This window comes from Phascolarctos cinereus, unplaced genomic scaffold (genome assembly GCF_003287225.1).
Source record: "Phascolarctos cinereus isolate Bilbo 61053 unplaced genomic scaffold, phaCin_HiC Scaffold_7;HRSCAF=346, whole genome shotgun sequence".
In the NCBI taxonomy this organism is placed as follows: domain Eukaryota; kingdom Metazoa; phylum Chordata; class Mammalia; order Diprotodontia; family Phascolarctidae; genus Phascolarctos; species Phascolarctos cinereus.
The window spans coordinates 2010330-2150449 of record NW_027556180.1 but is presented as its reverse complement, the minus strand read 5'-3'; the positions used below and the strand labels follow the sequence as shown (position 1 = coordinate 2150449).

General features: G+C 54.4%; 3 protein-coding genes across 6 annotated transcripts in view; 1 reads left to right on the top strand and 2 right to left on the bottom strand.

Annotated features, from left to right (window-relative positions):
- The first annotated feature begins 6237 nt into the window (after positions 1–6237).
- MELTF (melanotransferrin) lies at positions 6238–29482 on the top strand. The gene is given in 18 exon segments (XM_020964741.2): positions 6238–6404; positions 7053–7207; positions 9075–9174; positions 9865–10047; positions 13155–13196; positions 13199–13310; positions 14647–14714; positions 18111–18298; positions 18708–18888; positions 19567–19718; positions 20710–20806; positions 21643–21770; positions 21772–21838; positions 22719–22875; positions 23061–23128; positions 23599–23786; positions 26074–26272; positions 27717–29482. Coding segments are annotated over 18 exon segments (2211 nt in total). The 5' UTR covers positions 6238–6349; the 3' UTR covers positions 27788–29482.
- A 15262-nt stretch (positions 29483–44744) lies between these two features.
- Positions 44745–125102, bottom strand: CAMKK1 (calcium/calmodulin dependent protein kinase kinase 1). Of its 2 annotated transcripts, XM_020964683.2 has the most exons (17): positions 124849–125102; positions 81041–81153; positions 78979–79481; positions 77489–77536; positions 75649–75702; positions 72093–72144; positions 68319–68452; positions 67675–67711; positions 66817–66838; positions 65219–65307; positions 58529–58728; positions 57664–57717; positions 56518–56591; positions 53123–53210; positions 52030–52158; positions 50743–50840; positions 44745–47537 (listed from the first exon to the last, which is right to left on the bottom strand). In XM_020964683.2, exons 3-17 carry the CDS (start codon positions 79432–79434, stop codon positions 47480–47482), a joined length of 1593 nt encoding a protein of 530 aa, XP_020820342.1. In that variant the 5' UTR covers positions 79435–79481; positions 81041–81153; positions 124849–125102; the 3' UTR covers positions 44745–47479. The 2 variants fall into 2 exon arrangements, with proteins under 2 accessions (XP_020820342.1, XP_020820343.1); XM_020964684.2 differs by lacking the exon at positions 81041–81153.
- Positions 125103–137608: 12506 nt separating this feature from the next.
- P2RX1 (purinergic receptor P2X 1) overlaps positions 137609–140120 on the bottom strand; it is a 27981-nt gene continuing 25469 nt past the window's right edge. For all 3 annotated transcript variants that reach the window (XM_020964767.2, XM_020964766.2, XM_020964765.2), the window contains 2 exons: positions 139837–139912; positions 137609–138426 (listed from right to left, as the gene is read on the bottom strand). In XM_020964767.2, coding sequence (XP_020820426.1) covers positions 139847–139912 — 66 coding nt within the window. In that variant the 3' untranslated portion in view covers positions 137609–138426; positions 139837–139846. The remainder of the gene's footprint in view (positions 138427–139836; positions 139913–140120) is intronic.

The window sequence follows — 140120 nt, the reverse complement described above, 5'->3', positions numbered from 1 at the left end:
CTTTCTAAGTCTGTCCTTCAGAAGGACATTAAGATGTAATCTAAATGGGTCTATTCCTGCTCATTATGTTGCCTAGACAGGTGTTCGAGAATGTTGATTCCTCACTATTGTCAAGATAGGTAATATGGAAACCGATGTCTCTTCAAGACTTAGGAATGTGAAGAAGGGGAGACGCGGAGGAATTTCTTAGAGCTGCCTTAGAGTATAGGAAGGATTTAATTTGTTCTGCCTGCCTGATGAAAGTTATCTGATGTCAGGAAAAACTGAGCAATGGAAGCAGCCCAGTGGGGTTGGGTGGTAGTGAGTTCTTCCATCCGTGCAAATCTATCACAGAAACCGGCTGGCCACCCACTTCTGTTGTGGACTGGATAGCGTGTGCCGTCTGCCTAGCTCCGCTCTGGGCTCACTGCAATGAAGACACATCCCAGCGTGGGCAGTCTGTGTGTGTGTGTGTGTGTGTATGTGTGTGTGTGTGGTGTGTTTGGTGTGTGTTTAATCCACAATGCCCAGAGGCTTTTACGCTCACACAATCCTTGCGCCTCCTTGGGATGGGTGACTGGGATGGGTGACCAGGTTGTCCTTATTCGAACAAGAATTAGCTGCTGGGATTCATCCACCTCCAGTGTTCTGATGATATGCCTCAAAGAACGTGAGAAGCAGAATTATGGCAAGAGAGGAACGTGGCAAAGGCTAAGAGTTCTGGTGCTCTGTACAGTGCCGGCCACATAGTAGGCACTTAATAAATGTTTACTGACTGGCTGAGTGAATCCAGCCAGCAGCATCTGCTCAGCTTTATCATCCCCAGGGCATCCATCCCAGCTTATCCTGCCCCTCCTGCATGTGATACAGTCTGCTCACCTGTGAGACCAGCTCCACCTGGTCTCTTTGAGAAGCACCTAGAACTAGAACCAGAAAGATCTGGGTTCAAATCCTGTCTCTGACACTAGCCATGACTAAGGGCGATTTACTTTGGGCCTCAATGTCCTCAGCTGTCAGAAATGCGAAAACTCAGAATGATTTAAGGCTGGTGAGGGAAATGAAAGCAAGCAAAAATAAGGTTAGTTTTTTTCCTGTTATATCCGGAAGGAAGAAGAAAACAAGCATTTATTAAGTACCTACTGTGTGCTGAGTTTTACATGTGTGTCATCTGAGCCTCACAACAACCCGGGGAGGTGGACGCATGAGAAAACTAAGTCAGACAGGGTAAGTGACTTGCCCAGAGGTGCACAGCTAGTAAGTGTTGAGCATGGTTCTTGGTGATTCTGTTGAGGTTCATTCGGGCGGGACCCAAATCTTCTTCCAGCCAAAGACAAGGTTTATTAAACATCTGCCATAATCTGACCCAAAAGGAATGCTACCCACCTGGCTATTCCTGAATCTGGCCATGAGGTGGGTTTGACACTGCAGGGTTGGTGAACGATCTGAATCCAAGAAGAGCTACAGATGTTTTATCCTGAAATATGTGGGCCCTAAACTTTGTCCCTGCTTTATCCTTCTATAGTCAGAGCAAAGAGACAGCAAAAGCATTCTGTACCCCAACAACTGAATTAAGTCAGAAACATCTTCGGTTTTGTTTGGGAAGGAAAATTTCAGTGATAATTGAAGTGAAAGTCAGCCTCTGGCAAATTCATTTGTATAACTATTGAACCCAGCAGCGAAGAAAAAGGTTAACATGTTCAGATAATCCTTCAGGTCAAATGTAAATGATAGCTCTTACACTTTTACTTCTCCCTATATCTGGGCCCTGCAGTCTTTTCTGTCTTCCAATCTACAGGCCATTCACCTACAGTGGGTACCAGCCAATGTCCCCCTCATCATCCCCTGGATACAGCCTGTGCTTGGTTCCAATCAGCCTCCTCTTTGGGACCCTCTCAATACTACCTCTTGCCAGCAGGAAGCAGTTTCAGAAGCTAAGACCTTCGGCCCTTACCCCAAAAGAATTTGGGTCCCATTTGTTTGAGAGGGAATAATGGGAATGGGATCTGGACCCCAAATAGGAAAAGCCCTGGACTTTCCCAAATGGCCAAATCTCTGGCATTTGCCTGAGGTTATCATCCCATCAACTGCCCTTTCATTGTCTCCTGCCCAATCTCCCAATTCTCTGTTGCCCTCAACCTAGTTTAGCCTTCCGTTGTCTTACCTCCCTAAGGCCCCTGCCATTTCCTCCCCTTAATCCGATCTAGGCTCCTTTCTCCCTTGGCCATGTGGTCCAGGTGCCTGGTGTTCTGTTCACCCCAGCTTACTGGCCACTCCCATCCAGATCCCCCTTAGATCCCTCCTCCAGTCACCCCAGACTACTTGGCCACTCCTAGATCCCTCCCACAGTCTTTCTGTATATGAAGTCCATCTGGCCTCCACCAAGGGGCTCAGATTCTTAAATCTGGCCGGCTGGCATTAGCCATACAAATGCTTAGATGCCTTCAGAGTCTGGCCAATATGGCGGATTCTTTAAATCTCACCCACCCCCAATAGCTGTTCTAGTAAACCTTGTCTTTGGCTGAAATAAGGCTTGGGCGGAATTCATTCTGTCAGGACTCACCTGTCGTGATTTTGGGGTCCCAGCAACCCTAAACCTCCAAACCTCAACAATTCCAGGTCCAGCGCTCGATCCAGTGTACCATCCGATGCCTGCTAGGCCTATTTAGAACAGAGCTGAGTGTTCGGACTGATTTCCCCACTTGTAGGGGAATGGAATTGTCACTTCTGACCCACCGACAGGGCCTTCTTCCTACTCTGGGAGAGATTGGAGACCCTGGGCAGCTCTGAGCACCGGCCTCAATGGGAGTTTCTGAACCGGACCCCCTCTGAGCAGAAGGGACTTTTTCTTTCTTTGCTCTGGGGCAGGGATCGTCAACCTTTTTTCTATAAATGGCGAAAAAGTAAATTTGTGAACCAAGAGGCAAAAGTGAGCAGATTGTGTGGGTACGTATATAACTGGGTAGAAAATAAAGTTCCACAGATTTTTATTGATGACATTAGAATCTAATAATAATAATAGGACACCATTTTTGTTCCATAGGCCTACTAACGAGAGCAGAATTGGGGGATAACATTTCTGACTGAGCTTCACTTAGTGCTCCCCATCATCCGAACTGATTGCAAATGTCCGTCTATAGATGCTGATCAGCGTTCCGTCTGCGAGAATGTCTTTCCCACGGACGGTCGCTGCTCAACCCTGCTATCAGGGCGTGAGCACGGGATTTTCATAGAGCGGATACGCGGCTTGGAAGGCCCGTAGACAGTTCTGTTTCAGCCTTCTCCTGGCATTTGCTTTTGCTCAAGTCACTACGTTGCAGCTTAATCACTTCCGATGTGATTCCGATGTGTGGAGGTCCTCTGCTCCACGCTGAAATGGATCCTAAAAGTAGAAAGGCATTTTGTACTTTCACCGAGGATCTGGGAAATGCTGCTAGAACTCATCTGGGAGTAGGAGCGGGAGCTCAGAAACTAGACCCGCTGCAGATCTGGGGGAGAGTAGGGGTCTCGCTCCTTGTTCTAACCCGGGACAGCCCAGCGCAGGACGCGCACGGGAAGCTTGACTTGACATGCGATTTAAGAAACATTGTTTAGTCATTGAGTGGGTCGTACCAGAGGCTTGTTTCTTGCCTTCCGGTGTCGGGTTGAATTCAGTAAGAAAAAATATCAGGTCTTCAGGAGAAGCTAATTCCCAGAGCCATCAATTTTGGCTGGCGATAACAGTGGCGGAGGAAGGGTCAGAAGAATGTTCGTGTTGGCCTGAGCTCAAAAACTCACTTTTTTCCCTCTCCTTTTCTTGTCTCGATAACGGCATGCAATGGGAATCAGCTAAATGTCGCGGCAGAGCGATCTATGTGGCATCCGAAAGTTGCCGCGCTGTCACCGCGTCCCGGAGAGTTGAAGCGGGCCCAAGCACTGCGTCTGTTGCAACTTCTCAGCTCTGCCACGGCAGCGCTCAGCAGATGGTAGAGGCCGTGTTCCAATAAGACTATTTGTGGACACCGAAATTTGAATTTCAGATAATTTTCAAACGTCATGAGCTATTCTTCCCCCCCACACACAACCATTTAGAAATGTAAAAACCATTCTTAGCTTATGGCCAGACGAGTCCAAGGCAGCTAGGGTTAGCTCAGGGCAGTAGTTTGCCGGCCCCTGTCCCAAGCTAAAGTTAATGTTGAGGCCAGCTTTCAGAGTTGCTTGGAGGGTAAGCAGCTCCCTGGACTCTCCAGTCTCCCACCCAGGAAGCCGGGTAGAGGTGGGGCCCGAGGCAAGATTGCGGAGGAGGAGAAAAGCGTAGCTGTCCAGGTGAACCTCCCCGAAGTGCCTGTCTGACCAGGTCGTCCCCCTATTCAATCAAGGACAAATTTTTTATGCTTTGGAGTTTCAACACTGCTTTATTTTCTTTATGTATTGCTTATGTTTAAGCAGAATTGATAGGATTAGGCAACTGATTCATTGTATGGGGTGAGGCGAGGATGACTGAGGCAGACGTGGCTGAGGGGGTGGCGGTGCCCTGGGCAGCAGCAGGAATGTTTGGAAGGGGCAGAGTGGAGGGGAAGAGGGAGTCCTGCTTGGGACAGGGCGGGTGAGACGCCCAATTGGAAATGTCAAAAAGGCAGCGGGTGATGTGGTTCTGGGACACAGGAGGAAGAGATCTGGGCATCATCTGCATGGATCTAAGAGTAAAGAGTCAGGAGCTTCTGAGGGGGCGGACACTTCCTCAGCCCTGGAGGAGACACAGGCGGAACCCAGATGTCTCTTGCATCTTCCTTTCCTCAGTTAACTTATTTCTCCCTCGACTCCTCCACAAAAGGATCCTTGGCTTGGTTCTGGATGCAGTTTTCTTAGAGTGTCTTCCTGTCTTCAGCATCCTCCCTGGCTCCGAACTGCTGTGGCCCCTCCCTGGACCCCTGGGCTGGTCTTCTTGGTATATGTGACCCCCAAAGCACCAGGTAGGGTTTGTATTGTTGAGTCAGGTCAACAAGCATTTATTAAGCACCTACTGCGTGCAAGGCCCTGGAGATGCAAAGAAAAGCAAAAGACAGTCCTTGTCTCCAAGGAACTCACAATCTAATGGGCGGGGGGGGTAACATGTAAACAACCCAGTACAAACCAGACACTTCTAGGATAAATTTAAGGTTATCCCAGAGGAAAGCACTGGCCACAAGGGACACTGGGAGGGGCTTCTCGAAGAAGGTAGAATTTGAAAGAAGTCAGGAGGCAGCGTGAGGAGGCAAAGCATTCCAGGCATGGGGTAGAGCCAGTGCAAATATCTGGAGTCTGGAGATGCAGAGTCTTGTGTGAGGATCCAATGTCCCTGGATCGAAGAGTATATGTCAAGGAATGTGTAAGAAGACTGAGAAGATAAGAAGGGGCTTTGAGAGCCAAACAGGAAGGTCAGGAGCAGCCCCCCATGACATCTGATGGGGTCACGGTGCCACTGGAGATGAATGAATAAGGGAGGGTGGGCTGGGCCAAAGTCTGCTCCCGTGAGCAGCAGAGAAATCATGATAATTCTAGCCCCCACATCTAAGACCTTTCATGCTGACAGTTTGGTGGTGGTTTTTTTTTTTTAAAACATAGCTCTCATGAGGAGGAAGATGGGCGCCCATACCTCAGAGGGGCCAACTGATTTGCCCATTGTCAGACAGCTGGGATCACTGCCTCAGAACCAGGAGGGCATGATTCACTCAAGTGTCCACAGCTTTTGTGCCCCTCATGCCTGGAGGCACCTGGCCAGACCCAGTGGAAGAAGTTCCCCAGACCTCCACGGTCCCTTCCCATGTAGCCAGAGGAGGAGGGCTCCTCCTTCAGTGGGCAGGGGCCAGGGCAGATGATGTTTCTTTTGGGGTGAATCAGGGCCAGGGGGCTGCTCAGGGGATTCAGAACCAGTAGGGACCCTAGCAAACGATCTTCAGAGGAAGAAACTAAGGGAAGGGAAGGGATTTGTCTGAGGTCACGCTGTCCATAAGGCAGCCCACCTGGGCTTGAGCCCCCAACCCCGTCCCTTTTCCACTTGGTTCCTTGCCCTTTGTGATGAATGGGTCCAAGAAGGGCTGGCCGGTCTCTAGGCAGGGCCTCCCTAGACAGCAGGTGCTGTGTGTCCACTCGGTTCCAGCAGATGGTGCCAAAGTCTGGCCAGGTGTCCTCCCTTCTGGCCAGGCAGGGAGGCGGGCTGGAATCTGCTTCCCTCCCACCCTCGTCCCTCCCTATTGGGAGGGGTCTGATGGGCACATAAGTAGCAAAGGGCAGCCCGGGGGAGCCCAAGTGCTGACACCAGGGCTGCCCAGGGACCAGTGGAGGCTGAGCCCAACAGGAGGCACCTGGGGGTGGTTGGCAGCACCATCTGCAGTGGGGGCAAAGGATCACAGACATGACCATGAGGGCCTTCTGCAATGTCGTGGGGCTGCTCCTGTCCTTCCAGGCAGGTAAGTGACAGCCCTCCCAGCCCTCTGGAGCTCCAGACTGGCACCCAGAGGTGGATGGCAGCAGGCAGGAGAGACAACCTCAGACCTGGGGCACTCGGCCCAGGGTCGTATGGGACACCGTAGAAAAGTTGGGGTTTGGACCCAAACCTGGTCCTTGTTGCCTCAGCCTCAGCCACCAGCCAGGCACTGCAGAACCAATGCTGGCCCTTCCTTGGCCTGCCTGGGGACGGCTGAGCTCAGCTTGTCATCAGATATGACCCAGCAGGAGGAGACGAGGCAGAGGAAGGGCCTCAGAGCACCTGCCCCCAGTAGGGGAGAGCCTCTGAGGGGCAGCTTTGGAGACTGGGGGCAGGGTGGGACTCAAGCTGTGCCCAGACCTTCCAAGGTGGTGGTGGGTTGTGAGGCAAAGATGGCCTTTAAAGTACCCCCTACAGTGACTGAGGATCCCAGGCCCCCACTCTTCCCCTGACAGGCTGTTTGGAGGGTGGGGGGGGCAATCCTCCTGCAAACAGCTGAAGAACTTTGGGGAAACTCGCCCCTCCCCAGCCACTCCACCGTGAGAGGCTAGTTGGGCCTGCAGCTGGGGGTGGGGCTGGGGGCACTGACCAAGGAAGCCCAGGGCCCCCAATCTCCCCTGTCCTCCCATAGCCCTGGGGGTGAGCGAGCTGAGGTGGTGCACCATCTCTGACCCGGAGCAGGAGAAGTGTGTGGCCATGGCAGCGGCCTTCAGGGAGGCCACCATCCAGCCGCCCCTCAGCTGCGTCCTGGGGACCTCAGCTGATCACTGCATCTACCTCATCAAGGTGAGTGTCCCCATCCGCCTTGGGTGTGGCTGCGTCTTGGCACGGGGTCCCCGGGCACGATCGGCAGACTCGACTCTCCCCAGAACCGAGTGACTGTGCGTCCCGGAAAGCGGCCTCTTCTGGGGCCTGGCCCGTAAGGTACAAGAGCCCACAGGGAGGGGCTGGGCTGGGGGAGCATCTTCCCCCTCCCACCTCTGCGGGAAGTGACTTATTCGGCCACTAACCAAGAACCCCTCCACCCCGAGATGTCAGGCCAGAGACGATGGATACGCCTGAGTCAGACTTTGAGAGGGCATGGGGGCGGTGCTAGCAGGGCAGGACCCCCAGAGTGCCAAGGGTCACCTGAGCCCAAGGCAGATGGACAAAAGGGAGTGGGAGGGCGGGGCAAGGGTCGGGCCCTGGCTTTGGAGTCTGCGGCTCCGCCACAAGCGAGAGCACCGTGGGGGCCCAGGCAAGGCCTCCCCTGCTCCCGCTCCAATCCAGCATCACCAGGGACGGCTGCGTGCCGGGCACTGGGCTGGGGCCGCAGAGAGAGAAGCAAAGAGCAAGGCAGTCTTGCTTTCGAGGGGCGGATGCGCCAGCCGGGGAGCCGACACTGAGATCGGGGGCAAATGAGCCCCGAGTCACCGGAGGGGGTGGGGAGCCGGGAAGGGCTGGGGGGAAGTGGCCCCTGAGCTGCGCCTTGGATCCTGGAGAAAAGAGGGCAGGGCAGGGCCAGGGCGCCCACAAAGGTGGGCGATGGAGCGCCCTCCTGCTGCCCTGGCGCTGCGCCCCAATGCCACGTACCCCTAGCTCGCCTGTGCTAAACCAAAGAACTAGTCTCTAAGGGGACTGCAGAGGGCAGTTTGGCCCCGGAAAGCAAATGTGAGCGTCTCCGCACGGCTCCTCTGTTTACTCTTGGAACCTTCTGGGGAGAAACAGGCAGCTCTGGAAGACTTGGAGGGACAGGAGGGCTGCCTTCGGGCCCATGGAGAGGGGTGAGGGCGGAGCCAGGAACAAGGGGGCGGGGGCTTCGGGGGGGTGTCACTGCTGTCTGAGGGGGGTATGGGAGCTTGGGGGAATGGAGCGCCTGGAAGACAGAAGCCTTGGAGGTCACCTAGCAGAGGCAGGATGGCCCCTTGGAGGGTCCACAACTGGGCCTGACTCACTCTAGGTTCATGGCTAGCCTGTGACTAGTGAGGTTTCCTTCGGTGTCTGGGCTGCGGCTCAGACCCGGGACATTCTTAGAGCCCCGGGATCGGGAGGCTGGATTCTAGGACTGCTCCTTCCCACGTATTCCTGCATTTTCAAAGGCTTGAAGGCAAAGGAACGACCTGGCCTAACGTGTTATTTCAGTCATGTGGGGGAGATTTGAGGACAGAGAAACCCACCTGGGTTTCCCTCAAATCATAAAGGTTGGGTGGAAGGAGGGAAGGGAGCAAACACTTATTAAGCCCCTACTGCATAGGAGGTACTGTGCTTTACAAACTGCCCCATCTGAGGGGCCAGGAGGCTTAGCTGGGCAGTAAGAGGGGTCCTTGGAGGACACAGGCTTTTGAGGTGCCCAGGGCCCTGCCCTGCTTGGACAGGGGATGCCCAGGGCCTCTGGCTCTCAACCTGGGCACCTCTGGAGCCTTTTCTCTCCTAAAGAGGGAAGCCCCTAGGGGATGCAGGTGAATAGTGTAAAGAGGAGAGGCCCAGCAGGGCCCAGCCACTGCCTCTGTAAAGGGAGGGGGTGCCGAGAGGTTCTCCACCAGGCCCTGGGGCTCCAGGGTCTTCCAGAGAGTGAGGGAAGGAGCAGCTGGGGGGCCAGGGGCCTGCTGGGCAGGGTGGGAGGATGGAGTGGGGGCAGGGCCCTGCACACACTCACTGCCCTGCTCCTGGACAGACCAACGAGGCAGATGCCATCACACTAGACGGGGGAGCCATTTATGAGGCTGGGAAGTACCATAACCTGAAGCCCGTGGTGGGTGAAATGTATGATCAAGGTAATGGGATAGCAGGGCCCTGTCAGGAGAGGAGGGACCCAGAGCCCTGGAAGCAGGGCTGAGGCCTCCAGAGGGAGAGGCCACACGGGGTGGAGGTGGGGGGTTTCGGTCCTTCTTGGTGTCCCCTACCCTGGGCTGGTTCTTCCAGGGCTTGGGAAAGAGCTCAGTCATGGGCCGGGGTGGGGGGAACCCAGCTCCCTGCCCTCAGAGTGTCTCTGGAGCCCCTCCTGTATGTGTGTGTGTGTGTGTGTGTGTGTGTGTGTGTGTGTGTGTGTGTGAGAGAGAGAGAGAGAGAGAGAGAGAGAGAGAGAGAGAGAGAGAGAGAGAGAGAGAGAGAGCGGGAGCCCAGCTCCCTCCCCTCGGGGCGTACTAGGAGCCCACAGGAAGGCTGGCTTGCCTTTAACAAAGGTTTTGATCCTAAATGGTGAACATTACAGGCTTGAGAGGGAGAGGGCTAAGCTCCAAGTGCCCACGACGTGTCCAGGGGCGTTGGTGTCTTGGGGTTGAAAAGTCACATCCTTGTGGCCGATATCTGGTATCTGGTGCTTCTGGCCCCCTTCCCCTCCTATCTCACAATAGCCCTAGGACAGAGGCACCTGAGAGGAATGATTGCTTCCATTTGACAGATGAGGAAACCGAGGCTCAGTTAGAGCCTCATCGCAAACTCAGATCCTCTTCTCTGCCTTCCAGAGGCTGGCACTTCCTACTACGCCGTGGCTGTGGTCAGAAGGAACTCCTCTCTGAACATTGACAACTTGCAAGGGGTGAGATCCTGCCACACGGGTATCAACCGTACCGTAGGCTGGAACGTGCCCGTGGGCTACCTGGTGGAGAGCGGCCGCCTCTCGGTGATGGCCTGCGACGTACTGAAAGGTGAGGCAGCGGGGCTCCGCCCACATTTGTGGTTGTCCGGGCTGGCTGCCCTGCCACCCGTGAGCCGGTCCAGTGCTCCATCCGGGTTACAAGGAAGGCCCCGATCTGGGCCTTGAAAGGACAGGGTCCTACGAGGTGGAGATGAGGTCCAGGCGGGGAGGACAGACGGCAGGACAAAAATGGGAGGGAGATGGCTGGGGTCAGAGGAGCGTGTGCAGGAATGTGCGGAGGGGCTGGGGGTGGGGGGCGGGTCAGGGATGTTCTCTTTGGCAATGACAGCTCCCATGCGCAGGCTCGAGGAGCCCCCCACCCCCCACCCCCCGCCGGCTGGGCAGCTCTGCAGGAGCCCAGACATTCCTGTTTCTGTTCAGGGTAGCCCCCACCTGCCAGCCTCCGGCCGGACCCCACTCCTTCCTTTCCCTCCTCTCACAGAGCCAGTCTGTACCCAGATCCCACCACTGCTCTGGCCGCATCAGCTCTTGTGCAAACGTGCCCTCCTGGTCACGTCTGGCCTTCTCCAAGATTTCCCTGCCTCCAGCCTCTCTCCCCCACTCAACTGCAAAAGTCATCTTTCTTAGATTCCTGCCCAAGGAGTCTCAGGGACCCCTTCTTGCCTCCAGGGTCAAATGTCAGCTCTTTGAGATTTAAAGCCCTCACCATTCTCTGGGTGTGCCTACCTTCCAGGGCTAATCACATGATACGTGCTCAGAATTACCCACAAACTAGGTTCTGGGGCTGTTCCCTGTTTGTACCATTCCATCTCCCACCTCCGGACCTTTGCCCAGGTAGTACCCATCCCTGGAATGTCCTTCCTCCTCCTCTCAGCCATTTCCAATCTTCCCAGGTGCCACCACCTCCAGGAAGCCTTTCTTGATTTCCTGTAGTGCTTGCTTCCTCCCCAATTATCTGCATTTAGTGATCTGTAGAAAAGGATCAAGCATTTTTATTAGGTGCCTATTATGTGCCAGGCACTGTGCTAACATTCACAGATATGATCTCGTCTGAGTATAGCCGTGGTTTATTTCCCGGGAACAGGAAGAGTTTGGGGTTTTTGAATGTTTTCGCGTCCCTAGTGCCCTGAACTTAGTGGCTGCTTAACAAAGTAATTGTTGAATGAATGTTTGCTGAAATCAATCAGAAAGCATCCATCAAGCACCTGCCACGTGCCAGGAGGCTCCGGCGGTGCCAGGACGGGCAATCACCCGATCCCCGCTCTCAGGGTGCTGCAGGCGACAAGGGCAGGTCCATGTGGACGTAGAATGAGCGTAAAGTGAATCCTACGGATTCATACACACATTGAACACGGCGGCAGGCTGAGAGCGCAGGGGCTGGGAGCCGAAAGGCTGGGGAGGAGCCGTGGGACAAAGTGGAGGCGAATGGGGGACAGAAGTGTCCTCAGAACCCAGAGAGTGAGGACAGAGAGGAGACAGTGTGATCAGCGGGACCAGATGCCACAGGACAGAGAAGGGTTAGTCCTGAGAAAGAACCGTCAGCTCTGCAGTGAGAGGTCCCTGGTACTGGAGGGGCTGTGAGGAGTGCGGGAGAGGAGAGGAAAGGGAGGCTGAGAGGAAAGAGGAAGGGGAGGCTGAGAGAGGCAGAGGAGGCTGAGAGAGGAAGGGGAGGCTGAGAGAGAAAAGGGAGACAGAGAGGAAGGAGAGGCTGAGAGAGGAAAGGGAGGCTGAGAGAGGAAGGGGAGGCTGAGAAAGGAGAGGAAGGGAGGCTGAGAGAAGAGAAGAAGGGAGGCTCAGAGCGGAGAGGAAGGGGAGACAGAGGAGAAGGGGAGGCTGAGAGGGAGAGGAAGGAGAGGCTGAGAAAGAGAGGAGAGACAGACGGTGACGGTTTGAGGGGGCGGTAGTACCGAGTGAAGGCTCGTTGGGGATGGGGGAGACCCGGGCTCATTCAAAGGCAGGAGGGGAGGACCCAGGAGAGGAAGAAGCTCGAGAAGGGTGGGGCAGATTGTGGAAGCGCCACATGCTGGAGGGGCGTGTGTAGAGGGGAAGGCTGGCCCAGGAGAACCGATGTCTTCTCTGAGAAGGGCCACCCTATTGTCAGAGACTCGGGGGGGGGGAGGACAGCGGGCTTTTGAGATGAAGACAAAGGGCCAGGAGAAAGCTCGTGTGGAATGGCCACATCTTTCTCAGTCATTAACCAGACACGGAGTCAGGAAAGACGCAGTTTGCATCCTGCCTCCAACACTTACTAGTTTTGTAGTGATGAGCCAGTCCCTTAAGCCCTCTGTGCCTTGGTCTCCCCATTTGTGCTGGTGGGGTAAGAGCGAGTGTCCTCAAGCATGATCCCGGGGTCAGTGATTAGGAGATAAACCCATTGGAGTGGGGCTGGGCTGTGGGTTGGCATCTCCTCCTGGGGGCCAGAAGGAGCCGCTGAAGGCTGGGAGGAGCTAGGTGACTTGAGGTGCAGAGGCTGCTGTCCTACCTGAGGGGTGATGGCGGCAGCTGTCTCCTATCTCCGCAACACAACAGCAAGCGAGTATTCCGTCAAACCACCTGCGGGCTGATGGGGTGAAATCTCTAAGGCTGAGCCCAAGTCTCTGAGCAGCTGGGAAAAGGGCTCAGCAGCCCTGGAAGCCTCCCCGGAGGAGGAGGAGGAGGAGTGGGGCAGGGGAAGCAAGGAGCGAGGCAGAGAGGGGAGCCTATGTGCTAGGGGCCTGAAAAGCCAGGCATAGTAGCTGGTCCAGGGGGGTACCTAGTGAACCCCCATCTCTCTGGGGGAGGAATCCCAAGGGCTTCTGTTCAGGTGGGTTCCTTCATCAGGGAAGTGATGCTTCTCCATGGACCATCTGGGCCTGATGCTCATGACAGCCCTGGAGAGGCAACAGAGCAGGGGTTATCCCCTTTGCAACTGGAGAGACCAAGGTTCAGAGGGCGCTGACTTTCCCCAGGTCCCAGGGTCCAGGGGGGATTCCAGCCCAGTTCTTCCGGGGCCAGGGCCAGAGTGTTTCTCCCTCTGTTAGTTGCTGCCCTGCCTCTCAACAGACATCTTTAATCCTCTCCACAGAGAATTGGGTCCCTGGCTCAGGGACTAGCCTCCCCCCTACTCCCACCAGGGGCTGGGCAGGCTGACTGGCTTCTCACCTCTTTCTCTTGCAGCGGTCAGCAGCTACTTTGGGGGCAGCTGTGTCCCGGGAGCCGGGAGACCAGTTATGCGGACTCCCTTTGCAGGCTCTGCAGGGGCGACGCTGCCGGGGAGGGAAGGTGTACCAAGAGCCCTCTGGAGAGGTACTATGATTACAGTGGAGCCTTCAGGTAAGAGGGACGGCCAAGCCAGCCACTGTTGGGAGCAAGATGTTTAGAGGGCTCAGCCAGACAGCCAGGCAAGGGCCTGCCTATAAGAGGGAGGCAGGGGGGCTGGCAGGGTGGACACCATAGAGAGAACCAGAATCCGAACAGGAACCTGGGGGGGTGGTTTGGAACAGTCCCAGGAAGCCTTCCCAGTGGACATCCCATCAGCTTCTAATGGGACCACCTACAAGCAGGACAGCTCGAAGGTCATTCCAGGGGGGAGACTCTTCCCCCTCCCTGGGACCCTCTCCCCCAGCTTCTTTCTCCAGTGTTAAGGAGGCAGGGGCAGGTCTCGTGACCAAGAATCTGGCCAGAATGATGCAGTCTCATTTTCCTGGGCATTATCACCTTGGACAAATCACAGGGCAGCAAAGTTAGAAGGGACATCCAGCCCAAGGCCCTCATTTTACCTTTTTATATGTTTCAAGAAAGGATTTGGGTATTTCTTTGTGCCACAGTCACTTTCCATGGCAGCTGCCCAAACACTGCCCTTCCATAGGGAGCCCTGGGGGTGGATATTCGGAAGAATGAGGCTTGAGCTGCCACAGATTCCAGGGAACTTTCTAGAATTGGGGGGTATGGACACGCGTGCCAAAATCATGGGGTCCGGGGAGAGTCACCAGGGCCTTCGATAGGATTTCTCGAACCCAAGTGTGAGATGACCCATCCCTATTCCATTTCATCTGATTCAGTTCAGCCCAGAGCACTGTCCTGCTGAGGACAGACTCGGTGTCTGTGCTGCCAGATCATGTTGGACCCTGACTATCGTCCAGGGCACCTCCTTCCCAGCTGAGTGTCTTCTGTAATGTGAGAAGCGCCCTGATGTCTTTGGTAAAAATATGAAATGGCCCAAGGGCACTTTGTGGGAGATCAGCCAATGAAAGACGGACGCTAAGTCCAGCTGTTCTGGATGCAGCCAGGTCTGAGCCCATCTCCTGGTGCTAGCATCAACCTCCACCCCAACCGCCTTTTCCCCAAGAATATCGGGAGACACTTGATGTAGGTGGGCTAGGCAAATCACTCTCATAGGGCCCCTTTTATACCGGGTTAGTGACCCTGTAAACAATGTAGAAAGGAGAGACGGTTCTGGAGGAATCTGGGCCAGCCCTTTGGGGCCACTTCTTTTCCCAGATGTCCACTCACCCTTCCTTTCATGATGTAGTCTAGAACATGGCCAGGAGCTGGCTCCTCGTGGTCCCATCTCCTGGACTTTGTGGACGTTCCAGGTGGCCAGCACGTACTCAGGAACCTGAGGGTGGGCATTGGAGCACTGAGCTTCTCCTCCCCTCCCCTGCTGCAGGTGCCTGGCAGATGGAGCAGGAGATGTGGCGTTTGTGAAGCACAGCACAGTTCTGGAGAACACAGATGGTGGGTGTGGGTGTCTCCTTGGGGGAGGCTGGGAGGGAGTGAGGGGGGAGCTGTGGGAGCCAGATCTGGTGCCCCTTGGTGACGTTAAGGGCCAAGTGTGGAGGAGGCTCTGATCCTGGGAGAGCTTGCGGGGGCTAGAAGGTTAGAAAGACCCGGGAGAGGTTGTCTGTTCTATTCCCGTGGACATGACAAGATCCTAAGCCATGAATGGCCCTGGCCACAGAGATCTTGCTACCTTTTCCTCACAAGTCCCTAGGGTGGGAGGCTTCCTTGGTGGGTCCAGACTTGGAGCTGAATGAGAGGGCATCACCCTGCCAGGGGCCTGCCCTGGCTTTGGGGATTGCTCTTGGGCTCCTGCACAAGACTGTTAGCTGAACAATAAGCGTATTAGGTGCCTGCTGGGAATCATCCTAGTCACTCAAGACACAAGAGATATGAGCTAGGCGTCTGGAGCTGTCCCAGGTGCTGTGGGTGGACCGGCGAGGCCGGGGGTGCCCCTCCTCCCCTTCCCCATTGGAGGTCTTCAGGCAGCTGGGGGAATGACCGCTGGGAGCGTGGTGGACATGCTCAGTGGGCCTCTTCCTCAAGCCGGGTTGAATTTGGTGCTCCTGAGGGCCTTCTGTGATTCGGAGTGTAGGGCACACCTTCCGGACTGAGGGCGTGGCTTGTGCAGCTGCCCGGAGGTGGGAGACAGTGCTGAGGTTTGGCACCGATCACGGCTGCCCATAAGTCTAGACAGGCAGTTTGGCTTGTGAATAAACAACATTACCCACCCTTCCGAGGAGCCGGAGTCTCGTTCTCGAGTTACCAGGGAGCTATTGAAACTTCCTGAGCCGGGGAGTGTCACAGGAGGTAATTGTGGGAAGGATGATTGACAGGAGGGACCTCTGCAGAGGCTGCTGCAGCGTTCCAGTGAGGGGTGATGAAGGAGGGCCACCGCGGAGCAGAGAGATTGGCGGGAATGCAGGACGTGTCAGAGAAGCAGAATTGACGGGATGTGAGGGAGGAGGGAGATGGAGGAGCCCAGGACACCTCTGAAGGCGAGAATCTGGCCGGCTGAGAGAAAGGTGGTGGCCTCAAGAGGAAGTCAGGAGAGGGGGAGGATTGGGGTGGGGGGAGAAGAATGCATCCTCTTCTGAATGTTTAGTTTGGGGCGCCTGCCTGACAGCCAACTCAAAATATGTCATAGCCAAGGTGAAACGGGGGCTCAAGAGAGAGGTCAGGACTGGATATTTAGATCCAGGAATCAAAAGTGTAGAAATAGTAACAGGAACCAATGAGGTTACCAGGAGGGAGACTCTTGGGGGATACCCACAGGTTAGGGGCAGGCTATGAGACAGGAAAGGAGACTAAGAAGGAGCAGTTGGGGAGACAGTCAGTGAGCATTTATTAAGCACTTACCATATGCTAGGCATTGTGACTCAGGTGAGAGAAATGTCACAAGAACACAGGGAAAATGGAATCCCCAGGAGAGGACGGTCAACAGTTTCAAAGGCTGCAGAGAGGATGAGAAGGATGGGGACTGAAAAAAGCCCATCAGAGCTAGTAAATAAGAGATCTGTGCAGTCTTAGAGACCACAGTTTCAGCTGTGTGGCTCAGTGGTTGGAGCACTGGGCCTAGAGTCAGGAGAACCTGAGTCCAAATCCAGATGCAGACAATTACTGGCTGTGTGACCCTGGGCAAGTCACTTCACCCTGTCTGCCTCAGTTTCCTCATCTGTAAAATGAGCTACAGAAGGAAATGGTAAATCACTCCCATATCTCTGCCAAGAAAACCCCAAGTGGGGTCATGAAGACTCAGACAAGAGCAAACTACAGTGAAGTCAGAAGCCAGGCTGTGAAGGGTTATCGAGTGAGAGAGGAGAAGAGATGGAGACAAGCGTAGGAGCCTGCCTGAGGAAAGGAGGAAGGTGGAGGATCAAATGGGGAGAAGAGTGGGCGTGGCTAGGAAGCCGGAGACGGCAGAAGGGGGGAGCACAGCTGATGTCCAAGGTTCCAGATGAAGAGAAGGGGAGCTCATGGGGAGCAGCCTTCATCTTCTCCTAAGAGGCAAGGTCCTCAGCTGAGAGAGGAGGGCAGGGACATGGAGGTGGGGGAGACTTGAGGAGAGAAGAGACTGCTTTGGAATGGTGCTGGAGGCTGAGATGGAAGCTGGAAGAAGGGAGGAGTAAAAGGACTTTGATGCTGCTAGAAGGAGCCAGTGGAGTTGAGAAAGCATAGATTGGTGGCAGACTCGTGATTTCCTCTGGCACCATCCAGCAGCTCGTGAGTAGGAGGGAAGGAGGTGGCTGGTGGGCATTATCCAGGGTCAGATTTGCCAAGATGGGCACAGCAATAGTTAAAGTGGGCAGAGGGCATTTTAGGGATGAAGTGATTAACTCCAGGGGCAATGTTGGGAAGGGAGGAAAGTGAAGCCAGAGCCTGAGAAAGGCTTAAGGGATGGGGTGAGGAGCAGGATGGAGGCTGGAGGTCTCAGTGAGGGACTCAGTCATAGAGAGAGGTGAGGGGCCAGGAGGTCAGACACACAGCGCTAGGACTATCAGAGCTCTCTGCCATGGAAGAGGAACACTTGTGGAGGTCCAGACCCTGCTGGCCCACACAGAGGGAGGATGCCCTGGGGTCTGAGAAGCTCCCCAGAAAAGGGGGTTTGAATGTGAGGCTCAATGGGACCTCAGCAGGCAGGTGGAGAGTCAGGACTGGAGCTCAGATGCGCTTGGCCCCCAAGAACTGATGAACCCAAGAAAGAGTAGGCACACAGTGACAAGGGAATGGGGCCCAGGGCAGCATCTGGGAACACACCTCCTGCCTGTTCAGCCTCTATACCTTGGTACACTGTTTCTTCTGGGACCTCCTCTGGTCCCTGGTACCTGTCATGTTGAAATCCTTCCCTTCCCTCCAGGCCCCATGAGGATGCCACCTCCCCCAGAGGCCCCTAGTTGCCTTCTCTGAACCTCAGCTCTGCCTCTTTCCCTGAGGCCAACAATCTGTGTTCAGCTTAGCTCCAGCCCCACCCTCTGGACTGGCCATCTTTGAGGGCAGGACATCCTTGTACTGCTAGTACCAGGCACCCAGTAGGGGACCGAAGGGGAGCAGTGTATTAAAAACAGGTGTGTCTCCTCCCCCCAAGCTGGTGAGACTGGAGCAAAGCCACTGGTTTGTACCTGGACACCAAGGGGCCTGGCAGGATTCCCCCTCAAGCCATGGGCACCAGGGCTGTGTGTCTGGCCTTTGAGAGGGCCCCTGGGAGAACTGTTTCAAGCTGCTGAAACAGGGGTAGTGAGCAGAGCCTAGGGATGGCCTGCTTCCCCGTGGGAGAGTCCTGCTCTCAAGGTGAAGGGCCGCTCTAAGCACCTCCCGGGCTGGAGCTGGTCTGACTGGGAGGTCTCCTTCTCCTAGGGAAAACCCTGAGCTCATGGGGAAGGCCACTGCTGTCCCGTGACTTTCAGCTGCTGTGCAGGGATGGCAGCCAGGCAGAAGTCACCCAGTGGAGGCACTGCCACTTGGCCCGGGTGCCTGCACACGCTGTGGTTGTCAGGGCCGACATGGATGGGGCCCTCATCTTCCAGATGCTGAACGAGGGCCAGGTGAGGGTGGAGGCCAAGACTAGCCCCAGGGACATTCAGCCCCTCCCCGGCTGGCTTCCAAGGGTAAGGGCAGCCCTTTCTGGTCCTGCTGCTGAGCACCTGGCATCCTGGAAGCCCTCCCCACTGCCTTTGGGATGACTCTCTGTGTGTCTGTCTCTCTCTTCCTCCCTCTCTCTGTGTCTCTGTCTCTCTTCCTCACTCCCCTCCCCTCCCTCCTCCTCTCTCCCCATCCCTTCATCTGTTACTAGTTATCCCTTCAGCCCCCCCCCCCACTCCTCCGCGTGTCCCCTTCTCTCCACTCACACAGGTGGCCACCGCCCTGGCCCAGGCCTGTGCTCCTAACAAGGAGGCTGGCGGCTTCCATTCCCACTGACACAGAGCCCCTACCCTCCCCACCCCCCTGCTACAGATGAAGTTCAACCAGGAAGGAGCCAGCTTCCAGATGTTTGACTCAGAGACCTTCCAGCAGAAAAACCTCTTGTTCAAGGACTCCACCATAGAGCTGGTGCCCATTGCCACACAGACCTATGAAGCCTGGCTGGGCAATGAGTACCTCCATGCCATGATGGGCCTGTTCTGCGACCCCAACAGTGAGTAGCCCGGTGGCAGACACTGAGGGACCTTGGTTAGGAGCTGCCTCCACCCTGGGAGGATTTCTCAAGGCTCCATCTCTCTCTCCTTAATCCCCTCACTATGGTATTGCTTGGAGTAGGTACTTTATTCTTAGATAGGAAATGGAAGCAAACAAACATTTATTAAGCACCTACTATGTGTCAGGCACTGTGCTATTTACCTTGCCTGAGAGGCAAGTGTTACTATTATCCCCGTTTGACAGTTGAGGAAACTGAGGCAAGCAGAGTGAAGTGACTTGTCCAGGGTCCCAGGCTACGAAGTGTCTGAAGGCAGACTTGAGGTCAGGGCTTCCTCACTTCAGGTCCAGGTTCTGACCCTGAGCCAACAAGTGGCCTTTCTGTTGAGCCTCTGTCTTCATGGCCTTGAGGTTTTGGTGCAGAGCTGTCCCAGCCCAGCCCCTGTCCTCCTGCCTCAGGGGGATGAGAAGAGTCTGGGGCTGCATCAAGCCCAGGCCTCCAGGACTGAGGCCTCTCAGATCTAAACAGGGCCCTCCCCTCTGTGGGCAGTCGGCCCCTGGGGCAGGGCCTGCCTCATCTGCTCTCGGCCCCTGCTTGGGTTAGGCCAGGCATCTTGGGGTGTGGATGGACAATTTCTAGGACGCCAGCCTCCCTTCACCGTGGCTCTCCGTCCCCCAGGGCTCCCTAGCTACCTCCGATGGTGTGTGCTTTCCACGCTGGAGATCCAGAAGTGTGGGGACATGGCTGTAGCCTTCAGCCGGAAGCAGCTGAAACCTGAAGTCCAGTGCATCTCAGGCGAGTCAGCCAGACACTGCATGGAGCAGATCAAGGTGGGCCGGGACCCCCGGGTGGCAGGGAGGGCGATGCCTTGCAGCCAGCCTCCGCGACTCCTTCCACAGGGGTCCCGCAAGTGTCTGTGGGAGGGGAATGTGGCTTGTCCTGGGCCTCGCCTCTTCTTCATGGGCCCCTCTGGGGACTCAGGACTCCATCCTTGGACAGCTCTGCCTCTCTACCCTGACCCCTGCTGCCTCCCTGGAGGAGAGTCCAAGAGCACTTCCTCTGGGGCTGAAGAAAGCTGGGCTTGCTGCCCGGGATCCCCGCCCCCTCCAGCTCTGGGGTAGGGGGAGGTCCCCCTCTGCCTCTGAGAGAGGCTGGGAGCACGGGCGTGGCTGAGGGTGGCACTGCCCGTTGTCAGCATGTGTAGAGGGCAGGCGAGAGCCAACCCCCGGACAGCACTGACTGCGGCCCCTGCCCAGCCTCCCGCTGCCCGGGCACATGTCTCAGGGACCGGCTTCTCCCTTTCTTCGCGTCCTCAGGGCTTAGCACAGTGTCTGGAACACAGCAGGTTAATCAACGTCTCCTGATGGATGGGCAGGGCTGGGCAGTGGGTGGTGCCCTTGGGGAGCCTCATCTCTCTGCTGCCCAATGCATCAGGGCTTGGAGGAGATGACCACTATGATTTTGCCCACTCTAACACTGGGTTTCTGCTGTCCCAGGCTCCAGAGAGGGCCTGGCCCAGCCTGGCTGTGGGAGCATGGCTCCATTGGCCACCATGAGCCCTGGTGCCCTCTGCCAGATGTCCAGGGGGCAGCTCTGGGACAGGGATGGGCTTCTGGCTTTCCCAGAACCCAGCTGGACACTCATTCTCTCCTCCCCGCCCAGGCTGGGCAGGGAGGACGGAGAGAGGCCCTGGGAGGGGGCCAGGTCACAGTGAGTTGTACCCAGTGTCCATACCACCCGACACTGCTGGGCACGCCCAGAGGCTTTTGAGAAACAGGCTAGGACCAAACAAGGAGGCCAGCTCCTGTCCTGTCCCCCCAGGCCAAGGAAGCCGATGTCATCACTCTGAGTGGAGATGATATTTACACAGCCGGGCAGACCTATGGCCTCGTGCCAGCTGCGGGAGAGAGCTACCAGGGTAAGGGCAGAAAGGGGGCCTTCTGTGGGATTGGCCATCCTCCCCGAGTGAAGGGTGGCTTCCAGGCTTCAGGAGGGCTGTGGGTCAGAAAGCCTGGGGGAGTCTGGCCTGGGCAGGCCCTTTGGGGACCAGTGCCTTCCTTTTGTGTGGGAGGAGCACTGGAAGAGATCACTGAGCTGCCTGGGACCACAGAGGCACAGACCCCACCCCCACATTCTGACTTTGCTTGGAGACCTCCAGTGATGGGGATCTCACTACCTCCCGCTTAGGGAGGGCCCCAGTGGTTAGGATGTTGGTCAGCCCTGAGCCTGAGGGCCCTCTTTACTGACAGCTGGGCCACCCCTGAGCCCCTCAACTTGGCCTGGCTCCTGGGCAGTCTTGGGCTTTAGTCCTTTCCCGTGGGTGTGGAGAGCCCTCTTGTTCTTATTCCTGGTGCCTTTTTGGTGAGATGAGAAAAATCCCACAGAGGTGCCAGACAGTTCCCTGGCCTGGGCAGCTGCCCCCAGAGCTGTCTGAGACTGCTGCTGGCTGGCCCCTGGCCCAGATGGGAGGTCCGGAGGGCACCTGGGGCCAGGGCAGAGGCAGGGGGCCCTGCGGGGGTCCAGGAATGGTAGCCATCCACGTGGTCAGGGCTGGGAGTGGGCAGAACTGCAAAGTGAGCAGGGAGTGGCCTAGGTCCTGTTCCTCAGGGCACTCGCCGTGCCCCCCAGACCAGTACCCATAGCACCCAGGAAGGATCCGTTTAGGTCACAGAATTGGGGATCAGAGGCCGTGGGTGCAGGAGGGACATCCGGGGGGGTGGGAGGGAGGTCCTCAGCCACCCTTTGCCATGCCAGCAGATAACACGAAGGACACGTACTATGCTGTGGCCGTGGTCAAGAGGAACAGCTCCTACGCCTTCACCATCGATGAGCTCAAGGGCAAGCGCTCCTGTCACTCTGGCTACGGCATCGCGTCCGGCTGGGGACATCCCTGTTGGGGTCCTGGTACAGAGAGGCTTCATCCAGCCCAAGGGCTGTGACGTCCTCCAAGGTGGGAGGAGGGGAGGGGCAGCGGGAAGGTGTGGGAGGAGAGGAGTGGGGAAGGGGAGAAGGGGGAGGAGCAGAGGGAAGGGTGTGGGAGAAAAAGGGGGGGGTTGTTCTCCACCCACATTCCCTCCCACTGCAGTGCTTGAGGCTGCCCTGAAGAGTAATCTAGTCCACTCCCTTGCCTCCTTGCAGGACAGACCCTCCCCAGAACCCCCCTCCCATTCCAGACAGAAGAGGGTATCTCAGAGCCCCCCTCCCCAGTGTTTGGGATGGTTCTCACTCGTTCCAGCTATGGCCAAAGGCAGAGGCACCAAAGGGACCCCCCCACACACACAAACAATTCCAGCTGGGGGCCTTGGGCTCCCTGGTCCCTCTGCCCTTGCAACTGGCCCAGACCTGGGGGGGCAGACCCTGGCTCATGGGGGCCTTCCTCAGCAGCCTCAGGGTCTGGGGGTCATGGGGAGCAGATGTGGATGGAATCATCAGGCCCGGGCTGGCAGGTGGCCTGACTGATGATGCAGGTGGCAGGGCATGGTTAAAACCCACTCGGCCAGACCTGATTGTGGTCAGGTAGATGCTGAAGGAGTTTTGCTGAGCCCTGAGGCTAGCCTGGACCTGGCATCTACGGAAGCCCTGGGCATTAGATAGCCATACCATCCCACTGAGGCCCAGCAGGCCAGGCCGGCCACCCCAGGGCCTCCGCTTTACCCCTCTTTCCTGGAGAATGGGTGGATGGGGAGGGCAGGAGGCTTGTCATTGTGGAGACAGAGCCAGCCCGGAGGGCAATGCTCTAGGAGATGCAATTGTGCCAGTGAAGAGGGACATTCTTGGCTTGGGCACCCAGAGTCCCTGCTGCCCACTTCCCACTGCCCCTTCCCTTCCAGCTGTGAGTGAATTCTTCTTGGCCAGCTGTGTGCCCATGAACAACATCAAAGACTACCCACCCCAGCTCTGTGAGCTGTGCATCGGGGATGACCACGGCCTGAACAAATGTCATGGGAACAGCCAGGAGCGTTACTATGGCTACAGTGGGGCCTTCAGGTACCTTGGCCCCCAGGGCAGCTTCTCGGGGGCATCAGGGCCCATGGGATCCTCAGGGGCCCATCTTTAGCTCTGCCAGGATCTGTGGAGTGCCCGCTGGGTGCCAGGACCAGGACTAGACATGGGCAGAGAGACGAAGCCAGCCCTGCCCTCTGGGAGCTTACACTCTCTTTGGGTCTTGGCAGGTGCCTGGCTGAGGGTGCTGGAGACGTGGCCTTCGTTAAGCACTCCACCGTCTTTGACAACACCAATGGTGAGAGGCCTCGGGGCCAGGGCTCCCCAGGCACCACATGTGATGGCGGGATGATTCACTGGCATAGAGTTCAGGGGGCCTCTCTCCTTCTGGGCCTGTTGGACAAACCCCGCCTGTCTGCACCCTGCGGAGTATGGTCCAGTGGCTCTGGAGTCAGAGGCTGGGCCCAGACCCTTCCCCTGGTCCTTTCCATTTAACCTGCCCCTCTCTGTACACTTCAGTTTTCTGTCAGTAAAACAAAAGGTTTGGACTGCTCAACCTCTGGGGCTCTTCCTGTGACCGCAAGGTCCCACAGAATCATGCCTGAGGCTCTGAGGTCACGGGGTCCCTGAGGAAAGGGAGGGAACCTGTGCAGGCAGTTGGGAGGAGACCCAAGACCCTGTGCGTCTGGAACAAGGGCTGGGGGCTGAGGCCGGGGATTCGGAGAACTTCCCCAGGTGACTCTCTCCTCCCCCAAACCCCCCCCCCAGGCCACAACACCGAGGACTGGGCAGTTGGCCTGAGGTCTGAAGACTATGAACTGCTGTGTCCCAATGGCGCCCGGGCTGAGGTTACCCAGTTTGAGGCCTGCAACCTGGCCCAGGTGCCGGCTCATGCTGTCATGGTACATCCAGACACCAACATCTTTGCTGTGTACGGGCTGCTGGATAAAGCACAGGTGAGGAGGAGGGGGTTGGGGCTGAGGTGAGGGAGAACAAGTCCAGCCTGGCTGGGACCTCCATGTCCAGCCCAGCTGGGGCCCCCATGTCCAGCCAGCTGACCAGACCAGAGGAAGAAGCTCAAGCCCTGGCTGGATAATTTCAGCAAAGTCATTTCCCTTCCTGAGCCTCAGTTTCCTCTCTGGACTTTGTCCTGTGTGCTTAGGGGATATCCTTTCTGTGGCATACAGTCTGTAGTATCTGGCCAGTAAGTAACGTGTGAGTGAGATGAACCAGGCCCTCTTCAGGGCGTCTGTTGCCCAGACTCCTCCAGCACTCTGGGGAGCAGGGCCAAGAGGTGGAGGCAGGGGTGGTGACAGAGAACTGCCAACGTGGTGACCCCCAGATGTAGGCCTTTGGACTGGGGTTCTTCTCTCAGAGTGGGAGGGCTCATGGTCTGGGCCAGGCCCAGCTCAGGCCAGTCCAGTGATCCAGGCTGGGGTTATAGCACAGCAAGTTACTCAGGGGCCATAACAGGCAAAAGGATATCTTTACTTGTGGTCAGATTGAATGGGACACTGATCATAGCTGAAATCTGAGAAAATGCTACTCCCCATCCCCCCACCCTGGACACCTTGTGCCCGCCACAGCAGGAGACAAGGCTGCAGGGAATTCTGCCCCAACCTCCAAACACCAGTGTCCTCACACGGAGCTTGGAGGCCTCCGGGGACAAGGAAATGCTCCACGTTAGGCCCTGGGCCTCTTGCCCCTTAAACAAATACCAAGGGTGGTCTCCTGGACCCTTGGTAGGAAACTCACTCAAGCTACATGGCCTTGCTAGAACGTCAGACCCTAAAAACGTGATCCAAGCCCAGTGAGCATTTATCAGACACCTGTGCCGTGCAGGCTTTGAAATATGGGGCCAAAGATGAGATGCCTCGCACTCAGGTCCTCCCCTCCAGCTCATCCTCCACTCTCTGGCAAAGGTCTGACCAGCCGCCCCTTCCTTTCCTCTACCAACCCCAGCTCCCCATCCCCCAGGATCAAAAGGAAAATCCTGTTTGACTCGTGATGCCCTTCATGCCCTGCCCCCTTTCCTACTCCTTATTCCTGCAGTGATTCAATATCAGGGGCCTCCTGGCTGTTCCTGATACATGTCCTGACTGGGAGCATTATCTCTGGCTGTGCCTCCTGCTTGGAATGCCATCTCTTCTCCTCTCTACTGACCTCCCCAACTTCCTTCAAGTCCTAGTGAAAATCCCACCTTCTGCCATCCCTCTTCATTCTACCACCTTCCCCTCTGGGGATATCTCAATTTGTGCTGACTGTGGCTTGTTTGTCCAGAGTTGTTTAGACTGGGAGCTCCTGGGGGCAGGATCTGCCTTCTATCTCTGGGCATCCTCGGCCCTTAGCACAGTGCCTGGCACACATCAGGTGCTAAATCCATGCTTGCTGATTGGCTGGTGCCCAAACAGAAAGAGGGGAGCTCCAAGGAGGGCTTGGGGCCCAGATGAGCCACACACCTGCAGGGGACCCCCTGAGCCTGGGATGTCTGTGCCCATTGGTGCTGTGAGGCCTTTCTCCCTCCCTCTGCTTGCGAAGGGCAGTCAGATGGCTGGGGACAGCGATGTTGTCTGGCTGCCAAGTAGGGGGAAGCTCTGTGGAAGGCAGCGTCCCCCTCCCCCAGCGCTTATCATTAGCCCCAAGATTCCTTATCTTCTGGCCTGAGGGTCCAAAGTCCCAGGAGGAGTCCCCAGCTGGCTCCCTGAGTCTCTGCCAGATGGGCGCATCCACATTCCTCAGCCACAGAGCCCCAAGCCTGACCCCCCTGCTCAACTGGGCTTCAGGGGTGTTGAGCCTGCCAGGCATGGCCGCAGCCCAGTTTTTTGGCTCCAGCCTCCACAAGGGCCCCTTCAGTTGGGTCTGAGCTTGTCATTAAATCCTCTGTCCTCTGATATTGGAAATTATGTTTTCTCAGCAGTCACCCAGTAAATTAAGCCCAGGACATCATTCCATGCCCTGGGGTGGAGGGGGTGTCTCCCAGGGCTGATTAAGAGACAATCTCTGAGGCCCATAGAATGTAAGCTCTTTGAGAGCAGGAGCTGCTCAATTTTGTTTTTGAATCCCACAAGACAGAACCCAAAAATGTATCTTACATAAAGGAAGGAAGGAAGGAAGGAAGGAAGGAAGGAAGGAAGGAAGGAAGGAAGGAAGGAAGGAAGGAAGGAAAATGGATGAATGGATGGATGGATGGATGGATGGATGGATGGATGGATGGATGGATGAATGAATGAATGTCATTTCCAGGACTTGTTTGGGAATGACAGCAACAAGAATGGGTTCAAAATGTTTGACTCCTCGGATTACCATGGCCAAGACCTGCTGTTCAAAGACTCCACTGTCCGAGTGGTGCCCGTGCAGGAGAAGACCTCGTACACATCTTGGCTGGGCCAGAACTATGTGGCTTCCCTGCAGGGGCTTCAGTCACTGCAGTGCTCAGGAGCAGGTAAGGAAGACAGCCTCCACCACCTGCAACAGGACTCTGGCCACGCCCCCCAGGACTGTGCTCCAGAAGGCCTCCAGAGGCCCGCATCTCCAGGAGCTTTGGGGAGTGGGCACCATAGAAGCTGCCAGGAGGCCTCCAGACCCCTCCCGCATTTCCAGGGGCTTGAGGGAGTGGGCACCATAGAAGCTGCCAGGAGGTCTCCGGAGGCCTCCCCTCCAGGAGCTAAGCTGCTGATGGCCACTTGCAGCCTGGGTGGGGAGCAGTTGGGTCTTCATTGGACAGATGAAGGATGAAGGTGAAGGGTACAGAGTTGGGAAGGGGGCAGCTGGAGAGCAATGTTGCCCTCAGCTGGAGAAAGGCACTTTGACTGGGTAAGGTAACCCCTTCCTGCTCCCTGCCTGGCCTCTGCCCAGTGTCTTCCTGAGCTTCTTTGCTGGTCAATCTTCTAGTGACTCAAAGGTCGGGGACAGAAGTCCAGAAGAGGGTGTGGATGGCCCTGGGAGGTGCCCCGCTTATGCGCTGACTCATTGGCACATCCCCTGGGGGTCTCAAGCCCTGTCAGTGGATGAATTGAGTGTTCAGTTGTCTCAATGGTGGGAACTGTGGGTCGAGGGAGGGCAGTCCTTGCAGGTGCAGAGACCATGGGGAAAGGGGGGGAAAGGAGGAAATGAGCATTCATAGAGAACCTACGGTGCGCTAGGCACTGGGCTAAGTACTTTGCAATGATTAGCTCATTGGATCCTTACAGCCCCCCTGGGAGGTAGGGGCTGTTATCATCACATGTTACCATTGACAAAATGGAGACAAAGGTTAAGTGACTTGCAAGTGTCTGAGGTTAGATTTGAACTCAGGTCTTGCTGATTCCTGAGCCAGCAGTCTGTCCACTGTACCACTTGGTTGCCCCTAGATCCTCATGGTGTGTGCCAGGGTTTAAATATGGATATATACAGAAGATTGCTTCTAACTGTGAGCTCCCAGGCCCAGGGACTTCTGGGAGGCGATGGAAAGACCTCTCTGATTTCTTAGCATGTGACTTGGAACAAGTCTGGGCCTTGGTCTTCTCATCAGTAAAGCGGGGACAGCCGTCCCTGCTCTGCCTCCCTCCCAGGGCTGTTATGAGGAAGGCACTTGCCAAACTTTAAGGGCCTCAGGACAGGGGGAATACTCCTAGGCCCCCTGCAGGGTCCACTTCTGATCCCATACCCCCATCTCCCTATTTGTCCTCACTTCCTCTCCTCCTCCCCAGCCAAGGGGCTCTGGCCAGCCCCCGTTTCAGCCTCGGGCTGGGCAGCTGCTCCAAACGATTAACCCAACGGCGTCAGGCGGAACTGTAGCACCCTCAGGAGCTGTCCATGGTACCCAGCAGCCCCCAGAGAGCTTCAGGAAACAGGCTCCAGGGGGTTTTGTTCTTAACTTAATCCCGGCTTCTCTTCCTCTCTGGCAGTGACTGCTACCCCAGCCCTGCTGCTGCTCCTGCTGCTCTTCCTCGGCTCCCTCCTGAGCCCTGACCTGTGACCTCTCCCCCGGCCCTTCCTCAAGATGAAAGGAGGCTCAGACCCTCAAATACACAAGGCCGCTCTTCCTAATAAATCCAGTTAACGTTGATCTGGGAGCAATCAGAGAACAATCATGCCCCATCACCCCTCTGCTGAGACCTAGGAGCCCAGTCACCACAGAGGGCTTGGGCAAGTAGTTTTAAAACAAGAATAAAACTTAGTGTTAGCCATACCTCCTTCCCACAATTTGAATTAGAATGGAAAAGGCCTAGCTGATGGAAGTGCTGAGAGGTCGGTCCTGCCCAGGGGAATCGCTCCTGGAGAGCTCAGCCCTCCACTCCATGTATCTGCACTCGAGGTGGTTCTTCTGGGAGCAGCCCAGCTGCAACTCCTGGTCTGATGGAGGGGGGAAGAGAGGTGGGCCAGCACCCATGATGAGCCTAGGTTGTCTGGAATCCAGAATCCTGCCCATGTCTAGGGGTGCAGCCTCACAGCACCCTCTCTGCAGACCTCCTCTGGACTGAGAACTGGGGGTGGCCCAGAGCCTGAAGATGAGGGGGGAGGAGTCCATATCCTGCTTTTCAAGGCTTGGGTCTTTCCTCCTTCCTTCCCTCCATCTTTTCTGCCAGCTTTCACCCCTGTATCACCTTCCCATGCCTGGCCCATGGAAGCCCTCACTCTGGCTTTGGGGCTCCAACGCTGCCCCTGAGTGTTTGCTGCTCCATTTCATCTGCAACCCCCACTCTGGGCCCCCATGGCTGCCCCAACCCATCACCTGGCCCAGGTGCAAGATAACTGTCGGCTGCCCCTCTCACTGCCACATGGCTTTCCTTCCCTTGCCCCCTTGCCTGATGCACATCAGTGAGCATGTCTGCCATGGTCTTTGGGCATCTGGCTAAGGAGCAGGGCAGCCCAGAGCATGTGGTTGGTGCAGGAGCAGAGCTAACATCCCCACAGATGCCACTATCTCAAGCCTGAGGGGCATCAGTCAACACAGCCCTGAACGATGGGGCAGGATTTTTTCACTGAAGCACCAGGGAATTGGTGGCACTCCCCCACCCTGCAGAACTCCTCCAAGTGGCCTTTTCATGGATTGAGGGAGTGGTCAGAGGTGCACACCCAAGGGGCAATAGCCACTCTTTGCTCTTGCGTCATGCCCCTGGCCATGCAGGCCCAGTTGCTCTAACCAAGCACTGAAATGAAGCTTGGTCTTCTGGCAGTGGTGGATGACTGGGACCAGAGGAGGTGGGATGGAGGCAGACTAGGGCTCTCTGATCCCACAGCTGAGACAGTGGAAATGTCCTCCAGCCTTCCTCCAGAGCAGCCACAAGAAGCCCCAGGCCTCGTCACAGTCCTCCGCTGCTCCCAACAGTCAGAGGGTTGCACCACCTCCATCTTAGGCTGCCCACAAGCCACCTTCTTTCTTGTCCATGGCCCCCTTCCTGCTTAGCGCAGAGCCCATCTGGGTCCTGCTCCCCTCTCCTGGATTGGAAATTTGATGAAGGTTCTGAAAGAGGCAGGTGTGTGTCTGTGCAGCTTTTGGCTCTCGGGGCCTGAACCCACACTGGCCTTGGCTACAGCTTCATGTCACCATGAGGAATCTGACAAGGCCAATGAGACCACGTGCCTTAAGTGTACCAAGTGTAAATGGTACTTGGAGGTGGGTTATTGGGGCAGCAGATCTAAGCACTAATAAAGAATGGGTCTGAAAACAAATCTGCCTTCCCAGGCTTGACCTTGCTTCTACCCCACTCCGGCCACCATTTTGTTTTCCTTGGGAATTGTCAGACTTGAGACTCCAATCCCCCCCCCCCAACTTTGAAGAGAGCTTCTCCCAAGGCCAGCTCCTTGTTTCTTAGGTTTCCCTCTGATGAAAGGGTGGAAAACCTTGTACCCAACGACTGCCCCTCACCTCCCAACCTGGGCAGAACCACAGCAGAGGGGAAGGCATATGGGGATCACTGGTCTCACAACTAGACTTGTCCGGCTGGTGCTTAACTCCTGCTTGGGTGGAGGGCTGCCATAGAGCTAGTGACTAATCTGGAATCCTAGGGAACCACTGAGGCACTGAGGACCACTTCTATCTGCCTGGGAGTCCCCAGGGCAGCAAACTGGACAAGTGGTCAGCCAGCCTCTGCCTGCAGCCCTCCCCCCAGAGACAGCACCATCCACTTTGGAAGAGCTGTCATCACCAAGGGTCTCTCCTGCCTCTCTGTAACTGGCCCCCTTCCCCACAGCACACACAGCTCCCATGTCTGGGGTTCCTCCAGCCTCCAGCCCACAGAAGGTAGCTATCCTGCCTCCCACCCTCCTCCCAGGCGTCTCCAGGATGGGCAGGCTCATGCCCTTCAGCTGAGCCTTCCATGACTCGGTGCCCTGCCCCCACTAACCAGGTCACCATTCTATAGATGCTGCAGCTAATTGCCTGGAGCTGGGCCAGTCCATGTGCCATCTATGGTCTGACCAGGGCAGCGGACAGCAGGACCACCATTTCCCTGGCTGCTTCCAAGGGCTCCCACATCCCACTGCCAGGAATGGTGCCTTTCTCCACTGAGCATGGGCCTTCAGAGAGATGGGGGGGTGAGGATGAGGGGGAGGTGGGAGGTATGGCAGAAGGAATAGCTCATTGAAGGAGAAGAAGACCCCCTTCCCGAGGGCAGGAGATGTGCCCACCCTTTGTGCCCCTGCTAGGGGCTGAGAGAAGCCAGAGGCTTTGCCCGATATCCCGGGGCCCTGCCTGGGCAGCAGTGTAGATGGCCCCTTCCACTCCCTGAGTGTGTGCTGATAAAGGGGCAAACCCGCACCCTGGCCCTGCTGCCCTCTCCACTTGGCCCAGCCCTCCTGGCTTCTCCCAATCCACAGCCCTGTACCCCAGGTGCCTTGATTGTCCTGTCTGTTAAAAGGAAAAGTGACCAACACATGCAGCTGAGAGGGAGAAGATTGACCTTGGGTACATTCCTTCCCCACTCTGGGCCTCAGTCTCTTTATCTGTGCAATGGGCAGATAGGAAGAGAGAGCTCTTGTACTTTCTGATGCTTCTATTCTGATTCCCAAGATATGATGAGGCATTAAAGAAGATTTGGGGTGGGGGTTGGAGTGAAGACATGTAGGACCTGTCTTCCAACATTTGAAGGCCTGTCCTGGGGGAGGAGCCAGCTTCTTCTGTTCATTCCCAGAAGGAGGGACCTCCTACCCAGAGGTCAGGAGAGGCCCTGGGGAGGGGTGAGCTTCTCCTCCTTGGGGGCCTCCAAGCAGCTCTCAGTTCTGGGGCTCACATCTGCGGTCGCCAGGTCGGCCAGCCCTCTCTTCTGAGAGGGAGAGGGCCTGGGAACAGGGAGGGCGGTGGTGATTCACTGAGACTCCTTCGGGGGTGTCCAGACAGTGGTGGGGGAAGGGAGGAGGCTGGTGCAGCCTGTTGCTGTTTTCAGACAACTTTTTGGACTTGGAAATTCCCTCAGTCAGGGCAGGCCAAAATAAACTAGCCTTTCCCAAGTGACACAGGGTGTGGCACCTCTGGGCAGCCATCTCCATCCAGGAAATGCCAGCCTGAATAAGCCTTCAGTGCCCTGGCAAGAACAGTATGCCCCCTGTGCCCAAGGTGCCTGCTGTCTTTCCAGGGGAGCACCAGGGCCGGGAGGGGGATTGGCAGCAGGGGGGCCCAGGAGATGGGGGGGCAGAAGGAGGGGTGGGATTTGGAGCAGTGGAGGGGGGCCATCAGCGGCAAAGATAAAGGGAGGAACACATTTAGGGGGACAAGCGTTCAGGGACAGTGAATTAAGCAGTCTGGCTAAGGCTTAGTTTTCTGCAAGGGAATGGGAGCAGGGGCGACTGGGATGAGGGGCTAATGTTATATTGGGAGGGTACACTCACTGTGAGGGGCCTTGCATCCCAGGCTAGGGAATCTGAATTTTAGTTTGTAGGCGGGAGGAGGAGGCAGCTTGGCTCCATGAGAAAGCCACTGGAGAGAGCCACTGGAGCCAAAGCCTCCTTTAATGCTTACTCCCTGTGTGACCTCTCCTGGGCCTCAGTTTTCTTATCTGTAAACTAGGGGGCTCAGCCCTAGACTGTGGACCCTTCGAGCCTAGGACATGAACCTTACCAGGGAAGAGGGCAGGAGGGGCCCATGGGCTTGACAGGCAAATGGGCAGGATTGGGGGTGAGTTAGATGTGGCCGTGGAGGGAGGAGGCACAGAAAGAGAGAAGGGGAGCAAAGCTGACCAGGAGCTCTGAAGCCTGAGTAGCTCTGCCAGCCAGGAGAAGCCACGGGAGGTGTGTTCCTTCACCAGATTCAGCTTCCTCCCTGGCCATCAGGTCCTCGGGCCCCAGCCGTGAGAGTCCTCAGGAGCCAAGGAGGCTCGGGGACCCCTTCAGCTGCAGAGCTTTCAGGGCTTAGGACACATGAAATCACAGATGGGAGCAGCCACTGATGGCTGCGTGGATGCCCATGGTGCCAATGAGCAGGAGGTGGCATATGGCTCCTGGTCAACTCCTGGGGCCCCAGAGCCTGACTGCAGGAAGGGTCCACTTTGGTTCCTTTTGGAAGACTATGCTGGGGAGTCTGCCCTCCATCACTACTACCCCACCTCAGGCTGCCAGAGACCCATGGCCATGGCTGAGCCATGTAGGGTAGGAGGGCATCAGGACAGGCAGCAGGGAGCCAGCCCCGGGTGGGGGTTGGGGGCCTCATGTGGTCTGCCTGTCTATGAATCAGGAGGTGATGGGCTTTATGGTGGAGCATGAGCACCCAGGACAGGGCAGGCTTGCAAGCTACCAGGTGCAGCTGCCTAACCACCTTCAGTCAGTCACAGTCACCAAAGCCGAAGATTACCTTTGAAAGGAGTCCCCTCAAGGACCAGCCTGGGGCTTGCCTGGTCCCAAGGTCAGCTCAGAGGGGAGTGGTCATGTGAAGCCAAGCTCCTTTTTATCAGGTCACACCCCGCCCCCAGCCTGAAGGAATTCCAGGAATTTTTGGAATTGGCCAGGCATGTGAGGCTATCCCTGAACCCCAATTTCCTGCTTTTTGAGTACTTTGTGGGGCTTGCTGGGGACATCCCGTCCTTGTCCCTCTGAGAAACCTACAGGCTAATGGCACCTTACTGGCTGCATTCCTGGGGATGGGCTAATTCTAGCCGAGGTCCAGGGTTCTGAGAGATAACGGCCCCTTTGGGATTTTGCTGACCTTATCATGGCGGGTCCATGTGGGGCAATGGGTGTGGACCAGTCGCAGGCCGTCCCCAGGCCTCTGATTAGGGCCTGTGTCCAGGGGATCCGCTTCACAGATCTGTGGTTCTCAGAGTGCAGCCCCTGTCTGGCTTAGCTGATGGTTCTGAAGACCGCCACTGTGGCCATGCGTTTCCTGGACATATCTGTCAGACTGCTTCTGGATCAGTTGTCCCTCATGCTTCTATCTCCCTATTGCCTCTTGAGCCGCCCACCATTCAGGGTCTTCAGGGGTTGGGGTGTTCCATAGAACGTCACTAGAGCACAGTGCCTGACTCATAAATGCTTTCTCATGCATTCATTTATCGCTGGGGGAATCGTGGGGGAAGGAATATGAGTCTGTGGGCAGGGCAGAGCTTGGGGGTTGTGAAAGCCCTGCACAGTTTCCCTCCACAGTTGTGGAGTCCAGCCTCCTGCTCAATTCTCCCCAAGACACACAAAGCAATGGACTGCCCATTGAGGCACCTGTCATCACGAAGGCCATTCAGGTCTGGTCACCTACAGTGTGTAATACCCTGCGTGCCTGGTGCTGGGGACATTGAGAGAAAAAAAGAAACAGGTTCCTCCTCAAGGAGTCTCTCTTCTATGGGCATGGTCCCTTCCCTGACTGATACGTGATGTTCACATTGTTCCCCAAAGAGTTCAAAGACACAGAGGTCTGCAGTCCAGAGTTGTGAGGTGCCCCAGGCATGTGGGTTTCCCTCAATCAATCAATAAATATCTATTAAGTACCTACTATGTGTCAGACACTGTGCCAATCACTAGGTTTCTGTAAGTTTGTGTTCACTATACCCCGTGGACACTATGTGCATTGGTGGAATGATATGACATGTATGCCACAGGTACTCAAGTAAGCTAATATAAAACATGTAAAGACAATGTGATTTCTGAATGGGGAGCACTAATGACCAGGGTGATTAGAAAATTCCTTGATTATAAGACAGGCCTATGATCCCTGAAGGAAGCTAGAGATCAGACAGAAGTGAGGCAAGCGAGCCTCCCTGGTATGGGGAAAGGAGGGAGTCTACTAGGAACAGGGAGCAGGTCAATATAGATGGACCACGGAGTGCACGCAGGTGAGTGAAATACGTAAGGTGCGTTCTGCCCCCTCTCTTTGCCACTGGAAGGATCAGGAACAGGCATTTGTGTGAGGAGTGCAAAGAAATGAAGCTTCAGGAGAGGCACCGGCAGTTCTGAGAGGAACAGAGTGAAAGCAACCCCTTCTCAGCCCAGGCGCTGAAAGACTGTAGTCAGCTGGTGCTTTCCAAAAGCTAATGTGCTTCTTTTTTTTTTTTTGTCTTCCTTTTTAGGCAGTTGGGGTTAACTGACTTGCCCAGGGTCACACAGCTAGTAAGTGTCAAGTGATTGATTTGAGGCCGGATTTGAACTTAAGTCCTCCTGACGTCAGGGCGGGTGCTCTATCCACTGCCCCACCTAGCTGCGCCTAATGTGCTTATTTATGACTGTTTTTAGGACCTGGAAATTTATTGCTGGGAAACTGAATCAAAGAACTGTTTGTGTCATCTTTGGCAGAAATGTGGACGTGGGATTTCTCAACCCAAGACAGAGGGACATGCAAAGGTAGGATGGTTGGTTAAGAGGCCTCAGGAGAAACAGGGGAATTAGAGAGAAAAAGCCCAAGCTAGAAGACAGAAGCTGCCAGAGCAGAGTGAAGAGGGAAGATTACAGCCTCTGATGTGAGCTGAGCCCAAGTGAGACCAGCTGACCAGAGACAGGCTGCAGCTGATGTGGGGACATAATCTGATTGGAGGAAAGCTCTGATGCTGGGAGCTGAATGCAGAAGAGAGAAGCTTCTGCTGTCTGAAGAGCTGACTAGGGAAGGATTGCCTTCTAGCACTATCTATAGTTTGCCTATAACGCCCTTTACTGACCTCTATGTCCCTGGGAGGGGGAATCCCTCAAAGCCCAGAGGGAAGACCTGAATGCCTTTGGTAGGTCCCAGGCTCATAGGAACTGCTTTTCACTGACAGAATGGAATATCAACTTGGTACCCAGCCAGGGACGTATACCTGGGAAAGTGCAAATCCCGATGCCTACTAAAAGAGCTTCACACAGCATCAGAGGCCTTGGGGTAGCGGAGAAGCCGCTTCATCAACAGGAGAGTGGAGAGGCTTATTAAATAGAATGTCCCTCCCCTGAATGATACGCGATGTTCACATTGTTCCCCAAAGTCCAAAGACACAGAGGTCTGCAGTCCAGAGTTGTGAGGTGCCCCAGGCATGTGGGTTTTCCTCAATCAATCAATCAATAAACATCTATTAAGTACCTACTGTGTGTCAGACAGTGTGCCAATCACTAGGTTTCTGTAAGTTTGTGTTCACTATGCCCCGTGGACGCTATGTGCATTGGTGGAGCGATGCGACATGGCTGGACTGATGATTATTCTTCCTTTTGCTTCTTATTTAGCAAATGTTTCATGATTAAGTTGATCATTTCGTCTCTGCTGACTTGTTACACAGGAAGCACACTGGTGGGGGCTCAGGAGCTGTCGTCACGAATATTCACTCTTATACCTGGGTCTGACAGTGATTTGTAGCAGTGTGGCTGCCCCCTCAAGGGACCACACTGGTCCTCCTGCTTAGGTACAAGTGGTAAGAGTGAGCCAGTCCCAGCCTATGAAGAGAGAGATCCTGCAGAGAACTGGAGCACTGGTGCCGCAGCCGCACACATTACACAAGACTGGAGAGTTAGATGGGCACTCTATTGTGACAGGCTCTTTGAATGCTAAGCTGAGGAATTTGTATGTTATACTCAAGGCAAGTGGGTCCATTCATTGTAATTGCTTGAGTAGAAGACTGGTGTAACCAGATCTGTGCTTAAGAAGATCATTCTGGAAGCTGTGTGGAGCACAGAAGAGAGTGAAAACAAGGACACCAGGGAGGAGCCCGCTGGATGATCCAGGGGAGAATCCAGGGGAAGGTGGGGACACATGCAAAAGGGGTGGAGGACACAGAATCTGTCTCTCCTGAGTCCACTTCCTAGGGAGATAATTGTCATTTGCAAATAATCTTCAGCAGCCATACTGTAATTGTGAACAGAAGACCCACCATCCTGCGACTCTTGAAAAGCCTCTTTTATCATTGATGACTTGACAACTGAGATACAAGGAAGAGGAGAAAAGGACTCAGTTGGGGAGATGTTTTTTTTCCCAAAAGTTTTTTTTATTAATTTATTCTTAGTTTTCAACAATCACTTCCATAAGCTTTTGAGTTTTAATTTTTTCTCCTCCTCCCTCCCCAAGACGGCACACAATCTGATATAGGTTCTACATATACATTCCTATTAAACATATTTTCACATTAGTGATGTTGTAAGGAAGAATTAGAACCAATAGGAGGAACCACCAGAAAAAGGAAACAAAACAAAACAGAAGGGAAAAAAGAGAGCAAACAGTATGCTTCCATTTGCATTCAAACTCCATCGTTCTTTCTTCGTATGTGGAGTTTTCCATCATAGGGCCTTTGGAGATGTCTTAGATCCTTGCATTGCTGAGAAGAGCTAAGTTATCAACGTTAGTCATTGCACAACGTGGCTGTTACTGTGTACAACGTTCTCCTGGTTCTGCTCACTTTGCTCAGCATCAGACCACACAAATCTTTCCAGGTTTTAAGTCTGCCTGCTCATCATTTCTTATAGCACAATAGTATTCCGTTACATTCATATACCACGACTTGTTCATCCATTCCCCAATGGATGGGCATCCTCTCAATTTCCAATTCTTTGCCACCACAGAAAGAGCTGCTATAAATATTTTTGTACATGTAGGTCCTTTTCCCACTTGTATGATCTCTTTGGGATACAGCCCTAGAAGTGCTATTGCTGGGTCAAAGGATATGCACATTTTTATAGCCCTTTGGGCATAGTTCCAAATTGCTGTCCAAAATGATTGGATCATTTCACAACTCCACCAACAATGCATTAGTGCTCCAATTTTCCCATATCTCCAACATTTATCATTTTCCTGTTTTGTCATGTTGGCCAATTTGGTAGATGTGACATGGTACCTTAGAATCGTTTTGATTTGCATTTCTGTAACCGATAGTGATTTAAAGCATTGGTTGGGGAGATTTGAGGGACTGATGGGGGGGAGGTGTGTGAACAGAAATGGGGAAGTTAGGAGGGGATGGTTTTAAGGAAGAATATATGGAGCTCTGGTTTGGACAGAGGATCACAGATTTAGAACTGAGATGGTGTAGAGAGGGGATAGTCAGGGGCCTGGGCAGAGCCCTGGGATGCAGCCATGCTTAGGGAGTAAAGTCCACCCTCTCCTCCTCAAACAATCAATCAACAAGTATTTATTAAATACCTACTGTTTGCCAGGCCCCATAATTGCAGCCATTTGCCCCAGGTGCAAACATTTCCCAGTCTCAGCACTGCTGCCCCCACTCTGTACAGGCTTCTGTTTGTGAGGAAGGTCCCTGGAATGCTCCCTTGTTGGAGGCCCCAAGGTGGAGCTGGGGGGCAGGGTCTGGTTGTCAATTTTTAGCAGTTGTTCAAGGAGACCCATGAAAGGTTTTCTGTTTCTCCTCTATGTGCTCCGTGTGACACCTACCACAATGGCCCCATGCCCAGGATGGCCTGAGGACCCTGTGAGGTCATTATGTAATCAGGAAGGCCTAGCCATACTCACGCTCTGTAAACAGGGCAACTTGTAATTGTGTTTATAAATGTATAATATCTACTCCTCTTCCCTTCCCTCCCTCCCTCCCTTCATTTTTCCCTCCCTCCTTTCCTTCCTTCCTTTCTCCTTCCTTCCATCCTTCCTTCCTTTCTCCTTCCTTCCCCTCTTCTTCTTCCTGCCCTCTCTCTTTCCCTTTTTCTCTTTTTCTTTTTCTTAACCTTAACCTGATAACTTTAATCCTAACCCTAGCCTTAGCATCCCTAGTCCAGCAGAAACATACAGGATTTGATTCTCTCTCATTTTCAAGATCACTATTTGGCTCAGAGGCTATGAGATATAAGGATAGGAGAAGGAAATACTCGGACTTAGTCCAAGAGGGCTCCAGTTCTGATAAGATCTGACCATTGAGACTTGCAAGGATTGCAAAAGCTTGAGGGTTCAAATCCCACCTTGTGATTTTGGGGTGAGTCACATCCCCTTTTCCTCACTCTATAGTCACTTCTGTTAATGATCTGGGATCTTGTTCTGTTTTCCCACTTCTTGCACAATCCTGGGGCCCAAGGACAGGCAGATTATCCCTCGAGGGCAGCAAAGAACAAAAGATTATGGGGATGACCCCGGGGGTGGTTCTCTTCTAGACCACTTCCTAGGGAAATAACTGCCCTTTGCAAACACTCTTTGGCAGCAGCCATTGCGAATGGAAGACCCACCATCTTGTAACTTTGCAAACCCTTCTCCAGCATCTCCTCCCCTCTTCAGCTAGCCCTGGGTTGGCTCCCAGGCTCTCTCTCAAATTCCCCTTCCATCTGCCCTGGACCTCCAGGTTCCCAGATGCTCTGGACTCTGGCCTGGGCAAGTGCAGCTGGGGTCCAAAGGATGCCTGGGAGGTTGGGAAGGGCAGTAGCCACTGGACCATCAGTCTTCTACCCAGTTTAGCTGTATCAGAACCACAGGAAGAGGATCCCCGGCCAGGGCAGCTCAGTAAACAGCCTTGGAGATAAAGCAGCTCCTTAGCCTGTCCCACCACCCTGTGGCCAGAGCAAGGGATGCAGGCGAGTGCTATGGCCTTTGGCCTTCCACTCAGCCCTGTGCTGTCCAGTCCCTGGGAAAGGCAACTGAAAAGAGAAATTCATTTGGACTTGGGGGAGGGCAGGGGAAGGCTGAGCTGGGCTGCTCCATCAGGCGGGCACTTTCCCTGGTGCACTGTGGGATGACCCCCCCCCCCGGAGATATGGAGGAAGGGGAAGGAGGGGATGGCATAGGTCTGGCCTCCCACAGCCCACCCCTGGGCAAAGGCAGCCACAGATCAGCTTGTGGAGGACGTGGAGAATGGAAAGGGATACAGGACAGCAATAGTTCCCGCACATGCCCATCCTCAGAGTGGTGGAATTTTTGCTGGGAAATGGTACTAGGAACCAGAGGCAGTGTGGTACTGTGGGAAGGACACCAGACTGCAGTTTAGCAGGCCCGAGTTTAAATCCTGACTCTGCCACGAGTTGGGCATTGGACAAGTCTCTCAAATATCAGTGTCCTCATCTCTGAAAGGAGGGGGTTGGACTCCAAGGTCTCTTCTACAGCTAAACCTGTGACCTAGGGCAGAAGCTAAAAATGCACTTAAGGATCAGGTGGGCTGGGTGTCAGGCCACTGGTAAAAGAGACTGGATGCGAGCCATGTTCAGGGTGGGGGGATGGTGGGCAGAGGGATGAGGCCAGGGCTGCAGGGGTTTAGGAAGCACCTGTTCCCATCCCTCAGCCTAGGCTTTAAAATGTAAAACCAGTCACAGATCGGGTGATGGATTTATCCCAAATGTGACTTCTGATGTCCCCACTTGAAACTCTGGGAAATTCCCTCCAAAGATATGAATTGTGTTTCACTTATCTTTCCTCCCATGACCATCCCCACTTTGCCTTGAGGAAACACTGATCTCTGTAGAGTTTAGCCTGGAATGAGGGAAAGAAGGAGGATTGACGGTAAAGTCTGACAGTCTGGGTGGCGTCAGACAAATCTGGGAGTCAGGCAAATTCAGTAGAGGATATTTTGCAAAGCTGATCCAAGTCTATTCTTACAAAAGGTGCGTGCTAACTCAAGACCATAGAGAAAGGGAAAAATCTGAGCCTCCCTTCCTCAAAGGGAGACCCTGACCCTACTGAGCTCCCAGAAGATGGGGGCTTTCCCCACAAAGCTGAGGAGCCCAGGCTCCAATGAAAGTCACTTTACTCTCCTGCCAGACATAAGCCATCCTGGCACACAGGCCAATCTGACTCCAGGACTCCTACAGGGATTTTGTCTGGACTTCCAGTTGGATTCGAGCTGAAGTGCCCTATGGCAATACTGCACCCCAAAGATTTGTCCAGAGGTCCTTTCACACTCATGGTGGAGACAAGGATCCCTCCTGTGTCTCTGCACTATAGGGCACCCTGATTTCCCCAGGGGATCCTACCCATGTCAAGAGCAGTTCAAATGGAGTTTTAAACCTACCAGATGATAGGACAAGCTGGCTCAGTTCAAAAAAGAAAGAAAATAAGGTCAGATGAGCTTTAATCACCGGCTCCCCAAAGAGGGGAAGCCATCAGCAGTCCTTGGAATGAGACCCTCAACACTTGTGGCCCTGATAAGTTCGAGGGGAGCCCCCTCGAGTTCTCCCGCCAGGGGTGCTCTTTGGCCCCTTTGCTTGCGGAAGACATGAAGGCTCCTCAGTCCTGAGGTCCACCAAAAAGTGCTCGGTAGGAGGGAGCAAAAGATGGACTCAGCACACAATCCGGGCCGGCTATGGACAGGTCATTTACTTCTACATACAAAAGGAATGCTGGGCGTGAAAGAATCTCAGGGCGGATTAACAGATCGGTTAGCACAGACTCCAGCAACTCATAGCGATTCTTCGAATCGTCTGGGAGGCTGACACTGAAACCTCCTCAAACCGTAAAGCCGTTTTGCAAGACTGCTAAGCGGTCGCTTTACGTTACATCTCCGCCAACGACGCGCTGCAGGGACCCCCCCCCCCTCCATTCAGGGGGTGCTGCTTCTGACCTCACAGACCTCCAGGCCTTTGCAATCAACCAACCAACACGTATTAAGCCCGCTTGTCAAAGTCCGGCCTACTGGCCAGAGAGAGTCTTCATCCTCTCAAAGCGCTGGTCGGTGAGCCCGGGAGTCACACCTGGGTACAAGCTGTCCAAACCCCGCCACCCCCACCTTCCCCCACACACCTTCTACGCGGTCACGGGAACCGGGAATGGCGACCGGGCATGCGGGGGGCCCCACTGTGGACATGAGGCAGGGCCGCTGAAACAAAGCTGCAGGAGAGGTTGCTTGGTGTGAGAAGAGAAGGCTAAGGAGCCGCCAGTCTGCCGTCATCGGGGTTCGTACAAACAAAACGCTGGTCAACTGTACTTAGCAGAAGAGGAGGGAGCAAGACAGTCCCAGCATGCAGCGGTGCTCTGGGGTCGGAAGATCTGAGTTCAAATGCTGTTTCTGATACTCGCTACACAGGTGACCCTAGGCAAATCACTTGAGCGCCTCAGGCCTCTGTTTCCTCTTCCGTAAAATGAGCGGAGCTGGTTCCGAGGTCCCTCCCAGCTCCCCATCTACGAGTCTTCGACTCCCGCCAACTAAGGAACTGGTCCAGCTTTCTGGGCAGTGATTCCTCTTTGCCGAAGAAACTTCCGAGGAAGCTTGTGCCAGTGCACACGGGGACACCTGGTGATGGCCACTGGGTCTCTTTTCCCTTCTGTCATGATTGGTCCCCGGTACCTCCCAGGTTCGGTCCGGTGCCCCCTCATCCATCAGCTGCAGAGAGCCCGGGGTCACGACGCATTGGACTCTGGGCACGGGAAGGACAAAAAGGGGCCTAAAGAGCCCGCAGCGGGCAGGTTTTCTGGTCAGAGGCGTGGGTTGCCTCCCGAGCAGGAGCCCCCATGTGAGCCCCACCCCCACCCCAAGCGGGGCGACTTCCTCTCCTTCCAGTGAGCGGAACGTGAGGGTCAGGGCTTCTCTGTCCGGCCTGTGCCAGGGGTCCGGCTGGCTTTCAGATTTGCCCACCGAGTCAAGATGCCCTCCTCTTGCCCCCTTTGTCACCCAGGGCACTTACCGCCTTCTGATTTTTTTTTCTGGGGGTGTCTGCCTGCTAGACTCTGTACCAGGTTGGCACAGTGAAACACCGGCCGTCCGCTTTGCCCTAACGAGCCTAAAGGGTGACTGGAAAGCAGCAGGCTATTTCTATTAGGGAACGTCAACCCCACACACCTCCTCTTTCTCCCTATCTCTCTCTCACCTCTGTCTTTGTGTCTCTCCCTGTCTCTGTCTCTCTACCACTTCTCTGTCTCTCACTTCTCTGTCTCTCTCCCTCTCCCTCTTTCTCCCTGTCTTTGTGTCTCTCCCACTTCTCTCTCTCTGTCTCTGTCTCTCCCCATTCAGTTCTGATTTTTTCTTCCCACGCGCCTTGTCGTGGTCATCATGTTTCCCTCGGTTCCCTGGTTCTGCTGCTGCCTTCATGTCACCTCAGTCCTCGCTGGTCTTCCCTGAATACATTTACATAATTTCTTACAACTCGGCAGCTTCTCTCCCTCCCCCTCCACACAGGTGGCAGTCCTGCGCTGTGGGCATCTTCTTTGTTTCGTCTGTGAAGGGAATTAGGATTTTCACAATAATCTACATGATACATGTAACGAATACGCTCATAATTTAGTTTTCTCAAGAATTGCCTCTTCCAGCTTTGAGTCAGACTCACAAGCGGCTTGAACTGATCGGTCAAACCCTGACAAGGCTCACAATCACTGCTCCCCTATGCCTGCGGACCCGGAGTGAAGCGAGTCAACGACTGCAGAACCTGTTCGCGTCCCTGAAGTCTGGTCCGAGCCCCCCTCCCCATCTCCCCCCCCCACCCCTGTAACGAGCAGCACTGTTACCCACGGGACTCAGAGCTGCTGTATCATTCTCCATTGGTGGGTTTGTCTGGGAAACCCCTCTACCCCTGGGGACGACTGTCTGTGATCCACCTTCCCCCCCTCCCTTCCCGTTGTGATGTATGTGTGTAATCTCTGTCTGCACTTCGGAATGATCCCTGGCGGCCAATCTACTTCTGCTAAGGAAGCTAATTAACGGAAGGCTGCCCGATTCCCGGCGCTGTCTCGGCTTCGTCCTCATGGGGTTAGAGACTGGCCCAGCCCAGCCCGGTCCAGGCGTCTCCCCAACACTGGCACCGGGCTCTGGGCTCCCCTCCTTTTTTCTTTCTTTATTTTCCCCTCCCCTTTTCTTTCTTTTTTATTTTTCCCCTCCCTTTTTCTTTTTTATTTTCTCCCCTTCCTTTTTCTAACCACACATTCAAACTGCTTGTAGACACCTGGGCTGATTCGTGGGAAGGAAGGGACGAGCATTTTTTTTTAACACGTCAGGTCCTATATCCATGTCACCACAACAGCCCCAGGAGGTAGGTACTGGAAACTGAGGCAGTCAGTGGTTAAGTGACCTGCCCAGGTTCACAGAGCTAGGAAGTGTCTGAGGCTGGATTTGAACTCAGGTCCACCTGACTCCAGGCGGGGCTGTCAGTCCCTTGATTGCAGGTGCACCCACAGGGTATCAGTTTGCTTGCTTGTTTTTTAAGTCTTCTCCCCTTAGGAGCTGGAGACGGACAGCTAACCCTGGGACCTGCCCGCCACCCGACTGTCACCTCTCTGGGCCGCCTCAGTTTCCCCATTTGCACAACAAGCATCTGTAAAGGGCTGTTCCGGCGGGAATCTGGGGCGGTGGGTGGTAACCAGGCAGTGGCGAGGCCCCGCCTTCATCCTGGGCGGGGCCGGAACCTTCGGCTCGTGAGAGCGGACCGAGGAGCGGGGGCTGCTGGGAAGAAGGTCGCGCGCTACGTGGAAACCGGAAGAACCCGCTCACCGCGGAAACCGGAGGAACCCGCTCACCGCTTCTGATTGGTCGGCGCAGTCCTCGCTTCCTGTTTTCCTGGCGCGCACGGAAGTGCGCCGGGCCAGTCTGTGCCCCACCCTGACTTGGCGTGACTGACGTAACGTGACGTGCTTGACGTGATGGTGTGCCCAGCGGGCCGTGCGCGCTCAGGCTCCTCTTAATAAAAGGCTTTGTTCTGTGAAGTTCAAGTTTAGTCAGAGGGCCGCACTTGAGGACTTGGGGGATGACATGTGGCCTCGAGGCCTCAGGTTTCCCACCCCTGGGCTAGAACAGTGGTTTGTATGGAAAAGATCTGGGGGTAGGGGTGGACCACAAGCTCACTATGAGTAGTGTGAAGTACCAGCCCAAAGAACCACTGCTCTCTGCCCCGATGGTGGGAGCCCCGAGGGCGGCCAGGAGGGCGGAGGGCCTGGAGGCTGTGCCACATGAGGACCAGGCCAGAAGGGAGACCTTGTGAGGGGGGGTCTTCGTGCCCCTCCAAGAAGGAACGGACCCATTCTTCAGGCTGCAGAGCAAAGCCAGGAGTCACGAGGTTGCCGGAGACCGCCCTGTGCTGGGAAACATGCTAACATGTCTGTGAAGCGGGCCGCTCCAGCCATGTCTGCATGTGCCCAGGCCGTGGGTTTGGCTGTCGTGGGCATGGCGTGCCACCACTGTGGCTGTGGGCTCTGCAATCGTGGCGGTGGGCTCCACCATTGTGGCTGGGGGCTCCGCTGTCAAGGGCATGGTGTGCCACACTGTGGCTGTGGGCTCCCCCATCAGGGCCATGGGCTTTGTTCCCAAACCTGAGCATGGGAGCGTCCTCAGACAAATGAGTGCTGGTCCTTCCCACTAGGCCACGGAAAAAGCCTTCTCATTGATAGGTCGGGCCTTGAATTCCAGTGCCCACCTGAGCTCGCTGGCTCTCTCTCTCTCTCTCTTTCTCTCTCTCTCTCTCTCTCTCTCTCTCTCTCTCTCTCACTCTCTCTCTCCCCCCCTCTTCCTTTCTCTCCTGTCTCTTCCCTCCTCTCTCTCTCCCTCCCTCCCTCCTTCCCCTTTTCTTCTCTCTCTCTCTCTCTCTCTCTCTCTCTCTCTCTCTCTCTCTCTCTCTGTCTCTCTCTCTCTCTCTCTCTCCCTTCTCTCTGTCTCTGTCTCTCTCTCTCTCTCACACACACACACACACGCATAGGCACAGGTTGGGGAGAGATTAGGAGACATTGGTGTTTGCATATTTACATTTTAATAAGTATGTACAGGTTTCCATGCCATCTGGCCACAATTCTCCAAATACACATATAGTCCATTTCCCCCAGCTCCTTCCAAGGCTGGCTCCAAATGGAGGCCCTGTGGAAAGTGGCCCCCAATGAGCACTTCTGATCCCTCCTTCCCCAGGCAGCCCTTTCGAGATCTCAGGACAAGTCAGATATCTGAGTGGGCTTCACCCCAGTCGCTCAGGCTGGCTCCGGAGGGATTCCCAGTGTGTGCCTGGGGAGCCATGGAATCCAGCCAAAACCCTGCCCAAGAGCCCTGCATGAGGTCAGAGCTTGTGTGTGTGCCTAGGTGAGGTGGTCAGCAGGCCCCAGCACTGAGAACCAGGGACACCCGTTAAAAGCGTCAAGGGCTAGCAGCTGAGGCAGGGCAAAGACGAGAAGGTGTTCAGATGAGGAAAGGGCATGGGAGGAACCCTCAGGTGAGGAGGGGGATGGGGGAAAGGAGCTCCTGGAACTCGCTCAGGGTCCATGGGACCAGACCCTGCTTTGTGGGTCACTCAGGTCTGCTTGGCCACTGAGTCAGGGGGCGTAGATGCCCCTGTGGGTCCAGCCCACAAGGTGGAGGCCTTGCTGGGCACCTGGGCTCACAAACATGGAAATCTTTCCTAACCAACCAGGCTGCCTTCCTCTACATGGCTCTTGGGAGCAGGGGACAAAGGGAGCCAGGTCCTCCCCAAACTCACCCATAAGCAAGTACCAGAGGACAGTGCCCCCTGGGCTCCCAGATGTGGCCTCCTCGGGCCTCTCATGGGTGCGTGCTCTGCTTCCCACCCATGTGGCTCTCTCCGAGAAGCCTGTTTCCTCAGCTGTGACAGGCCTTGGGACTGTACAGAGGTCTCTGTCCTCTTAAGGAGCTCCCATCTGAGGTTTCTCTTCTATCTCACCCTCCACCTCTTGAGAGTGAATAGAGAGGCTGATATATGAGAAGATCTACATTATAATACACGTCATGCATAGAGCGTGCACACGTGTGGAAACAGGTGTGAGGAGAAAGCATGTGTGCCTGTTTGGGGAGCCCTTGGGCTTCAGTCCTCCTTGTTTTCAACCTCACGGATCCCACAGGAGTTTCCTTTGAACTCCCTGGTTTCTGAATGTGCTGTACTTGGAAGGACAGAAACGTGTAGATGAGCGTGTTTTCTAGGCATTGGGTGGCAGAACGTTCCCGTTTTAAACTCGCTCTTGTGTCTGGCAGGAGTCAGGGCTTTGCAAGCTTGGTGGTCTCTGGGTGTTGGCCTGGGGGCTCCCCCTAGGGTGGGGCCCTGGCACATCTCCCACTGGGGCCCTCAGGCCCCAACAACTGGTGCTCTTGACCTAATGAACAGCACTTAAACAAGAAGCTTAGACACTGACACTCTTCTTAGCACCCCAAATCAAGCAGCATCTGCATAGAAGTGGCCTGAGTGCAGAAGAGACAGCCTGCCAGGGGCCCACAGCTCAGCTCTGGGGCTGCACAGGGAGGGTTGGCTGGCTGAAGGAGGCCCGACATTCAGTTTCCTGGTTTACCACAGCAACAGCAAGAAGTGCCCTGGGGGCCTCATGTGGTGTCCTTTAACGTTTGGTCCAATTGAGTACAAAACTTGGCCGTCCGGTAACCTCGGGCCCCGAGGTGAGAGAGAGGCCCTTCCTGAGTGGCTGTACTGACCCAAGCCCACAGAAGATCCAGGCCACTCAACCCCAGTCAGCTTTTTCTTTCCTGATATTCTATCTCACACTGCTTTTGTTCAGAACGGGTGTCTCCAAGTCAGCTCAGTGGCTGACTTGCACTGGGGACATTTGGAACTTGTAGGACCAAATGGTACCAGGAGGGCAGGGAAGCAACAGACTGGTAATTCTCAAGTTTTAAAGATTTGGGGAAAGGGTTCTACTTCCAGTTATTCCAGAGGACTCAGCCCAGCCCTCAGCGGGCCTTCCCAAATCTCCTGTCCTCTACTCAAGAACAGCCAGGGTATTGTCCTACACCATCGCTTACTAATTCCCCCAGGTCAGGGGGGTGTTACCACGCCCACATCAGGCTCCTGGGGGTCGAGGTTGCTGTAGAGCACAGCCTTCTGCCAAGCGCTGTTTCCTGCAGCGCAGGCTTTGGACAGTAACAAAAGAGAGGAGTGGAGGGTGGTAACGGGCTAGGTGGGTAGAGGATCACTCCCCGTTGTAAACATAGGGCCCTTCTGGATGTTTTTGGGGGAAGGGGGGATAGGGGAGAGGTCATCGTTAATATCTACACCGTCAGCAGCTTCCTCATTCTAGTCACATTCCGCTAGATAGGCCGTGAGACTGAAGCTGTGGGAACCCCACATAATTCTCTCCTCCTCTCCCACATTCTAGGTCCCACCCACCACTGCTGGGGTGGGGGAAAGCTCCGTTTCCCCTAGAATTCTAAATTAAACACATTCATCAGTCAAGATGTTGAAGGCTGTAGGGGCTCAAGCACGATGGAGATGAGGCCCAGGCTCCGGGGCTGGGGAAGGCCAGCAGGACAGGATTTCGGCCCATGCGTCGCTGTAAACAATGTCCCCAAAGCTCCCTGGCCAGCCAGCACCTGCTCCTCCCCTCCCCCCTCCCCCTACGTGTCCCTTCTCTTCCCCTTTGGGGGAGGGTGTTTCACAACCTTTATGGGGGTGGGTGCATGATCCCAGGATGAGAGGTGACAGCAGCAGTGCAAGGACCCCCGAGGGGGCTGTGGGGGGCTCAGGAGGCAGGCTGGTCCTCATGGGGGTCAGGCACATCTTTGTTACACTCTTCTTTCCTGCATTGTGGGAAGGGAGCCTGTCAGCACCAGAGATGAGGACAGTGACTGCCACCTCCCTGGCTAAATCTGGGCAATTTCCTCCTCCCCAAAACAATTAGCAAAACCAGCCCTGGGGCTCTGCTCCTGTCATACTTACTAATGTATTATAAATAATACCCCTGACCTTGAGGACTGGGCTTCTGGATAATATTGCCTGAGAGGAGGAAACTTAAGAGTGGGTTCAGGTATGGGAAGGGCCATCTCATGGATGAAGGTTCAGCCAGATTCAGTTTGTCCCCTTGGTGGGGGGGATGCAAAGAACCTAATTTGGGCTGGACATCTCCCAGAGTGAAGAGGGCTGCCTGGGAGAGACAGGATAGGACTCCTCCCAGAGTGAAGAGGGCTGCCTGGGGGACAGGATTCCTTGGAGGCCCCTCCTTATATGAGTTGAGGCAGTCTCTGAGCAGTTTTCACCCGTGATCCTAGCTCTGCACCCTGGAGCCAAGTAGGAAAGGGGTAATCAGAGTACTGCACTGTTGGGAGGGGCCCCAAGACCATCCAGGCCAAGCTGTCCTGAAGCCAAAAGCCCATTACAACCTCCTGGACCAGGAGTGGTCTAGTCTTTGCTTAAGGCCCTCGGTGAGGGGGGCCCACTGGCTCCTGAGGCAACCCTCTCCACACAGGGACACCTGCAGTTGTCAGGCAGCCCAGGTCTGCCTCTCCTGGTGCTCAGAGGTCTGCCCTTGGAGAACAGGCAGGACAGGATGAGTCCTGTGTGGACGACAGCCTTCCAGATGCTTGGAGATGCCAGTCAGGTCTCTCCAGAGAGAAATGCCCTTGGCTTCCCCAGTTCATCCTCCCATGGCATGGATACCAGGCTTGCCCCTCCTGGCTGCCTCCTCTGAACACTTCCCAGCCAGTCCATGGCCTTCCTAAACTGTGGCACTCACAAGTGAGATAGCTCCTCAGATGGGGCGGAACCCCAGAGAGGGGACAGGCCATACTTCTTGGGTAGACAGGCAGGGTTGGGGCTTTTTTTTTTTTTGCTGGGTGGGGAGGTGTTCATAGCTGAGGGTTGGAGAGCGCTTACAGTTATGATAAGGTCACTTCTAACTGTGAACCTGGGAGCTACAGAGCTCTTATCCTCTCTCCTTCCCTAACCCCCAGAGCCATGAGTGCATAGAAAGCTCTAGCAGAGGTTACTGGCCAGGAAATAATCCACTTTATTAAACGGGGCAGCTGAAAGCCAGTGACAGTGTTTCTGAAGAGGCTGCAGGGACCTAAAGACATTGTATCTATTGGAGAGGAGAGGGCAAAGGACCTGCAGTGAGTGAGAGCGAGCCCAGGGCAGGGAGGAGGAAGCACAGGGTTGGGGGGGGGGAAGCCAAGGGCAGGGGTGGGAGGGGAAAAGCAGCTTGCCTACTCCCTCTCCCGGCTCTGAGCCCCTTCTCCCTCTGCTTCCCTTTACCAAGTGGACGATGAAATCCTATCAGGACTCTGGCTGATGCACATTGTACTCTCACCCTTACTGACTATGCTTCTGCCTATTATCCACATGGCAGCCTTCATGAAGAAACATAGGAGGCAGGTGCATGAGCATGGAGAACCGAGAGGGAGCTAAGGGAGAGGTGCCCTCTGCCTGTGCCCTCAGGGAGGTCGTGGCTGCCAGGCTGGGGAGGGGAGGTCTGGGGGCCAGCCCTTGGTGGCAGGCAGGTTCCTAGAGAGGACCCCAGAGAAGGGGGTGGGTCTGGAGGAGATGCACGAGATCAGTGGCCGCCAGTGGCTACCATTCTTGGCTAAGGTCCGAGACAGCACTGGTCCAGCCCCAGCAGCCCCTGGGTTGACTCACCATGTAAGCTTGTGGGCATCTAGATCAAAGTCAAACATGGAAATGGAAACGTGTCCTTTTGGGTTTTTAGCCACAAGGATATTCTTTCTGGGGTGACTCCAGTGCCACTGTCTCTGAGCCAGCTGCCCCTGCCCCTGCCCCTGCTGATTTTCAGAGAAAATAGTGCTTGGGCAGCCGGGCCAGGAGAACCCAGACTGAGGGCACGCCTTGGCCAAAGAGCAAACGCACAGGGCACTGCCACCCTGGGGCTCTTCCTTGAGTGATTCCAGGGCATGAACAGTCAAGATACCTTTGAGGAGCATTTCCTGGGTTCCTGGGGTGGGGGTGGGGCATCTTGCTGAGGCAGCTTGGGGCACCCTGGCTAACAACCAGGCCTGACTTCCCTCCATGCTCTGGCTTTGAAAACAAGTGAAGTGACTTCAAGAATGACCCAAAGGGGCAGGTGGTCCCTGTGCATTTGACCTTCAGCCAAAAGGTGCCTGGCAGTGGTCAGACAGGCCCTAGGGTCCTGGCTTTTTGTGAAGTGGCTGAGAAATCCAAGGATAAGCCAATAGTGATGTGGGTGGGGATGGGGGGGGGTGTACAAGCAGGGGCATCCTTGGCCTCAGAACATGCCAGAGCTTGGCTGGGGCAGGGCAGGGGGCACTCCCACTAGAGATTTATTCTGTCTCAATGCAGCTTTCTTCTAAGTAATAAGCAGTCAACAGAAGGACACCTAGAAGGGGCAGGTGGAAAGTTCCAGGCTCAGAACCTGTGAGTGCTGGCTTCCCATCCCATCCAACCAGGACCTGAAAGGCTCATCCTCATCCACCACGCCTGAAAGGGGGCCGGCCGGCCTTGCCTTTGGACCTCCTGTGACAGGGAGCTCACTGCCTCCTGAGTCATCTCAGGTCACTGTGAGGCAGCTCTTCCTCATGTCAGGCCTCAGCTTACCCCTTTGACCTTCCTTCTGCCATCGCTCCTGGTGTGCTAAGCAGGAGAAGGATAATTCCTTGCCCGCGTGGCAGACTTTATGTGCCCTCGACTCCTCCCCTCCCCAGTTCCTTCAGCTGATCCCCACGCAGCCTAGATTCCAGGCCCTCACCATGCTGCCTGCCCTCCTCTGCTCACAGTCCACAGCTCACTAAGGTCCTTCTCAAACCATGGCCCCCAGCACTGAACCATTGCTGCAGAGGAGGTCTGCTGGGGGCGACCCTCACCTCCCTGCCTCTGGGCACTGGCTTGTTCTTCCCTGGTGTTAACCAGAGCTGCAACCATACCAAATGTATCCCAGATAAGGGGAGACTTTGCAAACAGCCCCAGTGTCCAGACCACTTCTCTACAGAAGTGTGATGATTCCATGCAGCATCGCCCCTCCCCCAGCCCATGACTTACTTTAATAAGGTTCTTGACGGAGACCTGCCCTCTGATTTGAAGTGGGTTTCAAATGGATTCCCAAAAGAACGTTTCCTTAACATGGCCTTCACAAGGATCTGGAGAGGAGGGGGTAAAAGGTATTGGGCACTGTCAGGCTGTGCGCTGCCCGTGGAGGGCGCTGTTTATAGCCAGCACTCACTTCATGGGCCAGGCATCTTTAGCTGGATATGGGCTGGCATCCCATTTCAGACACAGAATTGAATCTTCACCCATTCTGAAAATCCATTTCTGACCATGACAGCAGAGATCAGTCATCTATTCAAGGGCCCAAGGAGTGGAGCAGTGCTCTGTTTGGGTCAGTTTAGACCCAGGTGGTGACGATAAAGTTGGAGCAAATCAGGCTAGTCCTGCTGTTTCTGAGCCACAGACTAAGAAGGCAGGGGCCCCTTGAAGGCCGAGAGACTCATTTTACAGGTGGGGAAACTGAGGCCCTGGAGGTGGAGGGATTTGCCCAGATCCCGCACCAGGGAGTGGGGGGCCCAGAACCGAATCCCAGGCCCCTTGGCTCCAAGGCCAGGACTCCCTCCACAGGCCACATGGCCTCCTTCTGAAGGTTTTTCACTTTCAGGTCCCTTCAACCTTTTATCTTCTCAGAACCAATCATGCCAATTCCTCTCTAACAAGGACAGCCAGGCTCCCTTCCTCCATGCTTGGGAGGCATAGGAAATCAAGTGCTGGACTGGAGTCAGGAAGGCATGAGTTCAAATGCCGCCCTGCCTCAGGAAAATGTCGAATCTGACTCATTCAAACTCTACTCATTAGGAATTCTCTTGGGCTGGGCGAGGCTGACTAGGTTTCCAGCTTGTGTGAACTCTATATTGAAAGGCTTGCTGAACAAATCAGTAGTGAAATCTTGAGAACAAGGGTGCTCGTCCACCCTACTTCAGAAAGTGAACCGCTGTCGACCTCTGGCATCGCCCCTTGGCCAGATTACTTCAGTTGAGCTGCTCTTTGGCCACAACACTGCCAGCCTCTCCATCGGGCGCAGAAGTGCCAATCATTCAGCAGGTTCTACATCTCCCTAGGGCCACTACAGTTGTTTCCCACCCCCATCAGGCTGAATCAGCAAGGGCAGCGTGTGTGACTTTCCCCTAGAAAGCTCTCGTTTGCTTGACTTCTCTCCCACAGAAGCTGAGAGAGCTCTTCAAGCCTACCCCTCTGCAGGCTCCCCCCAAACGCTGAACAAGCTCCCTGGGGGGAGGGGCTCTCAGCGAGCAGAACCACGGACAGCTCCTGCTTGCTTACCACAGTGGGCAGCCGAGGGATCAGCTTGACCGAGTTCTTCACCTCCTCCTCTGTTACCTCCACAATAGTGCAGTGCTCCTCCTCGGAGGGGAGAGGGTACTCTCCATTCTTGGTCACCCAGGGGTGTAACTTCATGAGAGGGAAGCAATGGAGGGTCTTTGTCAGCAAGCACAGCCTGGGTGGGGGCAGCAATCCCCCTGACATTCTGACTCCCCGCATCTCGGACCTCACCACCTTCAAGTCCTCCCTCCACAGCTCTGCCCTCCAGCTTCTGACTTCCTTTCTGCCACCTCTGCCACGCTCAGTGACCTCCCCTCCACCCCTGCTCCCCTAGTCCACCTTCTCTTGCCTCTATACCTCAAGGGAACCCAACTCCGGACGCCTTGTCCCCCAACTCCCTGCCCTCTTCTGACTGCTGGCCCCCCAGTGCAGGCTAAGTCCCACCCCATCCAATCCTCTTACTCCTGGAACCCATATACAAAATCAAGCCAATCTGTCTCACTCTACATTTACGGGCTTTGGCCTCGGCTGGGCCCTCAGTTCTGCTTGGCTACCCTCTCCTCTTTTTTGGTCCTTATTTTGGTGAATTTGTCCCTTCTCCACAAGCCCCCAGTTGAATCCTCATCCTCACCTCTGACAGCCCCTGCCTCATGGAGCTCAAAACTGTCTAGAGAGGGTCAAAGGCACATACATACACAAAAGAGACACTTGTATGAAGTGTGACATGAGGGAGTGATGTGAGAGAGAAGAGGGTCCAGTGAGGGGGCAAACTATGGGAGGAGACAGGAGGGCATGGGGAAGGAAGGAGGGCAGAGATGGGTCTTGGCAAATGGCATCAGAAGTACGGGGTGGCAGAGGAGTGTAAGGAGGCAGTGTGTGAGTCAGCCTCAGTCTCATGACAGCATAAGGCTCAATGCCTCACCCAAACGGATAGGCGGGCATTAGGGGTCGCAGAGGAGGTGGCACCAGGAGAGGGTGATGGAGGGGGCGACAGGGAGGTCATCAGAGAGTGGAGATGCATACAAGAGGAGGCTGGGTTGAGCATGGGAAGCTGCCCCTGGGCTCCAGGAGGATCCAGGCTCAGTGCACTCACCTTGATTTCAGGGATCACAATCCTTGTCTGGGGGTTCTTGTCCAACATCCGGAGGATCAGGTCCTGGAGTGACTCACTGATCGGGGGCCTGTAAGGAAGGAAAGGGTATGGCAGGAAGAGCAGCCCTAAGCCAGGCCAGTAAAAGCATCCCTGCCCGGGTGGGGCTCTGGCCCGTGTCCTGGCTGGCAGCCATAGCCTTGGAATCCACAAGGCCAGGCTCTGCCATGTTGGGGAGGGCGCTCTGGGTTTGGCCATGGAGACAGGACCCTCGGTGGGCACCTTTCCTGCTCTTAGCCTCAGTTTCCTGTCCTGTGAAGTGGGGTTGTGGAGAGGGGAGGGAGGGAATAAACATTTATGTAGCACCTACTATGTGCAAGGCTAAGCAAATTACAATTATTATCTCACAACAACCCTCTGAGGTAGGTGCTGTTATGATCCCCATTTTGCGGTAGAGGAAACTGAGGCAGACAGGTTCAATGACTTGTCCAGGGTCACCCAGCTGGTAAGCGTCTCAGGCTGGATTTGAACTTGGCTCTTCCTGTCTCCCCGCCCAGCATTCTGTGCACTCTGGCGCCCCCAGCAGCCTCAGCAGAGTCACTGGGGAGCTTTGGGGCCTTTCACTGAGCACCTCAGACACAGGGTCATCCAATTTCTGGCTGATGGCCCCTCTTGGGGGTTGGGCGGTGGCGGGGAACTCACCACCTCACCCAGCTCTCCTTCACACCTTCACGGGCTTCCCTCATCAGCCCCATTAAGGCCATTTGGCTTTTGAAGACATTCTGCTCATTGGAGCGTCAGTGTTGACTGCCAGTGACTAGAGAGAAAGGCGCCTGGGCCCAACCCAGAGAACAGGAGGGGTTCTGGGCAAAGCCAGAGTGGGCTCTCCCTGCAAGGCTGCAGCACCCTGATGGGTGGGGCAGGGCATCTGAGAGTCACAGAGGCCAGCAATCGGCCCCTCTCCGAGCAGATCCCAAGGCCGTCCAGCACTGTGAAAGGTCCAGGCTGAGTCTGGGGATCCTGATGCTCCTGAAGGGCCCCCCAAGCTCTTAGCTCGCACCGGGTTCAGTGGAATGGAACCAGCCTTAATGACGGTGTGGGATCCTCCATGGGCCCATTCCTAAGCCTTGGGGGAGGGAGCCTCCAGAAGCCTAGTGGGGTCCAGACTTTAATCGGCAGCAGGTGGGGCAGGCTGTGCAGGGGAGGGGTCATCGCCACATCTCAGGTAATGGGACCCAAAGCAAGGCCGAGGGGCCGTGGCGGGGTAGGCCAGCGGCCGGAAATGACCGCACAAAACCAGCTGTTTGAGCTGGGGGGCGGCATTTGATACCTGCTAATGTTGGGGGGTTGTTTTATGCCTCATTCGTGTGGAGGCATCACCAGAAACCTGGGAAATCTCGCTGCTGGTCAGGCCAGTAGGGGTCAGCAGCTTTCCACCAGAAGGCTGGAGACACGCCCCCCCCCCCCCCCAAGCAAAGAGAGAGGATCTTATGAGCCAGACAAAGCGCCAATGCTGGGCTGGCTTTCCCCAGTCACCTCATCAGGGTGGGAACAGCTTCTTGGAGTGTCATCGTGTCAGCCCTAGACTGAGCCTGCCCCCACCAACCCCCCCCCCATCTTCAGGGGGTCCCCTGTGGTACCCAGGAGTGCACAGGAATTCTCCTCGAGGCCTGGGGCAGAGTCTCTATCCCCTCCACAGTGACTCACAGCTCTCCCATAGCCCATGAGCCCATCCCCCTGCCCTGCCCCAAGTAGGAGGCTGACATTCTGAGCTTGTAATGGGGCCAGGGGCTGCCTCCCTCCTCCCCTGCCTGGGGCAGTATCATTTCCAACTCTACAGGCAGGAGGAGGCCCCGCCTTTCCAGGGGCTGCTGGGCCCCTCCTTAGAAGGCCCTGGGCATATGAAGGAATCCAAGCCTCCTAAGGCTGCAACTCCGGACCAGCCTTTTGGGTCAGCTTAACAAATATCCTTTTGAGGACCTTGTGCCTGTCACCACTGAGCTGTCTGGTGTGAGGATGTGACACCCACCCCACAAAGGCAAATGTCACTCATGAGGCCATTGGAGAAGGACTGGAGGGTGGGGGGAGGTGGGGTGGCCCCTCTCATTTTTGGTCCTGACCAGGGGAAGGGGGGGGCTTCCTGGAGAAGGTGGCATTTGGCTTAGGTGCTGAGGGGCAGGCCAAAGCTGAGCAGGTGGGCAGGATGCTCTGGGCAGTGGGATGGAAGGACTAGATGCTGAGGTGGGAAAGCCCTGCTCCCAGTGAGTCGCCGGTTTGGGCTGAAACACGGAGGACGCAAAGAGGGGCCTTACAAAATAAAGCTGGAGGGGCAGCTAGATAGCATAATGGATAGAGCCCCAGCCCTGAAGTCAGGAGGACCTGAGTTCAAATTCGGCCTCAGATGAAATACTTGACACTTACTAGCTATGTGACCCTGGGTAAGTCACTTAACCCCAATTGCCTTAAAAAAAAATTAAAAATTTAAAAACAAAATAAAGCTTTAAGGGAGCGGGAGAGGAGCCAGACTGGGGAGGGCCTTGAATGCCACCTCCAGTTTTTCTACTTTATTCCATAGATAATGGTGGGGGTGAGGGGAAGGCAGAGGAATCCTGAAATCAGAACTGCCTGTGAGCGATATCTGTCAGAGGTGGGCAGGACAAGGTGGGGTGGAGACAGGGAAGGCCTGGCTCCTTACCAGGCCAGCGGGTAGAAGGGGCCTGAGTAAGCCCAGGAGCAGTGGGAATGAGGGCAGAGGGGGCTGATGGAGGAGACCACAGGGGGCAACCACAGAACCAGAGACAGAGACAACACTGAGCTTTAGCACTTGGGCACTGGGATGGGTGGGAGCAGCCATGAGCAAGCAGCTGGGATGGAGGGACCTGCCTCACCTGGAAGCAGGATTCAGACTCCCCTCTGTGGTGAGAACTGTGGAGCCACAGGAAGCCATGCCCCTGCCCCCCAATCCCTGCCAGGCAAGACTGGTAGACTGGCTGTGGCAGGCATGACCTCAGAGCTCAGAAGACCACAGGACTGGAGCTGAACAGGACCCCAGAGGCCAGGTCCTCATTTTACAGATGAGGAAACTGAGTTCCACAAAGGTGAAGTGAATGGTTGAACCTCACACAGCTAGAACATGGCAGGATTTGAACCCAGGTCCTCTGACCCCAAGTTGTTTGCTTTCCACTTGTCCCATGGCATTGGGTCCAACCTCCAGCCCCACTTTGGTAAGCCCTCAGGGCCATCTCTGCCCAGTGGTTCTTAATGGTAACTTGGGCTGTGAGCACACCTTGGAAACAAGAGACAGAGAGGTGGGGTGGGGGAGGGGGGGGAGGAACAGAGACCAGGTGTCCCTGCTGGGGCCAGACCTTGCCTCTGCCCATTCGGGGGAGCTTACTTACTGCTCTGGGAATCCCACTTCCTCCTTCCTGATCTTCTGGTGGAGGGCCAGGATGGAATCATCAATGAAAGGGCACTGGAAAGCAGAGGTGGGCTTTAGGAGGGGCCATCTGGAGACAGGGTGTGAGATGAACATGGTGGAGGCTGACAGCGTCCACAGCCTGAGTGTGCCCTGGGCAGGGGACAGCTGAGGCTGAGGAGGGGACACCTACAGAATGACAGCTACCTGGAGAAGGCACTGAGGGCAAGGCAGGAGTCAAAGAGGTGCTGGGGGTCTCCAGCCTGCAGGATCTGGGGGGAAGCCAGGCAGCTGGGACAAAGGGCAGGGGGTCAGTGTGGAGATGGCTAGGTCACAAAAGTGGGGATGAGGGACTCTCTGGAGCAGTAAAAAGTTGGAAGGAAGAAAGGAGAAAGGGAGAAAGGAAGAAAGGAGGGAGAGAGAGAAGAAAGGAAGAGAGAGAAGGAAGGAAGGAAGGAAGGAAGGAAGGAAGGAAGGAAGGAAGGAAGGAAGGAAGAAGGAAGGAAGGAAGGAAGGAAGGAAGGAAGGAAGAAGAAGAAGAAGGAAGGAAGGAAGGAAGAAGGAAGGAAGGAAGGAAGGAAGGAAGGAAGGAAGGAAGGAAGGAAGGAAGGAAGGAAGGAAGGAAGGAGGAGGGAGGGAGGGAGGAAAGAACCAAAGGTGGGAGGGAGGGAGGAAGAAAGTAAGGGAGGGAGGCGAGAGGGAGGGAGGCGAGAGGGAGGGAAGGAAGGGAGGGGCAGTCTCTCTCTGACTTGGCTTGGTCACTCTCCATTACACAGGGCAAGCCCCCAGTGGGCCCAGCTAGGAAGGTGGCACAGCTGTCCTTGGCCCTACCCCTCTCCCTTTGCCTGGACCCCATCTGCATATGCACAAACTGTGATTTATACTGGAAGGGTCTTAGAGGGATTGAATGGACTTATCTTTCAAGGGAGGGGGCAGCACTTAGCTCCAAGGGAGGGGGAACCAATGACTTCATGCCAGGCACGAGGCATAGATGTGTGTGGGCATGTTCTATTCTTACATGTGGCTGCCCTAGCTCAGCAGACGCCTATGAAGTGGGGGGAGGGGAGGTGTGGTATCTGGGGCACAATGGGCCTCCTGCACTGGAGATGAGACGTGTGCATGCACTCACCTTCCCGTAGACAAAGCAATACAAAGTGATGCCTGTAGCCCAGACATCCAGGGCCTGAAAGAGAGTAGAAAGTCGGGGTGATGGAGCTGCTGGTGCAGGGGGAGAAGGCGGCTGCCGCGGGGCAAAAGGGGAGCACATGGAAGCGGAGGGAGAGAAGAGAGGGGGCCGGGCCAGAGCTCTGGAGGGCAGCCAGTTACCGGGCATTTATTAGGCACCCACTGCGTGCCAGGCACCGTGCTAAGCACTGAGGTCATAGAGAGGCTTGGACAACGGTGAGAGAAGCAGAAGAGGAACGGCTGGAGAGGGAGGCGGGGAACCACTGAGTCAGGGCCCAGGGGCATTTGTCGTGTGCCGGGCCCCAGTGTCTGCTCTCGAGATACCCACTAGCCTGGCAGCTGGCGAGGGCCGTGGGCTCCCCCTCTCCTCTGCCTTTCCCTCTGCATGTGGGCATGGCAGCACACTGCTTCCTCTTTCTGGGCCTCAGTTTCCATGACCATACAATGGGGATAATACCATACCCCTGCTCTGCCTCTCTCCCAGGGCTGCTAGTAGATATTCTTACTGGGCTGCAGGCCCCCAGGGATGGAGCAGGTTTGGCTCACCTCTGTACTGTCCACCCCCTCCCCAACCCCACACATGGGATTCTTGGGGGAGGGGAATTGGGGAGGAAGGAGGTAGGCTAGTCTGTGCTCTCCAGGCAGCCCTGCCAAGAAGCAGGTGGGGGAGGGGGGGAGGTTGGCATCCCCTCTCCGATCTCCACCCAAGGCATTCCAGGCCATTGCCCCGAAGGCCTCTCAGCCCCGGCTCTTCAAATTCTAATTTGGCTGTGGCCCTTTGTGTGCATGGCCCGGGCCCAGGCACCCACCTTTCCTCTGAAGCTCTGGCCCGAATCAGAGATGGCCTCTGGGGCCATGAAGGCTGGGGTTCCCGCAGTGCTGGACAGCTGGGCGTCGTTCCCTTCAAACTGATTGCTGACCCCAAAGTCCGCGATCTTCACCCGGTCATCGTCCCCCAAGAGCAGGTTGGATGGCTTGATGTCTCGATGAATGATCTTCTGGTAATGCACTTCAGGGAGAGGAGAGAGGAGAAGAGTCAGGGCTTGCTGGGGCAGATAGCCTGGGCAGCTGGCCGGGGGCATCTGCTCCTGGGCTGACTATCCCAGGGCCTCCGAGGGAGCCAAGGCGTGCCTGCGGCATGATGACGCCTTCTGGGATGAGGAAAGCCTCTCCACGTGGGGACCTCTCCATTGTGGGGAGAGCTTAAGGCCCAGGTGAAAGTGAGCTGAGCCTCTCTCTGCCCCTCAGGCTCGGCCCAGCTGCACCCATGTAGGGCGCCAGTGCAGAGCGGTGTCAGGATGACCCGCGCTCCTAGGCAGCAGTGTGTCCACAAACTCTCTGACTTTCTGGGCCACGATCGGGGAGAAGCCCCTGCCTTTGGCTCCCTGCCTTCTCCAGGGTTCTGGGCCCTTGGACCCAATCCGCTCTCAGACTTGGGCTCTGAAGACCGAGGTCCTCAATCCCAGAGACCACTGAAGCCGTCTGGCCCACCTGTCCCCTCCCCCTGGGGGAGCCTGCTTCCCCGCTGGGAACTGCTCCCCATGCCAGGACAGCTTATATGTCTCAAGACTAAACAGGCTCCTGTTGCTGGTCAGTCCAGAGCCGGAGGGACTCTCAAAGGTCACGAAGTCCAAGCCCCTCACTTCACTGATGAGTCAAAAGTCCAAGGCCCCAGGGGTGCCCAAGGTCACCCAAGCGCAACATTTGAACGCAGAGCCCCTAGCACCAGGGATCTTTTCACTGTGAGTTTTTCTGTCTGGGGCCAAGCACAGCAAATCTGAGCCCTCCTTCTGATAGGTGAACACAGCTTTTGTGTTCCCCGAGTCCTCTGTTTTCTGAGTCCCTTGTGGCATGGCCTGCAGGCCCCTCACCCTTCTCCCGACCCTCTCCAGATTGGTAGTGGCCTTCCTGCCCTGGGAAGGCCCCAGATGGGTCTGAGCAGGGACACCCCCCCCCTACTGGACGCCGCCTCTTTTCCCACACGGACCTCTGGGCCGCCCATGACACCGTGAACTCATTCCTTGCTCTGTCCCCAGGGGAAGCCAGGACAAGCGGACTTCAGGCTGCCAAGCTAGGGCTGCACATAAAAGGAGACCTTCAGGGTCAAAGCCAATGGGCAGGTCACATGACCAAAGGGCTAGGCCCTAGACCCTTTCTCAGACCCTCATGACCTCTCAAACCTCCCCAAAAACTGGAATTATGCACAAGAGGTGGAATGATGTCAGCTGCTTCCACAGACTATGATGCCAAGAACCCAGACAAGATAAAACCTGATGTACAGAAAGAAGACCAGCCGTCTCTAAGCCCTAATGGGCTCACTTAGCACCTCTCCTCCACCACCCACCATCGCAGGCTGCCCCTGACCCATGGGCTTGCCCCCCATCCCGAGCACCAAGGGAACAAAAAGGGGCAGAAGTTGGAACAGGCCACGACAGAGCTGAGCCAGAGAACTGAGAAGAAGAAAGGACTGGAGCAGGATCCATGCGGGGCCATCCGGTGCTCCTCTGGGCCCAGCGGAAGCGTGCAGCATCCTGTGGAGGACAGCTTTGTCGCCCAGGGGCCCTCTGGGGCTGGAGAGTCAGAGAGTGAGCGGCAGGGGAAGAGAAGGCCAGACTGAAATTACCAGAGATTTCAGGAGGAAGAAGGCTCATTTAAAGGCCTCCTAAAGGGAGGATGTTAATACCACAAAGGAATATGGCCTCCAGATCAGGAAAAAGAATGTGGATGTTGATGATAAATAAATAAAGTCAAAGGGAAATGAATCAACATCTAATGAGAGAGAAGACCTTGTGGATTCCCAAGAGACTGTGGAAGTGCAGCAAGATAAACCCGAAAGGTTTCAAAGAGAAATAAGAATTGTGAATTGTGCTTAGGGGAAAAGATGAACAGGATAGAAAACTTGGACCCATGGCTGCAAGTCTCACCAAAGAAACGAGAGAGAGCTCATTGGGAATGCACACGCACAGAAGTGGAGAAGCGTCCAGGAGAAGAGGGAAAATCTGGCTGGTCAGAAGACACTACGATTTCCAGACGATTAAAGTACGCTCATCTGTAGGTCCGGATGCCCCGGGACAAGCCAAGGGTTGCCGGTCTCCCAGAACGTAACAAGTAAAAAACAAAATGAAGCCTAAACATTAAATGCGAGTCAACTGTTGAGCTTTTCTGAACACAGAAAACAAAGTGCAGATGCAAAGAATCCCCAGATCACCTGGAGGGTCAGTGTGACCACACACAGACTAGGGCACTCTTTGGGGGGCTTCGTTACAGGGCTTCAACTTCCCTGTGCCACACCTAGGTGGACACTTTGCTCAGTCACACAGCTAGTCAGTGTCTGAGGCTGGATTTGAACTCAGGTGTTCCTGACTCCAGGCCCAGTGGTGTTTCCATAGCGCCATCTAACTGCCTCTATAGTGGGATGGGGTGCTAGGTGGCGCCGTTGTGCACAGAGTGCTGGATGTCAGGAAGACTCCTCCTCTTGAGTTCAAATCCAGTCTCAGACACTTACTGGCTGTGTGACCCTGGGCAAGTCACTTCACCCAGTTTGTCTCAGTTTCCTCATCTGCAAAGTGAGTTGAAGAAGGACATGACAGACCAGTATCTCTGCCAAGAAGACCCCAAACGGGGTCATGACTGAAAAACTACTAAACCACAAATAGCAAAAATGGTGAGGAGAACAGGGAGTCAGAGGACCTGGCTCAAGTCGTGGCTCTGGTGATTTGGCAGCTGCATGGTCACAGACCAGTCATTTCTAAAGCCTCAGTTTTCTCTTCTGTAAAGTGGGGATCACCTTGGAGGGTTGTTGCGACCAAGCCTTCCCAAGGTAGCCCTGAGGTTTGGACACCACCTCTCTTGTCGGTGGGCTTTCCCCCTCCTCCCTTTTCCCCCTGCAGGGCAGGGTGGGGAGCAGAGCCCCTCCTAGCCCACAGCACTGACCCTCCCCAGCTGAAGCACCGGGCTCAGCAAACAGGAGGGACTCAGGAAATGCTGAGGAGAGTCTCCTCCCCCTCGGTCTTGTGTCCATGGACAGATTGTGTGACTTAGGAAGCCCCTGCTTTGTACCCGGCCCCAGGGATTCAGAGGCCACCGTGAAAACAGGCCTTGCCTTCAGGGAGCTTCTGCTCTGGGGGAGGGGGGCAGGGAGGGAAGGAACCTGCAAGGTCATGCTGGCCACTCCACCCATTTTACAGATGAGAACTTTAGGGCTGAGGGAAGAGGCTAGCTCGAGGTCATGCAGGGAAGAGCCCAAGCTAGCATCTGGAGCCAGATCCTCAGACTGCAGATGATCTCAGGGGCAGCGCCCTAGCCCTGCCTGTCCCAAAGCTGCGGAATATTGAAGGGGAAGAGAGATGAGGGGTGGCTGGGCCTGGTGCAGTGTCCTGAGCAGAAGGAACCTTCAAGGAAACAGAAGCAGAATTCGGAGGCGCAGAGACGAGGAGGAAGGCATCCTAGGTACAGGGGCAACTTGTGTTAATTAATGCAGGGAGGTCATGGTCCTTGGAGGCAAGGAGCCTGTTTCTCCTCCATTCTCTATGGTGCCTGACTGGTTCTCAATACAGACTGCCTCGTTTCATCTTGGGTGAAGCAGAATGAACGTGCTGCTGTGAGAGGCAATGCGCTCCCTGGCTGAAGGTCTCTTCAAATGGCCACCAGCAGGGAGGCTGGAGGGGTCCCTTGTTCAAGGCCTGGGGCACTGACATTGCCCTGAGGCTGGTCTGACCTCCAGGACTGGCCTTCCTCCTTCTTCCAGTTCTAGGGGCAGCATTCAGGTTGCCATCCTCACCCCCGGTAGCCACACCAGCCCTGGCAGCTCCCTGCTTTTCATGGACTTTGGGCCCTGATGCCATCTGCCATCTGCCCCCTCTCTCCCCTCCTCCCCGCTAGTCTGCTGGCAGCTCCTTCCTCAGGGCTAAGTGGGCACAGGGCACTTATTCCTGGAGGTCACTTGGGGACTGTGTGCCCTGGGCTGGGCAGCCGGGTTTCCTCTCCCCCAACTTGGTATTGTTCTGCTGCTCCTGGCTAGGAGCCCACGGTGCCCAGAGCCACGAACAGTCTGCCTGGGCTCAAAGCCATCTCCGCCTCTTCTGCCTCCTCCAGCTCGGGCTGCCGGGCTCTCAGACCCCCACGCTCATCTGCTTTCCTGGCTCTGAGCTTGTAGAGAGTCAGGTCCCAGGAGTGGGTGGGCTCTGGAAATACCTCTGCTCGGGGGAGAATCAGCAGCCCGAGGGGCGAGGCTTGGAACTCTGTGGGGGAGAGTGGGCAAATGGAGGAGATAATGAAGCGTTCACAGCCCCCCATCCTCATCCGGGGCCATGAAGCCCTTGGGGGGTTATCAAGGATAAGCAGATTATCGACTGATGTCCAAGCCAGTGGTGGCACCAAGCTGAGGAGGAACGCTAGGGGGGCCCGGTGTTGTGTGTGTGTGTGTGTGTGTGTGTTGTGTGTGTGTGTGTGTGGTAGGAGGGGGGAAGAGGAAGAGAGAAAGAGAGGGGAGAGAGACAGAGATAAAGAGAGAGGAGCCCCTCCGGGCGTGGCAGAGGGCAGGCACCTCATGGCCACACCCTGAGGCCCAGGCACCTGGCCTTCCCAAGCCAAGCTTCGGCTGGCACTGAGGACGGCCTTGGGCCTGGCACTCGATGCCCTTGTCCTTGGGGACTCTTCGACTTCGGGAAAGATTCAAGCAGCGACGGTGGAGCCCAACAGTGACACTCGTCCAGCTGGTTTTCCCACAGCTGAATCTGAGCCCCGAAGGCTTCCGTGCTCGGCCCCTAAAAGTCAGTCAAGCAGCCACTCCACAAACGTGGGTCGAGCTCCTCTGTGCCAGACACACGGGGACAAAGCCCCGCAGCTGACCACTTGGTCTTAACTCCTCCGGCATCATTATCCACAGACTGTCTCAGCTCCGGTCCTCCTCACACCTCCCCGGTCCCTCCAGCTGACTTGCCCTCTGACCTGAGGGCTGGAGAGGGTCCCCCCTCCCCCCATGGATCCAAGACTCCCAATCGCCAGCCCTCTCGTCACTCCCCACCAGCTGCTCTGTTTGGTTTCCGCGGAGAGACCCCTCTGGGGCCGCCACCCTTTCCAGCCTCCTTTTGGGCTTCCGGGTCTCCCGAGGAGCAGGGACAGCCGGGTTTGTGGCCCTTCGTCGGTGCTTAATACGGTCTCCTGGGCATTGACTAAACGTTTCCGGAACCAGGCTGTTTTCTCTTGGGGAATCCCAATCATGCTCAGCCCAGCCCCGTCGACAGGCTAGCTGCTCCTACCTTCCGCTGCCAAGGCTCACCGCAGGACAGTCTCCCAGGTCACGTGCCCGTGCTCCCCCGGCTGTCCACAGCCCTCCAGGAGGGGAGGCTTTTTGGAGGCAGCCCCCATCACTTGTCTGATGCTTCTGACGGCCTGGGACGTCCCAGGTCCAGATTCCCAACCCCCTCCTCCCTGGGCTTCCCTGGCACCGGCTCGCCCGGCGCTCCTCCTACGGGCTCACCACTCCTTCTCAGGCTGCTGTTCTGGACGATTATCCACCTCCCACTCACTCCAGCCGCGGGCATCCTCTCTGCTCTGTCCTGGCCCCTTTGTCCCCCCTCTCTGCTCTCCCTGTCTTTTGCCCTTTCTTGGTATGCCCAGTGCTCAGTACGGTGCCTGGCACATAGTAGGTGCTTCATAAATGCTTATTGACTAATAGATAAGTGGGTCAATGATGGTGGGGGGAGGGGCGTTGTTGTGTGTGTGTGTGTGTGTGTGTGTGTGTGTGTGTGTGTGTGTGAAAAGCCTCAGGCAGAAAGTGACCGGGAGCTGGGCTTTGAAGGAAGCCTGGGACTGCAAGAGGTGAAGGGGACAGGTGTGCATCCCATATGTGGGAGATCAGTTGGGGCAGCTGCTGATGTAGTGGGTGTAGAGCTGAGCCTGGAGTCAGGGCACCTGAGTTCAAATCTGAGCTTTGTGACCCTGGGCAAGCCACTTCACCTCGATCTGCCTCAGTTTCCTAAAACAGAGACAATAATGGACCCTGCCTCCCAGGGTTATTGCGTGAGATTGTACCAGTGATGCGCTTAGCGCTGCACCTGGCATGCTACTCGTGCCTATGGATGCTCCGGGGCAGGGACAAGGCTCACTGTAGAGGGCGAGCTGCTCCGTGTAGATGGCTACAGGACGGAGGAGGCAGCTGGCTGTACTGCCTTTCACTTTGGCTCCCTTCTCCCTAACTGGCGCAATGGACGTCACACTAGGCTGGAGATCAAGAAGCTTCCACCTGCTCCTGACTTCCTGAGGACTCCTGGACTAGTCATTTAGCCAATTTGTGCCTCAGTTTCCCCATACCAGCCGTTTGCCCAGCCTGCCAGGGAAGCTACAGTTCAGAAAACAAGGGGGATGTCATTCATTAGGGTGGCACAAACTTCACACAAATGCCATGGGAGGGGGGAGTCAGCTCTCCAGCCAAAGCCCAGCCCCTCCGGGCATCACTCTGCTGGTGACAAGCGCCCTCCCCAGCTCAGGCTACTCACGGTACTCCAGGCCCAGGACAATGTCCCGCAGGTAGGGCCAAGCTTGCTCCTCAGTGAAGGGGTCATCACAGGGCACCTCCATGACAGGGCTGCAGGGGACAAGGGACCCTGTGAGCTTAAATGGACAGCAAAGGCAGGAGGGGCCAGAAGGGGAGGGGTGGTTCAGTTAGGACCGGAAGCCAAGGTAAGTCCTGTTGGCTCAAGTCCCTGGGGCCAGGGGCTGCTCTCTCCCATGTCCTCAGAGGAATTCATGGGGCCCTTGGCAATCTCTGTCTCTCCTTCTCCCTCTCTTTCTCCCTTTCTCTCTCTCTCTTCTTCTTTTTCTTCTTCTCTCTCTCCTCTTCTCTCTCTCTCCCCCCTTTCTTTTCCTCTCTCTCTCTGTCTCTCTCCCCTCTCCTCTCTTTTCTGTCTCTCTCTCCTTCTTCTTCCTCTCTCTCTACGCTCTCCATCTCTCTCCTTTCTTTTCTTCCCCCCTATTTTTCTTCCTCCCTCGCTTTCTTTTACTCTGTCTCTCTCCTTCTCTCCTCTGTCTCTCTCTCTCTGTCTGTCTCTGTCTGTCTCTGTCTCTCTCTCCATCTCTGTCTCTGTTTCTCTGTCTCTCTGTCTGTCTGTCTGTCTGTCTGTCTGTCTGTCTGTCTCTCTCTCTCTCTCTCTCTCTCTCTCTCTCTCCCCCTGTCTCTCTCTCTCACTCTCTCTCTTTGTCTTTCTCTCTCTGTCTCTTTGTCTGTCTCTGTCCCTGTCTCTGCCTCTCTTCCCCTGTCTCTCTCTCTCTGTCTCTCTTTCTCTCTCTCCCTCGCTCCCTTCCCCACCCGGTACTATCCAATACCTTATTTTTTCATTTCCCAGAACACCCTGACTTACACATTTTTTATTCACTCAATGGACCTCAGAGGCTTGTATGACATGAAACAGACCAGACCCCATATCTGACTGAAAGTTCCCTCCATGTATCCCCTTAAGGGCTTCTTCAGCCCCTGCTTGCAGACTTCCAGGAGGTAGGGTGCTCACTACCCCCCGAGGCCTCCCATCCCCCTTTGGGGAATCTCTCCTGGCCAGGGAGTTGTTCCTGACCTCTGGCCCTAGTTGGCACCATCCCCCCACTCCTGGTTCTGCCCTCCGGGCCCTCTTTCCTTCGAATCTCAAATACATGAAGGTGCTGTTGTGCCCTGCAGTCTTCCTTTTCCTGGCCAAACTGACCCCCTTCTTCCTACATGGGTAGAAGGGCCTACAAGCCCTTGGCAGCTACACTGGCCTCCCCTGGACAGGCACCTCCTTGGTCCTGCCTCAAACGTGGCAGCCCCAAGTAATACAGAGCTGGGTTTCCTAACAGACTGGACCTTAGACCGTAAGCAAGAGACTGAAAACTAAACAGGTTAAATCATCGGCCGGCTCCTGGGGCCCTCTGCTCTGGCTGGCCTGGGTTCCCTGGGTGTGGTCACTGCAGCCTCTTCCTCCTCCAGGGGCCCCTCCATGATCCCATGGCTGAGCCCTCCCTACTCCCCCCACCAGAGCGTGGGGGAAAGGTGACTGACCTTGCTGACTGGCCTGGAGTTCATGGGTGGTGAGTAGGGGGATTAAGCGGCTAGCTGGCTACTTACCCCTTTTGGAGCAGGTCAAACACTGGAAAGAAAGTAGAAGAGACCATGATGGCCCAATCCCAGACACGGGGACAGTGCCACAAGCCCCACGACCCACCCTCCCAGTCCCCCACCCTGGGCAGAGAAAGCACTGGCTCAGACTTCAGGACACCTGGTGGCCTGGTCCAAGCCACGGTCATCTGCTTGAGCCTCAGTGTGCCTGTATGTAAAGGGAGGGGGCTGAACGTTTTGGCCTTTACAAGGGGATCCTGTGAGGCTTAGATCTCTCTGGCCTCAGTTTCCTCATATGTAAAATGATTTGCTGTGCTAAGTCAGAGAGACGCCTGCACTGTCTGCAGTCATGTGTACAGCTGCACACAGAGGAGTGCCTCGCTAACCCAGAATCTGTCTGGTAACTTCATCTATCCAGAATGGAGTTAGGAAAAGTCCCCACTATTTGTGCTGAGGCCTGAGCTCTGCAGGTCTGGAAGAGCCTCAGCCTGGCAGCCTATTAGAATCTCCATTTTACAGGTGAGCAAACTGAGGCTTGCTCAGGCTGCCAGAGGCAGGATCCCACCCAGTCCTCGAAAAGCCCAAGCCCAGTTCTGCCTGGCTGCCTTTTCCCAGACCCAGAGCCCCTCCAAAGGAGCCAGGCAGCCAGGAAGGACTGAGTGGGGCTGGGGCAGTGCCAGGCCTGCTGTTTAGAGCTAAGTGGCTTAGGATCTGACCCCACTAAGCAGGGATGACTTAGCTTTTATCTGCCACATCCCTGGGGAGGGGCCTCTTTCCTCCTACCCCACCCCAGTTCATCTTACTCAAAAAGGAAACCCTCCCCTCCTCTCACTAACATCCAGGTCAAGAAACCAAGATGGCACTCACCCATGTAGAGGCTGTCCTCAGCGGGGTCATCCAGGACCTGTCCAGAGAGGAAGCGCCATCAGCAGGAGAGATGCCAGTGTCCACTCAACCCAGGTGACCAAGGGGGAGAGGGGATGGAGGGGAGGAAGGCAGTGGGGGAGGATGGAGGACAGTGTAGGGGAGGGGATGGAGGAGGAAAGGATGACATGTGGAGGAGTCAGGGAAAATGTTGGCCTGGATGGGTGGAGGGAATTCCCTTCTCTGGAAGTTCCCAGTACCAGGGAAATCATAGGATGAGGCTCTAGTCCTAGAAGGAACCTGGGGGTCAATAAGGGTGGAGAAGACAGAGAACATCACCCCCCCCCCGTGGATGAAGGGAACAGGAAATAGGAACTGGGCAAAAAGTGTAGGAGAAGAGATGAGGGTGAGTGCTGGTGAGAAGCCGCCAGTAACCAAAGGCCTACTATGGTCCTTGGTTCCAAGGGTTGGGGGGGTTGTCTCCCCAGCTTTGTGGCTGCTTCCCCTAACCACCAGCCATCCCCAAGGCTTCCAGGAGACCCAGGGCACCCATCCCCCAGCTCTGAGGTGTCTTCTGGGGAGCCATGGGCCAAGACTCTCTCCAACAAGGCTGCCTTGTCTGCCCTATCCCTGGTATGTGAACTCACCTCGATGAGTTTTACAATGTTCACATGGTCCAACTTCTTTAAGATGGCAATTTCCTGATAGACCCGATCCAGGGGTGCCAGGGGTACAGTCTGACCACCCATAGCAGCTTTAGAGCCTCGAGGAGGAGGGCGACCTACCAAGAGAGAAAAGGAACCCAGAGTCACGTGAGGGTTATGAGTGTTTGCTCAGGAAAGGCAGAAGCAGAGAAACCTGGGGACAGGATGCCCCCACCAAAGATTAACCTGACAGCAATACCTTCTGATGCCTCCCAGAGCTGCCACAGCCACTCCACCTGGCCCCAGCCTCTGCCCAAGGGACCCCCAAAGGGCCACCAAGGGGCCGCCCAGCCTCCATCCCACAGGGCCACCGAGGGGCTGCCCAGCCTCTGCCCCCTCCCCCCACCTCCCTTTGGCTGCTCTAAGTGTGGGGAAGTACGGTTCTTCTTTAGTCCTGTTAGGAAGGTTTCCTGGACATCTGGCCCCAGTCAGCCTCTCTGTGGTTCCCCATTGCTCCTGGTTCTTCCTCTGGGGCCAAGTCAGACAAGGCCAAGCACCGAGTGCCACACACACACACACACACACACACACACACACACACACACACACATGCTGGCCCTTCAGATGCATGAAGACAGTGCCCCATTCCCCCTGAGCCTTCTCTTCTCCCAGCTCCCCTCCCCACTACATGCCCCCCTCTCTCTTGCTCTTCCCTAAGGGATCCCCTCCTCCATCTTGTTCTTATGTTCTTTCAGTGAGGGTCTACCTGGGCCTAGGGCACCCCAGGGCCAGAGGCTGAACCTTATATTTCTTTGTAAATCCCCTCCACCCAGGGACCGTGAGGCTGGGCACGCAGCGATCATGTCAGGAAAATGGAGTTATGGGGTGAGCTGATCTGTGCCTTGGGTGGGCACTGAAAACAGAGGCGAGGCAGATGGGCCACCAGGCAGGGCCATCTAGCCCAGATTCTCAGACCTTCCCAGCTTCCCTTCCATCACCAGGACAGACAGGGTAGGAGAGCGCTGAAGGTGTCACTGATCAAACCCTAGACAATCCCTTTCTTGGAGGCCTTTTGGGAGGTGACAAAGGGGATGGCAGAGGAACCCCTGAGCTTCCCTTCCCCAGGACAGACATGAGCCAGGGAGCTTTGGGGGTGGAGGGATCCAGGAGTCTGGGGTGGGCCCCAGGGACCCTGGGAGCTGCAGTGAGGCTCCCTCCCCCACAGAATTGAAGATGGGGCGTGTGCTGGGTCTGGAAGAATGGGAAGAGAACACTCCTCGGCTGACTTCCTAGCAGGGGTAGGTGGAGGGTGAAGGCTCTGGCCCCTGTTCTCAGACAAGATCCTGGGCTGGGGCCAGGTCCCCAGGTCCCAGCCCTGAACCTCTCCTCTCCCCCACTCCATCTCCCTACTTTCCCAGAGATACAAGGAAAGGTCCCAGTTCCTTGGGTGTGGCCCAGGTTTTTTTGGGGGGGGAACAAAAGGAGGAACTATCTTTGTGAAGCTCTGTGCCGGGGACAAGGAGGGAAGGTGAGGCAGAAGGCAGCCCAAAGGGCTGGATGGGGCGGGGGGGAGGCGGGCTGAGGCCAGTTGGTGAGGGCCAGTAGCTGGCAGACCAGACGACAAAGTTTGGCTTTGACTTGGTGGACAGTGCACCATCACAGGGGGCTTTTAAGTCATGGCATGAACACAGTGTTTGAAGGCCTTCCCGGACCCAGGGGGTCCCCTCCTCTCACAATTTACAACAGGCTGTGGGAGACTGCACTGTGATATCCCTCCTCCAGGGTTGGGGCATCACAGATCTTGTGGGGTCTCTAATCACCCTTTATTGGGGGCTTGAAGGCATCACCCTGAGAAGTGAGATGATGGGGAGGGCAAGGTGTCACAGGAAGAGGGGACCAGGAGAAGGTGAAGGGCTGGGTGGCCCTTTTGGAGAAGATCCCGGAACTGTTGGCTCAGTCCTGAGCACGGGCCAGGCAGCTTGGAAACCATTAGATGACTGTCTCCCCCTGCCCCCAACCTTGGCTCACCCACCTGCCCAGACATCTGCTGTGGCAGGGCCCAAAGGGGAAGGGCAGGAGAAGCCAGCTCTAACTGCTCATGTCAGACTTCAGGGAGAGCCCCAAATAGCTGGGTTTCTCTGGACTGGGGTGGGATCCAAAGCATCTCTCAGGAAGTATCCTAGACTATGGCCAGAAGGCTTCACTCCTCCTCCATGTTATCACCCCTATTTCAGAGAGGAGGAAACAGGTTCAGAGGAGTTGAATGATCTGCTCAGAGTCACACAGCTAGTATGGAACAGACCTGAATTCAGGCCCTTAGCCTGAGTCCAGAGCTCTTTTGATTACACCATGATGCTTTTCTAGGGGGTTTAAAACCCCAAATCAGCCTTGTGCCTTCTGCCTGGGTCCTGTACTAGGAACTCCCTAGAGAAGCCACCCAGAGTGCTGGAGGCTTGGTGCTGTGGGGGGCCTCACTGTGGTCTGTTGGTGTTGGGGGGGCCTCACTGTGGTCTGTTGGTGCTGGGGGGCTTCACTGTGGCCTGTTGGGGGGGGGCTCACTGCAGTCTGTTGGTGCTGGGGGGCCTCACTGTGGCCTGCTGGTGCTGGGGGCCTCACTGTGGCCTGTTGGGGGGCCTCACTGTGGCCTGCTGGGGGGCCTCACTGTAGCCTGCACCTCTTTCCTGGCTGTGCCTCTCCTAGGGGGCCCTCCTGTACCTCTTTTCCCCATGCCACACTGGGGAGCTGCTGCCGCCTCTGCAGCACTCGTGGGCATCCTGTCCAGGGCCCTGGTGTTCTGGGATCTAGCTGGACAGCATCCCTGAGACACAACTTTGGGGGGAAGGCCAGTAAAATTTCTGGGATCACCGAAAGCAAAGAGAGCAGCTATGGCCGTTCTACCCTGTGAAATCCTCCAGGTCTGCCTCCTCCTGGCAGCCTTCCCAGACTGCCCCCAGTGTCCTCCTAGAACTCCAGGAGCTGCATTCAGAGCTGGTCGGGCAGCTCACTGGCCAGCTGGCTCAGCTCCCTCTGTTTGCAGAGCAGGAAACTTGGGCCCAGGGAGAAGTGACTTTCTCAAGGTCACAAAGTCAAGAAGCACCAGAGTCAGGGTTTGAACCCAGGTCCTAATGTACCACTGGTTCTCCTCAACCCCTGGGGCCCTTCCTGCCAGTCTCAATCACTGGACACTCCCAGGCCTCCTTGTGTTGTGAAACGACCCAGGAGCCAAGCCTGGAATTATCGGGGACCCCTTATCTCTGACATTTTACATCATCCAGCCTCTGCTGAGCAACCCACAGGGACGGGGAGCTCATTACCTCCCGTGGCAGCCCATCCCCCTTTCTCCAGGAAACTGGATCCCAGGAGGGAATCCTCTAGTCACTGACCACTTGCTGTGCTCCAGCCTGGGCTAGGCCTTGTGGGAGACACAAGAGAAGAAGACAATAACAGAGTCCCTGCCCACAAGCTGCTCATTGTCCAGTGAGGATGTTGCACGAACCTGCGCCCCCCCCCCCGAAAACCCCATGATACCGAGAGGACGGCAGGCCTGAAGCCTGGCCCAGCTGGCCCAGACTTTGTCAGCAAATGTTTCCTGAGGGCCTGCAGGGAGCAGAACTCAGGCCAGAGAGGAGGGGAACGAGAGGCCGGGGACCAGACCAGCTTTGCTCAGCTCCCCAATCCTCCAGGACATGGGGCCCCCGAAGGATTCCCACAGGCAGGACCTGCCTGAGAAGGTTAATGGAGTTGTAGTTCTGGGGCGTCCCCATGGAGGCTACCTACGTGGGAATCCGTATTGCTTTAGTAGCTTCTTTTTGGACAGGACTTTCATGGCCTGGGGGATGAGAGAAGCAGGGGGTTAGTGTCACATCCTGCCCAGGAACATGCCCCGTGTGTAGTCCAGCATCTCCCCCATCCCCCCACACCCAGGGAGAGCTGCCCTGGACAGTCACAAGTGCATCAGAACTCGAGTTTGAGTCAATGAAATAAGCTTTTGTTAAGTTCCTACTGTGTGCTAGGCACTGGGGATAAAATGCCCAAACTGAAGCCGCCTCTGGCCTGCCCTGAGGGAGCTTCCGTGGTACTAGAAGGAAAGGCTGAGCCTTGACCATCAGAAAGGTCCTTAGGCCTCCTTGCTGGAGGCTGACTGGAGGCGGCACTAAGTCAGGGCTCAGCAGCCCCCAGGTCAAGGGGGCCTGGAGGGGTATGTGTGTGTGTGGGGCCATAGCCAGGGGGCAGTGCTGGGGGGCTGGGAGGGGTTTGTGTGTGGGGGGGCATCTAGCTGAAAGCTGATGGAGCACAGGACATCAGCAGGGATAATGTGATTGAAAAGGAAAGTGAGCTGGTCACAGAAGCAGGGAGAGGACTGACAGACAACTCCTGCGGATGTCTGGCAGATGTGAGGGGTGGCCCCCAGCACAGTAGGTGGATCCTATGGAGTGCACTTCTAAGAGGGCAAGAACGGGCAGCAATGTGCTGCGCGCGCCCCCCCCCCCAGCTCTGCTGGAGTATTTGAGGAAGGCAGCACGTGGCCCATCTCTCCGACTGACCCATCACCCCCCACTGTCGGGAGGCTGCATTAATGCCAGCAACCCCAGAGAGGAAGCTGCCGCCTGAGCATGGAGCAGAGCTGTGGCTGCAGATGAAGGGGCCGTGGGGCTCATGGTCCTCTGCCACGGAGCTGAGTTGATCTGGATGTTCAGAGCTACTGAACCTTCAGCAGCAGGGCGGCCGGTTCTGATCTCAGCACCTTGGAGAGCAGCCGGGGGCAGAGCCACGTGACTGTGGGTCCAGAGGAAAGCTTCTCCCCAGCCAAGCTGCCTCAGGCTAAGCAGGGAACACTCCAGCCCTGTGAGCCACCTCATCGAAACTGCGAGGGTCTAAGAGCCCTTATGGAAAACATGGCCCAAGGGTGCATCCAGCCCCTGCCTTCAGACCCCCAAGCAACCAGCCCAAGCCACTGTGGGAGAACTCTAGTCTGCCCTCTGAAGCTGCCACCACTGCCCTGGGGCACCTGCCAGCCATCATCCCAACATGCCCAGTTCCTTCAACTGGGATCTTGAGGCCCTTCCCTCTCCTAATTCCTTCGTCTAGACACTCCCCAGCTCATCAATGCCCTCCCTAAAACGTGACAGCCAGAACTGAGTACCAGATGTCCACTGTGACCTGAGGGGCAGCAGACAGAGGGACCATCCCCTCCTCATTCCTGGAAGCTCTCTCTCCATCCCTCTTTCTGCCTCTGTCTGTCTCTCTCTCTCCCCCCTCTCTGTCTCTTTCTTCCTTCTGGCTCTGGCTCTCCCTCCCCCTCACTCATTGCAGCTGAAGGTTTCATGAGCGTGTGTGTTGGCACACTCCCTTCTTGATCTCTTGGTCCACAAGAACTCTCCTTGTTTGAAGTGCTGTCCAGCCACGCCTCTCTCTTGGCCAGCCTGTACACTTGATATTGGCCATGAACACAAGTGGACCATGAAAGTGGCTTCTTTTCCAGGAGATCTCAACATTCATCCCAAAGTGGGGGTGATCACTCTTCTTATCGCCCTCAGTTGACTCATAGCCCATAGGGCTGGTCTTGACCATGGATGGGTAGGGGGAACCCACACAGCATGATTTCAGGGGTCTCTGTCTCCCAAACTCTCTAAATTCTGATGACCAGAGCAGAGTGCTCCCCTCTGCTCCTCAGGGAGAGATCAGGTTTAAAGTGCTGCTCCCCACTCCCTGGCCTCCCCTGAATGTGCTCACTTCTCACTGGGCTTCATGCCAGGTCCATAGGATGGCCCTGCAGTGACTAACATGGGTCACCCTAGGCACAGATGGCCCAACCACTTGCCAAGAAACTGGGATTACCCACTGGACCAGCCTGCTGAGAATAGCTGTGAAATCTCCTTCCTTGTCAGGAAGAAGCCAGGGCACCCAGACTGGGGACAGGGACACAGCCATGTAACCGGAGGCACCTGCCAAATCCACACCTGTCATTCTTTCACTGAGCCTTCTCTTGGGGACAAAGAATAAGGAGGAGGAGATGCACTCCAAGTCCCCCATCATCTGTAGCCTTTAAATCCCACCCTCCATTTGTGCCCAGTCCTGAAAGGTCGCTTTGCCCCTTAGCTCACCTTCCTGCTCCCAGATGGCATTGTACCACTGCCAAGCTCAGGAGCCAAGGGGGCTCCCATCACCTCCCAACAGCCCCCAACACCTGGTCTTGGCTTGGAAGAGTTCCTAGCACAGTGCCTGGCACATGGGAGGCATTTTCTTTTCTAAATGATTATGCATTGTTTGAGCAAACCTTCCCTCCACAGGCTGGGCAAATTCTCCTTTGCAATCTTCACTGTGCCTGCACTAGACTGGCACTGATGGAGCCACCTAGTCCTGAGCATGGCAGCCCTATTCCCCCACATGTTTCCCTAGCCCAGGCCTCTTGGGATCTTGTTTAGAGATGGTAAATTTGCACAGCTATTCCCTGGGAGGTCTGGGAGGGCATCACCTGGGCTGGGGCAGGAGCGTGGTTCTCCTTTCCTGATCATCATAAATAATCTGGCAGGGCCCTCAGAGGGTGCCAGTCCAGGCTGTGCCAGTGAGGAATCCTCATACTGACAACCCCAAAAGGCAATAGGGAAGAAGGCCGCCTATCAACTCTCATTGCCCCCTGGCGTGGAAGGGGCTGCCTCCAGAGGCAGAGGGGGATTCCTGCCAAGGATGGTTGGACCAGACCCCTCCCGCTCTGAGATCTCAGTCTCCAGGCAGGTCTTCTGATGAGGGGGAACAGCTCAGACCTGGCCTCTGCTGTTGACATCTGGCCCACCGAATGCAAACCCCTTGAGCCCAGGGACTGTTTCATTTATATCAGCACCCAGAGCAGGACCCAGCACACAGTTGTGCTTATCAGTGCTTGTGGAATTGAATCGACTGCTTCAGAAAAGGCTGGAGAGAAGCCTGAGGACTACGGCCCAAGGACTCTGCAGGACGGAAGGCTGGAGGATGGAAGGCTGGAGCACAGAAGCCCAGGCAACTGACTTTCTGGAGGGTCTCGCTTGGCATCCCATATCATTCCACAGGAGATTTCTGTTACCAGCCCAAGTTCCAGTGACATGTGGAGCTGTGGGAACTCGGCTTCCTGGGGTTTATCAATGAGGTGGGACCATCAGGTCACACACTTAGAGCAGAGATCCCCTCAGAGGGCACTGAGTGCCATCCTCTCTTACAGGAGAAGCAACTTGCTTGGTGTCCCCCAGGTGGTACGTCCTCGAGGCAAGATTTGAACCTAGCTCTCCTGACTCCACCCTGGCAAGAATGAAGATCCCACAGAGCTCCCCACCCCACCCCCATCCCCAAACGCACTCACATAATACTTGTCATCAGACTCATTGTAAGCCAGCCGCACCACACCGTAGGAGCCCTGCAGACACAGAAGGGACATCAGTCAGCTTCCTTTGTCCGTGGCCTCCTTGAATGGCCGGCAAGCCTGGCTTCTGCATCCCCTTCTTTCCTGGTGCAATGCTGGGGGTCCTTCCTCCAGCCCAGCCCAGCCCACCCAGAGAGCAGGACGAAAGCAGAGCAGAGCACACTCAGCCTCAACAGTCTTCCAGCATTCACGCGCACCTGTCTCTGGAGCCTCTCCAGATGTGACCAGCCCCAGTGGCTCTGTGCCTGCCCCTCCCCAAGCATCCTCTCCCACAGAGAGGCCTCTCTCCCTGAGCCCCACCCCACCCCAGGATGGCCCCAGGCTTCCCTCAGCTGAGATCAGCCCACCAGTGTTCTGGTGGATTCTGCCTGATTCAGAGGCTCCCATGATGTAGGGCTGGAAAGGGCAGCAATCAGGGCTAGACAGCTAAGCTGGGACCCTTCCAGAGCGCTCTAACCCATCCATGCCAACTGCCTTCTTTTACACCCACTGAGCACGGTGGAAAGAGGGCTAAATTGGGAGCCAGAAAGGCAATCGACTGACGGGCATTTATGAAACACCAACTAGATGCCAGGCCCTAGGCTAGGCATCATAGGTACAGGAACAAAAAGGACAAGGACTCTGCCAGCATTCTATCAGGGAACACTGTGTGTGTATGTGTGTGTGAATAAATACGATATAAACACAGTACAATATACAACATAAATACAAAATAAACCCAAGGTAGTTTCTGGGAATCAGAAAAAGCCTTGTGTAGGTGGCAGTGCTTGAACCGAATCTTGGAGGAAATCAGGGATTCTAAGGGGTGGAGGCAAGGAAGGAAGAGAGGGAGGGAGGAAGGAAGGGAGGAAGGAAGAGAGGGAGGGAGGAAGGAAGGAGGGGAAGGAGGGAGGAAGGAAGGAGGGGAAGGAGGGAGGAAGGAAGAGAGAGAGGGAGGAAGGAAGGAAGGGAGGAAGGGAGGAAGAAGGGAGGGACAAGTAGCTCCCATTTCTGGAACCTTAAGGTCTGCAGAGCACTTCTTGATTTAATCAGATCCTCACCGTCATGGTATAAAAGAGGTGGCTCCCTCCCCCTTTTGTCCAGGGGAGGGAACAGAGGTCAGAGAGTGCCCTGCCATTTAAGTGTTGTGGTGGGTTTGGGTCTCCTCTGATGCCCAGCCCAGCCCCTCATCTGCACTCCCCCTCTGCTCTCAGCCCAGTGCTCCCCAGCTTTGGCTCCAACCTCACGGCCCCCCAGCAGCAGCCAGGCTCCTATGGCCACAGAATTTCAGCCTCTCAGAGCTGACAAGCTGCCTGCACTCTTAGGCTAGCAGAGCCTCCCAACGCTCCTGAGCTGGAGGGACCTCTGGGGCCAGCTAGGCTAGTGCTCTATTTCACAGAGGGGGAGACTGAGGCCTAGAGAAGGGAAGCAGTGTGCCCAGGGTCCCCCAGGCAGTGAGGGGCTGCCTTCAGGGTCATGCAGAACAGCCTGCTGGGGATGCCCAGTAGGGCTTTCCCTGAGAAGGAGTAGTTAATTCTGCTCTCTCTGGCCAGGCTCTTATTTGTCATATTGTTTCCACTGGGAAATGTTCACGTAGATCAGCTCAGTGAGCTGTCCTGCCTCCCAGCCCAGTTAGACAAGAAGCCCTGGCCGCTCACCACCAGCACCATCCTGGTCCTCTGCCAGACCCTTTGCCCCTCGCTGGAGGGGAAGCATGAGCTGCCTCCAGAGATAGGAGGCCGGCTTGGGCCTGGGCGAGGGCAGAATCTGAGGCAGGACAGGACACTGCCAGCCTACCCACCTTTCCGATCTCACTCTGGAGTTTGTACTGGTTTAGCTGGACACAGTCCTGTGGGTGAGAGACAAAAGCAAAGAGTCAGGGTGGGGTCAGTCCAGCCTTGTGCCATCCTGCCCAGTTTGGGAGCACCCAGAAACTCGTGGGCTGCCCCAAGAGGCTCCAGATCTGGGAGCAGGGTGACCATCTCAGCCTTGGGGGAAGGCTCACTCAGCTAGGGCCAGGATGGGCATGGGGCAGCCTACTGGAGTGCCAGGCCTCCCGGGCAGATATTGCCAAAGGACACAGCTTCCCTGGCCACAGCTGGCCATCTGGGTGGTCAAGGACTCCCAGACCAGTATGGGCACAGCCTTGCCCCCCCACCCCAGATTCTAGCATATCTGTCTTGGCAGCAGGAACCATCCCAGGAACTGGTCAGGCAGCAATGCCAAATATCAGCAGCTGTCTGGAAATGGGTGCTAGGAGGTGGCCGCCGAGAGCGTTCATTACAAACGTCTGGTCCTCAGTCAGTAGGACCTGGGTTCAAGCCCTGCTTCAGACATGCCTAGTGCTTCACCTGCAGCATCAGGGTCGTGAGAGCCCCTCCCTCCCAGGGTGATATCATCTAAAGGGTTAGGGGTTTTGCAAAGCCCCTCGAGTGTTCCAGAAACACCGGCCAGGATTATGGTTGTTCTGAGGGCAGGGAACGATTTGTGTGCCCAGGGACTGGCATGGCCACCAGGTACTCCATCAATGGGGGCCTCATCAGTGGGGGCCCGACCAATGGGGCTTCATCAGTGGAGCGTGCACCCAGATCTGCCTCATCCACCTGGCCCCGGCATCTGCCTGGTCTCTTGAGACCTTGTGGCTTCAAACAGCTCTGATTCTGCAAAGATCCCAGCCTGCCTGCACTCCGGCAGAACACGGGAGACTCTGGGGAAGCGAGGACAACACCTCCCTCTGACAGACCGGCCACGGGGCCGGCTGCTGGCTATGACCTACTGGGGCTGACGATGGTCTTTGAGCCCCAGCCCCTCCCTCCCAAGGGCCAGAAGGAGGAGCACCAGGCTCCCTAAGCCAACCCCAAGGGTCAAGAGCCTGAGTCGAGTTTTTGGCTCTGCAGACCCCCTGTGTGCCCTGTGCTCTGACTTTTCCTGTCTAGGGAGCCATGAGGCTCTCTCTGTCTGGGCTTGGGTGGGCTGTCCCTCCCTTACCTGGTCAGAATTGCTAGGGCTGGTCAGACAAAGGGTGGGCAAAGTTGCATTGTAGAACTCCATGAGGCCTCAGGGCAGGGGCTAGAGTGGAGCCAGGCTGGACAGTGGCCTTGGCATTCCTGGGGCAGTGTTACCTCCTCTTCCAAGCCATCTCCCCTGCCCTCTTGCAAACCGGCCCTGGAGGGGAGGGGTGTGGGGCGATGCCCAACAAAGGGCTGGGACCGAGTGCTCTCTGGGTCCTGTGACCCCTTTCCTCAGCACTGACTACGACCCCTACTCCTGTCCCCCCATGGCCTCACCCACCTCCACATCTGAGATGGACACTCGGTTGGATTCGATGGTGGGCCGGCGTACGATGCAGGGTGAGATGTGGTTGGCAGGCCCTGTGGCATAGGGCCCGCTCCCAGAGGGGCCAGCAGCAGACAGACAGCTTCTGCTTGATTTTTCCTGGAGGGAGAGCTTCCTGTTGGACAGGGAAGGCTGGACAGGGACGTATGTGGGGTCCTTCTGGGGATGGGCATCTCTCGTGGTCAGGGAGGGGGCCGATGGGATTCTCTCTCTGGCTTCAGGGGGACCGCTGCTTGTCGGGCAGTCTCGGCTGTGGCCGTCCCCAGAGAAGACCATGCAGTCGTCCCCCTCGCCTGCTCCCCCCAGTTCGGCCACATCAATGGTGGCAACTCTTTCCACCAGTTCTGTGCAGGGGTCTTGGCAGCACAGCGCTGGGGCTCCTTCCATGGCAGAGACGAAGGCCAGTTTCATGCGCCGACGTGGCCTGGGCCTTGGTCCAGCAGGAACAGCCAACCACCCTGGGAAGAGAGGACATGGAAAGAGGCAATGAGCATGATACCATGGGCCACAGGGTTCGGGACTTGAAGGGCCTGAGGATTTGAACCCAGGTCTTCAGACTCCAAATGCTGCAATTTTTTTGTTTTAGCTTTTTTTTTTTTTGGTGAGGCAATTGGGGTTAAGTGACTTGCCCACGGTCACACAGCAAGTTAAGTGTCAAGTGTCTGAAACCAGATTTGAACTCAGGTTTTCCTGACTCCAAGGCTGGAGCTCTATCCACTATGCCACCTAGCTGCCCCAGCACTTTTTTATCACTGCTGCACCATGGCAGCACTGCTCCTTACTCCCTGTGTGGCCTTGAGCAAGTCCTTTGCCCCCTCGGGCCTCATCTTCCTTGTCTGCAAAACCAGTTCTTGGTCAGAGTGAGCCCTGGGTTCCTTCTTGTCCTAGCCCCACCTTCCAGCATCATCTGCTCTGGCAGGGTGGCCCCACACACTCTCAGCTCGAGGGGAAAGGGCCTGAGCAGAGCTCCTGGAAAGGATGCCAGACGGTGCAAGAAGGTGACGCTGAAGAAGCCGGGCCAGCAGCTAGGCTGCCTGTGTCGGCGTGGTTTGGGAGGGCGCTGGGCCGGCTCCTGGCCCCTCCTGGAGGCCAGGCACAGGCCAGCCTGCAACCGAGGAGCTCAAAGCTTTCTGCCAAGTTCTTTCCCCTGGGGGCAGCTAGGTGGCGCAGTGAATAGAGCACCAGCCCTGGAGTCAGCAGGACCTGAGTTCAAATTCGGCCTCAGTTACATAACACTCACTAGCTGCTTGACCATGAGCAAGTCACTTAACCCCATTGTCTAGCCAAAAAAAAAAAAAAACCCAGAAAAAACAAGTTCTCTCCCCTGTCCTGACTCTGCAGAATGTCTCCAGAGAACCACAGCTCACCAGGATGCAGACACAGGCCTACCCTGTCTCACCAAGTTGTAGTTAAATTTTTTAAAATTTTAATTTATATATTTTTAGTTTTCAACAATCGCTTCCATACACTTTTGAGTTTTAAATTTTTTCCCCCTTCCTCCCCACTTCCCTCCCCAAGACAGCAAGCAATTTGATACAGGCTGTACATATACATTCCTATTAAACATATTTTCACATTGGTGATGTTGTAAGGAAGAATTAGAATCAATAGGAGGAACCAGCAGAAAGAGGAAACAGAACACAGCAGAAGAAAAAAATAGCAAATAGTCTGCTTCGATCTGCATTCAGACTCCATAGTTCTTTCTCTGGATATGGAAGGCATTTTCCATCATGAGGCCTTTGGAGATGTCTTAGATTACCAAGTTGTAAGTAAGAAAGCTCCCCACAGTGCAGCATCCTCTGAGGGGCAGGAGGCAGGAGGCGCCGAGCCCCCGGTGCTCCAAGATGGCAGAGTCTTCAAAGGGCACCAGGTCCAGCACAAGGCACGACCCAACAAGTGACCTCGCTAGGGTGCATCTGAAAAGTGGGTGGCCAGCGTCTGCTCAAAGGCCTCTCTACCTCCCCAGGCAGCCTACCCCACTTAGAGCTAAACTGTGTTTGCGCCTATAGGTACACACCTGACCTAAGGTGAGCTCTGAACACAGGAACGATGTTTCCTCGTCTTTGTATCTCCAGGCCCTAGTACAGAGCTGGGGCACACAGTAGGAGCTCGCTGAGTGATCTTCCTCACCTGTTGGAGAATCTTTACTATTATTCATCCTTTTGGTATTTCTATTATTATTATTATTATTATCAATCCTTTATCATTACTCCTCCTCATTCCTAAAAGGCAGGAAGGACCGGTAGGAAAGTCATGTTCATTTTTACGTATGGTGAAAACTGAGACCCAGAGGAAGTAAGCAAAGGCCTGTCCCCAAGCTTGTGGCCAGCAGCGGTGGAAGCTGGCCCGCAGGGCAGTTCCATGTCCTGAACCCGGCCTGTGGGCCTGGCCACATGAAGGTTCCCAGGAGACAGGGCAGAGCTCCCATTCTCTCCTCCCCGCCCCACACACTGACAGAGAAGACAAGCCCCAAAAGGTCCGATGTTCCTGGTGGAGGACTTGGTCCCCTTAGGCCGCTGACTCTTTCTCCTCTTCCCCATACTGATTCATTGCATAACTGAGAAGCCTCCCTGAACAGCAGCTTGGACCCAGAAAGGCCAGAGCAGGCAAATGGGAGCCTCAAGGGTCATGAGCTCCCTGTTGCTGGGTTCCTTGAAGTCAGGACTCCTTGTCGGGGAAGAGGTTGCAGAAGTGGGCTGGTTATGGAGCCAGTGAACCTGGGTTATGGCACCATCTATCTGTTGGCAACCTTACAGAGGCATCTCTCAGGGTCTCAGACCAGAGGACCTTTGACCTTCCTTTCATCTGCAGTCCTCTGGGCTCTGGGAGAAGCAGGGGGCTTCTCCAACAGCTGCCCAGGGGCCCTGGGGGCCTCTTGGGTCCCTTCAAGTCTCAGAGCTGGGGAGCCTAGGACGCATTATCTGTCTCTGGGCCGCCATTCTCACAGTGGAGTGACCAGGGCAGAAGAGACCGCCTGGACCTTCATCCTACCCACTCCCATGCCTCTCATCTGGGCCACTCCAACGCTTCCTGAAACTGAGGGAGATGTGCCCCCCCCAGCTCTTAAGGCACTGTCCCCTCCTTTAGGGCTTATGTCAGCCACCCTCTGCCAAATGACCTGCATCCCACAGTGTGTCTTCAGTCTGTATGTGCTCATGCGTGCCCTCATCCTCCCCATTCAAATGGCGGCTCCGAGAGTCAATGAGCCACCACTGAGCACAGTATGACATGGAGTAGGTGCCTTATGAAATGCTCATTGACTGGCACAGAGTAGGTGCTTAAAAAATGCCAACTGATTATAGGAAAATGCAGGCAGTCTAACATGGACCCTAGACTTTAGGAGGAGATGTGAAAGAATTAAAAGATTAGTAAAATCAAGCAATTATTAACTAAATCCTAGCTAGGGGCCAGGACTGTGCACACAAAGATGAAAATCAGCTCCCTGCCCTCCAGGGCACTAGAACTTACATTCTAGAGAGGGAGACAACATGGTATGGAAAGGCATGTGCAGACTGGATGAACAAAGAAATAAAACAATGCAATAGATGCAGTGTGTTTGGGGGAGAGGAGGGCCCAGGATCTGGCTGGGAAGGATGAAGAAAGGCTTCAAATAGAAGACGGCTCTTGAGCTGAATCTTAGAGGAAATCAGGAATTCTAAGAGATGTTGGTGAGGAGGGAGGGCATCACAGTCATGGGAGGCACCAGTACAAAGGCACCGAGGTGAGAGATGGGGACGTCAAGGATGCAGAAGAACACATGGATCAATATGGCCAGACTAGGAAGTGTATGGAAGAAAGTAAGGGTGTAGTAAGTCTGTAGTATGAAAGGCCTGGTTTATGAAAAGGTGGAAAATCTCATAGCTTGACTCTGCAGCTCTGCAGGTCTGAGAGACACACGAGACAATTCTGGTAGGAACCAGAAGGGGGAGCCATCTTACACAAGACAGATGTGGCTGCACAGGGAGCTCTTGGGGGCTGAACAGATTTTTTTTTTAAAGGAAGTAGAGAATATGAAAGCAAGGATGAGTGCCCGCTGGTAGGCATGGTAACTAGAAGGTGAAAGTCCAGAGGTGGCTGAGATCTGTGATAAAATCCCAGGACAATAGAATGGTGGGCTTGGGGTCATTGTTCAGTTCTGTTGATAGCAAGATGGTCCCAGGTGAAGTAGGAGCCTCTTGTGTTCACTCTGTGGACCGATCCCACCCAGCTCTAAGATTCTGTGACAAAATGGACCCACATGATGCAACCAGAAGTGCTGGAAGATTCAATCTGGACTGACTGCTTGGTCCCATTCACAATTTCTCTCTTTGTCTGTCTCTGTGACACTGTCTTCTCTCAGTCTCTGTCTCTCTGTCTTACTGTCTCTTTCAGTCCGTCTCTCACTGTCTCTCTTTCTCTGTCTCTCACTGTCTCTCTTTCTCTGTCTCTCACTGTCTTCTCTCTGTCTCTGTCTCTTTGTCTCACTGTCTCTCAGTCTTCTCTCAGTCTGTCTCTGTCTCTCATTGTCTCACTGTCTCTTTCAGTCTGTCTCTCACTGTCTCTGTCTGTCTCTCAGTTTTCTTTCAGTCTGTCTCTGTCTCTATCTCCCTGTCTCTCTCTGTCTCTCACTGTCTCTCTTTCTCTGTCTCTGTCTCTCAGTCTTCTCTCAGTCTGTCTTTGTCTTTCACTGTCTCTCTCAGTCTCTCACTGTCTTCTCTCTCTCTGTCTCTCTGTCTCACTGTCTCTCAGTCTTCTCTTAGTCTGTCTCTGTCTCTCATTATCTCACTGTCTCTCTCTGTCTCTCACTGTCTCTCTTTCTCTATCTCTGTCTTTCAGCCTTCTCTCAATCTGTCTCTGTCTCTCATTGTCTCACTCTCTTTCAGTTTGTCTCTCACTGTCTCTTTCTCTGTCTCTCATTGCCTTCTCTCTGTCTCTGTCTCTCACTCTCTTCTCTCTGTCTCTGTCTCTCACTGTCTCTGTCTGCCTCTCAGTCTTCTCTCAGTCTGTCTCTGTCTCTCACTATCTCACTGTCTCTCTTTCTCTATCTCTGACTCTCAGTCTTCTCTCAGTCTGTCTCTGTCTCTCTCACTATCTCTCCCCTTGAGAAGTCCATGTGCCTGGGCTTAGGGCATACAGATGTTGGCTGTGATTTAGGGTCATTCTCCCTGCAGGAAGGCTTGTGCCTGACATGCTTAGGATGATTGTGTGAAGGATTTCTTATTTTGTGAGGCAGAAGTCATTAGGGTCGATTTCGGTGCTGCTGAGTTAATGATTCGCATGCTTTCAAGGCGCTTATTGCTAGCCCGGTCTGGCCCTTATGTAGCTACACATTTCCCTGCAGACAGTCATCTGATGATCCTGATGACAAACCTCTCTCTCTAGAGCAAAGCCCTGCAGTCTCATGTGGGTTCCCAAGATCCCAAGAGACTGGGGTTCCACAGACTCCCTCTCTGGTGCAGCGGGAGTTCCCCTCTGCCACCATCCATCCCTCCGCCTTAGCAGAAGTAGGCAGGTCAGTGGGGGATGCCAGGCTCTACACTTGCAGGAAGGAGATAGCAGAATGCCAGGCAACCTAACACATGCCCTAGATTTTAGGGGAGAGGATATAAAGGATGAAGTGCTCACTGTGCTAGGCACTGTGGTGACAAAAATGAACACTGCCTTCAAAGCAGTTCTAACAGGAGACCAGCATGGTGGCTCACGCTCTAGTGGGAGAGGCTGCCTCACTCAGACATGGCATCATACAGAGGAGAACGGTGCAATGGATAGGTCTGGGGGTGAAGGGGGCTCTTACCAAGCTGGGGTGAGTCCCTAGAAAGAATGTCCCCGTCCACATCCTATCTGTCCTTGGAGCCTGTCAGCTCCCTGATGGCACAGATGTGTCCTGTCTCTGACCTGGCCAAGGGCCCATTGGGCACCTTGTGGACCCCCAGGATCTCCCCATCCCCGGGGGACTGACAAGACAGGAGGAGACTGGCTGGATAGAGTCGTTAAGGAAACTGAGTCCTAGGGACTTGGCCAAGGTCACACAGTCGACTGCGTAAGAAGGGTCCCTGGCATTAACGCTGAGGTGGCCGAGGATGATGGCCAGAAGGGGGAGTGGAGACACAGGTCTATTCATCTTCATCCCTCCCACCCCCCATCCCCCGCAGTCCTTCATAAAGTGACTCAAACACAAAAGCTCTAATGTTTGCTGACTCAGCTGCTGATGAATGGACCTCTAATGCCATCCCTGTCCTTCCCCATCACCTTCAGGATAAAGTCTAAACCTCTCATCCTGGCATTCAAGGCCTTCCAGGATAGACTCATCCTGGACTGCCCCCAAGGGCGAAACTGGGATTAATGGGGGAGATTCTGAGAGCCCAGTGTGGGCTGGAAAGCAGGAGGGCTCGTCTTGTCAGGGCACAGGCGGGCGGCTGCCTGATGGAGGAATGTTCTCCCAGCAAGCACAGAGCCTTATGAGGGCTATGGGAGAGGGGCTCCCCTTTGGGTGGGAGCTGAGCTCTCTTCTTCTCAGACTCCTCCCAACTCCAGACTGCTGTGATCCTTCCTCCCCACTGACTCAGCCTTCAGCCACATCGAGTGGCTCACAGCTCCCCGAATACACCCTGTGGTTTTTGCCTGGGCGTCTTTGCCCATGCAGTCCTGCTCCTCAGTATGCCCCTGCCTCTTGCCAACCCAAATCCTGCTCTTGCTCCCAGGCAAGCTCGAAGCCCTCCGGCCTCATCACTGTGGGCTGCCCAATTCTGGAGGACAGGTTCTGGGCCAGCCTCCCACCAGCCTGGAATCCCAGAAACCAGACAGCCTTCCTCTGGGTGAGAGGAGGACCATTGAGGGGAGAGCCCACAGCCCATGTGAAAAGCCCAGTCTGGGGAGACCAGGGCTCTGGCCACTGCCCGCTCACTTTCTCTGACTGCCTCAGCTCCGAAAGGCCCAGTCATCTCTGCAAGGATTCACTGAGTGCTCCCAGGTGAAGGGCCTGACAAATCAGCAGGAGAGTCCAGTCTAATGGGCGGGGACAAACACAAGCAGAGGGAGACTGGGCGGAGGGCAAGGCGAGGGCTGGAATCCTGCCCTAAGACAGATGTAGGAGGTAGAAGGGAGCTCTGCGGCCGCGGCATTTCACTCACACACCAAAGGAATCCCCCCAACGACCCCACAAATGGTGGTCCAGGCTCTGCTAGAAGACCCCCAAAGAGGGTGAGCTCACCAGCTTGAGGCTGCCCACTGCCCTGGGATGCCCCTCTCTGGCTGGCAGCTGGTCCTGACTGGGGTTCTCTCTGCAGCTTCCCCCCTTTGCTGCCTTCGGTGGAGGCCCCTGGGGCCGAGCAGAACAAGCCTCATCCCTGCTCCACTTGGGCCAACCCTTGGGCCCCTGGGAGCTTCCTCTTCCCCAGGCCCTTATGTCATAGATTCTATGGCCTTTGCCCTCCTGGCTGCCCTCCTCTCCAGCTTATTCAAGGCAGGGTCTGAGGAGGGCACAGGACAGAGGAGCCTTCACCTCCGGGCCCCTTTTTGTGGCTGGGGGGCCAAGGAGGGAGTGCGGGAAGAGGCTGGAGATGAGCATGGAGGAGGGGAGGAGGGTCTCAGCAGGGGACAAGACCAGAAGCAGCTGGTCTGGCTGCATCCAAGAGTGCCCCCGGGAGAGGAGGGGAAGACAAGCTGGCAAAGCCCCACTGGGGAGCCACGAAGCCCCCGCCAACGAGCGGGATTTCATCATGAGGTGACAAGGAGCCGAGGGAGAAACTTGAGGGAGAGGAAGGACATGGTCAGACGTGCCCAGAGCCTAGCAGTAGGTGCTTAATAAATGCTTTGGACTCACTGAAAGCTAGGAAGGAGATTTCAGCAGTAGGTGAGGGAAGGACTGGAGACAGAGATGCTGGAGGCAGGAAGAAGGGTCAGAAGGGGACAAGAGGAGAAAGCTGGCAAAACAGCTGGAGCAGCCTCAGAGGTCACCTGCTGAGGGCTCTTGCCTGAGAAGCCCAGTACTCAGGTGTGGATCCTCTAGTGTGGATGGAAAAACTGAGGCCCAGAGGTTAAGTGATTTGCCCAAGGTCACAAAGCTAGCAAAAGGCAGAGCCAGGATTCAGATCCCTTGAGGGCAGGGATTGCGTGGATAGAGCACCTGCCCTGGATTCAGGAGGTCCTGAGTACAAATCCGGCCTCAGACACATAACACTTACTAGCTGTGGGACCCTGAGCAAGTCACTTACCCCCATTGCCTAGCAAAAAAAAAAAAATAGAGAGAGAGAGGGAGGGTACTAGGGAGGGTTGGCTTACCTCAGGCCACAGATGGTAAGGAGTGGGCAGGGTTGAGAGATATGGCTGAGTTCGCTTGGCCAGTGAGGCAGAAGCTGGTGTCCCCTTAGCATGCAGAGGGGTAGGAGCAGCTGCTGGAGAGCCTCCGAGGAGAGCTTTGGAGCAAAGGGCTTTGAGGCCAAAGCAGGTGTGGGCTGTCCACTTTCCCCCACAGCCCTCATCCCCCTGTGCTCTGGGGGCCCACCACCACCACAGTCATTCCCCAAGCACCCACTGAGGACCACAGGACCGCAGGCATCAAAGTGAGCAGGGGCCTCGGAGGCCATCCAGACCACCCCTCCTTATGACAGAGGAGGGAGCTGAGCCCCAGAGATAGAAGGGCCAAACAGGCAGCGAGTGGGTCCCTCCAGTGACAGGGAGCTCACTACCTTGTAAAGTAGCCATTCTCCCATTTGGTTGATGCCCCGTGCCCCCTCGGCCCTGGGCCTGCTTCCTCTTCTGTGGGGCAACATCCTGACTCCCCACAGTCCCACCCTTCCCTCTGCTTTACCACATGGGGGAGGGGGGCGGAGGCAGCCAGAAGTCCTTGACCCACGCCTGGATCCCAGGAGCACAACACACTGCTGTCATGGCAACCCCTCTCCAGCCTAGGCAGGAACATAAACAGGGCCTGGTCTGCCTCCCACAAACGCCAGCCGCCCCGCCCAGCCCAGTTCCCTTCCCAGCTCTGCAGGCCCATCTGGGGAGTGGAAGGGAGCTCAGTGGAAGGCCCCCACCCATCAGCGCAGTGCCTCCTGGGGGTCAAAGGCTCGGAGGTTGAGAGACACCTTGGGGCCATCTACTCTACATGCCTGCCCTCCCCCCATTTTACACATGAAAAAACTGAGGCTGGGTCACCTAGTTAACCACTAAGGGCCAGGCCAGGATTCAAACCCAGGTCAGTAGGCTCCCGGCTCTCCAGCCAAGAGCCCTAAGAGCCCACCCACCACAGCACATGTCTAAGGGTTGGGCCAGACCACAAGGGTCTTGGGGCACCAGCCGGAGGCATCGGACACAATCTGATGGTGAGGCGATCGGGTTAAGTGACTTGTCCAGGGTCACACAGCTAGTAAGTGTCTGAGGCTGGGTTTGAACTCAGGTCCTCTGACTCCAAGGCCAGAGCTCTGTTCACTGAACCACCTAGCTGCCCTTGGAGAATACCAGTCAGGGCCTCAGAGGTGTGGTTCAGCTTCCCACCAAAACAGAAACACTCTCAACAACATCCCAGGTAGAAGGGTGCCATACTTCTGCTGACTACCTCCAGAGACAGGGAACTCACTACCTTATCCAGCAGTCCATTAGACTGATGCCCAATGCTTTCTGCCCCTGGAGTCGGTATCTGCTCCTTCTCCTATGGAACAGCTTTTCACATACTGGACCCCCACCCCGAGGAAACGGAGGGTCCCAGAGAGTATCAAAGCAGAGGAGCCAGGGCTTTGTCCAGAGCACCCACTGGGGCCTCCATCAGTGTCTTCCCAGGACGTCTTGGGCTCTCCCTACGTGGTGAGTCAGCATGGGAAGGTTTCACTTTGGGAAAAATGAATAACATGGAAAAACCCTAACAGACCCAGCTGTACGAGGAGGCTGAGAAGCCAGACCCCGCCGCCAAGCACACGCCCGGACTTTCCGGTGGGGCCAGCCGCCGCCTGGGGACCTCGTGGGGCTAGGGCTGAAAGCCTCGCTCTCAGAGCAGCCAGGCAGGAGGGGGAGCCTTTCAGCTCTGCAGGGCCGGAATTTGGCTTTCCTGAGAAACCAGCTGCAATCTGGTTAAGTTCATAAAGAAAACCTGGCTCAGTTCTGCCAGTGGTAAAGAAAATGAATAGCGTGGGCTGCTGAGACCCCCTATCTCCGTTCTTAAGAACAAGGCTAACCCCTCCAAATGAAAAGCATCAAAGCGGAGGCATTGGGTGGGAAGACTCGGACCATGTGGGTGGAGCTGCAGGCCGGCCCAGCCACACGGGGTCAAAGCTGAGCACAGCGCCCCCACCCCCAAGCCAGCCACCGGCCCCACCAAAGTATTCCCCAGGCCCTTTGGGGGAACTCCCATCAATTGGGGTGGCCGATGTAACAGCACCTTGCGCTGCAAGAAATGAGGAATGTCAGCAACCTGGAGAAACGTGGCTAGGTTTATACGAGATGATACAGTGGGATAAGCAGAGCTAAGATCAGCAGAGACTCCGAGGAGCTGAAAACAAAGGACACCCCAGCAAAGCAAGCCTTGAGCCTCACTGCAGAGGTGAGGGGCTGCTGGGACAGAACACTGCATGCACTGTCAGACGCTCTCCCTCTATTGAGTCCTCCGGGTTAAATGTTAATCACAAGACAGCGGTCCTTCTGCGGGCTGTGTGTGTGGGGAGGGTTGAAATGGCCGTGGCATGGAGATAAAAGGCATCCCCAGCATGAGGATGCTGCCCAGAGCGTCTTAGCCCTCGTGGGGCTCCAGGTGTGCCTGGGATGCTGTGATCTGGCTCTCTTGCCCCTCCAGCCAGGGCATCCTGTTCTGGACCCACCTCATCCTGGCAGGGCTCCTCCCCAGGTGCAGGTGATGCCAGGGAGGGGATTTCCAGACATCTCGGCAAACCCGGGGTGGGTTTCTCCCCGTAATGGGAGAACCCTGGTGCCCAGGCACACACACCCACCTCTGCCACCTGCAGGAGGCTTCTCAGTCCAGGCAAGGACGGAAACCCTAGGGTCCTACTGCCGAGCATCCGCTCAAATGGAAATGTCAGCCGTTCTTGGCAGCCACAGAAGGCTGTTTCAGCCTTCGTGTCAGCTTTCAGAAAGCATTCTCCTGCCTGCCCATCATTTCCAAATACTGTGATCCTCATGAAAGGAATCAGCCAACTCCCCGACCCCCCACCATCCAGGATACCCATAGTCTGAAGATGAAGAGGCCACATCCCACTGCCCCACACTAGGCACCCTCTCCTACCAAGGCTTGCGGAGGAGACTCGGGGCGGATTAGCCCCCTCTCCCCGCCTGCCCCCAGCTCCCTCCTCCTATCATAGTGGCCGGGCTCTGAAGTACGGACACACACCGCCACACGTGGAAACACAATCCTATATGAAAACACCCACCTGTCCACACCCCCCCCCAACGCTTCTCGTCAAGCACAGCCAACAGCAGCCAAGCCAGAAGGGCTTTGGGGAGGGGATTGTTCCCGCCCACCTCCTGCAGTGGGAACTGGTTTGACAGTCCAGACCTTACCAAAATACTTCCTCTTCTCTGGCCCAGGTGTGGCCCCAGCTAAGCTCTTTCATCTGTTGCGCTGGCTGCTGAAGAGGAGAGCCCAGAATCCTCTGGCGCCAGTCCCCACTGACTGCCGCCTGAAGATGAAGTTCAGAATGGTGCCATGGTGAGTAATTGAGCCTTCGACTTTCAGAGGAGGCAGTTACTTGGCATTGACCTTCAATGACCAAATCAGAGTTGCATGTAGACGATGAGCCGGGCCCAGAAGGAAGCTGCCGGAGAACGGGATGGACCACATGTCTCTCTGGAGATCTCACATTGGTCCCAATCAAACTCCCTTGTTCATTTTGGCGCATTTTCCAGCTCGACAAGATACTGTTAAGTCCCTGTCACATGAACACTTGTTGCCCAGCTTCACATTGTTTGCAACTTTGATAAGCATAACACTTATGTCTTCATCTGGGGCTAAGGACAGAGCCCAGAGGCACTCTACTAAAGACCTGGGCCCTTGAAGTTGACCTCAACCCAGTAATTATGACCCCTGGTCTAGACATTCAACCCCTTACACATTCACCCAATGTATTATCTTCCTGTCCACATTGTCCACTGTGTCCACAAAGAGTGTCTGAAAGTCCGACGGATGCCTGGCCACGTACATGTGTATGAAGTCTCTAGCCTGGTCCTGAATTGGCCGGTCTGATTGGAGACATCCTGGTCCATGAGGAGGAGACCTGGAGAAGCACTCAGGAGGGATGGGTGTGCTTCCCTGGGCTGTCATGTAAAAGCTGCTCGATTTTGGCTATGCCCCTAAGCTCCTGGGGGGCCTTCGTTTCCTCATCTGTAGCCCTGTAACCACACACACAGAGTTGTGAGGACCAAATTTCAAAGTCGGCAGAGTGATCTGCAAACTTTCAAGCATTATATTAATATTGTGGTCTTCATTATCAGGAAGGCAACAAGGTTGGCACCCCTGTTCTGGGTCACCACATCGCACAGAACTTTGGTAATACCGTGTTCTGGAATTTTGCCATCCTTCTCCCTTTTGAAAACTGGCATCTCCGATGTTCCCCTCCCAACTCATTAGCAGGCCTCTCTCCCAACACCTGGCACAGTGCATGGTACACAGTGGGTGCTTAATAAGTGTTTATTGACTGACTGACCACAGTTTCAGAGATGACCAGTCATGGTTGCTGGATCACATCAGCAGATTCCTTCCCTGACAGAGGTGAAAGCCACCTGCGTCAGGAGATCTGATCAGTCTCAAGGCTGTCTCACCGCCTACTTCTCTAAGCTTCCCTCCCCCATGCATGTTGCCCTGGCCCTCTGCAGGCTGCACATCGCCTCCGTGGCAGGGAGAGGTGCTCCATCACAGTTGGGGACCATTTGGCTTTTCCCAAGCTCCTCCATGGATCAGCTGCCTTGGATCATTCTGAAACATTTATATCATCTTCACCCCGAAGTCTCAGCATGCCCCAGACACTCACTCAGCCCCGAGAGGCCAAGCCCTGTGCTGGACAGGGGCTGGAGCTTCAAAGACAAAAAAGGAAGCAGACCCTGCCCTCGTGCATTCTTGTATAGCTGTCCTTTGTGATGTGTCCCTTCTACCATTGTCTGCGCGCATCCTTCAAAGCCCCTGTTCAGACAAACTGCATTCTGTGGAGGCCTTCCTCTGTCCATCCTCTCTGAGCTCATCCAGCCTCATTGCATACACTATATTCCAGACAAATTGGGCTGGGAAGTATTCCCTGATCTTGTCTCATGCTCTCCCACCTCACACCAGGGATTCCCAAAGGCTGGGAATGCACTTTACCCTAATGGTGGCCTGTCCAGTCCAAGTGCCATCTCTTCTGCAAGGCATTCCTCCATCCGCCCAGCTAAACCAGGAGGAGATAGGAAATCCCCCAATCAGGCTATGAGCTCCTTGAGAACACGTTTTCTTGTTTTTACCTTTGCATTTCTGGCATCCAGCCCAGGGCCTGCCCCAACCAGAGTTAGACCCCAATAAAGTCTTGGTTTTATATTCTGGAGCTCGAAGATCTCTGCAGATGGCGGCTACAGCCATAAAATTAAAGACGCCTGCTCCTTGGAAGGAAAGCCCTGGCCAATCTGGGCAGCAGACTAAAAAGCAGAGACTTCACCTTTCTGACAAAGGTCCGTAGAGTCAAAGCTATTCATGGTTTTTCCAGAAGTGATGCATGGCTGTGAGAGGTGGACTATATGGAAAGCTGAGAATCACAGAACAGATACTTTGGAATGGTGGTGCTGGAGAAGACTTTTTTTCTTTTTTTGCTTAGGCAATCAGGGTTAAGTGACTTGCCCAGGTTCACACAGCTAGTAAGTGTTAAGTGTCTGATGCTGGATTTGAACTCAGGTCCTCCTGACTCCAAGGCTAGGGCTCTATTCACTGTGTCACCTAGCTGCCCCTAGAGAAGACTTTTGAGAATCCCTTGGACAACAAGGAGATCAGATCAGTCAAAAGTTAAAGAAATTAGCTCTGGCTGTTCAGCAGAAGGACAAACACTGAAGCAGAAGCTTAAATACTCTGGCCACATCGTGAGAAGAGGGGGATCATTGGAAAAGACCTTGACGTTGGGAAAGATGGAAGGCAAAAGGAGAAGGGGATGGCAGAGGACAAGCTGGAGAGAAGGTGTCATGGAAGCAGTGAACATGGGCTTGGGAGGTATGGAGGATGGAAGAGCCTGGTGGCTGTGGCTCACACGGAGCATGCCTGGCCTCTGTGCTGGGATCTCTTGGCCTTCATCCCAACCACAAACCAACTTGTAGGTGTTTCCTGGCCCCTTTCTTAGACTGGAGGCTCTCTGAGGGCCAGGTCCATGCTCTTCTCCATATCTTAGGCACCCACACCGTGTCTTGTACAGAACTGCCGATGGTGGAAGTGGATTTCTCTCAGATCACAACGACTTTTCAGAGCTTCTCATATAGCTCTTGAACCATCCACATTGGCCATGACATCACCTGCGTCATTATCTGCCATTTGTACATTCTGTCCTCTGGTCTCTGGTCTTTGGCTGGCGCTCCTTCCAATCGGTGCAGGACCTCTGGCAGGCACAGGAGCCACACTGGGCCAGAGCAGAGCAGGGAGCCTGCATCTCCCACCAACCGCGAGGAGGATTTCCGGCAGCTCCACTGGGGAGCAAGGATGGCAGCAGCTGGTCTGTCTTGCCCACCCCCACTCCCTCCAAACAGCAAGGATGACCCAGACCCTCTGCCAACCTCAGGGGGAAATGCAGCATTGACTCCATGAGCTTGTGATGAAAACTTTATTAAGTTATTAAGTTTATTAAAAAGGTATATTCTTCCACTGCTGGGTTCTAATCAGAAGGCTCAGGGATCCTGGGGAAATCACACCTTTGTCATGCAAACATCTCAGTTGGAGAGGAGATGGGGGGAATTTCCATCTGTAGTGGGCACATGCCGGAAGGATCTCAGGAGACAGCCTGGGACCCTGCCCCTGACAGACTTGGGCCAGCCAGTCCCCACTGGTTCCATTTTTTGCTACCACAGTGATCAATGCTGTGAACATTTTGGGGTCCATGGAGCCCTTCTTTCAATCTTTGACCCCTGCCCGTAGACCCACAGGGTGGAAAGGTGTGTACACTTGAGTCACTTTCTTGGCATAATTACAAATAATTTCCCAAAGTACTTGGGCCAATCTCCAGCTCCACCAAAAGGCCATTGGAGACCCATGAGCACAAGGGAACAAAAATGATGACAGCGAGAAATCCAGAGAGACGCAGAAAGACCTGCGTGAACTTCAGCATGGAGGAGGGGAAGGAAGAGGGGACACAGGCTTCTACAGGACCTACGAGGGGCCAGGCACTGCACTCAGCGCGTTCCAAATGTTATGTCCTTGATCCTCACGGTGTCTGAGGTCCGATTGGAACTCAGGCCTCGCTGCCTCTAGGTCAGCGCTCTACCCACTGCACTCCCACTACCTCAGGAGAAAGACGAGGCAGAACAATCTGTGTGAGATGGACGGGAAGGAGCCTCATCTCAGCAGACGCACTGTGACTCAGATAATAAAGCATCCTCTGTCCTTTCCCCAGAGAAGCAGGGAACGGCCGGCTGGGAAGGCTGCGTACACCGTGAGCCAGGTGGCCGCTTTGCTAGCGTCAGCTGAACTGCTTTGTTGTTACAAGGGAAGGCTCTGTAGGAGCCGGCTCTACAATGAAGTGACTTTGGGATAAAGACCGAAAGCTCACCAGATGGGCCAGTGGGCTCGGCCAGCCTGCCTCCGTTTTCAGGAGCTGGGGTTGGGGTCCCCCAGGCACCTCCTCCTTAGATTAGCCAAAGGGGCAGGAGGTTGGGAGGAGTGATGGCCCTCCCGGAGCCAGCAAGGGGAACAGAGAGGGGGCAGGGCAGGAATGAGAGCTACATCTTCCCAAAGACAATTCTTCTGTCCAGGGGAGTAGTGAGTGTGGCCGAAGAGGCCAAGGAAGGTGCGGGGGACGGGGGAGTGACAGCCACAGCAAAGGGGACTTTGCCAAGCTCCGGGACACTCTCTCAGGGGCCCCTTCTATGCCTCGGGGTGGATCGGGCACTCCTCTCCCTCCCCTGAGGAGCCTAGCCCCATACCGAACCTGCCACAGCCAAGGAGGAGTCTCTAAATGCCTGTCCATTAAGCAGCAGGCTGTTACATGTTAGTGCTTGGAGACCGGTGAACCCAACAGCGCATGAGGCTGTTCGCTTCTCGCTGCATGTGCAGACATGAGAAGTGCTGAGCTCTGACTTGAACATACCACCTTGGTATCCCAGGACTGCAGAATCTCAGAGCTGGGGTGACACAGTTCTGAGACATATCTCTCAGGGGGTGCACCAGACCCAGCCCCTGGCTAAGGAGGGGTTCCCAGCCTCTGCTGGACACCGTCCTGAGCCCTCCTCCCCACGCAGCCCCTTCCACAGAGACAAAGCTTCCCCTAGCACTGAGTCGTTTTCTGCTTCTCACAGAACAAGCCTCTCCTGGGCCCCTGACTGCAGCCTGAGGATCCCTGAGTACAGCCATTGGAGCCTTCTCTGCCCCAGGCTAAACATCCCCCACCGCTCTTGCTTTTCTGCTGAGATGGTGCTGTCAGGTGGAGCTGTGGAGGTGCTATCATGGGCATTCAGCTCTCTTCCACTGAGGCTCAGACCCGCCTTCCCATGCTTCCAGTCCTCTCCCCAGGCCGGCCATCTCCCACACACCTTGATGCAGCAGGTCTGTATCCTGCTCCAAAGGCTCCTGGGCTCACGCATCATCCATCCCCGCCCCTCCCTGTGGGTGCCTGGCCCTCTCCCCCTCCTCCTCTTGCAGGGGCTTCACCAGCTCCCATTGGCTCAATGACCATCTCTATGCTGGTGATGCCTCCATCTCTCCATCTGGTCCTGGTCTCTCCATCACCAGCCACTTTTTGGGCACTCCCACCTGGTTGGCCAGTAGGGAGCTCGGACTCCACATACCCACCACAGTGAATGCCCAGGCCACCCTAGGACCTTGCTCTTCAGGCCTTGGGCCTCTGGAAGGCTCAAAGAAGTGTGACCTCACTAACCCAGACTCCCCCTCCCGAAGGGAAAGAAGACAGCTGCTCTTGGCCTGTGCAGGGATGCCAGGACTGACCACTGAAGAGTCTGAATTGGGGAAAGCACAAGTCCGGCCCCTCCCCTTCAGGAGTCCAGAACAATTCACTGACCACAAGAACAATACTGGCTGCCATTGCCATGAGATTTTACAGCTCATACGGAGCTCCACCACTTGATGCAGCAATTTTTTTTAAGACAATTGGAGTTAAGTGACTTGCTCAGGGCCACACAGCTAGTAAGTTACAAGTATTTGGTCTGAGGCCAGATTTGAACTCAGGTCCTCCTGACTTCAGGGCTAGTGCTCCATCCACTACGCCACCTAGCTGCCCCTTGGGGCTCCACCATTTGAGCCTCGATCTGCCCTGGGGGGCAGGTACTAACAGGTACCTTCATAGTCAGAAAGCCAGAAGCAAAGACACCCCACCAGTCATGGTCAGCAGCAGGCAGGCCTGAGCCCCAGCCTCTCTGGACTCCCAAATCAACACCTGGCCCAGACACCCGGAACAACCAGGGACCTCATACAAGACCACCTAGACGCATGCGCTGGTGGGCTTGGAGGCCTCTGGTCTGTAAGGAAAAAGGCACAAGTGCTAAGGCGGGCCTTCCTGGCAGAGGTGGCAGCACCCACCTCAGAGGAACGGTCAGGTCTGGATAAAGCGATTCCAGTGTTGGCTCTGTGCTGGATACTGAGGATACGCAGACCAAAGTGAAACATCCCCTCCCCTCAGCTTACATCATCCTGGGACATCAGAAGAGAACACAGAGACGTCAGTAGGAAATAGAATGGGGCGGACATACCATGCATGGGTCAGGTGGGAGGTGGAGATCAAGAAGGCTTCACAAAGACCTGGCACTGAAAGGCCAAGAATTCTAGCCAATGCACCAGGAGAGGAGCTTGGAGGAGGGAGGGACAGAGGGCAGACGGGCACCATGCCCAGTTGGTGATGGAAGGGGGTTGGTGGTATTCCACCTGGGGGCCATTCGGGCAGTTGGGGAAGTCCGACCAATGCAATGAGGAGCTTATTGGATCCTGCCCTCTAGCCCTGCCTGGAGAAGGCCTTGGAAAGGCAGGCATGGAGGCCCAGGGGCTGGGACTGCCTTCCCTGGGGCGCCAGCTAGGGGGCCCTGGCACCAGCCCTGCAGAAGCTCCCCCCAGACCCAGCCCAGCATCTCTGGATTACCTCACACTCCTGACAACTCACAGACAGAATTATAAAAAAACCACAAAAACCTTCTCTCCCTTTTTAAAAGTCCATTGAGGAGGCCCAAGTTGGTGCAAGTCTGGGTGGAAAGCAGCTGACCCCTCAGCTCCCAGACAGGAAGGACAGCCAGCCCTGATCCCTCCCCAGGGGAGGGAGGGCCAGAGGGCCCAGGGAGGCCCATCCAGAGGCCTCCAGTCACCCTCCCAGGAAAGAGGGCATTTTGAAATCCAAATAGACCCGGAGATAAGCTTGTCGGCAGAGGCCAGAAGATGCAGAGGAGACCCCTAATGTGACCAGTAGGCCTAGAAAGCAGCAGAGGGTCACTGCCTGCTCATCTACCCGGCCCACCTCTCCAGGGTTCACCCCCTGCCGAGGGCTAGGCTAGCTGTCTAGTCAGGCTGCCGTCTACCCTGGCAGTCTGGCTCCTAAAGGGGAGAGGCCGACAGGGCCCAGCCTCCCCAGACACCCTCCACCCAGGCCCCAGATGACACCAGTCAGCAGATGCATGTCTGCAGGTAGCTGCAGGCGTTTGCCCCATGTGTCAGCCTGGCATGGTGTGACATGGTGTGGCACAGCAAACATCTAGCCCTCTCCCAGAGGTGGCACCTCTGAAGTAGATGCTGGAGCAGGGCCTACAGAGCCAGAAAGTCTGGGCACAAGCCCAGGGAAGAGCGCCCAGCCTGTTGGGGAACGGCCTAATGAGTTTGGGGAGGAGCCTGGCTGGGGAGGGTCCCCCAGAGCAGCCTCAGGCCAGGCTGGTGGGCAGAGCCATTTGTCAGCCTCAGCCTAGGCACAGTGCCTGGCATAGAGGGACACTGGTACCTGGGCCTGACTCGCCATCTCTGCAGCCGTCCCATCTAGACCAGGCTCCTCCACAGTGGGTCTGAGCCCTGGGCTTTCACCCCAGGCCTTCCTGGACCCAGGCCCGGTCTTTATCTGCTCATCTCTGGAGCTCCTGCCCTTGGGTCCAGCCCAACTGATTGGCAGGTGCAGAGGAACTGCCAGGCCTTCTCCTCCCAGAACAAACCACCCTTCTCTGGTCACCTCTGGCCTCCATGCCCTGGTCTCCTCTGTTAGAATGTCAGCCCCTTGATGGTAGGGGCTGCTTCATTTCTGTCTCTGCACCCCCAGTGCCAGGCAGAGGGCCCAGTACACAGGAGGAGAATTTTTTAAAAGTCCATTATTTGACTAATAGATAGATGTCTGTAGTGCTTTACAGAAAGCTTTCTTTAAGACAGCTCTGCACGGTGGGCAGTGTCAGCATTTGGACCCCCATTTTAGAGATGAGCCTGAGGCTTTGTAGGATGTTTGTGCTCAAGGCATGGTTAGGACCTCGGGCCTCAGCCCAGAGCCTCACCTCCCCTCTGGATTCAGGGCCTCCCCTCCCGCCACACCCGGGACAGCCTCTCCCAGCAGACATCAGCAGCCTGCGCTGGTAACTGATGGGGCTTTCCATCTCAGCCCACAAGGGCAGCCAGAGCAGCCAGCTCTCTCCCAGGGGACGCCGGGCACCCCAGACTCACTCCTGGGCCTCCTGCTCCTGGCAAGCCTTGGCTGACCCAGCTGCTTCACCAGCCCCGGGGCGGCCGCTCCTTGGGTTGGGTGGCTGCAGGGAAACCCTCTGAGCCTAGAAGTCTGCCCGGCTGCTTCTCCCAGCACACCTCCCTGGGCCCTAAGGACTGGTGTCCCCTCTCCCTCAGCTGCTGTGGTCTGTGCTCTGGGAAATGTGGGCTGGAGAAATCCCACCTGTCCTGGGGATGTCTCCCCACTTCCTATGCCCCCCAGGCCCGAGCCAGCCTCTCTGCAGTGGGCTTCCAGTGCCTCCCCCCAAGAGGCTGCCCTGCTTGAGCGAGGCTCATGGGGGCACTTCCTCCAGTCCCATGCCTAGGATGGGCCAAGCCTGGATCCCTAGGGCCAAGTGCCTCTCTTGTCTTCTGCTTGTCCTCCACATAGGGCTGCAGAAGGCTGGGGAGCCCCCAGCACCCCTCAGAAGGGGGTGGGAGAGAAGAATGAACCGCCCTGGCTTCCCTCCTTCAAGAATGCGCTGGGGGCAGGGGTGGGTAAGGGGCTGCGGCCCTCCCAGGCCTGGGGGAGCCACTGCCTTGGATTTGTATGGGCTCCCACTCAAGTCAGGGAGACTGAGGCACAGTACGAGACTCCTCTGTGAGGGGAGACCCTCAGCTGGGTCTCAGGGGTGTGGCTGGGGAGAGAGCTCAGGCCCTGCCAGGTTACTCAGCCACCCAGTGACAGTTGGACCAGGGCCGCTGGTCCTTTCACTATGTGACAGCCTCTGTACCAGGCTAGACTTTTTTTTTTTTTTGCAATTTCCCCTTGTCCTAAAGAAGGACAGAGACAGCTCCGCAGGGGCCCCGGTCCCCCTGTTGGCAAAAGGTTGCTAGACCTATCGACAGAAGGCTAGGTAGGGGTGGTCACCACCTTTGGCTGGTCCCTCAGGGTGGCTGTGGCTGGGGTCGGGGTGCTTAATGTCATTATTACCGCCTTAGGGCCTGGTGCCCATTGCTATGGGACACTCACAGCAGCCTGGCCCCAGCCTTTGCTAGGCAAGGAGGGTGGGTGTGTGGGGGTGGGCCTTCCCCTCCCCGTACCCTCAGGGGGTCTTCTAGCAGACAGGCCTGACTAGGGCGGTGCAGAGAACCAGCAGTGCCAGATGCCTGATAAGCACCATCTGCCCTTTAATGGAAGCTCATAAGCACCTCTGAAACAGAAAACCAGGCCACCAGACTGGGAAGGGAGAGACGGGGCTGGTGGTGGTGGTGATGGTGGTGGCGGCAGGGTGTGGGGGCCTCTCCTGGGGGCCTTGGCATCTGGTCCGGCTGGGCTGGCCTGCCCACTCTCCAGCCCCCTTCCCAGTAACACAAGAGTTCCTTTTTGTCCCTTCAGCTGCCTCAGAAGGAAGGCAGGAAGTGTCCTGCTTTTCCTCTGGGTCTGTCTCCAGTGTCCCTCCCATCAGACCCCTTGGCCCTTGTTTGAGCTCAAGCCTTTCTCACTTCCCATCGGGACAGCCTCCTCTGCCTCGGTTTCCCTGTCTCCTGGCTGTCACCGTTCTGTCCTTCACATCGATGCCAAAGGGATGTTCCCAAAGCACATAGCTGACCACTCCCCCCTACTCAGAAGCTACAGGGTGAGGACCCAATACAAACACCTCTCTTTGTACTTAAAGCCTTCATAGTGTGGTCTAACACATAGAAGGATTTCATGTCGGGTCCCTGACCCCTGCTACACACTCATACACTCACATACACACCCACACCCACACTCACACACATTTACATACTCATCCAACACACACATAAGTCACATACACTTATACACTTACACACAGACCCAGACTCATACATATTCACATACACACAGACACACACTCAGACGTTCATATACACACATATTTACACTCACAAACACATTCACACTCATGATTCACATGTGCTTATACAGACGCACGGGCACATACTCACATACATATTCACATACACATACACACTCACATACACGCAGACACACACACTCATATATAGATAGACGCACTCTGAGCACTCACATGCACAGACACACTTGTATAGTCACATGCATACACACAGACACACATTCATGTACTCACACATACACACACACTGACACACCAACACACAAGCTCATTGCCCGCCCCACATTGCAGTCACACCGGCCGGTCTGCTCCCTCCAGCTTCGCTCGGGCTGTCCTCCGTGCCTGCATGCCCTCCCTCCTCTCCTCTGCCTTTCATGATCCCTGACTTCATATAAGGCCCTGCCACCTACAAGGGGCCTTCCTAGTTCCCCCAGGTATAAGTGTTCCACCCCACCCGTGAAACTTTGCTGAATTTGTTCTGTGTTTACTTCTCTGGGAATGACAGTCTGGGTAGCCGTTACTTCACTGCCCCCCTCCATGGAGCAGGCCCACCTCAGCCTGGTTTTGGCATGGCCAGCACCCGGCACAGGGCCTGGGACGAGAGTTCGAAGAGCTGGCCTGTGATCTCGCTGGGACAGGAGCCTCCCTCCACCCCAGCACACTGGCACCTTCTCTGCCAGGCTTCCTCAGGGAGGCGGGCAGGGGCAGACCCAGGATTCCCTGGCTCCCAGGCCAGTTTGCTGTCCACTCCGCTACCCTGACTCTCAGCTAGCGCATGGTAAATACTTGTTGGAGTGAATGGCATTTTACAGGTGTAGCAGAAAGCCAGGCTTGGAAAGAAGACCCGTCCCTGGCTGAGATCTCACGTGGCCATTCTCTCTACCTTTCTTTTCAAATTCCTGTTGCTTGGTATCAGTTCCAAATTCCTCTTGGCTCCAGGCTTCGGGCCCTGGCCCCCAGCAGGACAGAATCAGCAGCAGATTCATCGAGATGGCCAAGGCCAAGGCAGGAAGTCGCTAGGCGAGCCAGACCCTCCCCCACCCCACCTCCCTGCTCACCAGGAGCCAGGTTCAGATGGACCTGCCCTGGGGGTGGGGGAGGGGAGGCTTGCAAAGCCCAGCGGAACCCCACGACCTTGTGTAGAACTCACTGGGTACGCAGAGAACTCATCACTTCCTGCCCTCAATTTTGTTCCTCTTACTGACTTCCTCACATCCATCCCCCAGCCCCCAGGCCAGGCTCTCTGTCTCATCTCAGTGTTATCTCTGTCTTCCCTCTTCCGTCCAGTTCACAGCCAAGGCTAGTCTGCCCCATCGCAACCTCCTCCTTCTCCCGAACCCCAGAGACCCCTCTGCCTCCAGGCTCTGCTTCCAGCACTCTGCCCTCCACACAGCTGCCAGGCTAGTCCTCCTGGGGGCACCTGTCCGGCCACAGCTGCCATGCTCCTGGATCTTTGACGAGTGGCAGGAGAAAAGGCAGCAAGGGAGGCAGAACTCCCCCCAGAATCTCCAACTGCCCCCTGCCCTCCCCCCTTACACTAACCCCTGCAGATTAAACCATGAGTGGGGTGGGGGGAGGAAGAAGAGGGGAGAGACTAGAGACAAACGACAAAGGATGTAGCCACTGCCTGACCAGCTGCTGCTGTTGGGGGGAGGGGAGGGAAGTGGTCTCTAGGCCCGAGCTTTATGAGCTTCTACCGGTTCTGGGCTTGGGGGATGGTGAGAGGGGAAAGCCAGGGAAGGAAGCCACTGAATCCAGCTCAGCTGCTCCCAAATCTCCACAGCTGGACCTGCTGACTGCAGAGGGGAGAGACCCTGGCCAGCCCTGACCAGGAGGGGAGAGGCATCTAGCCCATCTCAGCACCAAGCACAGAGGCTCCCCTGGGTCCGGGAGCCCTGGCCCCGTTCAGCCCAAACTCAAGGCCCTCATTCCATAGGTGGAAGTCGTTCCTGCTGCTGGCACCCCTCCCTTCTATGACCCATGACCTCAGCCTGGGATGCTGGGCGCACGGCCTGCCTCTCCTAAGATCACCCCCCCCCCGCCCCAAGGAAGGAGGCAAATGGAGCAGAGAAACAAGGAAGCCAGATCAGGCATCATCCTTTCAGAGCTGGGAGGACCTTATGGGTCCCCTAAGTCTGGTCCTGTCATTGTACAGAGGGGAAACTGAGGCCGTTCAGAATGAAGTACCCAAGGTCATCTGGGAGTATCAGAATTGGGCCCTGAGTTCAAATCCAGTGCTTCCTCTACACCAAAAGCATCAAACTCCAACAGAAACTAGGCCCCACTAAACCACCTCTAAGGACGGGCACAGATTGACTTAGAGACCACATAGTCACATCATCTATGTTTTGTTTTGCTTTATTTTTATTTTGTTAATGATTTCCCAATTTCATTTTAATCTGGTCTAGGTATCGTGCTGGCCACAGGGCTCTATGAACCACAAAAATCAAAAGCCCCAAGGAAGTCCAGAGCAGTAGAAAGGATGCTTGACCTGGGCCCAAGGGCCTGGGTTCGGGTCCTAGCTCTGCCACTAGCTCAGGAAAGTCTGGAGGAAGAGGACACTGGACTGGATTCACCCTATGGTCCTCTCCAGCCCTGGTATGTTGTGATTCCAAGTCATTTAACAGACACCAGCAGCAGCCCCTGAATGAGGGGAAGGGAGAAGGTGGAGGGGACGAAGAGATCCAGCAGCAAAGGCCTCGGGGAGAGGCAATAGCAAAAACAGGTTTTCAGGCTCCCCCATGAGCTTTGGAAACAAAACCAAGAAAATAAAACTTATCTGAATGGTAAGAGTCAGTCAAGGACAGTGCCTAGTGCAGCAACGTCAGCAAGACCAGAGATCCCGGGGATAAGACGTGCTAAGACAGGCCATGGGAGCACAAAGTGTGAGAGGAGAAAAGACACAAAAGCAGTAAACGGGCTAGAGAGACAAAAGAGCAACACCAAAGTAGCAAAAGAAAAAAAAGGGCCCAAGCACGTAGAGAGTGACACAGAAGAACCAGGACTCTCCATGGAAGCTTCAGACATTGGAACCCCAGAATGGGAGCTGCAGACAAAAGGGAACCCCACAGTAACATATGCCAGAAGGGATCACCCAGCAGGACGTGCAGAATTGAGAGGTCAATGGAATGAGAATAAAACCGTATGATGCCCAGAATGCCACAGAACTTAGAAAACAATAAAAAGATGCATCGGCTAAGGCAGAAAACTTGGAAGAGACGCCAGAAAATTTCAGCTTTAGATTAGTCAAAATTTTAGAAAATATATAAAAACAAGCAAACCTAACATTTGAGAACTACAGAAAACTGTTCATGTGGACAAATAGAGGCAAGTAGAAAAATTTCCAGGACCCCAGCAATGTGAAATCCTATCAAGAAGTCTTCTACGGACATGATTGCTAAGTTTCAAAATTATGAAGGCAAAGAAAGAACCCTTAAGCACTTAGAAAAAAAGAAAATTATCTATAACACCAAGTAAATCATGGTCCTTTTCAGCCATAGGAGAAAGATGACAAAGCAGACAGGACTACATGTAATTCTTCAAGGCTTACATCCTGCTACTAGCAGCATATTCTGTAAAGGGGCAGGAGGAAAGGGGGAAAAGAAGGGGAAGGATGGGGAAAAGGCATGTATCGAGTACCAGTGGTGTGCCGTGCACTATGTGCCAGGCACTGTACAAATATGATCTCATTTGTGTCTGAGGCCACATTTGCACTCGGGTCTTCCTCACTCCAGGCCAAACGCTTAGTCTATGCACTCTGGCACCTCCAGTTCCCTCAAAATGATCTCTTTGAAAACCTCAAAGAATTTATCCACAAAATCGAAGAAGTACAAAGAGCTCATTGGCCAGTAGGTAGGAATTCTAGGTCAACAGAACAATAAATTCCTAAAAGTGATAACACACTTTGTAGCTCGAAACTCACGAACCAAGCCAGGCCATTGTGTGTAACTGTAATGGAAATGAGTACAGTTTGAGCTTGAAATGTGCACTGTGATGAGTGGAAAGAGAAAGGGGTTAACGTATGTCCATATTTATAAATAGCTAAATTAAAACAGACTGAAAAAAGGAGAAGGAGGAGGTGGTATGGAGTGGCAAAAAAATGATGATTTCAGAGAACCTGAGGTTAAATCCTGTTTCTGCCACATCCTTCTCTGGACCTCAGTTTCTCCCTCTGTAAAAGGGAAGAGGGTTGGATTGAACAGTCAGTCAATAAAATTTATTAAGTGCCTACTATGTGTGCCAGGCACTGTGCTAAGTGCTGGGAATACAAAAAGGCAGAAGCCATTCCTGGCCTCAAGGAGCTCGCAGTCTAATGTGGGAGAAAACACACAGGCAAATACATGGAAACAAGCCACGGGCAGGATAAACTGGGAATCATCAACAGAGCGATGGTGCTGGAATCGAGAGGGTTTGGGAAAGGCTTCCTGTGGAAGGTGAGGCTTTGGTGGAGACTTAGAAGAAGCCACTAGAGTTTATTGAGTGAGAGGTGTGTGTGTGTGTGATGTGATTGGACCTGCATTTTAAGGAAATCCCTTTGGTGGCTGAATGAGGAAGGACTGGAGGGGGGAAAGCCTTGAAGCAGACACCCAGTAGCTATTGCCATGGTCCAGGTGTGAGGTAAAGAGGGTCTGCACCAGGGTGAGGGCAGGGTCAGAGGAGAAGAGGGGGCATATTGAGGAGATACTGCTGAGATGAAATAGATGAGAGATGCTGCAGAGGTGAAATTGAGAAGAGATACTGCAGAAGTGAAATGGCCCAGAGATGCTGCAGAGGTGAAACTGAGGAGAGGTGCTGCAGAGATGAAATGGACCAGAGATGCTGCAGAGGCTAAATGGACCAGAGGTGCTGTGGAGATGAAAATGACAAGAGATGGTGCAGAGGTGAAATCACAGACCTTGGCTACAGATTGGATTGCAGGGGTGAGAGAGAGGCAGGAGTCCAAGATGACTCCTAAGTGGAGAGTCTGGGGAATTGGGAATAGGGGGTGTTTTGTACAGTAATAGGGAAGGCAGAAAGAGGGGAGGATTTGAGGGGGAAAGGTAATGAGTTCTATTTTGGACATGTTGAGTTGAAGATGTCTGGAATCCAGTTCTAGGCCTCTGAAAGGCAGTTGGAGATAAGAAATCAGAGGTTGGCACAGAGAGTGGAGCAGGAAAAGTAGACTTGAGAATCATCAACATAGAGATAATCATTAAATCCATGAGAGCTGATGAGATTAAAGTAGTATAGAGGGAGAAGAGAAGAGGCCCAGGACAGAGGCCAGAGAGACTCCCATGGTTAGAGGATGGTGTCATTGCTGCTGTTAGAAGGTGTGACTGGGAGGAAAATCCTGCAAAGGAGTAGTCAGAGAGGTATGAGAACACACACACACACACAGAGGAGAGAGGGAGAGAGAGAGAGAGGGGGGGGGGGAGAGAGAGAGAGAGAGAGAGAGAGAGAGAGAGAGAGAGAGAGAGAGAGGGAAGGAGAGAGAGACAGAGAGACAGAGAGACAGAGACAGAGAGACACAGAGAGAGAGAGAGAAAGGGAGGGAGAGGGAGAGGGAGGGAGAGAGAGAGGGGGAGAGAGAGAGAGAGAGAGGGAGAGAGAGAGAGAGAGAGAGAGAGGAGAGAGGGAGAGGGAGAGGGAGAGGGAGAGGGAGAGGGAGGGGAGGGAGGGAGAAGGGTGTTCTGAAAACCTAGAGAGAAGAGAGTGTCCAGGAGGACAGAGTGACCAACAGTGTCCAAGGCTGCAGCAAGGCCAGGGAGAATGAAGATTGAGAAAAGACCATGGATTTGGTGATTAGGAGAACGATAGTAACTTTGGAGGGGGCAGTTTTGGTGGAATGATGAGGTAGGAAGTCAGACAGGAAAGAAAGAGGAAACATCTATTGTAAATTGACTTTTCCTGAAGTTTAACCACAAAAGGCAGGAGAGATATAGGATGACAACTAGCGGGGGTGGATGGATGAGGTAAGGACTTTTTAAGGATGGGGAAACAGCCATGTGTATTTACAAGCATCTGGGAAGCAGCCTGCAGTAGACAGGGAGAGAAGGAAGATAAGTGAGAGAGAGTAGAAATAAGAGAAGGGCAGTCTGCTGGAGGAGATGGGATGGGAGGGGATCATTTGAGCAAGAAGAACAGCATGAAGAACTAGGAGAAGGACTACCTCCTCATCTGAGGTGGGGATGAGGGGGGAGATAGTGCAGGAAGGCATTGGAGGGATGGGAGATAAGGAGGGGAGAAGGGGAAGCTCATGGTGAATGGCCTCACTTTTTTCTGTAAAATAGGCAAGGGTCTCAGCTGAGAGGGTGGAGGGAGGGGAGCCATGAGAGGTTTGAGGAGGGATGTGAACAGTGGGATGGTGACCTAATTTGGGAGGGGTAAAAGGATTGTCTGGCAGCAGCGAGGGCCCACTGAGGTGGTGTGATGTAAATGTGTAGTGGAAGGGCAGAATGGTGGCATGATTTTCTCCACCTTCATTCTGCAGCATGTGGGTAAGAGGATATATGAAATTCTGTTCCATTCCAAATCTATGATCTATTCACTGCTATGCCAAGAAAGCTAAACTCGTATTTCACAAAATGAGAGTCAAGCTCATAAATCACAAACAGTTCATGTCTTAAAAGAAAGGAATTTAATTCACTAAATAGTAGCAGGAGTTGTAGAAGAGTCAGATGATTGTGACTCACATCAGATAATAGGAAGACAAAACCTGAAGAGATTTTAACCATTTATAACATCAAAGATGTTCTGAATTCCTGTATTAAAAGAAAAAGTTACAGACAAAAACCCACCAACAGGAACTATATTTAAAAGTAATAGATACGGATGGTCTAGCACTGAGGTTGTTCTAAAATCTATACTACAATGAGAATCTCAGAGAAAAAGCAGGGATTGACTCCAGGGCTGCTGAGCATGGATTTGCAGGGTCACACAAGTGAGAAATCAAGGCCTCGATTCATAGAACCCAGCTGCTGCTAGGTGATCCCTCTCCCTTACCCATGTCAGCTCCTTGGCTTATTCAGTCAGTTTTCGAGCTCTGACCTCACCAGTCACCCGTAGATGATGGTGCAGCCTCCTGCTTCCCAGAAGACTAGGGCACCCTCAGGCACCTCCACCTGGAAGTCCTACAAGCACCTCCTACTTTGGGTTTCCCAAATATCAATCAGGATTCTTTCTCCCAAACCTGCTTCTCCTTCTGACTTCAGCTGTCTGTGACCCTTCCATTTCCTCAGTCTCCCATGTTTGCACCCTTAAGATTCTTTGGAACCAGAGACCAGGTCCCATCACTTCCATCTTGACTCTCTCCCTGAATCCATCCTTTGGACTCTCTTCCTGCTGCCCTCACCCTAGTCCAGCTCCCCACCCCACCCCCAGCCACCTGGGTTGCAAGAAGTTCCTTACAGGTCTTGGTGGGCACTAAGACCCAGCAAGCACCGCCTCCTAGGTCTTACACTCAAAGCCCCTTGCCCTCCCCAGTGTGGCTCTAACATGCCTTTGGAACCTTCTCTCACATTGCTCCACAATCTTGCCAGACAAGGCTCGTCACCAGCATGGAATGTGGTTGAGGGATGCTGGTAAATGTTTAACAGCTGGCTCTCTGACAACACGAGACTCCTTTGGAAGTTTAATCTGCATCGTTCCCATGTTCTCCATCACTTTCTTAAGTCTAGATAACAATAAATCAGTCACGCTGTGGTTCGAAGTGTTTGCCAACTTCTAAGGTGTAAACGCTCACCCTGAACGTTTAACAAATGGCCCCAGACATCCGCGGACATGGCTCACGCCATCCCATCTGTGTCTCTGCACAGGTTTCCTCCATCCTGGGGACACCTTCCTTGTCTCCTCCATGAAGCTTTCCTCGATGCCTGAGCTGGAGGGAAGCTCTACCACCCAGGTGTCGCTGCGCTGTCTACATAGAGGCATTTCTCCTAGTCCAGCTTGTCATTAAGGGGATGTTGGGATCTTCTTTCCTGGTACTAGTGTGGTGTTTTGTCCTTAAGGCCTCAATTTAAATCTCGAAAACTGGTGGCACAACTTTCCTCCCCAGCCAGGCTCTGGGCTCCTAGTACCTTCCAGGGATGCTCTGTCCAATCCCAGAAGAGAAAATCCAAAAGGTGACCTGGACAGTCTGCTGTGCCACGGTCTGGCTGTGATTCCCAGAGAGAAAACCACCTTGGGAGTGCTCATAAGGGCAGTGGAGGATGTGTAAGCTACGGCTGTGCTCGGCGGTTTATCGGTGAGTGTATCTTGGTTTCCTGTCTTGACAGCCATCATCCCCGGACTCTGGCTTCACTTCACATTAGGATTCCATTTCATTTTTTAAAAAATGACAGAGAAGGGGCAGCTAGGTGGTGAAGTAGATAGAGCACTGGCCCTGGATTCAGGAGGACCTGAGTTCAAATCCAGACTCAGACACATAACACTTTACTAGCTATGTGACCCTGGGCAAGTCACTTAACCCCATTGCCTAGCCAAAAAAAAAAAATGACAGAGAGCAACTTGCTTTGCCTGGCCCCCACTTTTTGTTAGACTATAAGCTTTTGGCAACAAAGTCCTACAGGGCAGAAGAGGTGCTGAGGGCCAATGTAAAGGCTACTGAAGCACCCTCGAGGAGCCTGCACTGCTGAGCCCCTTCCAAGAAACTGCTCAAATATTTATTTACATATTGTTTTCATTCCCAGGCAAAAGAGATACCAGCTGCTTCTAGGAGCTTCCAGCCAGTGCAAAGAACAGAAAAGATCACACAGCACCCACAGTCTCACTGCCCTGGCTTGGTCTTGGGGAAACTGAGGACAATCCAACACTGCCATAGATACAAACTGGGTTCAGCTGGCTAATTGGCTGAAGAAGGCCCTGGACAGAGACCAAAGAGACCCCAGTCCTCACCAACACGCGGCGCACACACACACACACACACACACACACACACACACACACACACACACACCACTCAAGCACAGAATTTGGAAAAGCCTGGAGCAGAGAGGCATCATTCTGCCAGACCTTGCACACGGACATAGCCGCATCCCAGTTAGCCTCTGTTCCAGTCTGCACACAGCAGACGCTTAATCACTGTTTGTTGAATGTATGCCCACAGTCTTCAACATAACAAAGTATTGACTGAGCTCAGGTCCTGGACATAATAGGGTAAATTCCCAAGTGCTTATTTACCAATGGTCTGATCTAATGGAGATTACCCAGGACAAACAGAGAACCCAGCAAACCCCAGACTCCTCGCGGAGCTTACATATTGGCCACCCACTACCAAGGAGGTGGGGCCCTAGCTTAGAGCTGAGGCTAGCTAGGATTAAGGGGGCTAATTTCCTACCCAAAGAGACCCACCCACCCCAGACCCAACTGCCTGAACTTGGTGGTCCTGCCCAGCCAAAAGGAGCTTCCTGACGGAGCCCAGAGTGGAGTAGAGAAAGGCTCTGGACTTCCTTGGCAGGAAGCCACCTCTCAATGGCTTTAGGCACCAGGAGCTTTCCAGATCCCACTTCTGAAGTGGCTGGAGCTTGGGGGAGCTGGTAAGAACATGAGAGGGAGTTTAGCATCCATTGAGGAAAGAGGGCTAGAGAGAGTCAGAAAGCCCTGAGTTCAAAATCTGCTTTTGACACATCAGCTCTGCCCCAGCAACTGGCTTACTGTTTCCTCATCTGTCTAATGGGCATAACAGTGCCTCCTTCCAGAATTGTGGGGAGGCTCCAATGAGGTCACAGTCTGTGAATGCTCTGCAGACCAGAAGGCATTCCAGACACATCTGCTCTTATTCATTAGTGTTGTTGTTTCTAAGGCCCCTCTGGAGCTGGGCTGGGCTGGAAAAGCCTGGATGCAGCAGGCAGGCAGACGCCAGATGGTGGGAGGGTTCACTTGCCTCCGACTTTTGCTCCATCATTCCCAGCCCCTCTATCCACAGGGCCTCAGGCATTTGGAAGGGAAGGGCCCTGGCTCTGTGGTACAGGGCAAATATCCTGGGCTGGGGCTAGAAAAACTAGAAGCCCAGGCTTGGGCCAAGTGTGAGCCAAACCCCCAGTATGCATGCCTGTCATTTCTCTGGGTCCTTCTGGGAAGGCAGGACTCCTGACATCCTCCCTGGTACATGGACCCAAGGTGTGGTCAAGGTCAGTAACAATGGAAGTGGTTGGGGGTGGGGGAAGAGGGAAATGCCTCTAAACTGCAGAATTCAATTTCAGTGAGATCTGTGGGTTAGCCTGGGATGTCAGTTAAAGCTAGCCGCAGGTGGCTTAGCCCCAGGCAGGGCTGGGTGGGGCCTCCCTCCCTTTTTTTTTTTTTTGCTAGGCAATGGGGTACTTGCCCAGGGTCACAGAGCTAGTAAGTGTCAAGCTTCTGAGGCCAGATTTGAACTCAGGTCCTCCTGACTCCAGGGCTGGTGCTCTACCCACTGCACCACCCAGCTGCCCCCCTCCCTCCCTTTCTAATTCTGTTTCTTAGTCTATAGGTAGACAGGTTAATGTCAGAGCCCCAGCTTCTGGTGCCGCCTGTCCACTCTGGCTCAGGCTGTCCTGTCTGTCTGCTGAGTGGGTCCTATCTGTGTGAGGAGAAATGTGGCCTGTGAGGAAGTCGCTCGGCCTGGGCCTGGGATGAAGGATTCCTCCTGGCATGTGGGCAAGGAACCAGCAGGAATTCCAAAGTCAGGACAGCCCCCCGGCTCTGTGGGGGCAGTGAGCAGGAAGGGAGGGCCCCACATGGCTGTTTCTCAGGCCCCTCTGCCTGGTGCCCCAGCCCAGCCTCTCAGCAACTCATCCCCCACCACATCCAGCCTGAAGGCCACTCAGTGCAGGGCTGGCTATTTGGAAAAATAAAGCACCAAGTCCTTTCCTCTGCGGAGTCTGCTCAGAAAGTAGACAAGGGCCAGGTGTCAATGGAGGTGGCTCTCAGTGCCCATCTGGGGAAGAGAACAAGGCAGAGACAGCAGGACCCAGAAGGAGGCTGGCTCCTGGCAGGCTAGATGGTTTGGTTTAAAGGAGAAAAGCCAGAATGGCCCAGAATAGCCCCAGAGAAATTGGGCCAGAAATGGAGCATCCCAGTGGGGGCTGGTGGGGGGGGGCATGTTAGTTCAGTCTCTGTCTCTGTCTCTCTCTGTCTCTCTCTGTCTCTCTGTCTCTGTCTCTCTCTCTCTCTCTCTCTCTGTCTCTCTCTGTCTCTCTTCTCTCTCTCTCTCTCTCTCTGTCTCTCTCGTCTCTCTCTCTCTCTCTCTCTCTCTCTCTCTCTCTCTCTCTCTCTCTCACACACACACACACACACACACACACACACACAGAATCCAAATCTGTTTTAGTAGTGAGAACCTCTGCTCCCACCCCCATATCTCTGAAATGAGAAAGACAGCATTGTATAGTGGGAAAAGCCCTGATTGGGAGTCAAAGAACCTGGGTTCAAATCCTGACTCAAGTCCCTTCCCTTCTCTGGGTCTCAGTTTCCTCATCAGTAACATTAAGTGCCTATGCTGGGCATGGCATTGAGGGAGACACAAAAGAAAAACTATATCCTGTCTCCAAGGAGCTTCCTATCTGCTGGGGAGAAATGATGTGTGTGTACTTAGCAAAGGAAAAGTACAGATGTGATGTAATTTAGAGAGAGAAGGTAGGGGTGGCAGAGGAAGAGACAAAGAGGGGAAGGGGAAGGGAGGGAGAGAGAGAGAAGGGGAGAGAGGAGAGAGAGAGGCACAGCAGACAGGTGGACTGTCTCTGGGGAGGGCGTAAGCCAACTGGAGGGTCAGCCAAAGCAGGCCCACCACCAGCTGATGCCCAGGTCAGTGATGGCACCCAGCCTAGTGGGGAGCTAGTGGAAGGCATCCTTTGAGAGGGCAGGATTCACCACCACTGAGAAGGGTGAGCCCCACCCAGCAGAGAGGCTGCAGATGGACATGCCTTTGTTTAGTCACGTCCAACTCTGTGAAGCTGGGGACTGCAGCACGCCATTGCTGGTCATGGGGTTTTCCTGGCAAAGATGCTGGGGTGGTTTGCCATTTCCTTCTCCAGCTCATTTTACAGATGAGGAAACTGAGGCAAACAGGGTTAGTGACCTGCCTAGGGTCACTCTGCTAGGAAGTCTCTGAGGCCAGGTGTGAACTCAGGTCTTCTTGACTCGAGGCCCAGTGCTCTGTACCCTCTGGAGCCACCTCCACACCTCCCAACATGCCTCTAGTCTGAAGCTAAGGTATACACTCTCACACTAGATGCAGCAGCACTACGAAAATGTTTGATAGGGGCAGCTAGGTGGTGCAGTGGATAGAGCCCCAGCCCTGAAGTCAGGAGGACCTGAGTTCAAATCCAGCCTCAGACCAGACACCTGACACTAGCTGTGTGACCCTGGTCAAGTCACTTAACCCCAACTGCCTAAGCCAAAAAAAAAAGTTTGCTGAACTATCCCAGGATCTTTTGGGAGGTAAAGTCTGGCTCAAATGAGCTGGGCCCCTTCCTGGAGAGACAGGCCCACCTTCTCTGGGCTGAAGTCCACCCCACCTTTACCCCACAATGTGGGACCTTTCAGCTGTGAACCGTAACCCCACAGAAATCCCATGCTATCCACCCTTCCAGAACTTCCAAAGTCTCTGAATGGGAGTCTCAGAGGAGCTGGGTTCAAGTACCACCTGGTAAAGCATAGGTAGCTGGTAGCTCAGTGGACAGACTACTGGGCCTGGAGCGACAAAGACCTGAGTTCAAATCTTTCTTCAGATACTTACTAGCTTCATGACCCTAGGCAAGTCACTTAACCTCTGTTTGCCTCAGTTTCCTCAAATGTAAATATAAGATAATAATAGCACCTCTTTTGCAGGGTTGCTGAGGGGATCAAATGAGCTGTTTGTAAAGCACTTAGCACAGTGCTCACATACAGTAAGTGCTATATACATGCTCATTCCCTCCTTCCCAGCTCAACCAGTTACTCCAAGTGACCTTAGGCCACCTTCCCAGGCCTCACTTTCCCCTGGTAAAACAAAGGGATTGGCCTGAGTGGTGATTGGCAGCTAGAAATCTTGCCATAGACACAATGTAGCACTCGGGGCAGCCCCTAAATGCCGAGGTTGCTACAATGTCCCCTACGCACAGGCTTGTTTAGATGCAGCCCTCTCCAGGCCCAAAGGCCCAAAGGTAACAATGTTTCCCTGGGAAAGCCCGTTGTCTCCTCCTCCCCCAGCGGCAGCTGTCCCGGGGCCTGCTAGACAGCTCACCTCAACACAGAAACGTTCATTCAGAATATGGAAGGCCTGGGTTCGAGTATGGCTCTTGTTTCTGACTTGCAGGCTGTGTGACCCTAGGAAGTCAATGAACCTCTCTGACTCCCAGCACCATTGGCTGTGATCTGTGTGAGTGGAAGGACCTTGCCCACTGGGACTTCCCTACGCTGCTGCCTGCTGTAATCCTTTCTGTGTGAGAGGCCTTCAAACTGTGTAGCAACACTCACTTCTCCCCCCACCCCCACTCCTCCTCCTCCTTCTCCTCCTTCTTCTTTTTCTTTTTAAAACAAAAACAGCTGTCTCTGTTTTAATAAATTTTCTTAGCTTGTATTTTATTCAAATAAAATTAAGAGGGGCAGCTAGATGGCATGGTGGATAGAACACCAGTCACGGAGTCAGGAGGACGTGAGTTCAAATCTGGCATCAGACACCTGACATTTACTAGCTATGAGACCCTGGGCAAATCACTTAAGTCTGATTGGCTTGCAAAAAAAATAAGTAAAATAAAATTAAGATTTTATTGCAATTTTATAAAACAGACAAATTTTGAACTATAAAATAATATAATATTACGTATTTATTTTGTTAACACCCTTTGCAATGTTTCACATTTGTAACTTATGAAGTAATACTAATATGGTTATATTAATAGTATTAATTCCTTCCATCTACTTTGTGCGTATGTTGTAGGTCTCCATTTATTGAAATGTTTGCCTCCCCCAGGAGAGGGCAGGGGCTGACTTTTGCCTTTCTTTGTAGCCAGACCTTAGCATAGTGCCTGGCACATAAGAGGTGTTTAGTAAATGCCTTTTTATTAGTTGATTGAGAATGCATTCTGAATTCCAAGCTGGGCTGCTGCTCTCATGATCTAGGTTAGTGTGGGGGTGGGTGCCAAACCTGGGCCAGCACCTTTCCTTTCACCCCCATGAGACACAAGGATTCCACTGGGGCCCTGTAAGTAGGTTCCTCTTCTCCCCTCACCCCACTTCCCCTGTCACTATAGTCATGTTTCCCCTCCTTCCCTGATGAAAGGGCTGAATGCACTTTCAAACATAGCCCTTCTTTTGGGGTTTGAGCTGAGACTGATGAGAGACAGGAAATAAAGAGGCTCCTTCACCCTAGGCCATCCCCCACACACACACACGCCTTCTCCTTCCCTCAGACCCCTTGGGAAATGTCAATCTCCAATACAAGCTCAAAGAGAAGGCACAACTTCAGAGGCTCCACCCAAAGGCCTCAGCAGGAGGCAAACCAGACTCAGGCTGTCCTGGGTAAAGAGTCACAAGAAGAGGATGGGCATGGGGGGAGAAGACCCGAATGACATTGCCATGATCAGATTAATAGCCATGCACATCCAGTGCTTTGCCTGCTACACACCTGGCCAGGCCCCGCTGGCCATTCACATGCCTCCACCCAGCCACACCAACGCTGCTCTGGGGGTTCGTCTTTCACAGGAGGACCAATGATATCAGGAGGGCGACATCTCAACTTGAGCAAGAACTGGATTCAAGTGAGGCAGAGGTGCACAAAGTCCTTAGGAGACCAATGGAAAGCATTATTCATTTCACCCCAGCAAACATCAAGGGCTGTGGTGTACAAAGCCCAGTTCTGTGGACTCAGAGAAGAAGCCAGTGCCCGCCTGCAAGGGACTTCCTGCCACTCTGACAGGGCTGGGTGAACTGATCTCATACACACACACACACACACACACACACACACACACACACACACGCACACACATATACACACAGGCCTGCATGCACATACATACAGACACACACACCACACACACACGTGCCCCTCAGGCTCCCCACCCTTGGCCTCCTGAGGGGAGGCCAGTCTCCCCATCTCGGATACAAGCACTAAGACTCCAGGACCTCTGGGCTCTAATCATCCTAATCCTCCCAGGCCCATTTGCAGCTGGTTCCAATGTCCCTGCCCCACTGATTCTATGACATCCCATCCTGGATGCTCCCCACTGGCCACGGTGTGGACAGCGCCTCCTCTGCTGCAGGCCATGGCCCCTCCATACTCATCCTCAGAGTGGCCACTATCCCTCCAATTGTCATCCCATAGCCAAGCTACCAAGAAACATTTCTCCATGTTGATCTAGGCCAGTCCTCAGAGCCCAGAGACCCCAGCCACCCTCGGGCCCATACTCCTCCAGAAGCCTCTCCACCTAGGAGGTCCACTAGAGCTAGTGTGAGCGCATGACCCTTGAACCCCAGAACCAAGGTCACCTCTACAGCCCAGAGAGGTGTCAGGGTTGGACTTGAGTGTCTAGAACGTCCCTCAGTGCTCCTGTTTTTCAGCCAACATTCTCCCACATCCTCTTTCATTGTGACAAGGTTCTCCCTTGGTGATGCCCCGTCCTTGCCTCCCTCTCTACAGGAGCCACTCCTCCCCATTGACAGAGGCCAGAGGCCAGGCAGGCACAAAGCCCTCTTGCTCCTCACTGGCTAGGCCTCTTCATAGGGCCAAGCAAGACCATCTTTTCTCTCTCCTCATTGCCAGACTCTCCTGGCACCTTCCAGACTCTCACTCAATCCCCACACTTCTCACCTGACTTTCATGTTGAGTTTATGGTCGGTCATAACCCCTGGGTGGGCTTCTTATAAACTGCTGTGAAATCAGCTCTTTCCGCTTCTTGCGTTTTGGCAGAATCCGTACACGAGACTTGGTTTTTTACGTTTCTCTCTGTGAGTCTGGGCTCCTCCTGCCAGCCCGTCTGCCTCGGTTTGACTTTTGATTCTGATGCCTGCTGCATAATTGCCTTCATTTCCCAGCCTTGTGTTGGACCCAAGCGTTGCCTTCTCTGCCTTTATCCAGGCACCCGTTCTGTATATTTGGCTCTCCATTATTCAGTGGGAGAGGACCAGTCTGGTGCTGAAGGCCCCATGCCCCTCTTCCCCTTTGCCTTGTCACTGCTCACAAGTACCCCACCTCCACCATGTGAGCGGAGAAGCCACACTTGACCCTCCTCAGACCTGACCTGGAGAAAGCTGTGGTGGTGGCAGAACTAGAAGCTCCGACCTAAGGGGAGTGTGGGGGACGACCCTGACCTACTTCCCAGCCCTGATTCTCAGAGGTGAGGGAGGTCTGCCTGAACAAAAGCTAAAAGTGGGGAGTGCTCAAGGGAGTATTTACAGAGCCAGGGGTGCATCTTATTTTACAGATAAGGAAACTGAGGCTGAGGGCAGTGAAGTGATGCTGAAAGTCGCACGGCTGTGAGAGGAGCCAAGAGGATGAGGAGCTCCTGGGCCCACTCAACAGATGGCCAAGTTCTAGGGGAGAGAGGAAGGCAAGTGTTGGCGAGAGCAGACAGGGAAGGCTCCCCAGAGGAGGAGGCAAAGGCGGGTCTGGGGGAAAGGAAGGAAGGGCATGGGCATGGAGGTGGGAATGACTGTGATACACCAACGCCAGTGACAGATTAGCCCCTCTGATATGGAGGACATGGGCAGAGTGCAGGTGGGGCGGGAGAGGAGGAGTGCAGACATGAAGGGCAGGGGACGTTAAAGCCACAGGATGATAAAATGTTGGGGCTGCTTCAAGTCAACACAGGCTGCTGAATTTGGGGTCAAAGCCCCTGGTTTTGAATCCTAGCTTGACTCTTCCTTCCCTGTGGACCCTGGAGAAGTCCTTTTCTCTGTGGCCCTCAGCTTCTTCCTCTGTAAAATGGGAGGGGAGGTCCCAGAAGGTCTCCTAGGCCTCTTCCAGCTGTGATCGTGAGCCTGGGAAAGTCCCTCAGAGGGCAGGAGGGAGCAGCAGGCTCAGCCCTCTAGCCCCAGTCTGCAAGCTCTTACCCCACTGCCTTACACTGCCTTTCCTAGAACAGAAAGGAGGGTCACCTTGGTGCAGAGAAAGGGTGCTATGGCAGGGAGCAAAGGCTGATGGGGAAGTCAAGCAAAACCCTAGGAGAGCAGACTTCTGCTCCTGCTCAGGATCAGAGGAGCCTCCGCCTGGTGCTGAGTGGTGCTGATGGCTGCTACCCAGGTTAAGTGAGTCACCCTCTGCCCCACTGGCTAGCCGGCGGCTAGACGGCAGCCAGCTTGCAGCCAGCCTGCATAGATGAGTCAGAGCCTGGCAGAGCTGGGAAGCATCTAGTCTCTCCAGTGGTGGTGCCAGCTGCTGCCGAATCATGCTCACAGATGAGCTCGGTGGCCCCATCTGCCAGGGCAGCAGAAACGGGGCAGGCTTATGGCAGATGCCATAGTCGGGGAGGCCCCTGGGAGCTCAGCACCTGGGCCTCAGCTGACAGGCAGGGAGGGAGGCCAGGAGGGAGCCAGGACAAATGGTAAAAATGTGGGCTCCCAGGAAGCTCCCCTCCAAACCATGCCCTCCCCAGCACGTCCCAGACTGCACCTCCATGGTCCTGTCCCCCATGACCCATGGGAGATGGCAAAGCCAGAGAGCGCCCACCACGCAGCAGCCCGGGGCCTTCTCTGGCTCTCTTCTTCTCTTGATATTTTCAAAGACACCCCCAAATCCATCAACCAAGTATTCACTGAATCCTGGCGCTCAAATTCCACAAGCACTTAAGGACCTGATTGTTCAAAGAACTGAGGTAGGCTATGAAGGAGCCCTAGAGGATGAGTGAGACCTTGTCCCCACCCCCATCCTTAATGTCCCTCTACTACAAAATCAGGCCAGAAGATTCCTGGGGAGAGGTACAGAGCAGCACCTCCATCCCACAGGCTGGTTGGGATCCCTTGTTGGCTGATCGACATCACGGGCACTCACACATCCATCAGCCCCTTCCACACAAGCAGCAGAGGAGCAAACTCTGAGTCAGAGGTGGCTGGGCTAAGCCGCCCAAGCCGTGGCTGAGGAGGTGAGATGGGGAGGGGAGAGGACCCCCACAAGGGACGCAGCCCACCTGCATCAGAACAAGGACGCTGCATCTACAATAACCCAACAAGGGTGGATCTCCTGGGAGAGGGTGCCAGCAGCTCCCGAGGCTGCTCTTTCCACCATGGGACAGCTCTCATTGGAAGGTCTTCATGATGCAAACCTCAATGTGCCATGTTGGAGCTTCTCTCTCTAATTCCTGGCTCTGCCTCTGAGGCCAAACACACCAAATCTCTTCCTTTTTCCCCAGGACAGACTTGCCCCACACTGGAACACAGTTCTCTTGTCCCCTTGTGTCCCCCCCCACCACCTCCAAGCTAAACATCTCCAATTCCTTCAACAGTTTCTCCTATGAATAAATGGAATCCAGAACATTCTCTGTCCTGCTGCCCACCTCTGGACACTCTCAAATTGTCAATGACCTTCTTAAACCAGGATTTCCAGAGCCCAGCACATTCTGACCAGGGCAGAGGACAGACAGCAGAGGGATTCTTCTCAACCGAGGCCCGAAGGCTATATCTCTACTGCCTGGTTTCCCAGCAGCCTTCTGATTCATCTTGTCCCAATGGTGACCCATATGGAGCTCACAGGCCACTCCAACCCACAGATCTTTTTCTGACAAACTGCTGTAATTACTGATGAAATGTTGAACTGAATTGAAGGAGGGTGTTTACCTTTTCTAGAACAGGGTGGCTGTGTCAGCTGATGGTGATACTATTTCTGTGAGAAATCTACAGGCAGAATACATCTCTGTGATGACTAATTGGGGACAGCAGCATAGGTGGTGCGGCTCAAGAGACAGGCCCTGCTGCCAGAAGCACCTCCCTTCTCCCCCATCCCCAAGGTGCCTCTATCAATGATTCCTTTGGAAATGTGGCTGCCCCAAGAGGCAGGAAAGAGATGCCCACAGGATATAACCTAGGATAGAACATAGCTTCTCCCTGCTTCACATACTTTCTCCTGGATGGAGACCCGAGCTCCCGGGCCCCTGGACCATGAGGCTAAGGTGGCCACGTAAGCCCAGTGCAGGCGACTCTGGGCCCCCCTCTCCCAGGCTTGCAGCCAAGGCAGCCCTGCCAGACGAGCCAGGTGGGCTCAGTCACCCTCTCCACTGCTCCCCACCCCCCACCCCAGCAGGTGCCTCACACTAGACAGCCTAGTAAGTTTCCTCCTTGCCTAACTCTGCCGTGCCTTGTCAGTCCCGAGCCCAGAGCCATGGGAGCGAGTGGTGCAAATTCCCCCAGGCCCCTCAGCCACTGCCACCTGCTCTGCCTGGGGAATTCTGCAGGCATTATTTGGGCCTGTGCACGATGAATCTGTCCAGACAGAGGCTGCCCTGTACTAGCAGGCCCTTGGAGTAATCTCCCCCCTCATGCAGGGGAGCCCAGCCACTAATGTCTCAATGAAAGGGAGGCTCAGGGTCAGGAATGGTCCACACTGGGCTGTTCCCAGTACCACAGGCTGTCAGTTAGAAGGGAGCCCATCTCATGCCTGGGCAGGATTCTCTGCAATACCCCGAGGTGGTCACTCTGCCTCTGCCCAAAGCCCTCCAGGGAGTGGGGAGCCACCTCTTCCCAAAGCAGCCTGGCCTTCTCTGAGACAGCTCGAGTGCTTGGGAAGTGGCCTCCTTAAACTCCCTCTTGCCCTGCCCCCACCACTCCTTGGTGGACCCTGTGGGGCCAAGCAGGACAAGGCTAACCTCCCTATCCTATGACAGAGCCTGGAAGGCAGCTCTCCCATGCCCAAGGCCTTCTCTTCTCTGGTCTGGAATATGACAATAGTGAGGAGGAGGAGGAGGAGGAGGAGGAGGAGGAGGAAAAAGAAGAAGAGGAGGAAGAGGAGGAGGAAGAAGAGGAGGAGGAAGAGGAGGAGGAGGAAGGGGAGGGGAGGAAGAGAAGGAAAGTTAATCCATTTCTACGGTTTTTAGGTTTGTACAGTCCATCCTCTGACTGCATCCCTCTCTTCATCCTGACCACTTCCTTTCACTGACCTAGGTCAGCAGGCCCCAGCTTGGGGACCTCCTCCTTCACACAAGACAGCACCAAGCCAGGCTGCTTCCCATGGCCCACCACAGGGATGCATGGAGACAATGGGAACATGATGCCAGGTGGATGTGGGGGGAGGGCAAGGTGACAGGGAGTCCATCTGAGCATATAGAGGACAGAAGAAAGAGCTTTACTAAATGGGGCTTTCCTGTCACTGCCCCTGTCAACGTTGCTCACACGTTCATTGAGGGTCCTCTGTTCCCTGGCTCATCTGCCCAGAGCCCCCCCATCCCTGGCTGCGGCTTTGAGGAAAGCTCATACAATGGTTGCTGGAGATTCCAGAGCAGAGGGGCAACCTTGGGGGGCCAGGGAGGGAGACATCGGCTATGGCCAGCCCCATTTGGTTCTGAGAGCTGTGGCCGAGGCTGCTGTCTGCGGCTGTCTGGGAGCTTGTGGAGGGGCAGGGTCCCCAGGAGATCTCGGTGCTACCCCCACCTTCAGCTTTGCCAGGGCCCCAAGAGGACCACTTCCTATCACCAAGCATTTGTGCTTCCCATGCCCTGTTCCATCCCTGGCTGGGCCCAAATAATACCAGCTAAGTTTGTGATCAGTGTGTCCAAACCAAGGCTGCCCTGAGCTGTTCCAAGAGGGGCAGACCTGAGCCTTAAGAGAAGAGGCACGTGAAACCAGGATCCCCTGAGGTTGGGGGTGCTCTCCATCTGGGGCCTCAACCCCCACCAACTAAACAGGAGCCCCAATATCCCCAGCCGGGCTTGGCTGGGCTAGTCTCTGGCCCACCCTTCTTGTCATCAGTCTCCCTCAGGCCTTGGGCCCCTCTTGGGCCCAGAGAGCTTCAGCATGCTGATGTTGGAGGACTTTGAAGATATCTCCGCAAGAGTCTTTGAAGACTGCCCCCTGCCCCACACAAAGAGTGGCAAACAGTCCACAGATGAGGAGCCAATAAGTGGGGTGCTGGGGAAAGGTCACCCAGAAGAGATCTGGCTACCTGCAAACTGGCTTCTCTCCCCCCCCCCCGGTCCTATGGAGGCCCTTAGGCCTCCAAAGGAAAGGCTTGGATAAAGCAGCCCTGTCCAGGGATGGAAAATCAGAAAAGGTGAGTATCCACAGCCTTGCCCCAGCCTGGCACGGCAATAGCTTTCTCCCACTGACCAGCTGGATTTCCTTTGATCAGTCCAGGCCTGCCTGCATCTTGGCCGGGGCGTCTGGGAGCACACAAACCTCGCTGGCCACAACAGGAGGAGATCTGCTGGTGACACCAGCAGCCTTCCAGCCATCAAACCTGCACCGTCTTGATGGAGCTGCCAGGATGCCTCAGTCACTAACAGCAACATGAAGCCCCTCCCCCAGCCCGCCACTTCTACTACAAACCCAGCCCCCGACCTGTTCCCCATTATCCTCCTCATCTCTTCCCAGGCCCAGGCTGGAGGAAGGCTGGACCAAAGGCCCTTCCAGCTACCCGTTCTGGGCATCTGGATGCCCTCACATCTGCACACTGTTCCGTCCCTGTTCATTTCAGCAATAAAACCGTTATTCATGCATCTGTTAACCGCCCGCTCCATTTGTTGGAAGGTGGAGGGAATGCCTGAGAGAGGCCATGAAGAAAGCAGCCCAAGCCAGTGGGTGGGAAGGAGCCTGCCTGAGCAAGCCAGCAGGCCTTGCTGCCGGGGCCTGAGAAGGAGCTTGTGGGCTGGGGGGTCTGGAGTCCGGTCTCCCTTCCCTTTCAGCCCAGCTTTTTGTTGGCTTCCTTGTTTGTTTTTTAGTTAGGAGTGGTGGATGGTGTTGCCCATGGAGGGGACTCCCTGTGTGGGAGGTCCCTCTGCTAACCCCTCAGCCTCTTCGTCTCAGAGGGCTGCCAAGGCCTTTGAGGGATTAAGTGACTTGCTCAGGGCCACGCGGCCAGGCCATGTCAGAGGCAGGAAGTCGACCTGACTCAAGGGCCTACTCTCCTATGGTCTGGTGGCCTGTAGGCCCCTCTCAGGCCTTTAGGGGTCTGACCCCAGAAGAGAAGCTGAGTTCCAAGGGACAATTCAGATTCTCTGAAGACCCACTGAAGTCGTACTCCAAGGCCTCACTGTGGTGTGGATGTGTCCTGGAGTGGCCCCAAGCCCACCAAGCCCACCAGAACAGCAGTAGCTCTGTGGACCATCTGAGGACCCTGGAAGGATGGCAGGAATTCAGGAATCCCCCCCCCCACCTCCAAAGGCCAAGAAAGGCTGTGATCGGCCTCAGAGGAAAGATTTCCCAAAGGGAACATTTGCAAGCCCTGAGGCAATATTTTAGTAAAATTGCTGGGCTGGCGCTGATTGATGGAGGAGCCATCTCCACTAACTGCTCCTCTCACTTCCAGTGCCCCTACAAGGCAGGTCGGAAGGCATGCGCCATTAGCCCATTTTACAGCCAAAGGAAATGACCTTCGAGGGGACAAATGTTTGCCAGGGCCATGTATACAGCGAGTCTGACTGTCTAGATTTAAAGCCAGGTCTTGGTGCCGAATCACTCACACTCCAAGATCATAGTCATTTTCTATCATCTCTGTGACCTCGGACAAGTCCCATAGCTCGCCTAGGCAGCAGGAGCCCAGAGCAGACAACCTCTGAAGGAGAAGAATGATTCAGGCCACTGGACAGATGAAAACCTGGAAGGGGCTGATCTCCAAGACCTCCCACTCCTCCAGCCACCTCCCACTGCCCAGCAGTGCCCACATAGAATCCCAGAACTCAAGCTGGGATGGAGCTTGCCATCATCTTGTTCATCTCAGTCCCTGGAGGAGGGGCAGAGGAGGGGACTGAGGCATCCCAGAGGGGCACATAGGACTTGCCCAACTAAGATCAGTCCCAGAGCTAGTGAGTGGATGAAATCATCCATTTCTGAAGCCAGAAAGTAAAAGGTTCTTTGGAGGCTGGTCATCCGAAGGAGCCAGAGAGAGCGATATTCACCCTATCCCTACAGCGTTTGCCTTAAGAATTAAAAGGAGAAGCTGGCATTGTGGAGGATTCCAGGAGCTGTCTGGGCCATGGGATCACTAGGACAGCCAAAGACCTCCCACAGGCACAGAACAGCTCATCCACCTGGGCACGGGCCTAATACAGTGATGGCCTGAAGTTCTAGGAACTGGGGATGTGTGGGGAAGAGAGGCAGCTCAGCTAAAAGGCCCCACTGGTGCCTTGGCACCTTCAGGACAGTGCACCATGCTGCTGCTGCAGCAAGGCCAGGGCACCTAGTTGCCCAGCCAACCATGGTAGTGCTGTAGCTGCACCCCAAGAAGGGAGAGGGGGAGGACTCCCCGATTCTCAGCCCTGAGACTTTCCAGATTCCACCTACACACTCTCAGGATGGGAAAGCCAGAGGCAACTCAGAAGCTGCCTACCATTAGGTGGGTGGGTAAGAAACAGAGAGGAGCTGCTGCTGGCAGAGAGATTGGCCCAGGGGCCACTCCAAACCATGCCCGCAGCCCAGCCTGGCCTCACCTTGCAGTGCCAGCAGCCCATCAGCAGCTCCCTGTTCCTTATGGCATGTGTGTGAGGAGGAGTGGCTGCAGGGCCAGACTCCAGCGCCACCTCCACATACCTCCACACCCCGCAGAGCAGAACAGAACAGAAGGGCCAGGGAAGGGGGCAGCCATAAAGCAGCTCCCCAGTAACGAAAGGGCCTGGTTGGCTGGCACACACGAGCTAAGGTCCTCTAGAACAACTTACACAGGTGTGTGCTCAGCTCTGCAGGAGCACGAAGCCATGAGGGCACTGCCAGGAGCGCCCCTACGGACGCGGGGGTGGGGTGGAAGGAGGGTTGGCACTGGGCTCCTTTTCAATAGCTAAGGCACAGAAGCCCTCCCGCAGAGGCCTCCTCTCCAGAGAACTGGAGCTCTTCCTTCCTGCCAGCCGTGCCAGCTCCCACGCGAGGGGTCTGGCTAAACCTGTTGGGCGCCAGGGACGTCTGGCTGCCCAGCTCCGAGCGTCCGTCCCCGAGTGCTGCGGATAACGCACCAGGCCCCCGGGAGCTGGCGGCCAGCACGTTGGCCCCGGGTAGCCAGGGCAGAGGGCCGGGCTCCATGGGCTGTGGGGGTGGTGACCTGGTCCTTATTCCATTCCGACCCCGGCGCTCGGCTCTGCTCTGCCCGACTTGGCTCGGTCCCCAGGCCCGACCAGTGTCTAGGCTTACCTCGCTTCTGCAGCAGCCTCCGCTCGCGCAGACGGGCAGGTGGGCACCAGGCCGGGCCGGCGTCTGGAACTGCAGACAGCGGCGCCCAGCTGAAGTGCTCCGGGGGCCCGGGCTGTCTCGCTGTCCCCGCGCCGGCTTTCTGCCTCGCTGCCAGGCGGGGGGCCGCGTCTACGCGTTGCTGCCGCGGCTCCTGCTGCGGCTCCTGCTGCTATTGCTGCCTCTCCTCCTCCTCCTCCAGCTCCTCCCTCTCCTCGTCCTCGTCCTTGTCCTCCTCCTCCCTCTCCTCTCCTCCTCCTCCTCCTCCTCCTCCTTCTCCTCCTCCTCCTCCTTATCCCGGCGCGGCTGCAGCCGCCAGCTCTCTGCTCAAGCCAGACAAGACACCACTGGTTCAGCCTCCGGGCCGCGGAGGGGCGGGGCCAGAGCGCAGCAGACCACCGCCCATTGGGTCCTGGGCGTGCCGCTGCCCGATTGGGCCGGGGGAGCGGGCCCCAACCCGGCCGGCGTCCAATGGCGGGTCCGGCGCCCGGGCCGCCCCTGGGGCGGACACCTGGGCCCTGGAAGGGAGGGTGCTGAACCTGGGCGGGAACCTGGGACCCGAGGGGCAGAAACGGGCGCCGTCGAGCCAAGAGCGGACCAGTCTTTGCCTCCAGGCCCGGGCCCTTCCCAGCCGCTGCCGTCTTTGTGCCTCAGGCTTCTCCTCTGGGAAATAGGCTTGAGCCGCTCTCGCCGGCTCATACCGAGCCAAGCTGTCTAGCAGCTGGAGATCTCTCATTATCAACCGGGCTGGGATTGGAGCGGGCGTGGGTTAGGGGCTCAGCCTCAGGCCACATTTCACAGCCCCTCCAGCTGCCACCATCACTCTAGCCCCCGCCTTAGGGTCGCCAGTTGCATGGCAGAGTCAGGGCTAGAAACAAAGCCGCAGTCCTGGACCCCTCCAGTCCTAGGATCCCGGCCATGGCCCAAAGCAGGGCCCCATAGTCCCGGAGCTCATCCTCTGCCTCTCTCACTCTCTGGCATGCTCCCTTGCAGCAATACCCCTAACCACTAGGAGCCCCTGGGCCACGAAGGGGTAGAAGCCAGAATCCTCATCATCCTGCGAGGTGATGAGATGGGGAGGGGGGAGACCAAGGCTCAGTTGGGTCGCAGATGGCTCAGACGCACACCACACGCATCTTCTCCTGAAAGCATGGCCTGCCTGGGAAGTGCTCACTGTCCCAGGGTGGGCCTTGAAAGAAGGAAGGGGAAAGGGAGGCCAAGGACCTTGGGCTCCTTTGGCACTCACTCACTAACTCATCCATCCATTCATTTATTCTTTCCTCCATTCATTCAACAAACATTTCTTGTGTTCCTGTGAGTCTGCGATCTCTAGGAGCTACCCTTTCTAAAGGTGGAAAGGGAAGCGGAGATACAGCTGGTACCCAAAGTAATGGAGCACAAGTACTGGGAAGGATCTGGGTGGGCCTTGTGGACGAAGTGACCCCTGAAAGTGAAGCCTTGAAGAAATCTCAGGTTTCTGGGAGGCAGAGATGAGGAAGAAAGGCCTTCATTCCGGCAGGAGACACAGCCCACACAAAGTCATGGGGGTGGGAGATGGAATGTGTTGGACAGGAAACCCCGTGTGTAGGCTCCTACCGTGTGCTAAGGTGAACAGGGCCTCAGTGTGCCCCCCCATTTTTGGTGGGGAGACGCTGTGTTGGGAGCAGAAGGCAGCTTTGGCTGGCCTCACTGTGTTGACTTTTTGGTCCCTGCTGCCTTCTCCCCTCACCCTGCTCCAGACCACAGCCCCAGGAGAGGCTGTCTATCATCAAATCCATGTCTCCTGTTAGTATAGGGGCTTTTGAAGGGGAGAACCTTGTATTGCAGCAGCCAGCCTGAGGGGAATCACTGAGAAGAGTCCTTAGAAGCAGAGCTGCTTGCAGGAATCTCAGACTGCCTGGGCCCCATGCCAGTGTCTGCAGCTGGCCCAATCACCCATCTGTGTCAGGCCATGATTGATGGCTGTCCTTGGCTGTCCCAGAGACAGACCGAATATGCTGAAGCAATCGTGGGCAAAGCCAGGCCCTCAGACACTGCCTAGGGTCTCTTCCCTTGAAAGTAACCAAAGGCTGAGCAGATGTAGATAGGAACTTCCAGCTGGGAATACCCCAAAGCGACAGTGTCCCCAGCTCTATTGTGGTTAAAGTCATGCTTAGGGAATTTCTGTCACATGATATTGTAACAATATATCCAACTGCTGCCGGACCAAAGAGCTGGGACCCCCCCCCATCTTCTCAGCTCTAGATCCTCCCATGCAGACTCAGTACAGGGTGGGGGGGGAGGGACAACGGCCTCTGCAGGAACTAGGGCCAGATTCCTTTTCTCCTTATCTCTGACTCTTTATGGCCCCAGAGCCTCGGGGAGACTGGTTCAAAACTTATCTTTGAATCAAGTCAAGAGAATAGAAAGGTACCCAATGTACAAAGTATAGGCAGCTACTGATTTCCTGTAGACAAAAACACAAGTAGGTGAACAGAGGAACCACTTAAGCAGCAGTAATACAACAACTGTTACACTCTCTTGGGAGGTTTATCCTTAAAGCACTCAAACGTGAGGCATTCCACTGGACTGCAGGATCAGCGTTTCATCTTCACTTCAACTCTGGTCTGTCCCAAATACTCCCACAAGGTCCCTGTCTTCCAGTGAGCCACTCCCAGCTCGGAGCTCCTCCTCCAATCCCTGGTGGTCATTCCCTCCAAAGGGTAAACTTCTCCTACTGCTACTCCTTCCTAACAGAGTGATCGAGGAGCTCCAGCCTCTAGGGCTCACAAGGCTTCCTCCAGACCTGGAAAAAAATGCTTAGGAAAGAAGCACAAAGCAGAAGAGGTATCTAGGGCTTTGAGATCCAGTCTCACGCTCACCTGGCCTAGTAGTTTGACTAACCCTAACCCTTTCTTTTGGTCTACTTTGGTAGGAACGTACGGTATTGGTATACAGGCACTCAGCCGTGCTGAGATGTCAGCAATCTGAAGAGCATTTGGTCAGGTATGGTCTGGCTTAGCAGCCTCCCTGCTCCTCCCAGCTCTGAGAGTCTGTGTTTCTGTGGATGAATTCTGTGAAGAGAAAGTCTTCGCTTCAGTTAAGGAGAATGAGGCAGCTCATTGGATCTTGGTGATGGGGGTCCTCTCTCCAGCCCAGCCTGGGCACACTCCTGGAAATCTTCCCCGGGGATCCACCCAATTGATAGCCTGCAATAGAGGTTCTTTTTAAGGAATTATTTTCTTCAGTGAGCTTTTGGACCTCCTTTTCCATTTGGCCAATTCTGCTTTTTAAGGCATTCTTCTCCTCTTTGGCTTTCTGGAACTCTTTTACCATTTGGCCTAGTCTGTTTTTTAAAGTGTTATTTTCTTCAGTATTTTTTGTGTCTCCTTTACCAAGCTGTTAAGTCTTTTTTCATGATTTTCTTACATCATTCTCTTTTCTCTTCCCAATTTTTCCTCTGTCTCTCTTATTTGATTTTAAAAATCCTTTTTGAGCTCTTCCATAGCCTGAGACCAATTCTTATTTTTCTTAGAGGCTTTGACTTTGTTGTCTTCTTCTGAGTGTGTGTTTTGATCTTCCTTGTCACCATAGTAACTTTCAGTAGTCAGAGGGTTTTTTTTCTGTTGTTTGCTCATTTCCCCAGCCTGTCAGTTGACTTTTTAAGTCTTTGTTAAAATAGGGCTCTGCTTCTAGGATGGAGGGTGAACTGTCCCAAGCTCCAGGGCTTTTGTGCAGCTGTTTTCAGAGATACTTCTAGGAACCTGTAAGTCTTCAATTCTTCCAAGGTGATATGATCTAAGAAGAGGTGTTTACTCCTCTCCTGGCCTGTGCTTTTGTCTGTGACTGACCACAAACACTTCTTTCTGCCCTGGAACTGTGAGGAGGGTCCCTGCTCCCCTGTGGTCACAATCTCTGGTGCGCTAGTGCTCCTCCTTGCCCTGGGACTGCCACCCAGGACTGCAGCTTGGATCTGAGTATGGGCAAAGCCACAGAGTCCTGCCTCCGTGCTAGCAAAGAAAGCCCTGAAATCTCCTTCTGACCAGTTGTTTGACCCCCTTGCCATCTGTGGGCTGAGAGCTCTGGAAGCAGACACTGTAGCTGCTGATTCAGTCACTCCCAAGGCCTATCCTGGGTTTGCCTGGGCTCTGTGTGTGCTGGACTGCGCTCCTCGTTCACCCTGGTGCAACAGACCTTTCTTGCTGACCTTACAAGTTGTCTTGGGCTGGAAATTTGTTTCACTCCATCCTTTTGTGGGTTCTGCTGCTCTAGAATTTGTTTAGATTCATTTTTAAAGGTATTTGGAGGGGTTCGGGGGAGAGCTCAGGGGAGTCCTTGCCTTTACTCTGCCAAACTTGGCTCTGCCTCCCTGCACTAGTGGTATTATGGACATACCTGGAGCTCTTGGGCTGTCTGCAAGTGATCTCTCATGCTACCTGAGTAACTAGCTTGGCTGGTCATGCATACCCTTGAGGACCCTGCATCCTCTGTGCATCTTTGGCTGGTCATATGTGGCAGCCCACACACTCATCACGCGTGGCTCCACTGCCCTTGGAAGGACTTTTTAATTCTTCAGAAACCTTGGTGTCTTCAGATGGGTGGCCACATGGTGCCAATGCAGACTGATTATAAGCTACTTGATGGTAGAAACTCTATCATTGCTGTCTCTGTGTCTCCAGCATCCATGACCCAAGCCCATGAATGGGCAAGCACACAGTGTGTGGCACTTCAAACAGTTTTTGTTGACTGACAGATTGATTGAAGTCATCCATGCTGAAGGTATGAGAAGGGAGCAGACAGACCTTGGTAAGTCAGGTGCCACAGTGGTTCTCCTCTCTGCAGCCACACAAACAACTCAAAGGTAAAGAGAACCCCAAAACCCACCAGGAGGGCTTAATGCTAATAGACTGAAAATCATTCGATTGGGTCAAGCCCAAAGCTGCCTATGAAGCCTGACTCCTGCACAGAAGCTAATCATTTAAGATTCTTTGCAAGATGGTACAGCTGAGATACCTACCCAGCAACCCTCTGCTTATCATTATTATCTCTGTTCAACAAATAGAAGACATAATAGGAGCAAAGTAGAGAAATAGCTTATTTGAAAAAGACTTTTGGCACAGCTAAAAGTATGTGGAAGCAAAAGGAAATCCAATTTGATTCAATAAACATTTATTTTAAAAGGAAAGAAATAGATTAGGAAAAATCTTGGCTGCAAACATTTCTTATAAAAATCTGACGTCTAAACTCTATAAAGAAATGACACAAATTTATGAGTAAGATCCATTCTCTAAAAGATAAATAATCAAAGGCAGTTTTTGGAAAGAGATATGCAAATTATCAATAACTGCCTGAAAAGTATTTAAACAGAGTTTCAAACCAGAACAACCACAATCCATTGGCTCTGCTCTTCCTTCTCGAAGAGGACCAAAATGACATCATTATGCTAGAGTCAGGTCACAGTGTGTCCAACTATGGCTGATCAGACCAATAGGAGCTCGGAAGGCTCCACCACAGGTCAGACATAAATAGTCAATGTGAACATCTGGGCTGGATTCTCTAAATTTGTGCATCTCATATTTCTTTTGAGCCACTTCAATTCTGCTTTGCTCACAGAGTACAGAACCTTCTCTGATGAGGGCATGCCATGCTGGGCAGTCCCGTGCCAATATCTCCCATGTCATGCAATGAATTCCATAACTCATTATATAGGCATTAAAAAGACAAGGAGAATTAGAAATGATAAGCCTCGATGTTGGTGGGGCTGTGGAAAACAGGCGCCTTATAACTACTGGTAGAGGTGAGAATGATGTGATTTTTTAAAAGTAGCAATATAAAAAAGAATAACAAAATGGCTTATACCTTTTGATGCCATGATCCCACTTCTTGGACTATAAGGATGTTTTGAAAGAGAGGAAATGCCAAACTATATTTCTAGTCATTTTAATAATGACAGCAAAAAAAAAAATACTGGAAACATTCCATGAATCTAATGACAAAGGAATGGCTGCACAAATTGTAGTCTATGAATAAAATAAATTGTGGCTGCTCCATAGGAAATGACAAATAGGAGCAACACATGATGAGACAGAGGAAGTGATGAAGAGTGAAAATAACAGAATATATGCACTAACTCTAACTATGTTAATGTAGCCTTGGTCCTGGGGCATCCATCCTGATAGGACACATACAAGTTGGGGGGGGTGCTTTCCCAAAGTATCCCTGGTATGTCCCCACCCAGGAATACTACAACCACCATTGTCTAATGTGTTTTATTTCAGAAAAAACTCTTTCAGCACCTCGGAAAGCATTCAGGCTAGCAATGGCATTAAGTATGGAAAAAGCTAAATAAATTCTTTTACACAATGATACAAATAGAAAGGGTTCATGTCCAAGCCCACAGACAAAACATTCCCCTCAGCCCCACCCTGGGCTCCTTCCACTAGGCTGTGAGTGGAATATATTTATTATCTTGGCACACAGTACATTTTTTTTTTTGGCTAGGCAATCAGGGTTAAGTGACTTGCCCCGGGTCACACAGTAAGTGGCAAGAGTCTAAGGTCAGATTTGAACTCAGATCCTCCTGATTCCAAGGCCAGAGCTGTATCCACTGCACCACCTAGCTGTCCCTACATATCTAAATATATTTCTCCTCTCTACCTTCTGCACAACTTCCATAACATCCTTAATCCTTTCAGCCTTAGCTGTTGTCCTGAGGCCCTGGGTGAGATCCTCACCTGATTCTCTATTTCAGGCAGTCCCCAGCCAGGCTTCACTCCACTTCACTTCACTCCCTACTCTCTGGCCATCTTCTCAGCAGCCTCCCCAGCAATCTGTTGACAGGAACAGAAACGTGCCCTGGGTATATTAACCATTCCGTCTCTCTTGTGGACAGAGCATAGGACTCAGAGTTAGGAAGGCCTGAGTTCAAGGCCTGCCTCAGACTTTTTTAGTTGCTTGAGCTTTGGAACATCATGTAGCCTCTCTCAGGCTCAATTTTCTCATCTGTAAAATAGGGATAATAATAGGACTTTCTTCACAAGGTTGTTAAGAATTGATTGATTGGGAGGACAGCTAACAGGGATACAAACAAGGTCTTGGCAGACTATAGGGCTAAATGTAAGAAGATGGAATTTAAGACGCATGGAAGTCTGAAGACTCAGAAGAGTCCCCAGTTAAACAATTAAAGCTGAAGTTTCCAATTGTGGGATAGACTTTGAAGAAGTCTATCCCAGGGTCCTGCAAGTCCAAGCTGCTAACAGATTCCTGACCTAGGCTGTCATCATCATCAATGCTCCTCTTATCCCTGGGGCAGACCTGCTGCCACAGCTGTCCAGGAACAGAACTGAACCATGCTCAGTCACAGTACTCCACCTAACCGGGTCAGGCCTTGATTTGTTCTTTTTCCTGTTGTGCTGGCATACCTGATGGAAACTGTGCTGATCAATCAGAGCTCTTGACTTAGATGCAGAGATTGTGCACGGCCATTTAGCTTTATTTAAACAGCAAAGGGAACTCTGGGAGACTTTGGCCCCAAGTCAGAGTCGGGCTCAGTTTCTCCCACAAGACATAAATGTCAAGTCTTACATTTAAGCTCGGAAAATTGACTCCCTAAGCACGAGCTGGGGGGGTGGGGTGGGGAGAGGAGTGGTTAGACAGCTTGTGGAAGGTCAGAGGCACAAGGCCAGTGTGAACCAGCCAGTTGTGATGTGATGGGTAAGAAGCCAGCGTCCCTCTGCCACCTGTCACCCTTAGGTTGTTCGGGTCTGGGCACCGCAGCATAGAAAGAGGGCTGAGAAATAATAACATTAATAATGGCTGGCATTGGTATAATGCTCTAAGGTTTGAAAAGCTCTTTATGTATATTCTCTCATCTAGAAAACTGTGACTCATCCTTCAGAGGAGGACAGCCAGGAAGGACATCCCAGTATCTGGAATCAGCCACCTGAGGATGGAAAGAATGTGGAGTAGTAGCTGGAGAAGACTCTAGGGGGCTCACAATTGCTGTTGTCAAAGATCCGAAGGAGGGGTCCGTGAAAGGGGTATTCCCCTTGCTCTGCCTGGCCCCGGAAGGCAGAACTGGGAGCCACTGGGGGAAGCTGCTCTCCTCTTCCACCTGTCCCACATGCAGACACCCAAGGGATCTTCCATGCCATTGCCTGACCATGTCATTCCCCTACTTAGAAGAGATAGCCACTCCTCATTGCCTCCAGGACATACAAACTCCCCTGTTTGCCATTTCAAGTCCGCCATGATCCATCTGGCTCCCACTTCCCTTTCTAGAATAATTTTCACATTATTCTTTTTTTTTTTTGGCTTTTTGGTGAGGCAATCGGGGTTAAGTGACTTGCCCAGGGTCACATAGCTAGTAAGTGTTAAGTGTCTGAGGCTGGATTTGAGCTCAGGTCCTCCTGACTCCAAGGCTCTCACATTATTCTTCCTCATGCTCTATCCAGCAAGCCAAGCTGGCCATTTGCAATTTCCTACACATGATGCTCTATCTTCCACCTCCTTCCTTTGCAGAGGTTGTTACCCGTGCCTGGACGGCCCCCATTTCACCTCAGCTTCTTTCAGCTCAAGTGCCCCCACTCATAGAGGGTTTCTTCTGATAGCACCAGTTTTGATATTTCCTCCTCTTCCCCCTCCTCCGCTTTCTCCCGGAAATTACTTTGTATATACTGTCTACTTCCCTTAGTGATGCCCAGGGTTGTTTCCTCTAGTTTTTGTATGCCCCACCTGCAGAACGGTAACCTGCACCTGCTGAGCTGTTGCCAAACTGAGGATTTGTGGACACGTTCGTGGGGCATGCATAGCCCTCTCTCCCCCAGCAGGGGGCCTCCTATGCATGTACCACTGACATGTTTCCTTAAGGGATGTACTGAGAGAGCTAGGCTGATTACTAATTACTAATTACTAAACCCTGATTACTAATTTGAGCAAGGCACAGAGGAGATGGAGTGGGGAGGGTTGCTATCACCACCGGGGAGTTCCAGGGCAGGAGGGATTCTCTACAAAAATGGAGTCCTTGTGCTGACTGCACCAGACCTACTTGAGAGCCACGCTGCTCACCAGAGCTTGGCCACAGTGACTGATTCTGTAGACCATCCACACAGACGGTCTCACAATGTCCACTTCAGCAGTGAACAACAGCATTTACTGCAGGTATCTGTAGCTCCCCTGGAGTTGGGGTTAGAAATCACAAGAACTAATAAGCAGCCAGGCCTTTCCCTGCGGTTTTGTCTAGGTCTATAAATTCAGGGTTTGAGATTCAAAGAGGGATAGTTGCTTTAGGATGGGGCTGAATAGATTAGATTTTTCTCAGTGTGGTGGTTTCTAAGAATATTCCAAATTTTATCCACCAGACTGGTTTTGAATCCCAAGAGAAAATTTATAAGGACATGAGCGCTAGGAGATGGGTGCATCAGACAGCCATATTAACTGAGGAGCAATTCTGACACGTTCCTCATTGGAATTTACAAGCAAGGCTCTCATTCTGTGCTTGTGGACAAGATGGAAAGATGTCAGCTAGATGAAAGGACAGTTATGTGGCTACAGATAGGTGGCTAAATGACTGGACCCCCAAAAAAGCTATTAAAGGGTCGATGCCAACCCATAAAGAGACCTCTGTCCTTGGTACTAGTCTAGGAGGTGAAACCTCAGGATTGTTTCTTCTGTTGTTTCTGGTGCGAGGGCTGATGCTATTTCCATCTGCCAGCCCCCTGATGTTTTTCCTCTTGCTTTTCCATTGCGTTGGAAATCTTCCTTCATCTTTTTGGTGGTGGTTAATTTTCTTTGAGGATTTTGGCCTTTCTCTTGCAGAGATCCAGGGGGATCCCCGGAGAAGCCAACTCCCTCACAAACTACAAGGGTAGGAGTTTAGATCCACAAATTTACCAAATGGATTTCCTTTTGCTTATTCTCCTGTAAGGGCAGAGCTGATGATTTCCTCAACCTCATCCCCTGACCCACACTTAAATCCAAAATTAAGACCCAGGATTTTAACCGGGAGAAATGATCAATTTCAACGTTATGCTTCATTTTCAGTCAATCATTCATTAAAAGTCCCTGGAACTATAATAAAGTGCAAAGAATTATGTTTGGATAGGCTGAGGAGACATGGTCATAGCCTCAGGGTCATTTATAACTGAGGAAGATAGTCTGAACCTGACTCATTCCAGAGACTGGAGAAATGAATTCTATCTAAGCTAATTTACTTCTTCAGTGCCATACCAATCAAACTACCAAAAATGATTTTATAGAGCTAGAAAAATAATAACAAGATTCATCTGGAATAACAAAAGGTCCAGAATTTCAAGGGAACTAATGAAAAGAAAGGCAGGGGAAGGTGGCCTAGCCATTCCACATCTTAAATTGTATTATAAAGCAACAATCATCAAAATTACTTGGCATTGGCTAAGAGATAGAGTGGTGGATCAGTGGAATAGGTTAGGTATGCAAGACACAGTAGTCAATGACTATAGTAATCTATTATTTGATAAACCCAAAGACCCCAGCTTCTGGGATAAGAACTCACTCTTTGACAAAAACTGCTGGGAAAACTGGAAAAGAGTATGGCAGAAACTAGGCATAGACCCAAATCTCACATCATATACCAAAATAAAGTCAAGATGGGTTCATGATTTAGATATAAAGGCTGATACTGTAAGCAAACTGGGAGAGCAAGGAATAGTTTACCTGTCAGATTTATGGAGAACAGAAGAATTCATGACCAAACAGGAGATAGAGAACATTATGAAATGCAAAATGGATAATTTTGATTACATTAAATTGAAAAGTTTTTGCACAAACAAAGCCAATGCAACCAAGATTAGGAAGGAAGTAGAAAATTGGGAAATAATTTTTACAACCAGTGTCTCTGATAAGGGCCTCATTTCTAAAATATATAGAGAATTAAGTCAAATTTATAAGAATACAAGTCATTTCCCAATTGATAAATGGTCAAAGGATATGAACAGGCAGTTTTCACATGAAGAAATTAAAGCCATCTATAGTCATATGAAAAAATGCTCTAAATCACTATTGATTAGAGAAATGCAAATCAAAACAACTCTGATCATCACACCTATCAGATTGGCCAACATGACAAAACAAAAATGATAAATGTTGGAGAAGATGTGGGAAAATTGGAACACTAATGCATTGTTGGTGGAGTTGTGAAGTGATCCAACCATTCTGGAGAGCAATTTGGAACTATGGCCAAAGGGCTACAAAAATGTGCCTACCCTTTGACCCAGCAATAGCACTTCTAGGGCTGTATCCCAAAGAGATCATAAAAATGGGAAAAGGACCCACGTGTACAAAAATATTTATAGCAGCTCTCTCTGTGGTGGCAAAGAATTAGAAATTGAGAGGATGCCCATCCACTGGGGAATGGCTGAACAAGTTATGATATATGAATGTAATGGAATACTATTATGCTATAAGAAATGATGAGCAGGTAGTCTTCAGAAAAACCTGGAAAGACTTGTATGGACTGATTCTGAGTGAAGTGAACAGAACCAGGAGAATATTGTACAGAGTAACACTACCTTGTGTGATAACTGACTTTGATAGACTTAGCCCTTCTCAGCAATACAAGGATCTAAGACAACTCCAAAAGATTCAGGATGGAAATTCTATCCACATCCAGAGAAAGAACTATGGAGTTTGAATACAGATTGAAGCAGACTATTTCCTATTTTTTTCTGTTTTGTTTTGTTTTGTTTTCTCTTTCTGGTGGTTCCTCCTATTGGTTCTAATTCCTCCTTACAACATCACTAATGTGAAAATATATTTAATAGGAATGTGTATGTAAAGCTATATAGATTGCATGCCGTCTTGGGAAGGGAGGGGGAGAGGGGAAGAAAAATTTAAAACCCAAAAGCTTATGGAAGTGATCGTTGAAAACTAAAAATAAATTAACTTAAAAAAAGAATCTTCAGAGCTTCTATAGGTTCCACCACATTCCCTGTGGAGCCTGGGGTGAGCACCCCGATTCTAGGACTGGAAGTTTTGGTGGAAGAGCCCATGTTGTCTGTATCACTCTTGGTTCTATGGAGACCTTATTTTTTGGTCCTGCTTCACGCAGGAGCCTCCTTCCCTAGCCCCTTAAGAAACGAGTCAGGTTCTTTGTCAGGCCTCCCCAGAGTCACTGGCCCCTGTTCTGTGACTGACCTGCAGACTCTGACGGGCCTAGCCTGTTACAGCTCAAAACTCCCAAGCTCAAGCGATCTACCCACCCGGCATCCTGTCACTGCCACTACCACACCAGCTCAGCCTCTTGCTTCACGCAGCCTACTTCTCCAAACTTAACACTCACTTAGCCACAGTGGCCTCCTGGCTGTCCTCTGGACTCTGTCCCCCATTTCTCCCCCCCATGCCTTTGCGTGGGCTGTGCTCCATGCCTGAAATGCTCCACTGCCTTGGGGTCCCTGGCTTCCTTCAGGGCTCAGCTCATGGGAGGCTTTTTGTATACTGAGCTTTCCTGATCTGATCCCTCCCAGATCGCCAGGTAATGTGTAGCTGTATCCATATGTATGCCCCACCCTGACCCAGAATGTAAGCTCCTTGAGGGCAGGGAATGGTTTTTACTTTCTTTGTGTGCTTGGTGGCTAGCCCAGTGCCTCACACAGAAGAGGCCCTAAGTCTGGCTAGGTGCTCTGGGGATGAGCCTCTCCCGCCTCTGGGGGCAACCCTTCCTGAGTCCCCAGCTCAGCCTGGCCATGCCAGGGGAGGGCCGGACACAAAACAAAACTAGAGGTTGTTTATTAGAACAATCCCATAATCCATCTCAGAACAGCCCTTCCCCCTCCTACCCCTGGAGCCTCACTAGCCAGGGCATGGGCCTGGGGCCAGCCAGAGCCCAGGGGCTGCCTTTGCCTGGCACCCTCTCTACACCCATTCCAAGGCCACAGCTCTGTCCATCTAGATGCCCAGGCCTCTGGGAAGGTAGGGAAGGGCATCTCTTCTGAGCTTTTCAGGTTTTCAAAAGGAGTCAGCCACACAGCTGGGCACAGCTCAGGGGGGGTGAGGGAACAGCTCAATGAATGATTTAGGACAGAGCAGCCTTGGAATGGGACCTAGCTTCTGCCCCAGAGGGGATGCAGAGTTGGGGGCAAGGGGATGTGTGTCTTCATAGACACTCCAGCACACATATGCGTGGATATGGGGGGCTAGGTATGCATGGGTATCTCTGTGCATGCATGATTTGTGGGTGAGCTTGGGCAAGAGCATGCATAATATAAGAGTGTGTGTGTGTGTGTGTGTGTGTGTGTGTGTGTGTGTGTGTGTGTGTGTACGGGGTGGGCACAGGTGAATCCTTGTGAATCCTGGGCTGTGTGAGGGAGGGGGTCTAGGTGAGTGTCCATTGTGGTAACAGTAGGAGTGTGCGTGTATGTGGTGCCTAGGGCCCAGCTGGCATGTTCATCTCCCATGTGAAAGAAGACAGAGAACAGAGTCTTTCTCAGCCCCATTACAGAGCAGGGCTAAAGTCAGCAGATGGTGGAATACAGATATTCTGGCAGGACTGAGAAGGCTGGATCAGGGGATGGAAGGAGAAGGGAGTTCCTGGAAAGAGAAGAGGAGATGGCATTGGTGGGGGAAGGGATGGGCGGGGGGGGGGGGCCTCCTCTGGCCAGCCATTCCCCTCCCCCACCCAGTTGTCTGAGCCAAGCCTGGCTGCTCTTTCTCTGTTGGCAGGGGTCTGAGGGTCATCCAGGGGCTCATGGGCCAGCCATATGAGCTTGGAATGGGCCCAGAGCCAGTGCCTGCACCCCTGGGTCTAGGGCTCCCAGGGGAAGGATCGCCAACCCAGCAGCCAGAGGGCACAGGACAGCATCTCCTGTCTGGTGGGGGCACTCCATTTGCCCTTGGCAGCCCTGGGTGTGATGGGCAGCCACTGGTCTACTCTGGGAAGCCAGAATCTAGAGAGAACAGACATCCCTAGCTTGGGGGTCTCCCCCACCTACCACAAGCAACCCAGCCCAGCCACTCCCCACCCCTCACACACAGCGGGCATTCTAGCCTCGCTGGGCAGCTGAGCCCTACCGCTCTCTCTCTTTCTGTCTCTCTCTCTTTCTCTCTGTCTGTTTGTCTCTCTCTCTTTCTCTCTGTCTGTCTCTCTTTCTCTGTGTGTGTGTGTGCATGTGTGTGTGTGTGTGTGTGTGTGTGTCTCTCTCTCTCACACACACACACACACACACACACACACACACACACACACACACAGAGCTGCTCTAGCCTCACTAGGCAGACCAGCCCAGCTGAGCCTGACCCTCTGGCCAAGGCCTCCGGTAGAGAGGACCTAAAAGCACACTGCAGGGGTTCCACTGGTTGACGCTTTGGTGCCCAGCCCCTAGGGTCTCAGGGAAGAGGGCAGACCTGGATAATGACAAGGAACTTGAGAAGTCAAATGAGCTCAAAATTTCCCTGGAGATCCAGTTAATGGAGAGAGAGTGGCCCAGAGGATAGACCTGGAGTCAGGAGGACCTGGCTTCAAACCCTGCCAACAACTTCCTAGCTGTGTGACCAGGACAAGTCATTCAACCTCTGTCTGCCTCAGTTTCCTTCTTTGTAAAATGAAGGAGTTGGACTCCATGGCTACCAAGGTCCTTCCAGCTCAATATCTTGGGTGCTATGAACATACTACCAAGACCCTGGGCCGATTCTCTCCTTTCTCCAGGAAAGAAAGGATAAAGATGAGGGGGAGGGCTCACAGACCCTGCAGCCAAGGTCTCCAGCCCCGCAAAGGTGCCAGCATCCCTCCCCCAAGACTCCTATCCCCCAAAGGCTCTGGAATCTTCCCCCAAGACCTCTGCCACCCAAAGGTGCCGGCATCTGTCCCCCAAGACCTCTGCCACCCAAAGGTGCTGGCATCCCTCCCCTAAGACCCTGAGAGAGTGTGCTAACCCTTGAGTAGGCACCTGTGAGTTAGACAGGAAGACTGCCCATGCCGGCCCCCCTCCCTGCCCCAGGCACCTTCCACCCTTCAAGGCTTCTTCAGGCTCTCCTGGAGGACCATGGTGGAGTCGGAGGTATCTTCATTTTTCTTTGTCTGGAGTATGGAAGAAATGAACAGGGGCAGGGCGCTCATCAGAATGACGTCCCTCCTGCCCTCCCCCAGCAGTGCCCTGGCACATGGGGCAGCTCTGAGGCTCAGAGGCAGGGGCAACAGAGAGGTGCAAGGTGTGGTGGGGGGGTCAGGAAAGAGGGAACCTTCTCCTTGGGGGATGGGGGGCTAGTGGCCCTGTCCTCCCTTAGAG

Bases quoted from the DNA above. Each gene is read 5' to 3' on its own strand.
- CAMKK1 (XM_020964683.2), bottom strand. From the start codon at position 79,434: ATGAAACTGGCCTTCGTCTCTGCCATGGAAGGAGCCCCAGCGCTGTGC. The intron at 75,703-77,488 runs GTGGGTAGGCTG...CTGTGTCTGCAG, and splicing joins TCCAGAGTGAGATCGGAAAG to GGCTCCTACGGTGTGGTGCG. The intron at 65,308-66,816 runs GTAAGTAGCCAG...TGTCCCCTGCAG, and splicing joins TTTGACCTGCTCCAAAAGGG to CCCTGTCATGGAGGTGCCCT.